The 144,179-nt window shown below is 42.9% G+C and overlaps 1 protein-coding gene across 1 annotated transcript; it reads right to left on the bottom strand.

Moving 5' to 3' along the window:
- Nucleotides 1-28,832: 28,832 nt before the first annotated feature.
- LOC110496656 (alpha-catulin) lies at nucleotides 28,833-137,141 on the bottom strand. Its single transcript, XM_036953442.1, has 19 exons — nucleotides 136,521-137,141; nucleotides 89,212-89,401; nucleotides 74,690-74,877; nucleotides 67,449-67,568; nucleotides 60,827-60,916; nucleotides 60,308-60,478; nucleotides 59,390-59,590; nucleotides 57,856-57,942; nucleotides 55,233-55,391; nucleotides 54,846-54,938; nucleotides 52,348-52,498; nucleotides 41,903-41,940; nucleotides 41,729-41,779; nucleotides 38,979-39,133; nucleotides 37,847-37,895; nucleotides 35,509-35,565; nucleotides 31,728-31,847; nucleotides 30,022-30,105; nucleotides 28,833-29,850 (listed from the first exon to the last, which is right to left on the bottom strand). The coding sequence occupies exons 1-19, from the start codon at nucleotides 136,614-136,616 to the stop codon at nucleotides 29,686-29,688; spliced, it is 2,265 nt and encodes a 754-aa protein (XP_036809337.1). The 5' UTR covers nucleotides 136,617-137,141; the 3' UTR covers nucleotides 28,833-29,685.
- Between the last annotated feature and the right edge of the window lie 7,038 nt (nucleotides 137,142-144,179).

The following is a 144,179-nucleotide window of genomic DNA, read 5'->3' as shown; positions in this document are numbered from 1 at the left end:
CCAGACACAAGCAGGTACCAAGGATTGTTTATGACACCAAAGATAAGATGCACAAAGAGAACTTGTGTGATAATAATAATTACATTTGACATTTTAAAGCATTAGATTTGAGCTTCTATCAAAAGGAGGTTCTATCAAATTACATCATTATAATAAATCATAATAAAAGGTTATACTTATATTAACTACATCAATATAGAAAATCATAATCAAGCTAAAATCTACGATCAAAAGGTTATAACCAATGGGAGGGAGTATAAAAATACACACACATACACAAGGGATCTGTAAATTTCAGATGTGAATAAATCTCTCAATGTTAACCATTTTTTCCATATTTCTTAACACAATTGGGTTGGATTGACCTATGTTTTTCTAACTGTCCCTGGGACATCAAGTCAAAATATAAAGCCCTGTTGTTTAACAATTATGCTAAACTGGCTCATCAGCTCAGTGTTCCACATAATGGGAAACATATTAAGGGTTTAGATGACCTTACCCTCAACTTGTTAAAAGAAAACAACCTTCAATCATTACTCATCGTCCGTATCTACAAGGGGAAGGGGGAGCTCATCCAGAGTTGGCAGCTCATTAGTTTCACCATCCTCTGGAGGAGCAGAAAACATGATAGCTGCTGAAATCTTACCAGCCAGAAAGGCACAGATTGCTTAATTGTGTTATTAACATGCTGAAAGGCAATCTAAACAAAAAAATCCAACCAAGTTGCATGCATCCAATCGGGTTATGGAGAAGAGCGCAATGAGACAATGACATCCCTGCCGGCCAACCACTCCACACATTTCTTGTTAACAAACTATAGTTTTGTCAAGTCAGTTAGGACATCTACTTTGTGCATGACACAAGGAATTTTTCCAACAAATGTTTACAGACAGATTATTTCACGTATAATTCACTGTATCACAATTCCAGTGGGTCAGAAGTTTACATACACTAAGTTGACTGTGCCTTTAAAACGTCTTTGGGATAGGGGGCAGTATTTTCACGTCCGGATGAAAACTGCCTGCTACTCAGACCCAGAAGCTCAGCTATGCATGTTAGTAGTAGATTTGGATAGAAAACACTCTGAAGTTTCTAAAACTGTTTGAATGATGTCTGAGAATAACATAACTTATTTTGCAGGCTAAACCCCGAGGACAAACCATTCAGAATTTTTTTTGGAGGTCACTCTCTTTTCAAGGCTTTCATTGGGAATCCAGATTTCTAAGGGACTTGCTTGCAGTTCCTATAGCTTCCACTGGATGTCCACAGTCTTTAGAAATTGGTTGAGGTTTGTCCTTAAGAGAAATTAAGAAGTAGCACTGTTCAGAATGAGGGTAGAGAGAAGTGTACTCTTTGTTAGAGTCGCGTGACCTGAAAGCTCGCTACACTTTGTTTTCCTCCGGTATTGAATGCAGTTTATCCCGTCTTAAATTTTAGTGATTATTTATGTTAAAAAATACCTAGAGTTGTATTAGGAAAGTTGTTTGAAATGTTTGGACAAAGAGATATTTTGTAGTCATGTTGCGCGAGTTGGAACCGGTGTTTTTCTGGATCAAGCGCGCCAAATAAATGGACATTTTGTATCTATATTGACGGAATTAAATGAACAAAAGGACAATTTGTGATGTTTATGGGACATATTGGCCCATATAGTGCCAACAGAAGAAGGTAAGGCTTGAATTATATCTTGGGGGGGGGGGGGGGGGGGGGGGGGGTTGCTGTCCTCAGATAATAGCATAGTTTGCTTTCGCCGTAAAGCCTTTTTTGAAATCTGACACATTGGCTGGATTAACAACAAGTGTAGCTTTAATTTGGTGTATTGCATGTGTGATTTCATCAAAGTTGAATTTTCACTGGATGTTGGCCAGGTGGGACGCTACCATCCCACCTATCCCAGAGTTACACAGCTTGGAAAATTCCAGAAAATTATGTTATGGCTTCAGAAGCTTCTAATAGGCTAATTGACATCATTTGAGACAATTGGAGGTGTACCTGTGGATGTATTTCAAGGACTACCTTCAAACTCAGTGCCTCTTTGCTTGACATCCTGGGAAAATCAAAAGAAATCAGCCAAGACCTCAGAAAACTAATTGTAGACCTCCACAAGTCTGGTTCAACCTTGAGAGCAATTTCCAAATGCCTGAAGGTTCCACATTCATCTGTACAAACAATAGTATGCAAGTATAAACACCATGGGACCACGCAGCCATCATACCACTCAGGAAGGAGACCCGTTCTGTCTCCTAGAGATGAACATACTTAGGTGCGAAAAGTGCAAATCAATCCCAGAACAACAGCAAAGGACCTTGTGAAGATGCTAGAGGAAACAGGAAGTATCTATATCCACAGTAAACGAGTCCTATACCGACCTAACCTGAAAGGCCTCTCAGCGAGGAAGAAGCCACTGCTCCAAAACTGCCATAAAAAAGCTGGCTAAACAGTTTGGAACTGCACATGGGGAGAAAGATCGTACTTTTTGGAGAAATGTCCTCTGGTCTGATGAAACAAAATTAGAATTGTTTGGCCATAATGACCATCGTTATGTTTGGAGGAGAAAGGGAGATGCTTGCAAGCCTAAGCACACCATCCCAACCGTGAAGCACGAGGGTGGCAGCATGTTGTGGGGGTGCTTTGCTGCAGGAGGGACTGGTGCACTTCACAAAATAGATGGCATCATGAGGATGGAAATTATGTAGGTATATTGAAGCAACATCAGTCAGGAAGTTAAAGTTTGGCCGCAAATGGGTCTTCCAATTGGACAATGACCCCAAGCATACTTCCAAAGTTGTGGCAAAATGGCTTAAGGACAACAAAGTCAAGGTATTAGAATGGCCATCACAAAGCCCTGACCTCAATCCTATAGAAAATTTGTGGTTAGAACTGAAAACGCATGTGCAAGCAAGGAGGCCTACAAACCTGACTCCGTTACACCAGCTCTGTCAGGAGGAATGGGTCAAAATTCACCCAACTTATTGTGGGATGCTTGTGGAAGGCTACCCAAAACCTTTGACCCAATTTAAACAACGTAAAGGCAATGCTACCAAATACTAATTGAGTGCATGTACATTTCTGACCCACTGGGAATGTGATGAAAGAAATAATAGCTGAAATAAATCACCCTCTCAACTTTCTGACATTTCACATTCTTAAAATAAAGTGGTGATCCTAACTGACCTAAGACAGGGAATTTTTACTAAGATTAAATGTCAGGAATTGTGAAAAACTGAGTTCAAATGTATTTGGCTGAGGTATATGTAAACTTCTGACTTCAACTGTACATACAATACAAAATGTATAATACCACAATACAACAATATTACAATATACGTGTGTGTGGAGTGCGTGTGTTAGCGTGTGTTAGCGTGTGTGCGTGTGTTAGCGTGTGTGCGTGTGTTAGCGTGTGTGCGCATGCGTGTCTTCACAGGCTGCGTTGTCATCGTTAAAATGATACTATCTACTCTGTGTGGTGTGGTCTAAATGTTGCAGCATTCTCTGGGGACTGAAGTTGCTTGCGGGTTTTCCTTTAACGTTCCATTTTATGTGAAACAATAAACCATGATAACTACCAAGAACAAAACACCACTTAAAAATGAAGTCAAAGGGGACAAACTATGAGTCATTATTTTATTTGTTTGAGTTGTTCCTTACTAAAAATAAATAATTTCCTTTATATTATGTCCTTTATGTTTAGTCACAGCATTTCAAAATATGGTAGGCCTTTTCAACCTTTTGTATCTAACTAAGTGCATTCGTATGGAAGACAATACTTAAACTTCAAGATAAAATAGAGACAATATCCAAAAGACCCAATACTAATATGGAATACCTTTCCACGGGGGAAGATACAGCCCAGTCTATGCCGTTTTCTAAGAATACCTGAGACGGCTGGGTGAGGGAGGACGTTTTGGATTCAAACCAACCAGAATGACCTGGCTGAGTCAGAGAGTACGTGGTACCATCATTCAAAAGGCACTAAAGTTATGACCTGTAACATCCCAGACAGCAAGCAGACTACAAGCTATTAAGATGACCAGTTTCTGACAGCAGGAAAATAATCATGCAGCAACAGGAAATGTCAATTATATTGTGAATTATAATTCATGGACATTTTTTGTAGGGGTTGATACATTTTTCAATAGGGCAAATAAAACCTGACATTTTTCAGTGGAAATTACATTAGAAGCCTTTTTAAACGTCTAGTAAACTACACGTTTGCATTTCCTTCTGCTCAATAACATTCTCTACAACAACAGTGATTAAATTAAGATAACAGATTTGCACCAGCAAGGCTACTTCAGGCCAGGCTGTCTGAAAATCAGTGAAGCCATTATCAAAACCAAGAGTTCATGCGTCAACATCACATCACAGTCCCCCTCACTCCTCTAATCTCCTCAAACCCTGACCTAGAAAGCTCATGCACTGGGTTTAGTGCCCGGTGTCTGTGTGAGCCGCCAGGGACACATAAATATGTTGACTGATATCTTCCTCATTGATGAAAACCAGGAGGGAGGATGGAAGAAGCTGAGTAGAGAAATGTTTGTCCTCCTTTAATCATGTGGTGGTTTGGCCCGTGCCCTGCTCTGACAATCAGGAGTACTTCCTCTGTCTCCAACCTGCAGCCAGGAAGTCCTCCAACAGTAAGTTGAGTCTGTTTTGACACAATGGGCACCATCATCAGTATGTAGGTAATCTCATCGCTCAGAACCAAATCTAACAAAAGCTCATTTCAACCAATGTCTTGTTCCTGTTGTTGTTGTGCTCTTTTTGGGAGATGTCATCACCTTTTTTTGAGCACCACATACCATTAAAACCTTTAAGTAGAATCAGCACATCTAAACTCTATAAATCAGCTAACGTTAAGGCTCTCCATACTATGGAGGACGATGGAGGGAGATACAGGCCAGAACAGAGGAGGATAGAGGTGATACAGGCCAGGACAGAGGAGGAAAGAGGGGGATACAGGCCAGGACAGAGGAGGATAGAGGGATACAGGCCAGGACAGAGGAGGAAAGAGGGATACAGGCCAGGACAGAGGAGGAAAGAGGGGGATACAGGCCAGGACAGAGGAGGATGGAGGGGATTCAGGCCAGAACAGAGGAGGATAGAGGTGATACAGGCCAGGACAGAGGAGGAAAGAGGGGATAGAGGCCAGGACAGAGGAGGATGGAGGGGATACAGGCCAGGACAGAGAAGGATAGAGGTGATACAGCCCAGAACAGAGAAGGATAGAGGGGATACAGGGGGATGGAGGGATTTCAGTCACAACAGATGTGTGATTATCTGCTGTAAGGTCACCAGACATGTGTGAGCTGCTGTCTCATGCTGTTGTCTGATTGGTGAACTAGTGTCTCAGTCATGTACAGAAACAATGGACACAATCACTTTCTACAGCGGAACTTGTTTTTGCGTCAGGACAAGAGCAAAGTGTGTCCTGTTTGGTCAATAGCGATTTCCTCCTGTGATGTCATCAGAGAGAGAAATGTGTGAGCTGGTCTGTTTGGAGCGTGATCAGCAGAAAGATTAAAACCATAATGTCTCCATAACGTTACCTCATGTTCAGAGTGGGCACTGAGCCAGTACAACACTGACGTCCACCCATCTCTATAACCACCAACCATCACTCTAATCGATCATAGCCCACATGAAAAAATACTACAGTTTACTATAGAATACTACATTATCCCTCGTCATGTGTAGTACTTACTATACAATGTTTCTATACTAGAATACTATAGTAAATTCTACAGTATATTTCGCAAAAATGCACTGTAGTAAATACTACAGTCATGTCCGCAAAACCCTAAGATACGCAACACTACAATTTTTTAGCTGTATTAAATATCACAGTATTTTACATTTGCATATACCCTGCCAACATCCCTCCCCCATTTCACAATTTGTGCCACCCGTATGTTAGAAAACTACATGCCAAGTAGAGACCATATTTTGTGTTCACTATAGGTTATAGAAAAGAGCTGATGCTCTGAATGATCTGTTCAGAACTCAGTCGTAACTACCTACAGGTTAAAATGAGCTCTTTTAGGAGAAGGCCTACACTTCTATGAATAAGACAAAGACATTAAAAACAAAAACACTACAGGAAATACTACATTACAATACAGTCATCAAAAACACTACAGTAAATACTACAGTATAGTACAGTCCACAAAAACACTACAGTAAATACTACAGAAAAGTACAGACCACAAAAACACTACAGTAAATACTACAGAAAAGTACAGACCACAAAAACACTACAGTAAATACTACAGTATAGTGCAGTCCACAAAAACACTACAGTAAATACTACAGTATAGTACAGTCCACAAAAACACTACAGTAAATACTACAGAAAAGTACAGACCACAAAAACGACAGAAAAAACGACAGTAAAGAAAGTAAAGAAACTAATATTCAAGTGAATAAAGTGGATCTTAACGTTTAATACTGAAGCTCCCGAGTGGCACACCGGTCTAAGGCACTGCATCTCAGTCCTATAGTTGTCACTACAGACCCTGGTTTGATTCCAGGCTGTATCACAACCGTCTGTGATTGGGAGTCCCATAGGGCGGCGAACAATTGGCCCAGTGTCGTCCAAAGTTAGGGTTTGGCCGGGGTAGGCCGTCATTGTAAATAAGAATTTGTTCTTAAATGACTTGCCAAGTTAAATAAAAATAAATGTAAAAATATATCAATAAAATAATCTACACACATCCTAACTACAGTATATTTTCCAATGCCTCTCTTTTCTTTCAAACAAGAAAAAACAATAAGGTCTTAAATATGGAATCTGCAGTAGAGAGAAACAGCGCCACTGGCCACTCTACAAGCTATCTTTTTTTTTGGTTGCTAAGGAGCATCGCTCGGCAGAATTAAAGAAGTGTTGTACACATTGTGCTCTTCTATCGGTTGTGCAATGATCTCAGAGGGGAAAAACTGTGCTGGTTGTTTGCAGTAACTTCTTTGTTTTTGTAATATCGCAAACAGACGTGGCTGTTTCACTGTTAAAGATTCCAGCTTTAAATGAAGCAATTGCAAAAGAATGTGTTGAGCTTCAGAGACAGCTGTGCACTTCAGAATGTTGAACTTTCAAGATAATGATGGTTATTGATGTACAGTTGAGTAAGAAGGGACAGACCAGCAATATCAAACACTTAGAAAAGTCCAACAATTGACTGTCTGTTCCAACAGTTCTCAGTTGCTTTGCCTGGTAAAGAATGGGGAAATGGTCATATCAGTGCCTGATGACCGGGCGACAGGTCTTCCAATGCTCGTAGATAACTCCTCAGAGGCTTGTGGTCTAAACCATATTTCAGATGATTCTTGTCTGTAAGATCAGGAAAGGCTCATTTTCCAGTGTGCAGCTTTATTGAATGAAGCAGACCTGGAAAAGACTCTGCATCCAGCTGTTAAAAACCAGACAACCACAGGAACAATGTAAAAAATGCCCCATATCAATAAGGAATACATTTCCACATGGGAAAGATACAAAATATACCTGGAATGGCTGAGTGAGCCAGGACATTTTGGATTCCAATGAACCAGAATAACCTGGCTGAGTCAGAGAGTACATGGTACCATCATTCAAATGCCATTAAAGTTATGACCTGTAACATTACAGACAGCAAGCAGACTACAAGCTATCAGGAAGAAATAAGAATGTGATAAATTAACATGAGCAGAATGTGTGGGCAGCTAATTACTTGTATTTACAGTAGCAGTCAAAGGTTTTACAACACCTACTCATTCAAGGGTTTTTCTTTATGTTTTACTATTTTCTACATTGTAGAATAATATTGAAGACATCAAAACTATGTAATAACACATATGGAATCATGTAGTAACTAAAAAAAGTATTTTAGATTTGATATTCTTCAAAGTAGCGATCATAATCTGACACTTACAGCCAGAAAGCTGTCTAAGAGCAGGTTTTTACCTCTCTACTGTTAGAAAGCCGGATCAGCTAAGAATACCTAAGAGTGAATTCAACTATTTTGAAAACGCAATTAACTGGAATGATCTCTTGTCCTATACAGACGTGGAAGCTGATAGTCAGGTTTTTCTATCCACAATCCAGACTACAATAAATGGCTTCCTAAAGAAAATCAAATCCAAACCTGGCCAAAAGAGCACTCTTCCTTGGCTAAATGGAGAAATCTGGAAACTGATGAAACAACGAGACTATGCTCTAAAAATAGCCCTAAGATCCAAATTAGAGCATGACAGACGTAGGTTTACCATGTTGAGAAATAAGGTGATGAAAGAAATCAGACAGGCCAAGGCAAACTTTTTTATTAACATAATTGGTGAAGCAAAGGGAAATTCTAAATTGATCTGGAAGAATCTAAAAAAGTTAACAGGGAAAGACCATAGTAACACTGCAAAAAGACTAGAAATCATGTTGAATAAATAACAAACTAATACAGGATGCAGTCGAAATAGCAATAGCCTTCAATTCCTACTTTATTGACTCTGTCAGGGTACTGACACAGAACTCCTCCACTGGTTTCTTGGGCTCAGTGCTAGTAAATGACGCTCAACCTGTCTTCATCATAAGGGAGGTTTCTGAGTCAAAGGTGAACAAGGTGATTAGCTCACTAAAGAACTCTAAAGCCAAATATGTGTTTGGGCTGGACTCTACCTTTCATAAAACTACAAAGAGTCACTCATTGGCCCCATTACTAAGGTCACCGACACATCTATTGGTCTCGGGATGTTTCCAAGGGTATGGAAGTCGGCCATAATAACGGCCATCTTTAAATCGTGCGACCCTGCTGACGTGAGTAACTACAGGCCCATTATTATACTACCTGTGGTGTCAAATGTTGTTGAAAAGTGTGTGGCAGAACAACTGATTGCCCACCTCAACAACAGCCCCTCCACATTACACTCCATGCAGTTTGGCTTCAGAGCGAAACACTCCACAGAAACGGCCAACTGCTTTCTTCTGGAAAATGTGAAGTCCAAGATGGACAGAGGGGGCGTTGTTGGGGCTGTGTTTCTGGACCTAAGGAAGGCTTTTGATACTGTTAACCATGAGATTCTCATCACAAAATTGTCCAAGTTCAACTTTTCCCCCGATGCCTTGAGATGAAATCATACCTTGAAGGCAGAACTGTGTGTCAGAGTGAGCAATGAGCTGTCGCCCACTCTTAGCTATGATGTGGGCGTGCCCCAAGGGTCAATACTAGGGCCCCCCCCCCCTGTTCAGCCTGTACATTAATGATCTGCCTTCTGTCTGTACGGGGTCTGAAGTTGAAATGTATGCAGATGACACAGTGATATATGTGCAAAGAGCAAACAACAAGCTGCACAAGAACTCACTACTATAATGGTTCAGGTTACAAAGTGACTCAGTGACTCGTGTTTGCATCTCAATGTGAAAAAAACTGTTTGCATGTTCTTCACAAAGAGGGCAACAGATGCTACTGAGCCAGATGTCTATGTGTCAGGGGAGAAGCTCCAGGTGGTATCTGATTTGAAGTACCTTGGCATCATACTTGATTCCAACCTCTCTTTTAAAAAGCATGTGAAAAAGGTCATTCAAATAACCAAATTCAACCTAGCTCATTTCCGATTTATACGAAATTGTTTGACTACAGAGGTAGCAAAACTGTACTTCAAATCTATGATACTCCCCCACTTAACATACTGCTTGACTAGTTGGGCCCAAGCTTGCTGTACAACATTAAAACCTATTCAGTCTGTCTACAAACAGGCTCTCAAAGTGCTTGATAGGAAGCCCAATAGCCATCATCACTGTTACATCCTCAGAAAGCATGAGCTCCTGAGTTGGGAAAATCTTGTGCAATACACCGACGCATGTCTTGTATTCAAGATCCTAAATGGCCTGGCTCCCCCTCCATACAGTACTTTTGTTAAACAGAAAACCCAAACATATGGCAGCAGATCCACAAGGTCTGCCATGAGAGGTGACTGTATAGTTCCCTTAAGGAAAAGCACTTTTAGTAAATCCGCTTTCTCTGTGAGAGCTTCCCATGTCTGGAATACACTGCCATCAGACACACATAACTGCACCACATATCACACTTTCACAAAATGCATGAAGACATGGCTATCCCTAGCTGTGTGTTGCCGCTTTCCATGTTGTCTGTTGTCTGTAGCTTGTGAGGTGTGGAAACACTTTGTTGCTTTTAGGAATTTTGTCTTGCTGCTTTTTGTTCTATGTTGCTCTGTCTGTATGCTATGTCTTGCTTGTCCTATGTTGCTCTGCGTGTGCTCACTGCTCAATGACTGTCTATATTGTAATTGTTTTTTCAACCGCAGCCCAGGGACTGCGGTTGAAAATTGGCTAAAACCCGGCAGTTTTACTGAAACGTTGATTAATGTGCACTGTTCCTGTAAACATAAAATAAACTCAACAACTCAACAGCCACCCTTTGCCTTGATGACAGCTTTGCACACTTTTGGCATTCTCTCAACCAGCTTCATGAGGCAGTCACCTGGAATGCATTTAAATTCAAAGTTAATTAATGGAATTTATTTCCTTCCTGTTTGTGTTGTGACAAGGCAAGGGTGGTATACAGAAAATAGCCCTATTTGGTAAAAGAGCAAGTCCATATTATGGCAAGAACAGCTCATATAAGCAAAGAGAAACGACAGTCCATCATTACTTTAAGACATGAAGGTAATTTAATGTGGAAGATTTCAAGAAAATGTAAAAAGTTTCTTCAAGTACAGTTGCAAAAACCATAAAGTTACGATGAAACGGGTTCTCATGAGGACCGTCACAGGAAAGGAAGACCCAGATTTACCTCTGCTGCAGAGGATACGTTCATTCCAGTCTGTGATTTATTTAGAATTCAAAGTACACTAAACCAGCATGGCTACCACAGCATTCTGCAGTGATACGCCATCCCATCTGGTTTGTGCTTCATGGGATTATCATTTGTTTTTCAACAGGACAATGACCCAACACACTTCCAGGCTGTGTAAGGGCTATTTGACCAAGAAAGAGAGTGATGGAGTGCTGCGTCAGATGACATGGCCTCCACAATCACCCAAATTCAACCGTATTTTACATTTTTTAAATTTAACTAGGCAAGTCAGTTAAGAACAAATTCTTATTTACAATGATGGCCTACCAGGGAACAGTGGGTAAACTAACTTGTTCAGGGGCAAAACAACAGATTTTTACCTTGTCAGCTTGAGGATTCAATCTATTAACCTTTCGGTTACTGGCCCAACGTTCTAACCACTAGGCTACCTGCCGCCCTTATTGAGATGGTTTGGGATGAGTTGGACATCAGAGTGAAGGAACAGCAGCCAACAAGTGCTCAGCATATGTGGGAACTCCTTAAAGATTGTTTGAAAAGCATTCCTCATGAAGCTGGTGTAGAGAATGCCAATAGTGTGCAAATCTGTTATCATGGCAAAGGGTTTTACTTTGAAGAATCTCAAAGAATCTCAAGATTTGTATTAAGTTTTTTTGGTTACTACATGATTCCATATGTGTTATTTCATAGTTCTGATGTCTTCACTAGTATTATATAATGTAGAAAATAGTAAAAATAAAGAAAAAGCCTTGAATGAGTAGGTGTGTCCAAACTTTTGACTGGTACTGTATATGAATGCATACATACTGAACACATTCTTTACAAAACATGTTAGAAAGTCATGAGCATCAGGAATGAGTTTAAACCTTCCAGGTAAGGCAAAGAAAGGACAGAGGTCAGGTCAAATCAGAGTGAACAAAACAATGTGGACAAGGATGGATCACACCACAGATCTAGTCCTGCTTACAGATCTACTATCTTAGTGTGACCAGTTTCTGACAGCAGGAAAATAATCATGCAGCAACAGGAAATGTCAATTATATTGTGAATTATAATTCATGGACATTTTTTGTAGGGGTTGATACATTTTTCAATAGGGCAAATAAAACCTGACATTTTTCAGTGGAAATTACATTAGAAGCCTTTTTAAACGTCTAGTAAACTACAAGTTTGCATTTCCTTCTGCTCAATAACATTCTCTACAACAACAGTGATTAAATTAAGATAACAGATTTGCACCAGCAAGGCTACTTCAGGCCAGGCTGTCTGAAAATCAGTGAAGCCATTATCAAAACCAAGAGTTCATGCGTCAACATCACATCACAGTCCCCCTCACTCCTCTAATCTCCTCAAACCCTGACCTAGAAAGCTCATGCACTGGGTTTAGTGCCCGGTGTCTGTGTGAGCCGCCAGGGACACATAAATATGTTGACTGATATCTTCCTCCTTGATGAAAACCAGGAGGGGGGATGGAAGAAGCTGAGTAGAGAAATGTTTGTCCTCATTTAATCATGTGGTGGTTTGGCCCGTGCCCTGCTCTGACAATCAGGAGTACTTCCTCTGTCTCCAACCTGCAGCCAGGAAGTCCTCCAACAGTAAGTTGAGTCTGTTTTGACACAATGGGCACCCTCATCGGTATGTAGGTCATCTCATCACCCAGAACCAAATCTAACAAAAGCTCATTCCAACCAATGTCTTGTTGCTGTTGTTGTTGTGCTCTTTTTGGGAGATGTCATCACCTTTTTTTGAGCACCACATACCATTAAAACCTTTAAGTAGAATCAGCACATCTAAACTCTACAAATCAGCTAACGTTAAGGCTCTCCTGAGAGGCTAGTATGGAGGACGATGGAGGGTGATACAGGCCAGGACAGAGGAGGATAGAGGGGATACAGGCCAGGACAGAGGAGGATAGAGGGGATTACAGTCCAGGATAGAGGAGGATAGAGGGGATACAGGCCAGGACAGAGGAGGACAGAGGGGATACAGGCCAGGACTGAGGAGTATAGAGGGGATACAGGCCAGGACAGAGGAGGATAGAGGGGGATACAGGCCAGGACAGTGGAGGATAGAGGGGATACAGGCCAGGATAGAGGGGGATACAGGCCAGGACAGAGGAGTATAGAGAGGATACAGGCCAGGACAGAGGAGGATAGAGGGGATTACAGTCCAGGATAGAGGGGATACAGGCCAGGACAGAGGAGGATAGAGGGGATACAGGCCAGGACTGAGGAGTATAGAGGGGATACAGGCCAGGACAGAGGAGGATAGAGGGGGATACAGGCCAGGACAGTGGAGGATAGAGGGGATACAGGCCAGGACAGTGGAGGATAGAGGGGATACAGGCCAGGATAGAGGGGGATACAGGCCAGGACAGAGGAGTATAGAGGGGATACAGGCCTGAACAGAGGAGTATAGAGAGGATACAGGCCAGGACAGAGGAGTATAGAGAGGATACAGGCCAGGACAGAGGAGGAAAGAGGGGGATACAGGCCAGGACAGAGGAGTATAGAGAGGATACAGGCCTGAACAGAGGAGTATAGAGAGGATACAGGCTAGGACAGAGGAGTATAGAGAGGATACAGGCCAGGACAGAGTAGTATAGAGGGGATACAGGCCAGGACAGTGGAGGATAGAGGGGATACAGGGCAGGATAGAGGGGGATACAGGCCAGGACAGAGGAGTATAGAGGGGATACAGGCCAGGACAGAGGAGTATAGAGAGGATACAGGCCTGAACAGAGGAGTATAGAGAGGATACAGGCCAGGACAGAGGAGTAAAGAAGGGATACAGGCCAGGACAGAGGAGTATAGAGAGGATACAGGCCAGGACAGAGGAGTATAGAGGTGATACAGGCCAGGACAAAGGAGGATAGAGGGGGATACAGGCCAGGACAGAGGAGTATAGAGGGGATACAGGCCAGGACAGAGGAGTAAAGAAGGGATACAGGCCAGGACAGAGGAGTAAAGAAGGGATACAGGGCAGGACAGAGGAGTAAAGAAGGGATACAGGGCAGGACAAAGGAAAAGGCCACCATTTATGGTTTGTCTTGCACTATCAGACTACAGGCCCCATTCTATGAAAACTGGTTACCAGATTTCCAAGACAAGTAGGACAGAGCCTGTAGGTTCTAGAAACAGAACTAAAATGAATAGAGCTTTTATAGCATCACATACAGCAGCACTTAGACAAAGTTAGGCCTTTTCAGTCACAGATGTGTGATTATCTGCTGTAAGGTCATCATGTTCAGAAACAATGGACACAATCACTTTCTACAGAGCAAAGTGTGCCCTGTTTGGTCAATAGCGATTTTCTCCTGTGATGTCATCAGAGAGAGAAATGTGTGAGCTGGTCTGTTTGGAGCGTGATCAGCAGAAAGATTAAAACCATAATGTCTCCATAACGTTACCTCATGTTCAGAGTGGGCACTGAGCCAGTACAACACTGACGTCCACCCATCTCTATAACCACCAACGATCACTCTAATCGATCATAGCCCACATGAAAAAATTCTACAGTTTACTATAGAATACTATAGTACTTACTATAGTACCTCGATCATGTGTAGTACTTACTATAGAATGTTTTAACATACTAGAATACTATAGTAAATACTACAGTAATGTCTGCAAAAACACTACACTTTTTTAACTATAGTAAATACTACAGTATTCAATTTGCATATACCCTGCCCATTCCCCTCCCCTATTTCACATATTGTGCTACCCATAAGTGAAAAAATACATGCCAAGTAGAGACCACATATTGTGTTCCCGACAGGTTATAGAAAATAGTAAAAGCTCTGAATTATCCATTCAGAACTCAGTCCTACCTAGGTAGGTTTCCTGAAGGAGAAAGCCTCCACTTCTATGTCAAAAACAATAAAACAAAAACACTACAGTAAATACTACAGTGATGTTCGCAAAAACACTAGAGTAAAAACTACATTATAATACCAGTCTGCAAAAACACTAGAGTAAATACTACATTATAGTACAGTCTGCAAAAACACAAGAGTAAATACTACATTATAGTACCAGTCTGCAAAAACACTAGAGTAAATACTACATTATAGTACCAGTCTGCAAAAACACTAGAGTAAATACTACATTATAGTATCAGTCTGCAAAAACACTAGAGTAAATACTCCATTATAGTACAGTCTGCAAAAACACTAGAGTAAATACTAAAGTAAAGTCAGCAAAAACACTACAGTAAACAATACAGAAAGTCCCAAGAAAGTCAGGGGCCAAGGAAGAAACCTAGAAAGGTACCAGGCTCTGAGGGGTGGCCAGTCCTCTTCTGGCTGTGCCGGGTGGAGAATATAAACCTAGAGAGGAACCAGGCTCTGAGGGGTGGCCAGTCCTCTTCTGGCTGTGCCGGGTGGAGAATATAAACCTAGAGAGGAACCAGGCTCTGAGGGGTGGCCAGTCCTCTTCTGGCTGTGCCGGGTGGAGAATATAAACCTAGAGAGGAACCAGGCTCTGAGGGGTGGCCAGTCCTCTTCTGGCTGTGCCGGGTGGAGAATATAAACTTAGAGAGGAACCAGGCTCTGAGGGGTGGCCAGTCCTCTTCTGGCTGTGCCGGGTGGAGAATATAAACCTAGAGAGGAACCAGGCTCTGAGGGGTGGCCAGTCCTCTTCTGGCTGTGCCGGGTGGAGAATATAAACCTAGAGAGGAACCAGGCTCTGAGGGGTGGCCAGTCCTCTTCTGGCTGTGCCGGGTGGAGAATATAAACCTAGAGAGGAACCAGGCTCTGAGGGGTGGCCAGCAGGAGAATGTAAGAGTAAATGGCCAGTAGGCCAGAATGTACTATAGGATATACTACAGTTGTCTTTTACTACAGTATTTATAATATAGTTAACAGTAAATACTAAAGTATTTCTAACATACTAAGTATACTATAGTATTTTTTTATGTGGGACACTTATTTTATTTGTATTTTTTTGTACTTTTTACCCCTTTTTCGTGATATCCAATTGGTAGGTGCAGTCTTATCCCATCGCTGCAACTCCCGTAAGAACTCGGGAGAGGCAAAGGTCGAGAGCCATGCGTCTTCCAAAACACGACCCTGCTTCTTGACACACTGCTCGCTTAACCCAGAAGCCAGCCGCACCAATGTGTTTCGGAGGAAGAACCGGATGCTGGGCCAATTGTGCACCGCCTCAGGCACCGCCTCATGGGTTTCCGCGGCCGGTTGCAACACAGCCCAGGATCGAACCCTGATCTGTAGTGGCAGCTCAATCCCTGCGATGCAGTGCCTTAAGACCCTGCGCCACTCGGAAGGCCCAGGGAGGAGACACTTACTGACTCCATTGTTTCAGAAGACATTACACAACTGTAGCCGTTCTAATTTCATAAAGTATGATTGCATGGGAACTGGAATTAACAGAAGTGGCCAGTCATTCACATAAGTGCTCATGGTTGAGAACTGAGGTTGAATCTGCTCCTCAGATATGATTGGTATATGTATTTACTTAGTAGAAAATCTATTTGACTTGTGGAATGTTAAGTGAACCTCTAGCTGGCAGTGAGAATGAAGTCCTCGATACAGTTGAAGTCGGAAGTTAACATACACTTAGGTTGGAGTCATTAAAACTTCTTATGGCTGGGGGCAGAATTGAGTAGCTTGGATGAATAAGGTGCCCAGAGTAAACTGCCTGCTTATATATATGCATATTATTAGTATATTTGGATAGAAAACACTCAGAAGTTTCTAAAACTGTTTGAATGACGTCTATGAGTATAACAGAACTCATATGGCAGGCAAAAACCTGAGAAAAGATCCAACCAGGAAGGGGGAAGTCTGAGGTTGGTCGTTTTTCAACTCATTCCCTATTGAAGATACAGTGGGATATTGGTCATGTTGCACTTCCTAAGGCTTCCACTAGATGTCAACAGTCTCCAGAACCTTGTTTGAGGCTTCTACTGTAAAGGAGGGGCTCATAAGGGCTCTTTGAGTCAGTGGTCTGGCAGAGTGCCACAAGCTCGTGAGGCTCGTTCACATGAGAGGTAGCTCACGTTCCATTGCTTTATTACAGACAAAGGAATTCTCCGGTTGGAACATTATTGAAGATTTATGTTAAAAACAACCTAAAGATTGATTCTATACATTGCTTGACATGTTTCTACAGACTGTAACGAAACTTTTTGACATTTCGTCTGCTCCTAGTGAACGCGCTTCGGGAGTTTGGATTTGTTTACAAAACGTGCTAACAAAAGTAGCTATTTGGACATAAATGATGGACATTATCAAACAAAACAAACATTTATTGTGGAACTGGGATTCCTGGGAGTGCATTCTGATGAAGATCATCAAAGGTAAGTGAATATTTATAATGTTATTTCTGACTTCTGTTGACTGCACAATATGGCGGATATCTTTTTGGCTTGTTTGGTCTCTGAGCGCCGTACTCAGATTATTGCATGGTTTGCTTTTTCCGTAAAGCTTTTTTGAAATCTGACACAACGGTTGCATTAAGGAGAAGTGTATCTAAAGTTCCATGCATAACACTTGTATTTTCATCAACATTTATTATGAGAATTTCTTTAAATTGATGTGGCTCTCTGCAAAATCACTGGATGTTTTTGGAACTACTGAACATAACGCGCCAATGTATACTGAGATCTTTTTATTTGAACTTAATCGAACAAAACAGACATGTATTGTGTAACATGAAGTTCTATGAGTGTCATCTGATGAAGATCATCAAAGGTTAGTGATTCATTCTCTCTCTATTTCGGATTTTTGTGACTCCTCTCTTTGGCTGGAAAAATGGCTGTGTTTTTCTGTGACTTGGCTCTGACCTAACAATCGTTTGTGGTGCTTTCGCCATAAAGCCTATTTGAAATCGGAAATGTCCTCTGGTCTGATGAAACAAAAATAGAACTGTTTCGCCATAATGATAATTGTTATGTTTGGAGGAAAAAGGGGGAGGCTTGCAAGCTAAAGAACACCATCCCAACCATGAAGCACGTGGGTGGCAGCATCATGTTGTGGGAGTCTTTGCTGCAGGAGGGACTGGTGCACGTCACAAAATAGATGGCTTCATGAGGTAGGAAAATGATGTGGATATATTGAAGCAACATCTCAAGACGTCAGTTAAAGCTTGGTCGCAAATGGATCTTCCAAATGGACAATGACCCCAAGCATACTTCCAAAGTTGTGGCAAAATGGCTTAAGGACAACAAAGTCAAGGTATTGGAGTGGCCATCACAAAGCCCCGACCTCAATCCTATAGAAAATTTGTGGGCAGAACTGAAAAAGTGTGTGTGAACAAGGAGGCCTACAAGCCTGACTCCGTTACACCAGCTCTGTCAGGAAGAAGGGGTCAAAATTCACCCAACTTATTGTGGGAAGCTTGTGGAAGGCTCCCTGAAACGTTTGACCCAGGTTAAACAATTTAAAGGCAATGCTACCAAATACTAATTGAGTGTATGTCAATTTCTGACCCACTGGGAATGTGATGAAATAGATAAAAGCTGAAATAGAATAATAATAGAGAGAATGATTTGACATTTTACATTCTTAAAATAAAGTGGTGATCCTAACTGGCCTCAAACAGGGCATTTTTACTAAGATTAAATGTCAGGAATTATGAAAAACTGAGTTTAAATGTGTTTGGCTAAGGTGTATGGACACTTCCGACTTCATCTGTACTTAATCATCCACAGTCTCATGTCTAGTGTGTTCACTTCTTCTTAGAAAAAAAAGGTTCCAAAAGGGTTCTTCAACTGTCCGCATAGGAGAACCCTTTTTACTTCCAGGTAGGACGCTTTTTGGTTCCAGGTAGAACCCTTTTGAGTTCCATGCAGGACCCTCTGTGGAAAGGGTGCTACGTGGAACTGAAAATGGTTCTACCTGAGACGAAAAAGGATCTACCTGGATCCAAAAATGTTTTTTCAAAGGGTTCTCCTATGAGGACAGCCACATTACTATTTTAGGTCATAGATAGCACCTTTTTTTCTTAGAGTGAATCAGCCCAAATACAATATGACAAATTATTCCCATGGTGGTTCTCAGTGCATCAGGCAACCATGTTTGGTAGCAACTCATTTCAGGAGTCCTTTGGAGAGGAGCCAGAAACAAGGGCCATAAGAGAGTGTGGTGCTTGACCTGCCTAAACCAGATTTATCACCTTATAATACCATCACCACATCAACTTGAGCATTTAATAGTAGAAATATTGTCAAAAGAGGGAAAAAACAAAATTAAATTGTCTGTGACTTTGAAACGATAATCCAGGATTCTCTCAAGAGTGGATTTTCCATCAAGGAATAACCAATCTTCTGGGATCAGACGCTGTCCTCCCATAACTCTACATGGAGTATAGGCATTACTAGCTCACACATCCACTGAGATGTACGCAGGTTCCAACATGAAAAATTCAAAAACTGAAACTAATATTGAAGTGAATAAAGTGGCTCTTAACTTTTGGCATCATAACTACAGTATATTGTCCTTCTGATAACATCAAATGCAGGTGTCTCTCTTTTCTTTCAAACAAGAAAAGCTAGTAAGTAACCAATTTTTTTCAGTCTGGAAGGACACAACATCCCTTTACTCAATCTTCTCTCAGTTTTCTGGTCTTAAAGATGGAATCTGCAGGAGGGGGAAACTGCGCCACTGGCCGCTCCACCGCTGCTGGTATTGATTTTGTTTCCGAGCTGCGCAGAATGTAAAAACAAATTGCAGTACACATTGTCCTCTTCTATCAGTTGTGCAATGATCTCAGAGGGGAAAAACTGTGCTGGTTGTTTGCAGTAACTTCTTTGTTTTTGTAATATCGCAAACAGACGTGGCTGTTTCACTGTTAAAGATTCCAGCTTTAAATGAAGCCATTGCAAAAGAATGTGTTGAGCTTCAGAGACAGCTGTGCACTTCAGAATGTTGAACTTTCAAGATAATGATGGTTATTGATGTACAGTTGAGTAAGAAGGGACAGACCAGCCATATCAAACACTTAGAAAAGTCCAACAATTGACTGTCTGTTCCAACAGTTCTCAGTTGCTTTGCCTGGTAAAGAATGGGGAAATGGTCACATCAGTGCCTGATGACCGGGCGACAGGTCTTCCAATGCTCGTAGATAACTCCTCAGAGGCTTGTGGTCTAAACCATATTTCAGATGATTCTTGTCTGTAAGATCAGGAAAGGCTCATTTTCCAGTGTGCAGCTTTATTGAATGAAGCAGACCTGGAAAAGACTCTGCATCCAGCTGTTAAAAACCAGACAACCACATGAACATCTTGGAGCCACGACACAAATGTGCTTTATTGCCCTAATGATAAAGTTCTGCTGATCCCTTATCAGGCAAATGTTTGGCTGGGTGGATGAGGTATGTAGACGACTAGAGTGCTGACTGGTTTATAGGGAGCCAGAGAATGTCACTCCATCTAGGGATCGAGGCAAACAAGGAGACAAACAACCATGTTGCAACATTCGCTGACGTGGAGCTAGAGGCAGAAGCCTCGCCGGCTGATGTCGGTCTGTAGCTGCAGCAATTGGAGGTCTCAGTCTGCTCATAATCATCATCAGTCAGAGTAACACATTGGAGTGGTGTGTGCATATACAGTGTGTGTGTGTGTGTGTGTGTGTGTGTGTGTGTGTGTCTGAATGAGCTCTACAATGCATGTGCTGAGATGTCTGAGGAATTCTCCAGTACTCCAAACACCACATCAGACCACCTGCCAGTTAGGTTAACAAACTCACTCTTCACGTTGTGTTTAAGTTGTGTAAAACAAAGCTACTCAATCCCTTGAGGAAATGTTGTTAAGGCTGTGGGTTCATCCCTGTCGTCCCCCTAGAAAGTGTGAGTGTAAGAGGTGACTGAACTATGCTGTCTTAATACAGGCTTGTCTATGACCTTGGCACTTCTACAGCTCACTCTGAGAAAACCATCTTTGTTCCAGTGGTGACAGATTGTAACACAACTTGTTGAGCACTTGACTTACTGCAGCCAGTTGAGAGATGAGCATTATCCTCCACTCCGAGAGACTAAATACACTACTATTTCTGTCACCAACCCAGACTTGCAAGAAGTATTGTATTTCTGTTTTTGTATAAGTATTGTATAACTGTTTTTTATTTTATTTTTACCATATCCAATTCATTATTTATATTTATTTCCACTGTCTCAGCTGCAGTTTTGTATTTTTTTCCCCAGAATCAATTGCAGACTACACTACCACAGAGAAGAGTAACGGAAAAACACATTTCTTAGGCAGTACTCAGCCACAGTTTCCAAAAGCTTGGCAAAAGTTAGCCGATACATGGAAAAACTCTGTGTACCTCTCTCTCTCTTTTGCTCTCTCTCTTTTTCTCTCTCTTTTGCTCTCTCTCTCGCTCTCCTCCTCCTCTCTACCAATTATGTGGTCAACATGAGGTCATTTCACCTAAGCTGCCTTGTGCAAGAAAAAAAAACTGTTCCCTACAAATTGTCCACATAGCCAAACAGCCACGTCAGATATGCTTGGAATCTGACCGGTCAGTATCGAGTCTCAAATTTCGATTCCTCGATTTTTCAAACTCAGGAAGGGAAAACATTCCCATGGTCCCTCTGTCCCACCCCTACCCCTTAGGAATTATTACACCCCTACCCCTTAGAAATGATTACACCCCTACCCCTTAGAAATGATTACACTCCTACCCCTTAGAAATTATTACCGAATTTTCAGTGACACAAATTCAAGAGAACAAACATTTATGCAAGGCCTGGGAGAAACATTATAGCTGAGTATAAAAAAGTAATATTGATATTGAAATAACAGATTTCCCATTAGCCCATTAGCACCAACACAATATTTGTTCTGATTCTAAAACAGAATCAGAACAAAGCACATCTATCAGTAGGAGGCTATGTGGTAAGTTTTAAAGATCTACCACGATGAATCATCCATTAAAACACAGACTGTGGATAAGTGGCATATGGGTATGGCATTGGCTTGTGTTACCTCATGTATTTACCATTGACTAACCTCTCCAAACTTGTATAGCAGTGACATCTAGTGGCAACAGAGCGTAAAAGGCACACTAATGAGCCAAGCACACTTTGCTGGAGGAGAGAGGTCAGGCGTTGTAAGTTGTAAAGCTATAAGCATCTCGGCACACATCGATCAAACTGCTGTGTGTGTGGCTATGTGAGCTTTTAGGTCTACTCTACAAAAAAAAAAACAGCTGAATATACAGAAAACTTGCAACAAAGTTAGAAAAGTAAGTCATATTTCAATATAGTCATTGTAAAGAGGGGGGGGGGGGGGGGGGCTGTCCATGGAGGATCTGGCATCCTCATTTATCATAATGAAAAATGTATGGAGCTTTAAGGTTATACGAAAGTCTGTACTTTATCTTCTCAGGAGAATACAGATGGAGAAGTAGGGCTATGTCAGCAGCTCTATCCTCTGACTTCCCGAGGGGAGAAGAGAAGAAAAAGTTCTAAATGTACACTATATATACAAAAGTATGTGGACACCCCTTCAAATAAGTGGATTCGGCTATTTCAGCCACACCAGTTGCTGACAGGTGTATAAAATCGAGCCCACAGTCATGCAATCTCCATAGACACACATCGGCAGTAGAATGGCCTTACTGAAGAGCTCAGTGACGCAGGATGCCACATTTCCAACAAGTCAGATCGTAAAATTTCTACGCTGCAAGAGCTGCCCCGGTCAACTGTAAGTGGAAAAGTGGAAAAGTGGAAGTGGAAAAGTCTAGGAGCAACAATGTCTCAGCCACGAAGTGGTAGGCCACACAAGCTCACAGGATGGAACTGCCGAGTGCTGAAGTGCGTAAAAATCGCCTGTCCTCGGTTACAACACTCACTACCGAGTCCCAAACTGCCTCAGGAAGGAACGTCAGCATGATAACTGCTCGTTGGGAGCATCATGAAATGGGTTTCCATGGTCGAGAAGCCGCACACAAGCCTAAGATCACCATGTGCAATGCCATTCGTCGGCTGGAGTGGTGTAAAGCTTGCCGCCATTGGACTCTGGAGCAGTGGAAACGCGTTCTCTGGAAAGGTGAAGCACGGGTTTGGCGGATGCCAGGAGAACGCTACCTGCCCGAATGCCTAGTGCCAACTGTGAAGTTTGGTGCAGGAGGAATAATGGTCCGGGGCTGTTTTTCATATCTCGGGCAAGGCCCCTTAATTCCAGTGAAGGGAAATCTTAATGCTACAGCATATTATGACATTCTAGACAATTCTGTGCTTCCAACGTTGTGGCAACAGTTTAGGGACGGCTCTTTCCTCTCTCAGCATGACAATTCCCCCATGCACAAAGCGAGGTCCATACAATAGTTTGTCAAGATCGCTGTGGAAGAACTTGACTGTCCTGCACATAGCCCTGACCTCAACCCCATCAAGGCCCAATTGCCCAACTTCACTAATGCTCTTGGGCTAAATGGAACAAAGTCCCTGCATCAATGTTCCAACATCTAGTGGAAAGCCTTCCAAGAAGAGTGGAAGCTGTTATAGCAGCAAAGGGGGAACCAACTCCATATTAATGTCATGATTTTGGAATGAGATGTTCGGCGAACAGGTGTCCACATACTTTTGGTCATGTAGTTGAAATATATTATGTAATGGCCATTGATGTGAAAAGTATTGATTATGAAGGGAATTACTCATTGATGAAACACCTGTTTAGATGAATTTTTTCATCCCAGTTTTAGGGGTTGTATTTTTTATGAATCACTTGAAGTGGGGTTTGAAGGGCATGAGAAATTGACAGCCTACTGCACTGTATGCAGCCACACCGAATCAAAATGGTAAGGTCACTGTCAAGCATCCTTCCCTTTGATAGAGAAATATTCCCTTTCTAACAGTGTATATCCTTGCATCTACAAGAAAAGGTAACATTTAAGGGTACAGTATAGTACAGTACAAAACATTAAGATAACAGCTGTTGACATCAGGTCATTTCATATTGGATTAAAAGGTTCCTGGAACATTTTCGAAATATCAACTAGAAGTCTTCCGGATGTTTGAAATGGACGGACCAGAAATGTGCAACAGCGCTAAAACATCAGGGAGGCAGCCAAGGTCGAGAGAGTGCGCTTGTTTGAAATGGAAAAGAGTTGGGGTAGCTATTGATAAAGAAGAACATGAAGACGAAGCAGCTGCATTATAAGTGGGATGTACTGAGCTACTTCCCATCCCGAGGGGTTCCTGCTGACTGTACGGAGATTGTGACAGCCGGTTAAAAGGAAAGAACAAGATGTATGTCAGGAGAAGTGCAGTATTATCATAAGGAGACATATACTTAGAATATGGAGGAGGAATGGAGGGAAAAAGAGAGGCAGAGGAGGTCTAAGAGAGAGAGGGAGGAAGAGGGCAAGCTTGAGGTGGTTAAAAATGGCTGGGAAAAAAGAGACATGTTTTGTTAAAGAAGAATGGTAGAAAGTGTAAGCAGAGTGAGCTGAAGACAGGAGGAGAAATGGAAGTGAATGAGGGCGAAGTATCGTGAGGGTCAGGATAAAGATGAGTCTGTGACAGTAGGAGTGAAGTTGTTTGAAAAAGTGGACCCTTGCCTTTCGGCTGATCCATTTGTGGTTTCAGGTTGGGCGAAAACAGCCCAGAGTTGGGTGCTGTGTAAACGGTGAGGGTAACCAGAATTGGTCTTGTGATAATTGTGTTTCTGCTGGTAAGAGGGAGGAGCTCCACGTTAAACAAATGGGGGCAAGAGATGAGAATTGTTTTGCTCTCAAGAAAAGGGCGCCATTGAAAGGAGTGATTACTGGGGTAGCGGTATGTGAAAGTTGACCAACTGAAGGGGAAGATTCCCGGTGTTTGTGATGCTCGTCGTTTGTTGCGACGCAGACAGGGTGGTGTGAGTGGTGAAACAGGAATCATTGTCTGTTCTTTTGAGCTTTGATGTTGAGTCTTTGCCCTACAAGTCATGTTAGGATATACTATAAGTTATCCTGTGCAAGCTTTTGTGCCAAACACATTACGTTGTTACAGGTGTTGAGCTTATGTGCATGTGGCAGCAGTGTGTAGGAGGGAGGGTCCAAGGTGTGAGAAGTGTTTAGAAGCGTATATGAGACAAAGGAATGTGTAGCATTGGGGAAATGAGTTGTGTTAATTGTAGGGGTGCCCATGTGGCTGGGGATCAGAAATGTCCTTTGAGAAAGAGGCAGGTTGAAGTTTCCAGGGTTAGAGTAGTGCAGAACTTGTCATATGCTGAGGCAGTGAATAAAGTAGAGGAAGATGGGTGAAGCGGGAGGGATCCTGAGAGAAGTGGTGTGAGTAGTATAGCTATACCATTACAGAGGGATAAACAAACAAGTGTTATGTTTCAGTAAGATTGGATTTTTAGCAATGGTGATCAACTGTACTGCAGGGATGTCACAGAAAATGTAGTTTGTGGTAGCAGCTGCAGAGAGGTATTTGGGTGTCAGAGACTTGACATCAGCGTTACAGGGTGTGTTAAGTGGTGGTGTGCCATCCTTTCAGGTTGTTGGCCTGAAGTAGGACTAAATAGATTTAAATAGTGGAGTAGAGTGGTGTTCTTTTTTTATTATTATTAATGAAATATATATATTTGCTCTTTTTTTAGTGAGTGTAGTGTTAGATGGTAGGGTATTTGTTAAGTCTAAGGGTGTGCTCCAGTCTAGTAGGTGGCGGTAATGCAACATTTATTGGATGCCAACCGCAGTTAAAACTCATCGAAGAAGAAGTGCAACAGCATTTACACTCCGTTACCAAATCCAAGCATTTGTAAAATAATCTGTCAAATATTTGATTATTATCTGATGCCCTTTGGTACTAGCTAGGTCTATCAACGGAAGACAAAAAAACAACACAATAAGGCACCCTCTGTCAGCGATCGGTATTACACTCGATGATATAAAACAGGTAACGTCTTTTAGCTACCAATGTTGACCACTGAGCTTGGGCGTCAACATGATACAAACACGTGTTTTGGTTATGGCAGCCTTCATGCCATTTAACGTAAACTCACGTAAACTCGTACATCGCCTTGGTCCGTACAATTGCCCTTATTTTAGCGCTGTCAAACTTATCACCTTATCGCCTTTAAAATGTAAATAAAACACTATAAAGAGTTTATATAATGTGCCATTACATACCTATTTGAAGGTTTGTGTCGAATTTGAATCGGTGCTAAAGTGATCTTAGAAGTAAACAGTGGCTTTGAGAATGATGATCGCATGCAATGATGACGAAAAAAATGACTAGGTATCCCACCCTGACCCCAGTCACTGTCCATTTCTTGTTTTTAAAGGATGAGAGAAGTGCTACACCTGGTGGAGAGAGATTGTAAGACAGAAATAGTTGCTTTATGCGAGCTGTACGTTACGACATGACACGTCCCGATGTAACAGAGGGTCAGTTTTTTAAACGTTTCTCCAATACTATAGAGCCGTTACCATGTCGATCAACGCTTGAATAGAAACCTAGTTCACGCCCCCGATTTGGAAGTCAACAGAGTCGCTACAGTCCCATTACTTTTCTTTGTAGCCTCGTTTGAATGTTGCGGTTGCGCACATTTGTACGGAATGGGGTGAGTTTACGTTACAGTCATTTTATAGAATGTGCAGTTGACTAATGTGTTAGTGTTGGGCTGGTCCAAAAACCCTTATTAACCCTTAACGTCCATGGTTCGTTACTACTGATTTATTGACATTGTTATGAAACCATAAAGTTGTGTATTCGTTGTGCTTAGATATCAAGGGTGCGGCTTGTGAAGACCAGTGCATTCTTCAGCATTCAAATAGGTAAGAACATCATTGTTCATTTCCTGCTATTGAGATGAGTAATGCACTTGCTCCACTTCAAATTTGGCCCATGTTACCTCATCAACGAGACCACAGCAGATCAACGCGTTACTTCACTACCAGTTTTTTTTTGCAGAATCTGTGTGATCACCCTGGCAGAGACTCACCCTATTCTTCAGAATGGCAGGACAATCAAGAGTTATCAACTATCAAATAAGCGCTGGCTGCAGTCGCCTGCAGAACAGAGTGTCTGAGAAGTCGAAGAGATTATGTGCTACTACATTTTTAAAATAATTGTATGTAATCTGGTATATTATCTTCCATACATAAATATATATATTATTATTATCTGGTACGTTATACTACTGCTATATTCTATGGTATTGTCATCCTCTGAGTTTGACTTTTCCCAGGGAGGCCAACTTGTACAGGTGGGGAGGAGTACACCACTTACAGGTGATTACAACATTTTCTCTCGTATTGAGATGCACGTCGGCAGATAATCCACCGTTTATGGTTAGTGCCATTTATTACTCGTAGATCTTTTGTGATGATCCTGAAACGGAATCCTAGTTTCTCTTTTCAGCTGCATACGGCTACTGGAGGTCAATGTGGTTCTTCTTGAAAGGCCAAAACTTTTACTGGGAAAGGTGAGGAACATTTCCAGAAGCTTCATTCCAGTTAAAACACATTCTTGGTCAGTCTAGTGCTTCATTTACATGTACCCCATTGAGAAGGTAAATTACATTAGCATGGCTAACTCCTACCTGTGTGTATCTGACCAGCCTTCCAGAGGGATATATTGCGGTCATCCTCCTTAAAATAGAGAGCAAGATGGTCACTAACGGTCTCCTGAGCAGAGAGGAGTACGAGAGCGTCATCTCTAAACGGACCAGCAGCACCCAGCCTGAGCCATGCTGAGGAATGAAGAGTTCACAGGGACTCGTCACACTCACCTCAGCTGGAGTGACTTTTCCTGGGGCAGCTTTGTTGGAGGGGTCCCTCGTCTCCTTCAGACCCAGCCAGACCTAGGTACCTGCATAAAGCATACCCCTGTCCAGATATGGACTTATGCCCGTAAGAAATTCGTAAGATATTTCCATTACATCGGTCATCGACAATGTACCAAAATAACTTAATAAATTACCCAATCCACCCTGTTTTAAGAAAAATAATGTTTTATTTAAATTTGTGTTCTATTTATAATCATTTAACTGTCAAAAGAATAATGGTCCAAAACTAAATCTATTTCTTCACATCTGGGGCTTTACTCAACAGCAGCTGACTTCACCTGCACTAATTCACAACTATCTCTGAAGCTTAATATGGTGGTTTAGTCTAACGAACCATTCAGATTTAGTAGGACCAGACTCATCTCTGTGGATACAGATATCTCTGCTTCAAGTACCAGAATAATACAGCGTGATACACAATAAACTGCTTCCCAAATGATACCCTATTTGCTATATATAGACCACTACTTTTGACCAGAGCAACTAAAAGTTGTGCACTATATTTGTATTTAATTTAACTAGGCAAGTCAGTTAAGAACAAATTCTTATGGGCCGGGCCAGGTGCAGTGCACGCTGACATGGTCGCCAGTGTGTGTTCCTCCGACACATTGGTGGGGCTGGCTTCCGGGTTAAGTGGACATTGTGTCAAGAAGCAATACCACTTGGTTGGGACCCACGGCTCTCGACCTTCGCCTCTCCCGTACGGGAGTTGCATCGCCGAGACAGGACTGTAACTGCCAATTGGATACCACGAAATTGGGGAGGAAACAAAAGGGGTAAATAAAATAATAATAATTCTTATTTACAATGACGGACTACCAAAAGGCCACCTGCACGGACAAAACACACATCACGACAAGAGACAGCGCTCCATAAAGAGAGACCTAAGACAACATAGCATTGTAGCAACATGGTAGCAACACAACATGGTAGCAACACATGACAACACAGCATGGTAGCAACACAACATGACAACAACATGGTAGCAACACAACATGGTAGCAACACAACATGGCAGCAGCACAAAACATGGTACAAACATTATTGGGCAGAAACAACAGCACATTAGTCAAGAAGGTAGAGAACAATACATCACGCGAAGCAGCCACAACTGTCAGTAAGAGTGTCCATGATTGAGTTTGAATTAAGAGATGGAGATAAAACTGTCCAGTTTGAGTGTTTTGCAGCTCGTTCCAATCGCTAGCTGCAGCGAACTGAAAAGACAAGCGACCCAGGGATGTGTGTGCTTCGGAGACCTTTAACAGAATGTGACTGGTAGAACGGGTGCAGTATGTGGAATAGGTTGCCATTTGGGACATACTTTTACTTTCAAGTACATTTCATAACGAACAGCTTCAAAACCACAGTTCATTTGACTCATGCGCTGGATCAACAATCATTTAGATAGGTCTTCTGAAAACGTGGATAAAACAGTATACCACATATACACAGAAAATGATTCAATACATTACAGAGAGTAGAAAGTCAGTCGGATAAAATTGTCTCTGCTGAAATAGAGGCATAATAAGAACCGTATGTGTCAGTCAGTTTATAGCAAGCTAAGTGGCATAATTCAGTGATTAAACCTTCAATTTACTCTCTTATTTGGCATCAAAGTGAGATTGCATTAATTACACTCAATAATTGCTAAGCCATGATGCGTTTTGGTTGGTGTACAATAGTGAGAGCAATATCAGCTTTGTCCTGGTCCCAGATCTGTTTGGTCGGTCTTGCCAACTCCTCATGACAATGGCCATAGGTATCGACAAGACAGCTCAAAAACTGAGCTGGGACCAGGTGATCAGAAAGCTGGGGTAACAGCCCAAATCACTGGGTAAGATTCAAAGACATGGTGATGATGGCATCATGCTCTGGCCATGGCTTTCATTTCAGTAAATTTCAGATATTTTCTTTATACATGTGATACATTTGGCTGAGATGTGCTACAGGTTAGTTACACGACAACGTGAATGGGCTGATTACACTGACAGGCACATAAGTGAGCGTATTTTTTTTTGTTGTTGACAAAATTGTCGAAGTGACTGAGGCGTCTATCCCCCCCCCCCCCCCGGTAGTTGACAATGGTGTGCTCCAGCTCTGTGATAGGTGATACAGGTTAGGGGTCAAAGGTCACTAGACTGGACTACTTGCTCTCCAGGAAGGTGAGGCTGGCCATATGCTTCTCCAGGGACTTGGCCCCGAAGCCGTTGCTGTTCTTGCCGTTGAGCGCGCCGTCTTTGATGGGTGTGGACGACTGCCTGTCCCTCCAGCTCTGTGGAGAGTCCAGACTGCTTCTCTCTGACTTATACTGGAGACACAGACATAGGATATGGTAGTTATTTTAAAAAAAAATCTAACCAATGTAAAAACATTGGAGAAAATGACCACCATTGACTTTCATCTGTCTACTCAAACCCCAGTAAACATTGGTTACTTGGAGAACTTGGTAGATCAGCTGATGTCAATTGTGACTTCTCACCTTTCTGACAAGTTTATTACAGACTGGCAGGAGGTAGATTACCACAGTCATAATGGCTCTAGTGTTCTGAATGGATGAATCCACCTAGAGACAGACAGAAAAATATATCAAGGATGGTTGGTGGTCTTTATAGAATGTAATAATTATCCTAACAACATAAAGATAACGACTTTTATCCCTGTGGGGAAATGTTGGTAAACCACATGGGAAAGCTGATTGGCTAGGTTAAAACCAGCTTTTGACAACCACCAGAGCCTCAATTTCCTGCTCCGTTAAAAAAGGCCTTTCAGCAATGACCTTTGTTTGATTAAACCAACCTGACAGACTAACAGAAGACTGATCTGTCTGGTTAATGACAACTTGAGGAGAAAGCCAATGCCTATATAACCGATCCACATTAATCATAGAAGCTCATGGGATGCATCCCAAATGGCACCATATTCCCTATATAGTGCACTACTTTCGACCAGACTCCAGTGGACTCTGGTCAAAAGTAGTGCACTATATAGGGAATATGGTGCCATTTGGGATGCATCCCATGTCATTCTCTAATCTCTCATTCTGACTGTAACCTTCCACATGAGTAAAAAGTGACCCATGCCAGTTCATCACTGTCCAACTGATTTTAATGGAGGTTAATTAAGCTCAGTGTCATTAAAGGGTTTAATTTTACGATCATGTTTTCATGATTGACCTCTCTGTAAAGCAGTAACAAATCTTTGCCCAATGCTGCCAATGCTGATGAATGGGTTGACTTTCTGTTCTTTTTCAGTGCAGTTAATCAATACTCCTCGTCAGTTTCTTTTCTGTGCATTGTCTCACTCTTCTCTCCAACCACGTCTTTTGTCACAAGATTGAACTGTATTTATAGTAATAGAACGCTCCAGTTAATATCTGTATGACTGATAGACATTATTTTGCTGACATTTTGAACTAAGCTTTTCAAATAAAAGTGGATTTTATCACACAAACAAATCCAGTCATTGACAACTAAGGCTGATCCCAATTAGTTGACTGGTTGATTGTTTGGTCGTTAGGCTGTTGGTGATCAGAAATACAGTGTAGACATTGTTAATGTTGTAAATGACTACTGTAGCTGGAAATAGCAGATAAAAAAATAATAATTGAATATCTACATAGGCGTACAGAGGCCTGTTATCAGCAACCATCACTCCTGTGTTGCAATGGCACGTTGTGTTAGCTAATCCAAGTTTATCATTTTAAAAAGGCTAATTGACCATTAGAAAACCCTTTTGCAATTATGTTAGCACACCTGAAAACTGTTGTCCTGATTAAAGAAGCAATAAAAACTGTCCTCCTTTACACTAGTTGAGTATCTTGAGCATCAGCATTTGTGGGTTCGATAAATGGCAGAATCTGCGAAAGCCAGCAGCAACGGGAGGCAAATAGTTGGGTCACGTAAAAACCTTTTTCCTTCTGGATATCTAGATGTCTGGCGCCCTCTTGGAGCATGGTCTTATTTCATAAAACCGTAAACTCAAAACCAACTATATGCATTATTAAAACACATAGGGTGTGTCTATATATGGAAAAGTACACGTTTAAACATTTTGGACAATCGATTGGTCGAAAGAATAGAAGACTTTCGGACAACCAAGATTTTGTTTAGTCGGGGACAGCACTATTGACAACAGCAGCATAGTTCCACATATGTCACTGTAAGGCTGGTGTATCAGTAACAGTACCTTCTGGAAGGTGGCAGTCTTGCCCTGTACCGGCGTCCTCACCCCCATCTGCAGCTGCTGACATAAGCACATAAGCTTCTCCATCTCTGAAAGCACTACCCCCTTCTCTTCATCCATCAGCTGTGAGAGGGAAAAGGAGAGACAGTTATGTCAAAATGTGATCACTAAAAAAAGTTGTTCTATAAAAACAAAGTTAAGGTTTAGGAGTAGGGTTGCAAAATTCCAGTAAATTTCTCCTGGTTTGGAGGATTCCGGATATCCTACTTATTCCCTAATAATTCCATGAATTATCCAACCAGGATCTCTGGAAAACCAGGTAATTTTGAGAAAGTTACCGGAATTTTGCAAACCTATATAGGTTAGAATGTAGTTTATACATTAAAATCTCACTGTGCTTGGAGTCTCTCATGTACAGTTGAAGTCGAAAGTTTACACACACTTAGGTTGGTGTCATTCAAACTAATTTTTCAACCACTCCACAAATTTCTTGTTAACAAACTATCGTTTTGGTAAGTCGGTAAGGACATCTACTTTGTGCATGACACAAGTAATTTTTCCAACAATTGTTTACAGACAGATTATTTCTCTGTATCACAATTCCAGTGGGTCAGAAGTTCACATACACTAAGTTGACTGTGCCTTTAAACAGCTTGGAAAATTCCAGAAAATGATGGCATGGCTTTAGAAGCTTCTGATAGGCTAATTTGACATCATTTGAGTCAATTGGAGGTGTACCTGTGAATGTATTTCAATGCCTTCAACGCCTACCGTCAAACTCAGTGACTCTTTGGTTCACAGCATGGGAAAATCAAAAGACATCAGCCAAGGTCAGTAGACCTCCACAAGTCTGGTCCATTCTTGAGAGCAATTTCCAAACACCTGAAGGTACCACGTTCATCTGTACAATCAATAGTACGAGAGGATAAAGACCATGGGACTACGCAGCCGTCATACTGCTCAGGAAGGAGACGCGTTCTGTGTCCTAGAGATGAACGTACTTTGGTGCGAAAAGTGCTATATCGACATAACCTGAAAGACCGCTCAGCAAGGAAGAAGCCACTGCTCAAAAAACCGCCATAAAAAACCCAGACTACGGTTTGCAACTGCACATGGGGACAAATATCATACTTTTTGGAGAAATGTCCTCTGGTCTGATGAAACAAAAATAGAACTGTTTGCCATAATGACCATTGTTATGTTTGGAGGAAAAAGGGGGAGGCTTGCAAACAGAAGAACACAATCCCAACCCTGAAGCACGAGGGTGGCAGCATCATGTTGTGAGGGTGCTTTGCTGCAGGAGGGACTGGTGCACTTCACAAAATAGATGGCATCATGAGGTATGAAAATTATGTAGATATATTGAAGCAACATCTCAAGACATCAGTCAGGAAGTTAAAGCTTGGTTGCAAATGGGCCTTCCAAATGGACAATGACCCCAAGCATACTTCCAAAGGTGTGGCAAAATGGCTTAAGGACAACAAAGTCAAGGTATTGGAGTGGCCATCACAAAGCCCTGACCTAAATCCTATAGAAAACGTGTGGGCGAAACTGGAAAAGCGTGTGCGAGCAAGGAGGCCTACAAATCTGACTCAGTTACACCAGCTCTGTCAGGAGGAATGGGCCAAAATTCACCGAACTTATTGTGGGAAGCCTGTGGAAGGCTACCCGAAACGTTTGACCCAAGTTAAACAATGTAAAGGCAATGCTACCAAATACTACTTGAGTGGCTAAGGTGTATGTAAACTTCTGACTTCAACTGTATGCCATATGCAATTATTTCTATGTTACAGCATTGTTCTAAAATGTCTGAAATACTTTTCCCCCATCAATCTACACGCAAAAACAGGTTTTTAGAAATTATAGCAAATTCATCAAATAAAATAAACTGAAACATTTACATTAGTATTCAGACCCTTTATATTGTTGGACCTTTGGCAGCCTTGATTCTTCTTGGGTATGATGCTAAAAGCTTGGCACACCTGCATTTGGAATGTTTCTCCCATTCTTGTCTGCAAATCATCTCAAGCTCTGTCAGATTGGATGGGGAGCGTTGCTGCACAGCTATTTTTAGGTCTCCAGAGATGCTCTGGACTTGTCCCGAAGCAACTCCTGCATTGTCTTGGCTGTGTGCTTAGGGTCGTTGTCCTGTTGGAAGTTGAACCTTCGCCCCAGTCTGAGGTTCTGAGCGCTCTGGAGCAGGTTTTCATCAAGGATCTCTCTGTACTTTGCTCCATTCATCTTTGCCTCGATCCTGACTAGCCTCCCAGCCCCTGCCGCTGAAAAACATCCCCACAGTATGATCCTTCCACCACCGTGCTTCACCATAGGGACGGTGCCAGGTTTCCTCCAGACGTGACGCTTGGCATTCAGGCCAAATAGTTAAATCCAGAGAATCTTGTTTCTCATGGTCTGAGAGTCTTTCAGTGCCTTTGGCAAACTCCAAGCTGGCTGTCAAGTGCCTTTTACTGAGGAGTGGCTTTCGTCTGGCGTTCTCTCTACCATAAAAGGCCTGATTGTTGGAGTGTTGCAGAGATGAGAGAACCTTTCAGAAGGACAACCATCTCTACAGAGGAACTCTGGAGCTCTGTCAGAGAGAGCATCAGGTTCTTTGTCACCTCCATGACCAAGGCCCTTCTCCCCCGATTGCTCAGTTTGGCCGGGTGGCCAGCTCTAGGAAGGGTCTTGGTGGTTCCAAACTTCTTCCATTTAAGAATGATGGAGGCCACTGTGTTCTTGGGGACCTTCAATGCTGCAGACATTTTTTGGTACACTTCCCCAGACCTGTGCCTCGACACAATCGTGTCTCGGAGCTCTACGGACAATTCCTTCAACCTCATGGCTTGTTTTTTGCTGTGACATGCACTGTCAACTGTGGGACCTTATATAGGACAGGTGTGTTCCTTTCCAAATCATATCCAATCAATTTAATTTATCACAAGTGGACTCCCATCAAGTTGTCGAAACATCAAGGATGATCAATGGAAACAGGATGCACCTGAGCTCAATTTTGATTCTCATAGCAAAGTGTCTGTTTTTTTGGTTTTTTATAAATTCGCAAAAATGTCAAACCAGTTTTTGCTTTGCCATTATGGGGTATTGTGTGTAGATTGCTGAGGAAAAATAAAATAATTTAATCCAATTTAGAATAAAGCTGTAACGTAACAAAATGATGAAAAAGTCAAGGGGTCTGAATACATCTGAAGGCACAGTATATTGATATTATCCTACTACATTAGAATATGTCTGTGTCGTACCATTCACAATCTCTGGTAAACATTTTTAGGAACATTTTAAGCCTCAGTTGAAAATGTTCAGGCTGATTAGCATAAAGAACTTGATCATTTACAAGAGGGCAGTGCAGCTGCACCACAAGCCTGCTTCATTCCAGTGGGGGGAGCTCCATTAGCCAATGTTTGTTTGAAGTAATTAATCAAACGCACGCTGCTGAGCTGAAGTGCTGGATGTGTTGATTATGTATTAGTAGTATGTGTGAGTGTGTATGTGCGTGTATTAGTGTTTGGGTGCACTCTCCGGAGAGTAGGGTTAGCCAGTGTTGATAACCACATTTTCACTTTACCCAGAGACGGATGGCAGTCATGAATGGCTGTCAAAGAGGGACATTTAATTCAACTCCAGGACCTGGGCACTTTGGAAAGAGGGAGGCATACTTCCTTGTTTCTTTGATTTTTGAGTACAGAGGAAACTGAAACTGGGTGCAGGATTAATTTCCTGCCTAGCGTGGGTGAAGAACGTGCGTGGGTGTGGTTGCGTGCGCGTGTACCAGGGTGGACAAAGTGTGTACTGAAGAACACAGCTGGAGTCCTTCCTCAGAAAGCACCTGCAGAAGGAGAGAGAGAAATATAAATATATATATATATAAATGAGAGCGAGACAGACAGAGAGAGAGAAAAAAACAAAGCATGGCTCACTTTACTGGCAGAACATTCTGAACCCTGGTCTGGCAGAACATTCTGAACCCTGGTCTGGCAGAACATTCTGAACCCTGGTCTGGCAGAACATTCTGAACCCTGGTCTGGCAGAACATTCTGAACCCTGGTCTGGCAGAACATTCTGAACCCTGGTCTGGCAGAACATTTTGAACCCTGGTCTGGCAAATCTATTGTCAATTCCACTCAATGGCTGTATTGTAAGTAGCTGGGATGATGTACACAAGACTGGTACACTGTACTGTAAGGTTTTGGTGAGCAGCTAATTAGAATAATTGCAAGTTAAATGTTGCTGTGTGAAAGGGTAGAGTTATAGAAAGTATGGTTGCATCCTGAAACTTGAGGGGACATTAAAAGTTCTCTACTCTGTTCCGTGTTCTACTACTCTATTCCATATTCTATTTAAGTGATAATGCCAGAGAAGCCGGTGTTTGTTGGATATATTGGCACAGGTTTTGTTAGACCTGAGACAAAGTACCAATATATCCTCCAAGCACTGGGTATCCTCCATACAACGGGTTACCAACATATTCAAATAATGATTGACATTATCTTTCAAAACGTTATTTTGATGAATTTATTCATACTATTTCGTTCTTTCACAAGATATAGTCCCATATCTAGGGTTGCTACCCAATCCGGCTAGTCGCTCCTTCTATCGGTTCGGTTGCCAGAGACGCGACCCAGTCGTTCAGTCTTATTGTTCTGTCTATGGACGTGACCCAGTCGTTCAGTCGTATTGTTCCGTCTATGGACGTGACCCAGTCGTTCAGTCTTATTGTTCCGTCTATGGACGTGACCCAGTCGTTCAGTCTTATTGTTCTGTCTATGGACGTGACCCAGTCGTTCAGTCTTTTTGTTCTGTCTATGGACGTGACCCAGTCGTTCAGTCTTATTGTTCTGTCTATGGACGTGACCCAGTCGTTTGTTCTAAATGTTCCATTGCCATACTGGCTGGCAATGTTGTTATCCCTTGCAGTCACGTCAAACAGTGCAGCCAGAATAACAACAGTATTTTCACTTGTTTAAGCTGTTTTCTAATGACATTTATTTGGATACATCCTTAACAATGAGCTAATGAGGCGCGATTTCGCCTGGAATATAAAATGTGCTCTCTCGTTGCTCAGAGGAGCTAGCCAACAAAACATCATGATTTCTACCGGCTGAGAAACACTGCCTGCATTTCCATCTCGTCCTGACATGTGCATTACTATGGGACAGCAGGAGATCGAATTTGAATATTGAAACAACGTTGCAAATGTCGGAGAGACATACAGCAAGGTTTATACAAATCTCCGCTGTTGAAACTAAATGTTAGTCTAAAATAAATGTGAGAATGTCTAGATGCTTTTTATAGTGGAGATCAAGTTTATAAATTGCCTGGCTGGGCTGATGAGACAGTGGATTGCTCAGTCAGATTGAACAGATTAAATTGGCATTTTAACATCATATACTTATTAGCAGGTAGTAACTTGTGGAATAGACACCGGCTGGAATGCGGTTTTATCCAAAAGCATTCAGGATTAGACCCACCCCATTGTATAATGTCCACAATTTTAGGATTAGTAGAAAAATCCTAAAAGGAGATATGTGGAACACCAGCAGTATATGGTAGAACTAAAAACCCATATTCCTTGTGTTGTATTGTTAATGTACAAGGATGAACCAAACATAAATAAATAATCAATCTCTAGAGGACCTGACAAATTGTAGTGTTTGTGTCATAGAAGACAGCTGCCCTTTTCCACCTCAGTGAATTAGCAGAGGTTATTATCGCTCAGTGGGAGCTCCACAGTGGAAGATTAGGCTGTCTCTGTGTGTGTGGCATTGTGAAGGCCCTGCTGATTGAACGACAGGTGGCCTCATCAGCACTTCTTCTGTCTCTCTTCCTCGCTCTTTCCCCTTTTCTCCTACAGCGAGTGCAGATCATCATCATATCTCTCTCTCTCTCTCTCTCTACATTAAGTACAGGGCCAGGGCACTCTGCTCCCTGACTCATCCTCTCCTTACCACAGACAAATTATTGTCTTGGGCCTTTTAATACTGTATTGATTCGGTCTTCTCCCTGGGACGTGGTTGTGTTTAATGGCACCTGGGACAGATTCAATTAAAGCCCTGTATGAAGTAGAGGAGGATGAAGGACAGGAGATGGATGAGTGGAGTGGCGGTTACCTCAGCCTGGTGGAAGAGATCCATGGTCGTCTTCAGTAGGCCCTCCCCCCTGCACAATCGATACAGGAAATGAATGAAATATTACCTGATGATAACAACTGATTAAGTATATTGACTATGAACATCATATCAACAAGATGCGTGACGGCATCTGTGTTCTCTTCTTCTATATCCATACAGATGGTCAATGGTGGTCAATACCTGGCTGGTGGTCAATACCTGGTGGTCAATACCTGGCTGGTGGTCAATACCTGGCTGGTGGTCAATACCTGGCTGGTGGTCAATACCTGGCTGGTGCAAAGTATACTTGACATTTATACTGCAGGCTTGCTGAAGACTTTTATAAAGATGCTTTTAATGTATGATTTCAATGTATCTATATTTTTTCCATTCTCCTTCCTCCTTTCATTGTTAGTACTTTTATTATTTTATGATGGTAAGCACTTTTACTTGTATTGAAAAGTACTATACTGTATAAATAAAGTTATTATTATTATTATTATTATTGAGTGACAGTCTAATGATTGATAGATAAGCTACCTGGCTGAGACAGACAGGCAGACACAGCTGGTGTCTACCTGGTGAAGACAGACAGACACAGCTGGTGTCTACCTGGTGAAGACAGACAGCTGGTGTCTACAGAGAGACAGCTGGTGTATACCTGGTGAAGACAGAGACAGACAGACAGCTGGTGTCTACAGACAGACAGCTGGTGTCTACCTGGTGAGGACAGACAGACAGCTGGTGTCTGCCTGGTGAGGACAGACAGACAGCTGGTGTCTACCTGGTGAGGACAGACAGACAGCTGGTGTCTACCTGGTGAGGACAGACAGACAGCTGGTGTCTACCTGGTGAGGACAGACAGACAGCTGGTGTCTGCCTGGTGAGGACAGACAGACAGCTGGTGTCTGCCTGGTGAGTACAGACAGACAGCTGGTGTCTACCTGGTGAGGACAGACAGACAGCTGGTGTCTACCTGGTGAGGACAGACAGACAGCTGGTGTCTGCCTGGTGAGGACAGACAGACAGCTGGTGTCTACCTGGTGAGGACAGACAGACAACTGGTGTCTACCTGGTGAGGACAGACAGACAGCTGGTGTCTACCTGGTGAGGACAGACAGCTGGTGTCTACCTGGTGAAGAGGTACATGGAGTAGGCCATGCTGGACATGCTCTGGCCCTGGCGGACGATGTCCTGCTCCTGGTCCTCCCACTTCTCCACCTCCGTGTCCACGTCGGAGGTCAGCAGACGCAGCTCTAGACCCAGCTTGGATATGGTGCTCTGCTCCTGGGGCGGAGAGATCGTGGGTCCGCCATTAGTTAAGGATGGTCTCCCATCCAAGACTACTAATCAAGCCCAAACCTTCTGAGATTCCACCATATTCGGTGATTTCCGTAAGGTCAGTGCATGATGAGCCCATAACCACATTACTTCTTATCTACATTGCATTCATTATCATCATCATTACTGAATTATGATCATTCATAACCATATACATTGCCTTCAGAAAGTATTTGCACCCCTTCACTTTTTCCACATTTTCTTGGGTTACAAGGTGGGTTAAAAAAAAAAGTAATAGTATTTTTTTTGTCAAAGATCTACACAAAATACTCTAATGACAAAGTGGAAGAAAAATTCTAACATTTGTCAAAAATATATGAAACATAAAACACTAATATATCTTTACATAACTATTCAACCCCCTGAGTCAATTAGTCACCTTTGGCAGCGATTACAGCTGAGAGTCTTTCTGAGTGAGTCTAAGAGTTTTGCACATCTGGATTGTATTATATTTGTGCTTTTTTGTTTTATTCTTTAAACTCTGTCAAGTTGGTTGTTGATCTTTGCTAGGCAGACATTTTGATGTTAAACATTTCTAAAAACATAATTCCACATTGACATTATGGGGTATTATGGGTTTGTAGGCCAGTGACACAAAATATTAATTTAAACCATTTTAAAATTAGGCTGTAACATAACAAAATGTGGAAAAATTCAAAGGATGTAAATAATTTCTTAAGTCATATTATCAGTTTAAAGATAAAACTCATTGCTGCTTGAGAAAGTCAACAATTCCACTCTTCACCTCTCTTAAAAGACATCAAACATTCCTAATAATTTCCAATTATTCATTATAATTTTGTGTATGCACGCCCATTCATGACGGAGTGAGACTCCGGAAGTTTCCATACACCTTAGGAAAATACATTCAAACTCAGTTTTTCATAATTCCTGACATTTAATCCCAGTAAAAAGTAGTCGTAGGTCAGTTAGAATCACCACTTTATTTTAAGAATGTGAAATGTCAGAATCACATTCCCAGTGGGTCAGAGGTTTACATACACTCAATTAGTATTTGGTAGCAGTGCCTTTAAATTGTTTAACTTAAGTCAAACGTTTCAGAGAGCCTTCCACAAGCTTTCCACAATAAATTGGGTGAATTTTGGCCCATTCCTCCTGACAGAGCTGGTGTAACTGAGTCAGGTTTGTAGGCCTCCTTGCTCGCACACGCCTTTTCATTCCTGCCCACACATTTTCGATAAGATTGAGGTCAGGGCTTTATGGCCACTCCAATACCTTGACTTTATTATCCTTAAGCCATTTTGTCACAAGTTGTGAAGTATGCTTGGGGTCATTGTCCATTTGGAAGACCCATTTGTAACCAAGCTTTAACTTCCTGACTGATGTCTTGAGATGTTGCTTTAATATATCCACATAATTTTCAAACCTCATGATGCCATCTATTTGTGAAGTACACCAGTCCCTCCTGCAGCAAAGCAGCAAAGCACAACATGATGCTTCCACTTCCCCCATGCTTCAAGGTTGGGATGGTGTTCTTCTGCTTGCAAGCCTCACCCTTTTTCCTCTAAACATAACAATGGTCATTATGGCCAAACTGTTCTATTTTTGTTTCATCAGACCAGAGAACATTTCTCCAAAAAGTACGATCTTTGTCCCCATGTGCAGTTGCAAACCGTAGTCCGGCTTTTTTATGGTGGTTTTGGAGCAGTGCCTTCTTCCTTGCTGAGCGGCCTTTCAGGTTATGTCGATATAGGACTAATTTTACTGTGGATAGAGATACTTTTGTATCCGTTTCCTCCAGCATCTTCACAAGGTCCTTTGCTGTTGTTCTGAGATTGATTTGCTCTTTTCGCACCAAAGTACGTTCATCTCTAGGAGACAGAACACGTCTCCTTCCTGAGTGGTATGATGGCTGCATGGTCCCATGGTGTTTCTACTTGCGTACTATTGTTTGCACAGATGAACGTGGTACCTTCAGGCGTTGGCTGATTTCTTTTGATTTTCCCATGATGTCAAGCAAAGAGTCATTGAGTTTGAAGGTAGTCCTTGAAATACATCCACAGGTACACCTCCAATTGACTCAAATGATGTAAGTTAGCCTATCAGAAGCTTCTAAAGCTATGACATCATTTTCTGGAATTTTCCAAGCTGTTTAAAGGCACAGTCAACTTAGTGTATGTAAACTTCTGACCTACTGGAAATCTAAAACAGTGAGTTATAAGTGAAATATTCTGTCTTTAAACAATTGTTGGAAAAATTACTTGTGTCATGCACAAAGTAGATGTCCTAACCAACTTGCCAAAACTATAGGTTGTTAACAAGTTGAAAAACTAGTTTTAATGACTCCAACCTAAGTGTATGTAAACTTCCGACTTCAACTGTATCAGACCATGCAAGGTCCCTGCAATAATCGCCATTATTCCCCTGTTTGACCAGGTATTCATTTCCTGCAGAATAAATGCACCTGTCAGGATGAGGTAGTAGATGCAGCCCAGATGCCACTGTATTCCATATATAGGGTATGGTCAAAAGTTGTGCACTATGTGAGGTGTATTGTGTAATTGAGGAGTCTAGTTATACCTCCGTATCTAGTTTAACAGCTTTCACCGTCTTCAGGTTGGCTGAATGTTTCTGGAGGGAAGAAAACGTTTGACAGGATGAGTGATATTAAAGGAGAAAGTGAGGGAAAATCATTTAAACAGAATGACATTGGAAATACCCACCAATCATAGTATTGTTTATTCTGATACTCACCCCTGGTCTGGGAAGCGTCAAGTAAGCTCTTTTATCACCTGTTATTAAAATCAGAAAGAAATACTATTTTGAGGAAAAATATTTTTTTTTAGTCACATTTTGGCCATTGGATCACAAGTTTGGGATAATGAACGGGAGGCTATGAGTTATATGGAAAATAATGAACGACGTGTAAGGTGTGTTCCATGAAGAAGTGTAACTGACCTTCCACAGAGTTGCATTATTTTCCAGAGAATGCATAGAGCCCTGAGTTGATTATCCCATGGCTATAATATATATATATATATATATATATATATGTATCCAATTGTTAGTAATTACTATCTTGTCTCATCACAACTCCCTTACGGGCTCGGGAGAGACGAAGTTCGACAGCCATGAGTCCTCCGAAACAAAACCCAACCAAGCCACACTGCTTCTCAACACAGCGTGCCTCCAACCCGGAAGCCAGCCGCACCAATGTGTCGGAGGAAACACAGTGCACCTGGCTACCTTGGTTAGCGCGCACTGCGCCCACTGAGGCAAGGATATCCCTACCGGCCAAACCCTCCCTAACCCGTATGATGCTAGGCCAATTATGCCGGACCTCCCGGTCGTGGCCGGCTGCGACAGAACCTGGGCGCGAACCCAGAGTCACAGCTAGCGCTGCGATGCAGTTCCCTAGATCACTGTGCCACCAGGGAGGCCCTTCATGGCTATAATCTAACACATTTCCCGCTATAAATATTTTAAATTGCCAGTAGAAATGTGTTCAACATCCCCTGAAGTAGCTAACAAGTTTACCAGATAGCTACAGTAGTTGCCATGGTAACCAAACAAACGTGCTAGTTTAACTAATCAAACCATCAGTCCTAGTTTGCCATTATGAAAATCGAAATCAACAATGCCAATATTTTCAATTCGACTTTTGCTTTCAAAAGCAGCTCAAACATAGAACATGTAAGAATGAACTATAGCCATTGAATACTACCTTGCAGCTAGCTATACCATGTGTTATAGAGAAATAATGCACGCTCTAGAATGCCCTTCAAGCCAATCAGAAACATGTATTCAACAATGCCATGGTTTAAGGTGAAATAATGGTCCGTTTGGTCACATAATTTCCCAGCAAAATGATTGTATGCCTTTTTAAATCCCTACACTCCTTTTTTATACTGCATTTCCAATGGTTTTCCGCTATTAATTCCAACAAATGAAATAATACTATAAAGGGAGGGATTCAGTTGATTATCCCCAACACATCTTCTATGATACTAGTTGATAATCTCCAACATCTTCTATCATACTACAGTTGATTATCCCCAACACATCTTCTATGATACTAGTTGATCATCCCCAACACATCTATCATACTACAGTTGATTATCCCCAACACATCTTCTATGATACTAGTTGATCATCTCCAACATCTTCTATCATACTACAGTTGATTATCCCAACACATCTTCTATCATACTACAGTTGATTATCCCCAACACATCTTCTATGATACTAGTTGATCATCTCCAACATCTTCTATCATACTACAGTTGATTATCCCCAACACATCTTCTATGATACTAGTTGATCATCTCCAACATCTTCTATCATACTACAGTTGATTATCCCCAACACATCTTCTATGATACTAGTTGATCATCCCCAACACATCTATCATACTACAGTTGATTATCCCAACACATCTTCTATCATACTACAGTTGATTATCCCCAACACATCTTCTATGATACTAGTTGATCATCCCCAACACATCTATCATACTACAGTTGATTATCCCAACACATCTTCTATCATATTACAGTTGATTATCCCCAACACATCTTCTATCATACTACAGTTGATTATCCCAACACATCTTCTATCATACTACAGTTGATTATCCCCAACACATCTTCTATGATACTACAGTTGATTATCCCAACACATCTTCTATCATACTACAGTTGATTATCCCCAACACATCTTCTATGATACTACAGTTGATTATCCCAACACATCTTCTATCATACTACAGTTGATTATCCCCAACACATCTTCTATGATACTACAGTTGATCATCTCCAACACATCTTCTATCATACTACAGTTGATAGTCCCTTACACATCCTAGGGCAGTGTGGTATATCGAATGAAGTAGATTAATTCGAATTTATGTTTTTGCACGATATTCCATATCGCATAATCTAGGCTTTTTGTGTTAATTGTTTTTATGAGCGTTCTCATGTTGTATTTTTGGTCTCGTCTCGTTCGCTTTTTCTGTGCTGTGCACATTCCCATTTACACCAGAGATCTGTATGTAATGACTAGATGCTCATGTCTCCACTCTAACAATGGGAGTCGTTGTCCCAAAGGCGGGAAGGCAGGCGACAAGGTTCAAAATAAGCACATAGAAACACATTGGGTTTATATTACAGATTTTGGCGAGAGTCAAACCTCTCACTTTGCCTCTTTCTCCCAAGCCCATCCCCCTACCACTCACAACAACAAAGATGAGAGGTCACTTCTTCCTCTCTGACCAACGGTTTCAACTCGCTATTTGCATTTGAGGCTTGGTCCAACAAAATCAGTATTATTTTACTATAATAGAGAAGTTAACCTTTCTAACCATAGTCTGTTAATGTTTCAACTCCTCAAATTTCGAGCAGAGCAGACACTACTAAAACTGATGTACCAATGAACATTCATTCTGGAAAATGAATGCACAGTTTGTCGCAAGTGCATAATGGTATCGTGTATCGCTAGCAGCATTTTAGTCAAATAAAGATTGTTTTATGCTAAGCAGCTAGTATAACAATTATATAAGAAATTTGCAACTCGTTCTCATTCTGAGAAACAAGGTAGAACCACTTGATTTCAACATCTGAACAAAGTGGACAGGCTAACAGGCTGTTCAAACAGTTGGAGACGGCCATAAAGTTCTGTTCATAACATTAACTGTTTCCCTTTGTTAGCGGAATTCAGAGCTTGTGAAATTATACCTAGATCCAAGTTGGCTAAACTTGAAATATAAATATTAGTTGGCTACTCACTAGCACGTGGGCTTGTGCTTGAGTGACTGTTTATGAGACCGGTGTTCATTTTCTAAAATTTGACATTTTTAAAATTTAAGTCAGTTGAGAACACGTTCTTATTTACAATGACGGCCAAGGAATAGTGGGTTAACTGCCTTGTTCAGAGGCAGAACGACAGATTTTTACCTTGTCAGCTCAGGGATTTCGGTTACTGGCCCAATGCTCTAACCACTAGGCTACCTGCTGGTTACTGGCCCAATGCTCTAACCACTAGGCTACCTGCTGGTTACTGGCCCAATGCTCTAACCACTAGGCTAACTGCTGGTTACTGGCTCAATGCTCTAACCACTAGGCTACCTGCTGGTTACTGGCCCAACGCTCAAACCACTAGGCTACCTGCTGGTTACTGGCCCAACGCTCTAACCACTAGGCTACCTGCTGGTTACTGGCCCAACGCTCTAACCACTAGGCTACCTGCTGGTTACTGGCCCAACGCTCTAACCACTAGGCTACCTGCTGGTTACTGGTCCAACGCTCTAACCACTAGGCTACCTGCTGGTTACTGGCCCAACGCTCTAACCACTAGGCTACCTGCTGGTTACTGGCCCAACGCTCTAACCACTAGGCTACCTGCTGGTTACTGGCCCAATGCTCTAACCACTAGGCTAACTGCTGGTTACTGGCTCAATGCTCTAACCACTAGGCTACCTGCTGGTTACTGGCCCAACGCTCTAACCACTAGGCTACCTGCTGGTTACTGGCCCAATGCTCTAACCACTAGGCTAACTGCTGGTTACTGGCTCAATGCTCTAACCACTAGGCTACCTGCTGGTTACTGGCCCAACGCTCTAACCACTAGGCTACCTGCTGGTTACTGGCCCAACGCTCTAACCACTAGGCTAACTGCTGGTTACTGGCTCAATGCTCTAACCACTAGGCTACCTGCTGGTTACTGGCCCAACGCTCTAACCACTAGGCTACCTGCTGGTTACTGGCCCAACGCTCTAACCACTAGGCTACCTGCTGGTTACTGGTCCAACGCTCTAACCACTAGGCTACCTGCTGGTTACTGGCCCAACGCTCTAACCACTAGGCTACCTGCTGGTTACTGGCCCAACGCTCTAACCACTAGGCTACCTGCTGGTTACTGGCCCAACGCTCTAACCACTAGGCTACCTGCTGGTTACTGGTCCAACGCTCTAACCACTAGGCTACCTGCTGGTTACTGGCCCAACGCTCTAACCACTAGGCTACCTGCTGGTTACTGGTCCAACGCTCTAACCACTAGGCTACCTGCTGGTTACTGGCCCAACGCTCTAACCACTAGGCTACCTGCTGGTTACTGGCCCAACGCTCTAACCACTAGGCTACCTGCTGGTTACTGGCCCAACGCTCTAACCACTAGGCTACCTGCTGGTTACTGGTCCAACGCTCTAACCACTAGGCTACCTGCTGGTTACTGGCCCAACGCTCTAACCACTAGGCTACCTGCTGGTTACTGGTCCAACGCTCTAACCACTAGGCTACCTGCTGGTTACTGGCCCAACGCTCTAACCACTAGGCTACCTGCTGGTTACTGGCCCAACGCTCTAACCACTAGGCTACCTGCTGGTTACTGGCCCAACGCTCTAACCACTAGGCTACCTGCTGGTTACTGGCCCAACGCTCTAACCACTAGGCTACCTGCTGGTTACTGGTCCAACGCTCTAACCACTAGGCTACCTGCTGGTTACTGGCCCAACGCTCTAACCACTAGGCTACCTGCTGGTTACTGGTCCAACGCTCTAACCACTAGGCTACCTGCTGGTTACTGGCCCAACGCTCTAACCACTAGGCTACCTGCTGGTTACTGGCCCAACGCTCTAACCACTAGGCTACCTGCTGGTTACTGGCCCAACGCTCTAACCACTAGGCTACCTGCTGGTTACTGGTCCAACGCTCTAACCACTAGGCTACCTGCTGGTTACTGGCCCAACGCTCTAACCACTAGGCTACCTGCTGGTTACTGGCCCAACGCTCTAACCACTAGGCTACCTGCTGGTTACTGGTCCAACGCTCTAACCACTAGGCTACCTGCTGGTTACTGGCCCAACGCTCTAACCACTAGGCTACCTGCTGGTTACTGGCCCAACGCTCTAACCACTAGGCTACCTGCTGGTTACTGGCCCAACGCTCTAACCACTAGGCTACCTGCTGGTTACTGGTCCAACGCTCTAACCACTAGGCTACCTGCTGGTTACTGGCCCAACGCTCTAACCACTAGGCTACCTGCTGGTTACTGGCCCAACTCTCTAACCACTAGGCTACCTGCTGGTTACTGGCCCAACGCTCTAAACACTAGGCTACCTGCCGCACCCATTGAGCTGGTTTGGGATGATTTGGACCTCAGAGTGAAGGAACAGCAGCCAGAAAGTGCTCAGCATATGTGTGCTACATTATTAGTGAATGTGCATTATGCATATGTGTGCTACATTATTAGTGAATGTGCATTATGCATACGTGTGCTACATTATTAGTTAATGTGCATTATGCATACGTGTGCTACATTATTAGTGAATGTGCATTATGCATACGTGTGCTACATTATTAGTGAATGTGCATTATGCATACGTGTGCTACATTATTAGTGAATGTGGATTATGCATACGTGTGCTACATTATTAGTGAATGTGCATTATGCATACGTGTGCTACATTATTAGTGAATGTGCATTATGCATATGTGTGCTACATTATTAGTGAATGTGTATTATGCATATGTGTGCTACATTATTAGTGAATGTGTATTATGCATATGTGTGCTACATTATTAGTGAATGTGTATTATGCATACGTGTGCTACATTATTAGTGAATGTGCATTATGCATATGTGTGCTACATTATTAGTGAATGTGTATTATGCATACGTGTGCTACATTATTAGTGAATGTGCATTATGCATACGTGTGCTACATTATTAGTGAATGTGCATTATGCATATGTGTGCTACATTATTAGTGAATGTGTATTATGCATATGTGTGCTACATTATTAGTGAATGTGCATTATGCATATGTGTGCTACATTATTAGTGAATGTGCATTATGCATATGTGTGCTACATTATTAGTGAATGTGGATTATGCATACGTGTGCTACATTATTAGTGAATGTGCATTATGCATATGTGTGCTACATTATTAGTGAATGTGCATTATGCATATGTGTGCTACATTATTAGTGAATGTGTATTATGCATATGTGTGCTACATTATTAGTGAATGTGTATTATGCATACGTGTGCTACATTATTAGTGAATGTGCATTATGCATACGTGTGCTACATTATTAGTGAATGTGCATTATGCATATGTGTGCTACATTATTAGTGAATGTGTATTATGCATATGTGTTCTACATTATTAGTGAATGTGCATTATGCATATGTGTGCTACATTATTAGTGAATGTGCATTATGCATATGTGTGCTACATTATTAGTGAATGTGGATTATGCATACGTGTGCTACATTATTAGTGAATGTGCATTATGCATATGTGTGCTACATTATTAGTGAATGTGCATTATGCATATGTGTGCTACATTATTAGTGAATGTGCATTATGCATATGTGTGCTACATTATTAGTGAATGTGCATTATGCATATGTGTGCTACATTATTAGTGAATGTGCATTATGCATATGTGTGCTACATTATTAGTGAATGTGCATTATGCATACGTGTGCTACATTATTAGTGAATGTGTATTATGCATATGTGTGCTACATTATTAGTGAATGTGTATTATGCATAGTTCTGGTTAAATTTGTAACTTAATATTTTTTTTATAGACCAACCAGAAGGCCAGATCAGTGATTATTGCAACAACAACAAAAAGCAGGTACAAATATTTTGATAAAATAATTAGTGGGTCTTATGGCTGTGGAAGGAATATATTCAGCCTCTGTATAATTTCACAAGCTTGGAATTCATTAGATTATTGCTGACTGTTTTAAATGCAGTGTATTTTACCTTTAATTGTACAACAAAGCTTATTTAGAGAATATTAATTTAAAAATAAATAAATAACAATAATAAATATATATTGGGAGGGGGATGAATGAGCCAATTGTAAACTGGGGATGATTAGGTGGCCATGATGGTTTGAGGGCCAGAATGGGACGTGGTATTGAAGAACTGTAAGACCAGGATTGGATCTCACTCAGACAAGGGATGTTACCATACAACCAAAACCTGTAAGTTTGAAAGAAATTGAGATATGAGTTTTAGGCCATATCACCCAGCCCTAACACATCCATCCATCCATACTACAGTTGATTATCTCTAACACATCCCCTATCATACTACAGTTGATTATCTCTAACACATCCCCTATCATACTACAGTTGATTATCTCTAACACATCCCCTATCATACTACAGTTGATTATCTCTAACACATCCCCTATCATACTACAGTTGATTATCTCTAACACATCCCCTATCATACTACAGTTGATTATCTCTAACACATCCCCTATCATACTACAGTTGATTATCTCTAACACATCCCCTATCATACTACAGTTGATTATCTCTAACACATCCCCTATCATACTACAGTTGATTATCTCTAACACATCCCCTATCATACTACAGTTGATTATCTCTAACACATCCCCTATCATACTACAGTTGATTATCTCTAACACATCCCCTATCATACTACAGTTGATTATCTCTAACACATCCCCTATCATACTACAGTTGATTATCTCTAACACATCCCCTATAATACTACAGTTGATTATCTCTAACACATCCCCTATCATACTACAGTTGATTATCTCTAACACATCCCCTATCATACTACAAATGGAGTGCAACCAATCAACTCAACAAAGTTCTTGTCTGTAGCTGGTCCCGGTAAAGGCACAGTTCAGTAGAATTTACAGGGGTGGTCAGGGTGTGATAAACATCACTGATGTGTTTAACGGCTGAAGAGGCGCTGCCGTAAAAGGAGTATTACTTCACATCAAGGTTTAACTGTCTACGTCGCACCAGCACCAGCACCCCTCCACACACACTTCTCTATTTAATGGTTTCAGCAGGGGGACGTCGTCTCTCTCGTTGCATGTCATTTGGATCGTGGCCCATAAATACGAATACCGTGGCACGCCACAAACGTTACGGATTATAGGAATTACGCTGCGGAGTGGGAGAGAGCGCTGTGAAACGGTTGGTATAACCCAATGTTGAGATACAGGCCTGTGTGCGTGTGCCTGTAACAGAACGGTTTGTGCCTGTGGCTCGGTGAGAGGTATCGTGCTGATGGTGCTTTAATCGCTGCGTTGTGTCAGAGAATACAAACAACCACGGTTATAGAGATTGATCTGTCTATGAATAGGATCAATACATTTTAGACTACCACAGCTTAGACAGAGACTGAGTACAAACAACCATGGCTTGTAGAGAGACTAACTGCCCATGAAAATGATAGAGATTAAGATAATAGAGAGCAAGAGAATAGAGAGAATAGAATAGCAAGAGAGAGAATAGAGAGCAAGAGAATAGAGATCAAGAGAATAGAATAGCAAGAGAGAATAGAATAGAGAGAGCGAGAGCAAGAGAATAGAGAGAGCGAGAGCAAGAGTACAGAGAGAGAGAGCAAGAGAATAGAGAGCGAGAGAGAGCAAGAGAATAGAGAGCGAGAGAAGAGAGAGCAAGAGAATAGAGAGCAAGAGAATAGAGAGCGAGAGGATAGAGAGAGCGAGAGCAAGACTACGAGAGAGAGAGAGCAAGAGAATAGAGAGCAAGAGAGACGGAGAGTACAAACAACCATGGCTTGTGGAGAGACTATCTGCCCATGAAAATGATAGATATTAAGATAGAGAGCAAGAGAAGAGAGAGAATAGAATAGCAAGAGAGAATAGAGAGCAAGAGAAGAGAGAGAATAGAATAGCAAGAGAGAATAGAGAGCAAGAGAAGAGAGAGAATAGAATAGCAAGAGAGAGAATAGAGAGCAAGAGAATAGAGATCAAGAGAATAGAATAGCAAGAGAGAATAGAGGGAGAGAATAGAGATCAAGAGAATAGAATAGCAAGAGAGAATAGAGAGCAAGAGAATAGAGATCAAGATAATAGAATAGCAAGAGAGAATAGAGGGAGAGAATAGAGATCAAGAGAATAGAATAGCAAGAGAGAATAGAGAGCAAGAGAATAGAGATCAAGAGAATATAGAGAATAGAATAGCAAGAGAGAGAATAGAGGGAGAGAATAGAGAGCAAGAGAATAGAATAGCAAGAGAGAATAGAAAGCAAGAGAATAGAGATCAAGAGAATATAGAGAATAGAATAGCAAGAGATAAGAGGGAGAGAATAGAGAGCAAGAGAATATAGAGAATAGAATAGCAAGAGACAGAATAGAGGGAGGGAATAGAGAGCAAGAGAATATAGAGAATAGAATAGCAAGAGACAGAATAGAGGGAGGGAATAGAGAGCAAGAGAATATAGAGAATAGAATAACAAGAGAGAGAATAGAGATAAAGAGAATAGAGCGAGAGAGAGCGCGCAAGAGAAAGAGAGCAAGAGGGTGGGGAGAAATCTGTGTGGTGACTAGTGAATACGGCATTAATGTTATTTCAGTGTGGTGTCGATATAATAGTGGTGGGAGTCCATCAGATTTGACATAACTGAATGAATAATCCATTCCTTCACAGTCTTATTAACTTTTACTATCAATAACCATGAGGGACAGAAACATCATCCCCTTGCCAGGGGTTGGTTGTTTGGTAACATCCCTTGTCTGAGTGAGATCCAATCCTGGTCTTACAGTTCTTCAATATCACTTCCCATTCTGGCCCTCATACCATCATGGCCACCTACTCATCCCCAGTTTACAATTGGCTCATTCATCCCCCTCCTCCCCCCTGTAACTATTCTCCAGGTCATTACTGTCAACTTACCTGCTAAGGGTAAAAAAAAAAGATATAAAAAAAAGACTGCCCCACCCAATCTCTCCAACACGTCCCTCCCACCAGGGGGACCGTCCCAGGCCAATAACCCCCCCTCTCGTCCCACCAGGGGGTTGGCCCCACCCCACCAGCCCCTCCTCCTACCAGGGAGATTGCCCCACCCAATCTCTCCAACACGTCCCTCCCACCAGGGGGACTGTCCCAGGCCAATAACCCCCCCTCTCGTCCCACCAGGGGGTTGGCCCCACCCCACCAACACCCCCTGCCCCTCCTCCTACCAGGGAGATTGCCCCACCCAATCCCTCCAGCACACCCCTCCCACAAGGGGGACCATCCCAGTCCAACAACCCCCCCTCTCCTCCCAACAGGAGGCCTGTCCCAACCCAACCAAACTCCTCTTACCACTTATTCTCCCTCCCCTCTCCCAAGACCGGGAGGCCCACCTTGGATGCCCATTACACACACATACACACACACACACACCTCGGCGGCCCTCGAACACGTCATTGATCTCCCGGAGCAGCACGCCCATGTCACAGAGCTGGGACTCCCAGGCCTCACAGAACACATCCAGGTTCTCCTTGGCAATCTTACTGGATGGGTGCAGGGCCAGCGTCTGGGCTGCAGAAATGATCTGAGAGGATGGAGGAGGGAGGGAGCGAGAGATGGGGGAAGTAGATATGTTTTAAATTTGTATTGGAGTGGTGAAGTGTTTCGATAAGGTGCACAGTACAAACCTTAAGTGGAGCTATTACAGTGTTACTCACACCAGTAGCTATCCAGACCAGTTGATTCTTTGAGGGAAAACTAACAAAGGATCCAAGAAAATGATTAGACAGCCTCACCCCCATACAATCTCTCCAACACCCCCATTACAGAATGGAATCAGGCCTCATTCTCATAGAATGTTGAACTAGTCTATGAGCAGAGACACATGATCATTTCCTCTCAGTGTGGGGGCTGATTGTGTGAAATGGAACCAATCTTCAGCAAGCCGAGCAGGGGGCATGGAATCCGTTTTGTCTCCCAGTTTTCTAATTATGTTTGGTCTTCCAGGCCGTTGGGACAGATGCTTCATTATCTGCTGCTGGGAGTGTTGTGGAAAATGTGAAGACCCGCCCACAGTAATGTCAGACACTGCATGACCCAGCTGTAATGACTGAGCTAATAGGTTCATAGGTCAATCAATAAGGTCACAGAGGAGGAGCCTCCGCCCAGGGAGGGTTAATACTGGTGTGTGTGTGTATGTGTGTGTGGATGTCTTTCAATGGTAATAAAGAGACACCTGTGGGTAATTACCAATTAAATGCAACACGCCGGAGGTGATGCACTCTGACTTGTGTGCGTATGGTTTTCTGAGTTATTTCTCCCCGTATCAGATGAAGTCATCTTTATGTCGGTTTCTGTAATAGTTGGCTGTGTTTAAATGGATGGGGGTGAAGCTATAGGGGACAAGATGGCAGAGAATGTGCTGACAAACCTTGATAATGGAGAAGTTGTACAGCTTAACAACAACATCAGGGTGGAGTTTCTAGCACAACGTGTATTGTGCTACGTTACCTGTCAGAGTGTGTTACGTTACCTGTCAGAGTGTGTTTGTTACCTTACCTGTCAGAGAGTGTTACGTTACCTGTCAGAGTGTGTTACCTTACCTGTCAGAGTGTGTTACCTTACCTGTCAGAGTGTGTTACCTTACCTGTCAGAGTGTGCTACGTTACGTGTCAGAGTGTGTTACCTTACCTGTCAGAGTGTGTTACGCTACCTGTCAGAGTGTGTTACGTTACCTGTCAGAGTGTGTTACGTTACCTGTCAGAGTGTGTTACCTTACCTGTCAGAGTGTGTTACGTTACCTGTCAGAGAGTGTTACCTTACCTGTCAGAGAGTGTTACGTTACCTGTCAGAGAGTGTTACGTTACCTGTCAGAGTGTGTTACCTTACCTGTCAGAGTGTGTTACCTTACCTGTCAGAGAGTGTTACGTTACCTGTCAGAGTGTGTTACGTTACCTGTCAGAGAGTGTTACGTTACCTGTCAGAGGGTGGGTGTGTGTTTCATGTCACGGGGGTGGGTGGGTGTGTGTTTCCTGTCACAGGGTGCGTGGGTGGGTGTGTGTTTCCTGTCACAGGGTGGGTGGGTGGGTGTGTGTTTCCTGTCACGGGGGTGGGTGCGTGTTTCCTGCCAGAGTGTCTGGGTGCGTTTCCTGCCAGAGTGTCTGGGTCCGTTTCCTGCCAGAGTGTCTGGGTGCGTTTCCTGCCAGAGTGTCTGGGTGCGTTTCCTGCCAGAGTGTCTGGGTGCGTTTCCTGCCAGAGTGTCTGGGTGCGTTTCCTGCCAGAGTGTCTGGGTGCGTTTCCTGCCAGAGTGTCTGGGTGCGTTTCCTGCCAGAGTGTCTGGGTGCGTTTCCTGCCAGAGTGTCTGGGTGCGTTTCCTGCCAGAGTGTCTGGGTGCGTTTCCTGCCAGAGTGTCTGGGTGCGTTTCCTGCCAGAGCATCTGGGTGCGTTTCCTGCCAGAGCGTCTGGGTGCGTTTCCTGCCAGAGCGTCTGGGTGCGTTTCCTGCCAGAGCGTCTGGGTGCGTTTCACTGCCAGAGTGTCTGGGTGCGTTTCCTGCCAGAGTGTCTGGGTGCGTTTCCTGCCAGAGTGTCTGGGTGCGTTTCCTGCCAGAGCGTCTGGGTGCGTTTCCTGCCAGAGCGTCTGGGTGCGTTTCCTGCCAGAGTGTCTGGGTGCGTTTCCTGTCAGAGTGTCTGGGTGCGTTTCCTGCCAGAGTGTCTGGGTGCGTTTCCTGCCAGAGTGTCTGGGTGCGTTTCCTGCCAGAGTGTCTGGGTGCGTTTCCTGTCAGAGTGTCTGGGTGCGTTTCCTGCCAGAGTGTCTGGGTGCGTTTCCTGCCAGAGTGTCTGGGTGCGTTTCCTGTCAGAGTGTCTGGGTGCGTTTCCTGTCAGAGTGTCTGTTACCTGTCAGAGTGTCTGTTAACTATCAGAGTGTCTGATACCTGGGGGACAGTGACGTGGAAGGTCTCCTCAGCGTGCATACAGGTGATCTCCAGAGGCTCTGTCCCTGAGACGTGACACAGCAGACGACACGTCTGGAACAGAACAGACAACATCAGCGTCTAACATCAATATGACTGGATATGAGCAGCAGACAGACCAAGATATATTTTCCAGATATTCAACTGGAAAATAAATACAGGTCTCCAAAGCCAGTACCATGTCCATACACCTCAGCCATAGAGATGGATATGATGGACTTTTAAAAATTTAATTAAATAGACTTTGTGGTTAAATAAAATGATATAAATTAAATTCAACAAAGGTGATTTGATCAGGGAGATTCAACAGACTTAAGTTAACCTCCCCAGCCAGCGAGCCTCGCTCACCTCCACCAGCTGTTCCTTCTGCTCTGAGAGCGTGCGGGCGTACTCTGCTACGGCCTCCAGGTTTCCCTCGCCCCCTGAGGCCTTCAAGGCCCGCAGAGGCAGGTGTTCTGCATGCAGCTTCAGCAGGTCCGCCGCCCGCCCCACCGCCACCTTATGGAGCTGGACGGAGGGAGAGGGGAGATGAAAATGGGTATACATACAGTGCCTTGCGAAAGTATTCGCCCCCCTTGAACTTTGCGACCTTTTGCCACATTTCAGGCTTCAAACATAAAGATATAAAACTGTATTTTTTTGTGAAGAATCAACAACAAGTGGGACACAATCATGAAGTGGAACGACATTTATTGGATATTTCAAACTTTTTTAACAAATCAAAAACTTAAAAATTGGGCGTGCAAAATTATTCAGCCCCTTTACTTTCAGTGCAGCAAACTCTCTCCAGAAGTTCAGTGAGGATCTCTGAATGATCCAATGTTGACCTAAATGACTAATGATGATAAATACAATCCACCTGTGTGTAATCAAGTCTCCGTATAAATGCACCTGCACTGTGATAGTCTCAGAGGTCCGTTAAAAGCGCAGAGAGCATCATGAAGAACAAGGAACACACCAGGCAGGTCCGAGATACTGTTGTGAAGAAGTTTAAAGCCGGATTTGGATACAAAAAGATTTACCAAGCTTTAAACATCCCAAGGAGCACTGTGCAAGCGATAATATTGAAATGGAAGGAGTATCAGACCACTGCAAATCTACCAAGACCTGGCCGTCCCTCTAAACTTTCAGCTCATACAAGGAGAAGACTGATCAGAGATGCAGCCAAGAGGCCCATGATCACTCTGGATGAACTGCAGAGATCTACAGCTGAGGTGGGAGACTCTGTCCATAGGACAACAATCAGTCGTATATTGCACAAATCTGGCCTTTATGGAAGAGTGGCAAGAAGAAAGCCATTTCTTAAAGATATCCATAAAAAGTGTTGTTTAAAGTTTGCCACAAGCCACCTGGGAGACACACCAAACATGTGGAAGAAGGTGCTCTGGTCAGATGAAACCAAAATTGAACTTTTTGGCAACAATGCAAAACGTTATGTTTGGCGTAAAAGCAACACAGCTCATCACCCTGAACACACCATCCCCACTGTCAAACATGGTGGTGGCAGCATCATGGTTTGGGCCTGCTTTTCTTCAGCAGGGACAGGGAAGATGGTTAAAATTGATGGGAAGATGGATGGAGCCAAATACAGGACCATTCTGGAAGAAAACCTGATGGAGTCTGCAAAAGACCTGAGACTGGGACAGAGATTTGTCTTCCAACAAGACAATGATCCAAAACATAAAGCAAAATCTACAATGGAATGGTTCAAAAATAAACATATCCAGGTGTTAGAATGGCCAAGTCAAAGTCCAGACTTGAATCCAATCGAGAATCTGTGGAAAGAACTGAAAACTGCTGTTCACAAATGCTCTCCATCCAACCTCACTGAGCTCGAGCTGTTTTGCAAGGAGGAATGGGAAAAAATGTCAGTCTCTCGATGTGCAAAACTGATAGAGACATACCCCAAACGACTTACAGCTGTAATCGCAGCAAAAGGTGGCGCTACAAAGTATTAACTTAAGGGGGCTGAATAATTTTGCACGTCCAATTTTTCAGTTTTTGATTTGTTAAAAAAGTTTGAAATATCCAATAAATGTCGTTCCACTTCATGATTGTGTCCCACTTGTTGTTGATTCTTCACAAAAAAATACAGTTTTATATCTTTATGTTTGAAGCCTGAAATGTGGCAAAAGGTCGCAAAGTTCAAGGGGGCCGAGTACTTTCGCAAGGCACTGTATGTGGTATTTTTTGTGCATCTGGCTGCACAATGGTAATAGGAAGAGAAAACAATAGTAAGACAGAAAGAGAACAAGGAGGAGAAAGAAAGGGCAGGGTAGAGAGAAAAAGCGTGAGGGGGGGGAGTGCCAACGGAGGGAGGATAAGGAGAATACGTAAAAGTGGGAGAGTGCTTAGGCCATATTAAAGAGAAAGAAGAGCAAGAGATCTGAACAAATTGTGATGAGAGCAGGGTTGGGTCATTTACTATCTAAATGTAATCTGTTACAGTTACCTTTCCAAAATTGTAATCAGTAACGTAACTTTTGGATTAACTAAACTCAGTAATGTAATCTGATTACTTTCAGTTACTTTCCCCTTAAGAGGCATTAAAAGAAGACAAAAAGGATCCCTCAAACACATCTGGTGTGTCGTCATAGTGGTTTCTGACTTGTGGTCAGACTCGCTCAGGTGGGACAAACTTAGACTTGCTATTTTTTTCAATACTGAATTGAATGAGAAAAAAAGAAAGGTGTCAATGTATTTTTTCCACAAACATCCTTTTTGATTTTAAAAGTAATCCCAAAAAAGTAGTACATTTTTTCAAATGTATCTAAACTGATTACAACATTTTTGCTGGTAACATAACCGATTACAGCTACAGGTATTTGTAATCAGATGATATGTAATCAGTTGCATCCCAACCCAGTTGGAGAGTACAGAAAACTCCGGACAGATCTGATCTAGGACTGAACCACTTGGCATGTCAGACAGTGATGCATTCTAGTTAAGACCGCAGGGTTACAGGACTCACCTCTCTGCGGAGTTCGTGAACACTTTGGCAGGTCTTCAGTATAGACAACTCCATCTCCTCCGAGGCCTCTTTGGCATTGAGAGACAGCTGCGATGAGGAAAATATTCAAATAAATAAGTGAGGGGAAAAAGATAAGAGTAGTCGTCACATAAATCATGCACATGATGCCTGGGATGTGGCCTGCCTTAGCAGGAGAAGAATACGAGATTACACAGCCCTGCTCATGCCCTGTGTGTGTCTGTGTGTGTGTGTGTGTCTGTGTGTGTGTGTGTGTGTGTGTGTGTGTGAGAGAGAGAGAGAGAAAAGGTAGAGTGTGAGTGAGTGAAAGAGAGAGATCCCTTCTGCATCATCAATATCCTGTAAAACACAAGTTTCAGACACATGTTCTAAGGGCAAGGGGACAGGTGGAAAGGCACTGTAGTCAGACACGATTACAGCAATGTGTCAAAACTATGTAAAAACCAAAAAACTGTCAAGCAGAATTCACCAGGGTCCAGTTTTTCAAAAGTGTTCTATCTGGATTTCAGCTATCGGAAAGAATTAAACGCAAAATAAATAGAATGAATGAATAGAATGGATGAATCATTGGACTCCCATTGTATTTCAGTGCATTTAATCCTGAAATCCAGATAGAACACTTTTGAAAAACGGGGCCCTGATGATTTGTCTCTGACCCTCTCATCACCCTCTCTGTTTCTACTGAAATAAGTAGAGAAAAACACCTCATCTCACTGCTCTGTTTCTACTGAAATAAGTGGAGGAAAACGAACAGGCCCTGGGATCTAGCTAGTGACACACGTTGTAGAAATGGGTCTCACTAGGGAGCCAATCATTCAACGTGCCGTAGCTCTGATTCCATTCAATTTGTCAATGGAACTGTGGCCTCTATTTTCACACATATATACAACCTTAATGATGGAAAAACACATTGTGTGAAAGCCACACGCTATGGAGTCCAAGGAGCCTCCTCTCAGGGAGGTGTCGAGAGAGCGAGAACAATGTGTTCCATGTAATCAATGGAGTCAAGTGAATGGCCATTCATACGATGAGGCTGACTTCAGGGCCGTATCCACAAAGCATCTCAGAGTAAGAGTCCTGATCTAGGATCTGTCCATATAATCAAAACTGATCCTAGATCAGCACTCCTACTCTGAGATGCATTGATGGGCCCAGGACTGGTTTAAGACCTATAAAGAATGAAGGAAAATAGCACTGTATAGCCAGCCGTATGGGAGGGTGGTGTGAAAAGGCTGGATATTATTTTGTTCTCCTTCACATTATCTATAAACCTAGCAACAGTACACAAGGTCATGTAGCTAAGCAACAGAAAGGAAGTGAAGGAGTGTGCGTGTCTGTGGCCATCTACACACGTGAATGCGATGTACATTTTCATGCATGCTAAAACATGACCTACTGTACCCGTGCTCTTAATCATGTAGACGTACGAGTACATATCTACATGTGTGAGTACATGTATACACGCGAGTGTACAAGTATTTACATGTGTGTGTATGCCCAGTTTATGCCAACATACCGCCTCCCTCCAGGCTGCGATGAGCTGGTCAGTGTCCTGGCGGGCGAGCTGGCAGAGCTGCAGGATGCCCTCTCGGTGCTCGTGGCTGGTGTAGGCCGAGTCAGTGAAGTCCTCCGTCCTCTCCACCACCGCCTCCAGCTGGTCAAACAGAGCCTGCTGGGGCAGTGAGTACAGACCCTCATGCAGACCTTCCACGTTGGACTGGGATCACAGACAGAGACACAGTAATGAATACAACAAATTATTTGTCATGCCAATAAAGCATTTCAATTGAATTGACACAGAGTGACAGAGAATAACATTCAAAAGCTCTATGACAAGCTACTGGTAATTCAGGTTGACTAGGGATAATTGACTTATTGTAAAGAACTGGTGCCGAACACCTGGCGTGCTTCCTGTTTGTATGTCCAGGCCTGTTGTCTGTGCCCAATAATGTTTGTGCCATGTTTGGTGCGGTTACCATGTTGTGCTGCCATGTTGTGTTGCTACCATGTTGTTGGCATGTGTTGCTGCCATGCTGTGTTGTTGTCTTAGGTCTCTCTTTATGTAGTGCTGTGGTGTCTCTCTTATGGTGATGTGTGTTTTGTTCTATATTTCACATTTTTAATCCCAGCCACCGTCGTTGCAGGTGTTGTTTTGCTTTTTGCTAGGCCGTCATTGTAAATAAGAATTTGTTCTTAACTGACTTGCCTAGTTAAATAAAGGCTAAATAAAAATAAAATAAATATCTTGTGGATAGACTATGTGAACATAAATGGTACCCAAATTACACTAGATTGTAGTTCGGGGCTAAACTAGATTAGTCCAGGCCTAAACCATCATACTGTAGTTACTATATTAGAACTATATTACAATGTAAAGTGGAAAAAAAACAAACAACATATGTAATCATAAGGAAGTCCTCCCCTGTTGTCCCACCTTGAAGTCCTTGATGCCGGTGTAAATGCTGAGGGGTAGGACCTTGGTCTCCCCGCAGGGCCGGGCGTCCGTCACGATCTCCATGACCTGCTCCAGGGCGAAACGCATGCGGTGAAACACGGCATCTTTGTTGATACGCGCCGACTCGCAGTCCGGGTGTCTGAGACACGTCTACAGGGAGAGAGACATGGTTTTACAACTGAGGCTACATTTACACAGGCAGCCCAATTCTGACCTTTTTTACCAATCATAGCAACTCTTTTGCTAATAATTTGGAAAAGTATCAGAATTAGTCTGCTTGTGTGGCAGTCCATGTTCAGAGTCAAGTGTAGTAATACAGTCTCTATGCCTCACATCTACTAAACACAAAAACAATGTTTTAAATGGGAAGTTAGGCTGTTTTGAAGCAAAAAACTATGGAAATTCACGAGCACCAGAAGGACTAATTTTACCCATTCAGTAGCAAGTTTTTCCAGTCCACAGGTTTAATCTACTACATTAGCAGCAGTATGTACACACCTTGGACGCAGTGAGCAGCATCATGGTGCATTTCTCCAGCACTGCTCTGGCTGCTGCCATCCTGGCCTTCTTATTCTCATCCTTCAGGTCCTAATGGACAGAGACCAACACTGGACAGTTACAGAAGCGGTCTCGGCTGGTTCCCAAACTTCTCTGATTTGTGAGTGTGGGCCAGTTGTGAGACACCAAATAGACAGAACCATTTTAAGCCACAACTCAGTCTTGCTAAGAAGAACTGGCTTTGACCTACCAGGGATCTGGACCAGAGCCATGATTGAAGAATAAAATAAATACATGGCTCTGGTCTGGACTAGTGGACCAATTAATGCAAGGGGTCAGTCATTCAAAACAAAGCATCCCCCACACTTTAAACGCACACAGAGCATATCCGTACCATGTGGAAGAACCGTCAGAGTTCTCGAGCTAAGTTTAGTTAAGGTTTAGTCCTCCGGCCATCAGCGTTATTACTCATAGATTAACCTGGTGAAGCACGACTCAATGCAGTAGATATCTCAGTAACATCCACTGACTCGCTCATCTCTGTGTTTCAAAGACTAAGCATTTAGTGTGTGGTCCAGGAGGTGGACTCAACTTCTCTCCAGGCACAGAGCCATGTCTTTTATACTGATAACAAGTTCAAACAGGTGCCATTAATACAGGTAACGAGTGGAGGACAGAGGAGCCTCTTAAAGAAGAAGTTACAGGTCTGTGAGAGCCAGAAATCTTGCTTGTTTGTAGGTGACCAAATACTTATTTTCCACCATAATTTGCAAATAAATTCATTAAAAATCGTACAATGTGATTTTCTGGATTTCTTTTCTCATTGTCTGTCATAGTTGAAGTGTACCTATGATGAAAATTACAGGCATCATCTTTTTAAGTGGGAAAACTTGCACAATTGGTGGCTGACCAAATACTTTTTTGCCCACTGTATATATCATTGATTTAATAAAGCCTCATACACACATGGCCTCTTGTTTTCTTAAGGAAGCTCCAAGATGCAGTTTTTTCCAATGTAGCTCAGAGCTGTGATTGGCTCAGTGTTCTGACAATCATGTGGACCCTAAGTCACTACCAAGTCTAAGGGTAGCGCTAGAAAATTCTAGCCCCTTGGGTGCTGCCATAGTTACATTAGAAGCGCCCATCCAAGAAGACTCAAGGTCATTGACCACAGATAAAATTGCGTTAAATCACATTATATGTACAGTACCTTTGATTGGACTGATCATGTCAACATCACACTTTCAAAATCTTAGCTAGCAGTCATCATCATGAATCAAGTCAACAATCTACTGGCAAATCCTTGTCATATGAAGAGAAATACCGAAGAGAAATTAGATAAAACGTATTGGTGCTCATCGGCCATAAACATTACACAAGTTGGAAATCGCAAATTCAACAATGAGTGGTTTGGAAGGCTCTTTTCCCAGTTTAATGTGATAAACATTCAACCTTGGCCATGCTGTTAATGAAGCATGATTTGTGTGGCACTCAAAGCAACTTAACTCGGGAAAAACTTGACTAAAGTGAGTTCAAGACAACTAGGAAGCCGGGAATAAACGAGCTCCGACTGGGAAAATACGTTTTGAATGGTCATCCAACTCGGGAATTGTAAATCCAGCCTATTTCTAGAGCTACGATCTGAAGATCAATGACATCATCATGATTCAACCTTGTTTCTCTGCTGCTGCATAAATTATGTTATATTCCAGGGAGATATGTATACTGTAGCTAAGAAAGTAATACTAAGTGTATGTTGTGTAGTAAGATGTTAGTAGCCCAGGTGCTTCACCCTAATAATTTGGTATCTTTTTTACCCCTCTTAATTCCACCTACTGTTCTGACTTGGTGGTGCACATGTAGCCTATAACCTGTTTTAGATAAATGTAATCATCAAAATTTGTAAGAGCCTTCATGTCTGCTTATATGCGCCTTTTATTTATCCTACAGTTCTGACTTGGCGTCCAGGGAGAACACTCAGAACGGCCCATGTTCTGAATTCTGTCGTTGTATATTTCAAAAGTGCTAAACAAAGTTATATTGACTACATCCATCCTAACTCGCTCATTGTTTTAATCAAAATGGATTGCCGCTTATCACCTTATGCCATAGTTTGTTCATCTCAATTGTCATTAGAAACCACATTTGTTTAAGCAAGTCAGCCATATCAGCTATATTTTTTTTAAAGGCAGTAAATGAGGCTGAATTAACTGTTTCTGCCAAATAAGGCTCCGCTGATAGACAGGTGTAGCAGTGGTAAGATGTTGGGACAGCTTTATGTAGGCTCTAACAGTTTGTGGCCACCATTTGTCACTGTTATAGTGCAATTAAATGTATTGTTTAGTGTTGTGGCTTTGCTGGCAAGCATCCCACCTTTTTATTTTTTTGTCCCACCAAGATTTACATGCTAAAATCGCCACTGCTCACCAGACATGTCACCACCGACTGAGCATGTTTTGGATGCGTACGCCAGCGCGTTCCAGTTTCCGCCAATATCCGGCAACTTCGCACAGCCATTGAAGAGGGGTGGACAACATTCCACAGGGAAGTTATAACTTTCTGGCATCATTATTTCTTGAAAACGTGTACATACAGTCGTGGCCAATTTTTTTTATTTTTATTACAAATATTAATTTTCACAGTCTGCTGCCTCAGTTTGTATGATGGCAATTTGCATATACTCCAGAATGTTATGAAGAGTGGTCGGATTAATTGCAAAGTCCCCCTTTGCCATGCAAATGAACTGAATCCCCCAAAAACATTTCCACTGCATTCCAGCCCTGCCACAAAAGGACCAGCTGACATCATGTCAGTGATTCTCTTGTTAACACAGGTGTGAGTGTTGACGAGGACAAGGCTGGAAATCACTATCAGGCTGATCGAGTTCGAATAACAGACTGGAAGCTTCAAAAGGAGGGTGGTGCTTGGAATCATTGTTCTTCCTCTGTCAACCATGGTTACCTGCAAGGAAACACGTGCAGTCACCATTGCTTTGCACAAAAAGGGCTTCACAGGCAAGAATATTGCTGCCAGTAAGCTTGCACCTAAATCAACCATTTATCGGATCATCAAGAACTTCAAGGAGAGTGGTTCAATTGTTGTGAAGAAGGCTTAAGGGCAACCAAGAAAGTCCAGCAAGCGCCAGGACCGTCTCCTAAAGTTGATTCAGCTGCAGGATCGGGGCACCACCAGTACAGAGCAGCAGGCAGGTGTGAGTGCATCTGCACGCACAGTGAGGCAAAGACTTTTGGAGGATGGCCTGCTGTCTAGAAGAGCAGCAAAGGCAGCACTTCTCTCCAGGAAAAACATCAGGGACAGACTGATATTCTGCAAAAGGTACAGGAATTGGACTGCTGAGGACTGGGCTAAAGTCATTTTCTCTGATGAATCCCATTTCCGATTGTTTGGGGCATCCGGAAAAAAGCTTGTCTGGAGAAGACAAGGTGAGCGCTACCATCAGTCCTGTGTCATGCTAACAGTAAAGCATCCTGGGACCATTCATGTGTGGGGTTGCTTCTCAGCCAAGGGAGTGGGCTCACTCACAATATTGCCTAAGAACACAGCCATGAATAAAGAATAGTACCAATACATCCAGGAACAGTTTGGTGATGAACAATGCCTTTTCCAGCATGATGGAGCACCTTGCCATATGTTAAAAGTGATACCTAAATGGCTCGGGGAACAAAACATCGATATTTTGGGTCCATGGCCAGGAAACTCCTGAGACCTTAATCCCATTGAGAACCTGTGGTCGATCCTCAAGAGGCGGGTGGACAAACAAAAACCCACAAATTCTGACAAACTTCAAGCATTGATTATGCAAGAATGGGCTGCCATCAGTTAGGATGTGACCCAGAAGTTAATTGACAGCATGACAGGGCGGATTGCAGAAGTCTTGAAAAAGAAGGGTCAACACTGCAAATATTGACTCTTTGCATCATGTAATTGTCAATAAAAGCCTTTGACACTTATGAAATGCTTGTAATTGTACTTCAGTATTCCATAGTAACATCTGACAAAAATATCGAAAGACACTGAAGCAGCAAACTTTGTGAAAATGTATATTTGTGTCATTCTCCAAACTTTTGGCCACGACTGTACAAAGATGTATGTACAGTATGATGTTTTTACAACTTAAATTGGTCGCTAGAGGGTTTGTTTGACACTCAACAGCCCGATCAACTCTATGCGAAGAACATGTGTGGCACTGCATGAGTCAAAATGGTGGTCACACCAGACTATGACTGGTTTTCTGATTCATGCCCCTAATATTTTTTAAGGTATCTGTGACCAACAGATGCATATCTTTATTTCCAGTCATGTGAAATTCTTATTATTAGATGAAGGCCTAATGAATTTCCTTATATGAACTGTAACTCAGTAAAATCTATGAAATTGTTACACGTTGCGTTTTATATTTTTGTTCAGTATATATTCCCCTGCTCTTTACTCGGCTAGTCTCAGTAGATTTCCAGACGGAGAGACAAAGACGTGGTATGTGTGTTAAACAAAGAGGGGAAGCTGAATATTTTCATCTCTATATCATAACGATTCACTTTTCATCAGCTAGCTAGCGCAGTCTGTATCCAGAATAACAACCTATTCCCTGTGTAGTGCACACCTTTTGACCTTATGGGCCCTGGTCAAAAGTAGTGCACTATATATGGAATAGGGTGCCAATTTGAACACGTACATAGAGACTGTGTATGACTCAAAGCAGGATTAGCAGACTCTGGCACTACAGGGAACAGAGTTCTAACTTTCTGGCATCATTATTTCTTGAAAACGTATGATACAAAGATGTATGTACAGTTTTACAACTTAATTTGGCCTCCCGAGGGTTTGTTTGAGGCACATTTTGTTCTGATGACGTAATCACTCCTTTGAGATGTGAGTCAGATTTGACCCACGCATTGGTGCTGCCGTCTGTCTAAACACACCTACACTATCCCTGCTGGTGCAGAGGCCCTGGAGTGTGTGTATATGCACGTGTGTGAGGGCAGCAGGGGCTCGTCATACATACCCTGCTATCTGTGTCATCTCGTACTCTGAGTGGATGTGGAGCCAACATGGCTCACGGCACTGTACGGTTCTCTCTCCCACACGCACAGACACTCATTTGATTCATTAAGACAGGAGCCTCTTTTTACAAGCTGGAAAGCACATGGCTTTTAGATCTTTATAGACTCTCAATTTAATTCAAGGGGCTTTACTGGCATGGGAAATGTATGTTTACATTGTCAAAGCAAGTGAAATGAATAAACAAAAGTGAAATAAACAATCAAAATGAACAGCAAATATTACACTCACACAAGTTCCAAAAGAATAAAGACATTTCAAAATGTCATGTCTACGTACAGTGTTGTAAAGATGTGTAAATAGTTCAAGTACAAAAGGGATAAAAATAGGTTGTATTGGTTGTATTTACAATGATGTTTGTTCTTCACTGGTTGCCTTTTTCTTGTGGCAACATGTCATACATCTGGTTGCTGTGATGGCACACTGTGGTATGGAAATGAGAGTTTATTAAAATTGGATTTGTTTTTGAGATCTTTGTGGGTCTGTGTAATCTGAGGGAAATGTGTCTCTCTAATATGGTCATACATTTGGCAGGAGGTTAGTATCCACCTCATTTTGTGGGCAGTGTGGACATAGCCTGTCATCTCTCGAGTGCCAGGGTTGCCTACGGCGGCCTCTCTCAATAGCAAGGCTATGCTCACTGAGTGTACATAGTCAAAGCTTTCTTTCATTTTGGGTCAGTCACAGTGGTCAGGTGTTCTGCCACTGTGTACTCTCTGTTTAGGGCCAAATAGCATTCTAGTTTGCTCAGTTTTTTTGTTAATTCTTTCCAATGTGTCAAGTAATGATCTTTTTGTTTTCTCGTGATTTGGTTGGGTCTAATTGTGTTGCTGTCCTGGGGCTCTGTGGGGTCTGTTTGTGTTTGTGAACAGAGCCGCAGGACCAGCTTGCTTAGGGGACTCTTCTCCAGGTTCATCTCTCTGTAGGCGATGGCTTTTTTATGGAAGGTTTGAGAATTGCTTCCTTTTAAGTGGTCATTAGCGGGTATCGGGTATAATTCTGCTCTACATGCATTATTTGGTGTTTTACGTTGTACACAAAGGATATTTCGCAGAATTCTGCATGCAGAGTCTCAATTTGGTGTTTGTCCCATTTTGTGAATTCTTGGTTGGTGAGCGGACACCAGACCTCACAACCATAAAAGGGCAATGTGTTCTATAACTGATTCAAGTATTTTTAGCCAGATCCTAATTGGTATGTCAAATGTTATGTTCCTTTTGATGGCATAGAAGGCCCCTGGAATTTGTATTTGTGGTTCTGGCAACTGGACCTTTTTTTGGAACACAATTATTTTTGTCTTACTGAAATTTACTGTCAGGGCCTAGGTCTGACAGAATCTGTGCAGAAGATCTAGGTGCTGCTGTAGACACTCCATGGTTGTGGACAGAAGCACCAGATCATCAGCAAACAATTTGACTTCAGATTCTAGTAGGGTGAGGCCGGGTGCAGCAGAGTGTTCTAGTGCTCTCTCTAACAATGTGAGAGCTGGAGTGGAAAGAAGAGTGGCTTGACCAATACCCTTTCAGAGAGGGACGGTACTCACATTCTGTCTGTCCCCGGTCAGGTGGGCGAACTCCACCATCTGGTTCCCAAACTGGCTGAAGATCTGGACAAACTCCTGGAAGGTGCTCACTCTCTCCAGCTGCTCCAGGGTTACTAGCACCTGGGAAAATCAGGAACACTATTACAGTAACTACAGCTGGGAAAATCAGGAACACTATTACAGTAACTACAGCTGGGAAGCTCAGGAACACTATTACAGTAACTACAGCTGGGAAGCTCAGGAACACTATTACAGTAACTACAGCTGGGAAGCTCAGGAACACTATTACAGTAACTACAGCTGGGAAGATCAGGAACACTATTACAGTAACTACCACACATTACACCACTCTCACTTAAACATCAAATATTATACACAGAATTCAAAAATGGCAACAGCTTTTTGTCCGAACCAGGTCTTGAGAGATGGACTAAAGGTGCTGTGAGAGATACTACATTGATGTGTGTGTCAATGGGGTTCTAGATACTGAATGAGGCAGCAAAGCAAATTATTACCCAGACTCAATGTGGGCCTCGTCATACAAGTGATGGCCATCACATTCACTTTCAAGCCAAAGTGTTCAGTAGACCAGCTTGTCATGACTGACTGACTTCAACAACATAGAGGACCTGTCTGTAGAAACAGGAAAAGGTCATTGTGACAGCAAGTGGAATTGTGTCCCATTCGTCTGGTGAGAGATGGAGCGAGGGAAGGGGAGCAAGGGAAGGGAAGGAGGATGGATGGTCATGTCTCCATGTCTCAGGAATTATCACTATGGGCCTGAGGCTGGATGGCACTTGAGATACCAATCAAATCACAGTGATTTACCTCAATCCCCTTTACTGTTCACACTGGAACACACAATGTGGGGTAAGGGGTGACCTGTGATTTCTCTGCAAAAGGGACGGAGTAAATGTTGTGTGTGTTACTTAATGACATATGATTTTTATATTGTCATATCAGCCTCTCATTCCGGGATTTGCGGTATTACCGGCTTAGTACACACGGGGACGCCAAAAAACAACAACAAAAAACACATTGGGCATCTGTTACAAGAATGATAACAAAATTAGCACAAGTAATAGCGAATTTCTATGGAGGCTGCTAGCTAAATATGCAAACAAAGCAAACTGATTGCCCAGTATAGCATCCATGATTCGTGTCATCGATTGGCCAGTCTATTTTGTTGATATATTTTTTATCGGAAATGACTAGGTGATTTAGTGGTTCTATTTCCGTTGTAATTTTGAGATCCTACTCGATGACAAACGTCAGCTTCAACTGAGAACATGTTTTATTTTTTATTTTTTTTTATTTTTATTTTTATTTTTATTTATTTTTTATTATTTTTTTACATAACACGTAGGTAGGAGCTACTGTGTCATTTTTGGTGAGTCTGAACATTTACAATCGAGTGTGAACGACAGACATTGTGCAAATTAACAAAGTTTTGACGCATGCTTGTCTGCTCTGAAGCGGCATGTGCACGCGCTGTGGGTCTGGAGTCACTAGGGCAACGGGCCTGCCTGCTCTGCTCCGAGAAGATAGGGGAGGAGCAGACAGAGAACGGAGAGGAGAAAAATGCAAGGAAATCAAAATATAGCAGTGGCAGCTGTACAGATAACTCATCCAAAGGGCGTTGAGTTCTTAAACACGGTACAAAGCTTACATAATATTATGCCCCGTCACCTTAATAGTTCAGTAACTTACTTAGGGGTCGCGTTAAAGCAGAATTAATTTAATGCAGGAAAAACATAATACACGTAATAAAGCTCATGCTGCGTTTTGTAAACGCATATCTAAAATGCTTACTGTAATTTATTCTTGGCATCATACTAACTTTGTGCTTCAGTTGCACAATTCACGAACAGGCATTCTATCAGCAGACAGCGCTCTGGCTGATGTGTAGGTTTTTCTCAATGTGTAGCCACTAGCCAGCCGACTTTTCTCCAGTAAAATTCCAGATTAACTTTAAGCAAAACATTAGGAAATGTGGCTAGCTACATTATTTCCATGATAAATAGAAATATGATGGCCATGCACTGTTTTTGCAACAACAAAAAAACGAATAGAGTTCCACTTCTGTTCATGAAAATTAAGCTATTTGGGTATTGCACAAATGTATTTTCTGTGAAGGAAAACTATAGTTTTCCGGCCCTCCCAATAGGCAAAATTAGGCCTTCGCCTATGGCAGCACTTGAATGAGGCGGCATTTTGACAATTGGCTGCTGCACTCCGGTGGCCGTGATCGGTTACTACACCGCCCGCGGGACCCAAGCCACCAGATCATAGCGTTGCTACAGTTCCCGCCCCCACCCCATTCCTGCTTCTCTTGAAGTTCACTCCCACTATTTTTGGTAGCTATGGTGATGTGTGTGTTTTTACGGGTTTATCCAATTGAGAAATATGAATAAAAATGAATAATTGTGTGTGACGAAGACGATTAGTGATTTAAGGCAATAGCCTAACCTAGCATGTTAACGTTAGCTAGCTACTACTTGTGGATATCATTTTAGCTGAAAGAAATCTAGATATTTGAAACAATTTGCTAGCATATCTAAGAGACAAACTATCAGGAAGTGATGTTTTTTTAAACAATGAGAAATGAGGCACAATCTATAAACCAAAGAAATTCACTGGTGAAATGTATCAGTGTGCAGCAATGTCCATCAGCCGGTGTGGAGAATGACAAGCCTACGAGGATAGGTCATTCATACAACGAGCCCCCGTTCGCTGATTCTAGCAGCGAAGAGAGCAAACCGGAGGAGTCCGGCCATGCACTTCCACTGATGAGGACAGCTCTCTGGCTGGACAAGAACAGGTGGGTCGCACCAGGCCTAGCCACACCTCCAAACAATGCCAGCGAAGACCCTACTATCTTGGACCCAGACTTGTCGCTCCCCCTCCCTGATGACAGTAGTGGTGCTGTTGCTAAATCCGATGCCCAGACAAAAAACATAGAAAGATCCCAGAGAGTGGCCAAAATATATGAATGGATCTTTACAAGATAAGTTAGTGCAGGCTGGGCCACATCAGGATAAGGAGGGGAATTTCCCAAGAGATGTTTTCGCTGGCCCGCTACAATCTGTTGAAGAATAAAAAACACTTTCAATATAAAAGGCGACCCCTGTCAATACACAGCCGGACTCACCTGCTCCCGCTTTCTCACGTTGTGCTATTTACTAACAAACACGTGACTGGATAAACTGTTAGGGGGAACTATAGGTCAAAAAATATAAAAGTGAAAATGTCAACGATTTGACTGAGTTACAGTTCATATTAAATAAATTCATTAGCCCCTAATCTATGGATTTTACGAATGGGCGGGCTGCAGCCAGGCCCACCCGCTGGGGAGCCAGCCCCAGCCAATCAGAATGGGTTTTTCCCCACAAAGTGCATTATTACAGATAGAAATACATCTCAATTTCATCAGCTGTTCGGGTAGCTGGTCTCAGACGTTCCCACAGGTGAAGAAGCTGGATGTGAAGTTCCTGGGCTGGCGTGGTTACATGTGGTCTGCGGTTGTGAGGCCGGTTGCACATACTGCCAAATTCTCTAAAATGATGTTGGAGGCGGCTAGAGAAATTAACATTACATTCTATGGCAATAGCTCTGGTGAACATTACTGCAGTCAGCATGCCAACTGCACACTCCCTCAAAACTTGAGAGTTCTGTGGCATTGTGTTAGGTGATAAAACTGCACATTTTAGAGTGGCCTTTTATTGTCCTCAGGACAGGGTGCACCTGTGAATTATCGTGGTGTTTAATCAGCTTCTTGATATGCCATACCTGTCAGGTGGATGGATTATCTTGGCAAAGGAGAAATGATCACTAACAGGATAGAAAAAAAATGTGTGCCCAGAATTTGAGAGAAATAAAGCTTCTTGTGCGTACAGAACATTTCTGGCATCTTTTATTTCAGGTCATGAAACATGGGACCAATACGTTACGTTGCGTTTATACAGTGGGGAGAACAAGTATTTTATACACTGCCGATTTTGCAGGTTTTCTTACTTACAAAGCATGTAGAGGTCTGTCATTTTTATCATAGGTACACTTCAACTGAGAGACGGAATCTAAAACAAAAATCCAGAAAATCATATTGTATGATTTTTAAGTAATTCATTTGCATTTTATTGCATGAGCTGGAGCAGTTTTACGTGGGGATGTTTGGCAGCATGAGTGAAGGATGCTTTGTTGAGAAATAGGAAGCCGATTCTAGATTTAATTTTGGATTGGAGATGCTTAATGTGAGTCTGGAAGGAGAGTTTACAGTCTAACCAGACACCTAGGTATTTGTAGTTGTCCACATATTCTAAGTCAGAACCGTCCAGGGTAGCGATGCTGGACGGGCGGGCAGGTGTGGGCAGCGATCGGTTGAAGAGCATGCATTTAGTTTTACTTGCATTTAAAAGCAATTGGAGGCCACGGAAGGAGAGTTGTATGGCATTGAAGCTCGTCAAGAGGTTAGGACAGTGTCCAAAGAAGGGCCAGAAATATACAGAATGGTGTCGTCTGCGTAGAGGTGGAACAGTGAATCACCAGCAGCAAGAGCGACATCATTGATGTATACAGAGAAGAGAGTCGGTCCAAGAATTGAACCCTGTGGCACCCCCATAGAGACTGCCAGAGGTCTGGACAACAGGCCCTCCGATTTGACACACTGAACTCTATCTGAGAAGTAGTTGGTGAACCAGGCGAGGCAGTCATTTGAGAAACAAAGGCTGTTGAGTCTGCCAATAAGAATGTGGTGATGGACAGAGTCAAAAGCCTTGGCCAGGTCGATGAATACAGCTGCACAGTATTGTCTCTTATCGATGGTGGTTATGATATCGTTTAGGACCTTGAGCGTGGCTGAGGTGTACCCATGACCAGCTTGGAAACCAGATTGCATAGCGGAGAAGGTACGGTGGGATTTGAAATGGTCGGATCTGTTTGTTAACTTGGCTTTCGAAGACCTTAGACAGGCAGGGTAGGATAGATGTCACCCAACAAATATACATGGTTTGACCTGACATGCATAATCCAACAAAGATACATGGTTTGACCTGACATGCATCACAAGATACATCACCCAACAAAGTCAGCTGATGCATAATGCATCAAACCTGTCACACCTCAGACCCCCCAAAAACATCATCCATTATATAACGCTGTGATCCATCCATCTGGAGCAGTGTGTATGTGTGAGTATGTGTGTGTGTGTGTGTGTGTGAGAGAGAGAGAGATGTTGTGAGTGTGATGGTGTGTGTGAGTGTGCGCGTGCACATGTGTGCATGTGTGCGTCAGAGGCTTGGTCTGTCTCTCGAAGGGTAAACAGTAGTGACATCCTGCCGGCCAGGCAGAAGAGCTATGCTGTTATCAGACAGAGACAGGGTTCAAAATTAAATTGCGTTTGCCAGTAATGGGAGCAGCCCCGTCGCCCGTCTGTCCAAACAGGCCTTACTAGACTAGACGGGATTAGGCCCTTACCCCCCCAGGACCCTGTGTGTGAGTACATCCTCTTCCTGAAAGCACCAGGTAGAGAAACGGTAAATGTGCATCTTCCATTATCCCCAGAGCAGCAGAGGATGGAGTTATCCTGTACTATATTATGGAGCTCTGATAAGATCTGAAAGACTAGATGGAGTCGCCAGTGCTGGGCATTTGTGTGTTTGTGTGTGTATTATGTCAGTGAAGGCTCCTTAGAGGAGGAAGGGAAGGACAATCCTCCTCAGTGAATTTCATAAAAATAGTGAAAGAAAAAAAGAGTATATTTATAGACACTATACTAAATATATTCACGTCAACAAATACTTGATTAAAACACACCGTTCTGCAATGAAGGTCTACAGTAGCCTCAACAGCACTCTGTAGGGTGGCACCATGGCGTATCCGGAGGACAGCTAGTTTCCGCCCTCCACTGGGTACATTGATTTCAATATAAAACCTAAAACGTGGTTCTCACCCCTTTCCATAGACTTACACAGTAATTATGACAACTTCTGAAGGACGTCCTCCAACCTATCAGAGATCTTGCAGCGTGGACTGACATGCTGTCCACCCAATCAAAGCACAAGCTACAGTTAGCTAGCACTACAGTACATAACATGTGGTGAGTAGTTGACTCAAAGAGAGCGAAAGAAACAAGGAGAAAGCTATATATTTCATATTTTTTTCACTTGGCTAGCAAATGCAGCTATCGAGTTTAGCCTGTTTACCTGGCTCAAACAGGGATGGATGCTATGTTACCTAGCTGGCTATGGCTATCCAATACTGGAACTCTGGTAAGCTTTTGGTTTTATACAATTTTTGCCCCCGGGGCCCATGGGTGTAACTGCTAAACTGGTTGCTAAGTGTACACTTTACTGCATGATTGTAGCAGGGTTACTAATGTTTTAGTTCTAGTAGCTATGTTGACTTGATGTTAGCTAATATGGTGACAATGATGTAAGCTGTGTGTTGTGGTTATGATATGATGGTTTGGCTTGGAAAGTTTTTTTTGCCTGGTCACAGACAGCTGATGTGTTGTGCATTTAAGTCCACAAGTGAATGGAAAAGGTGAGAGCGCGTAGATGCGAGAAGGAATTATCCAACGATCAAAGGGATCATGCTGTTTGCATGTGGCTGGTATGAAAGTGAACAGTGTTTGCGCGTGATCAGGGATGTATTTATTCTACCGATTCTGTTGAAACACTTTTCTTTAACGGAAGCAAACGGAACGGGGGTAAACATACCTGAAGTTGTCCAATAGAAAGTTTGTTTGCGACTGTCGACTAATGATTACACCGTCGATGAGCTAGATGCAGGCAAGATTGTGCATGGAGGTATTGAATGTGTCAATGTCTGTCACCGTGATTACTCAAATTTCTCTCGACCTGTGCACCTACGTTGTAAACTTTCATTCATAGGCTAGATTGTAGCAACCTCGTGATGGATATAGGGAGCACGTGACTCATGTAGTAGCCTAAACCTATTGATCTTACATTAAGCTGGGTGAATGGAATATGAATGAAAGTCATCCAATAGGCTGTAATGGAAATTATGAGCCATGCTCATAAACAAAATCATAATAATTGTCCTGCCTCGTCTTAAAATGGCAGACTGCCACTGGTGTGTGTGTGTGTGTGTGTGCACAGCTGCTTGCATGTGTGTCTCTACTTTGTTCTGTGTGTCTGTGTGCATCTATGGCCCTATATCGAAATGTATATTGTGTTTATGGTGTGCATGCATCCCACTGTGTGGTCGCAATCGGTACCTACTTTGTTGCGTGAGGTGATGATCTGTTTGATGACGATGCGGTCTGCGAGGACCAGGACTTTGGTGACGGAGGAGAGGAGCATGCGGGCAGCCTTCACCATGCCTGTCCTGTTACTGAACACCGTCTTGGGTCCGTCCACAAGGGGGGCCACCGGCATCCCAACATCTGTCAGCTTGGCTATGGCATCCCCTAGGACAAAAAGGACAAAAAGGAGGTAGAGAATGATGGTGATGATGGTGGGGGTGATGATGATGAGGAGGATCAAATCTATTGGAATTTTCAGCATACAAACACCATACAACATTTTCAGATGTACCATGTAAATTATCACTGTATCTCCATTTTCTAATACTTAGTCAAACTGCTTCACAATGGTAATTGTGCTTTCAAAACAACCCTGCCGGAGAGCACTTCATTTAGTGTTTCATGCAGAATCAAAAAACTGACATCCAGAATTCAGCTTTGGTTTCTTTGAGATGTTTAGCTAGCTAAAGCCCCTTTGGTTCCCTTCCCATGGTTGGTGCCCCCTCTCCTGTCAGTCAACAGCACCATGAATCCCAGTAGGAACATCTCATCCTGGACAGGGAGGCTGGCACACAGGGATTATATTCAGCCCCGTTGCACTGCAGCAATGTGATGCCAGCCAATGCCAGGGCCCAATTTACAGGCCCTCTTGAGATGCATGACCAGGCCATTTCAATCTAAGTCGCTGGTACACTGGAGGGTCGTAGTTTGTTCATGAAACTCCAAAACAACCCTAGGTGGGCGAAGGAAAAAGGCTATAAAAGGAAAATGAACACACAAATATTTAAACACCATAACAGTCTCAGGCAGTAGAGAGAGAGAGGGAGGAGGGCGAAGAGAGAGAGATGTGAATTATGTTGGATACATGGTTGGCCTCCTTATTTGGGTTGGCTTGCATTCCAAAAGGAAGTGTACTGATTGCATCCGACAGCCCTTTGTCGATGCCAGAATGCCCCAAACCAGCTGAAACATTCAGCCTGGCTCACAAAGAATGCTGCTGAACCCCAGAATAGGCTCTGGAATAAGCATGGAGCATGGTGATGCTATGCCAGAATCCCCCACCACCAATTTTTGTATTTTTTTTATTGGTCACATACACATGGTTAGCAGATATTAATGTGAGTGTAGCAAAATGCTTGTCCTTCTAGTTCCTACAGTGCAGTAATATCTAACAAGTAATCTAACAATTCCCAACAACTATTTAATACACACAAATCTAAATGATGAATGAGAATATGTACGCATAAATATATGGATGAGCGATGGCCGAGCAGGAATAGGCAAGGTGCAATAGATGGTATAAAATACAGTATATACATATGAGTAATGCAAGATACGTAAACATTATTAAAGTGACATTGTTTAAAGTGGCATTGTTTAAAGTGACTAGTGATCCATTTATTAAAGTGGCCAGTGATTGGGTCTCAGTGTAGGCATCAGCCTCTGAGTTAGTGATGGCTGTTTAGCAGTCTGATGGCCTTGAGATAGGTGTTTTTCAGTCTCTCGGTCCCAGCGTTGATGCACCTGTGCTGACCTCGCCTTCTGGATGGTAGCGGTGTGAACAGGCAGTGGCTCGGGTGGTTGTTGTCCTTGATGAACTTTTTGGCCTTCCTGTGACATCGGGTGCTGTAGGTGTCATGGAGGGCAGATAGTTTGCCCCTAGTGATGGGTTGTGCAGACCGCACCACCCTCTGGAGAGCCTTGCGGTTGTGGGCGGTGCAGTTGCATACCAAGCTGTGATACAGCCCGACAGGATGCTCTCGATAGTGCATCTGTAAAAGTCTGTGTGTTTTAGGTGACAAGCCAAATTTCTTCAGCGTCCTGAGCTTGAAGAGGCGCTGTTGCACCTTCTTCACCACACTGTGTGTGGGTGGACTATTTCAATTTGTCTGTGATGTGTACGCCGAGGAACTTTCCAACTTCTCCACTACTGTCCCTTTGATGTTTCCTGAAATCCACAATCTCCTCCTTTGTTTTGTTGACGTGAGAGGTTGTTTTCCTGACACCACACTCCGAGTGCCCTCACCTCCTCCCTGTAGGCTGTCTAGTCGTTGTTGGTAATCAAGCCCACTACTGTTGTGTTGTCTGCAAACTTGATGATTGAGTTGGAGGCGTGCATGGCCACACAGTCATAGGTTAATAGGGAGTACAGGAGGGGGCTGAGAATGCACCCTTGTGGTGCCCCAGTGTTGAGCGTTAGCGAAGTGGAGATATTGTTTCCTACCTTCACCACCTGGGGCGGCCCGTCAAAGTCCATGACCCAATTGCAAAGGGCAGGGTTGAGATCCAGTGCCTCCAGCTTGATGATGAGCTTGGAGGGTCCTATGGTGTTGAATGCTGAGCTGTAGTCAATGAACAGCATTCTTACATAGGTATTCCTCTTGTCCAGATGGGATAGGGCAGTATGCAGTGTGATGGCGATTGCATCGTCTGTGGACGCAGTCCTTGTTAGCGGGCCGCGATGGTGGCACTGTATTATCCTCAAAGCGGACAAAGAAGGTGTTTAGTTTGTCTGGAAGCCTGAAGGTGTATGTGACATGGCTGGTTTTGTTTTTATAGTCCTTGATTTCCTATAGACCCTGCCACATACGCCTTGTATCTGAGCCGTTGAATTATGACTCCACTTTGTTGCTGTACCGGCATTTCGCTTCTTTGATGGCCTTGCGGAGGGAATAACTACACTATTTACGCTCAGCCATACTCCCAGACCTCTTTCCATGGCTAAATGCGGTGGTTCACGCTTTCAATTTTGTGCGAATGCCACCAGCCATCCACAGTTTCTGGTTAGGGCAGGTTTTAATAGTCACAGTGGGTACAACATCTCCAATGCACCTCCTAATAAACTCACTCACCGAGTCAGCGTATAGATCAATGTTGTTCTCTGAGGCTGACCGGAACATATCCCAGTCCGTGTGATAATAACAGTCTTGAAGCGTGGATTCCGCTTGGTCAGACCAGTGTTGAATGGTTCTAGTCACTGGTACATCCTGTTTGAGTTTCTGCCTTTAAGACGGTAGGAGCAAGATGGCATTGTGGTCGGATTTGCCAAAGGGAGGGCTTTGTATGCATAAGTGTTCCCCTACAGTGTTGCTTCACAACAGTGTTGTATTCTTGTTCTAGGCCTGACTGCTGACGGTGTGTTAGTTTCCCCATTTATTCACCATGTCTCTTTATCACTAAGCTCTCTTTCATTGGGAATTATTTTCTGCTGCTTGGCATTTGAAAGGGGTAAACACTTGACTTCATTAAAACCTGTGGAGTCCTGTAACAAGTCCTTACCATAAGGATAGTCTTACAACAGGGTGATTGTGATGCTATGTAGTCTACAGCCTGCAGGTTGCACTGACTTGGACAGTTAGAGATACAGGGCCAGGGCCCCTTTAAACACTGACTATCCAAAACTCTTAATACAGTAGTTGCCTCCTAAAACCTCAGCTAACGACATTAATTTGTTTGGGCTGGTCCAGCAGAACAGACTGAAACCAACAACTCCGCCTCAGTGGCTTCTATCTACAATGTCGTACCATGATGGAGATCACCAAATTAAAGTAATGTAATCACCTTATTTATTTAATTATGCTGCCTGCAAGTCTGCCTCCCTGCTTGCCCCCATTGCCTGCCTGCGCTGGAGGAGGCCCGCTTAGTCTCTCCCTCCCTCTTGCTACACGTTAAGAGGCCATCAATCCATCAATCCTTTCCTGCAGATTTAAAGACAACTTCATTCCGTTCCAAAACGACAGAGGGAAAAGTACACTCTTTTTCAGATTCTCAATAGAGTATAGAAGGTAAGAAAATGGCAGATAGGAGTAGAAGGAATCAATTGGCCAGTGGACCACTCTGGCTGACGATTCCCACCAGCTCTCTTTTGTCTGGGTTTAGCCCTTTTCAAATCAGCACACTGGGGGATTAAATACCTTGTTACACATGCCACTTCTCCCAAACAAACCTATTATCCCCTGTGTTGGGGGTCTAAATACTTATCCTGCAAAATTTTGTTTTGGACTTATCAACATGATAAGAATGTGATTGGGCTTCAGGCCTTAGGCTTCGTCCCCATATTTATCTTGCTATTTTTAGCTGGATAAGAGTTGCAAAGCCGGCTCAAAAATACATTACACTGTTCGGTTGAAAGGGTGTTGATAGCCGTGGTGTAGATATCCTCCTTCCACGAAAAGTGTTAAAAGAGGGGGAAACGGCTCTCTCTCCCTCCCTCTCCAAGGGCTTTATTGGCATGGGAAACATTTGTTAACATTGCCAAAGCAAGTGAAGTAGATAATAAACAAAAGTGAAATAAACAATAAAAATGAACAGTAAACATTACACTCACAAAAGTTCCAAAAGAATAAAGACATTTCAAATTGTGTCATATACACAGCGTTGTATATGTATGATGGCGCCGGAGAAGATGGATGCCGTTTTAACCAACCGTGCTATTTTGTTTGTAACCTATTTTGTACATAATGTTGCTGCTACTTATGACCGAAAATAGCTTCTGGACATCAGAACAGCGATTACTCACCTCGAATTGGACAAATCATTTTTCTTTAATGAGTCGGACAGGAAGAATATACTCGAACACCTGAAAAGGTCCTCATCCACGTCATTCACAGGAGGAAGAAACAGAGATTTCACGGAAGGAGATCGGGGAGCCTAGTGAGGATCAGACAACGAGTGGCTAATCCGCCTTTGCCATCTGTAGTGCTAGCCAACATTCAATCGATGGAAAATAAATGGGACGAACTAAGAGTACGTATATCCTACCAATGGGACCTTGAAAACTGTAATATAATATGTTTCACTGAGTCGTGGCTGAACAACGACATTAATAACATACAGCTGGTGGGTTATACACTTCATCGGCAGGACATGGGGCTGCATCCTATGTATATTTGTAAACAACAACTAGTGCACAATAGCTAAGGAAGTCTCAAGGTTTTGCCCGCCTGAGGTAGAGTATCTCATGATAAGCTGTAGACCACACTATCTACCTAGAGAGTTTTCATCTGTATTTTTCGTAGCTGTCTACATACCACCACAGACCGATGCTGGCACTAAAACCCCACTCATGGAGCTGTATACCGCCAGAAGCAAACTGGAAAAGGCTAATCCAGAGGGGGAGCTCCTAGTGGCCAGGGACTCTAATGTAGGGAAACTTAAATCAGTTTTACCTCATTTCTATCAGCATGTTAAATATGTAACCAAAAACTCGACCACCTTTCCTTCACAGACAGAGACGCATACAAAGCTCTCCCTCGCCCTCCATTTGGCAAATCTGACCATAATTCTATCCTTACATGCTTCAAAGCAAAAATTAAAGCAGGAAGCATCAGTGACTAGGTCAATAAAACAGTGGTCAGATGAAGCAGATGCTAGACTACAGGACTGTTTTTCTAGCACAGACTGGAATATGTTCCAGGATTCTTCCAATGACATTGAGGATTACACCACATCAGGCACTGGCTTCATCAATAAATGCATCGATGACGTCATCCCCATAGTGACTGTAGGTACATACCCCAACCATAAGCCATAGATTACAGGCAACATTCACGCTGAGCTAAAGGGAAGAGCTGCAGCTTTCAATGAGCGGGACTCTAACCCAAAAGCTTATAAGAAATCCCGCTATGCCCTAAATAACGTCTATGCTCGCTTCGAGGCAAGTAACACTGAAACATGCATGAGAGCATCAACTGTTCCGGATGACTGTGATCACGCTCTCCGCAGCCGATGTGAATAAGACCTTTAAACAGGCTAACAATCACAAGGCCGCAGGGCCAGACGAATTACCACAACGTGTACTACGAGCATGCGCTGACCAACTGGCAAGTGTCTTCACTGACATTTTCAACCACTCCCTGTGAGTCTGTAATACCAACATATCACCAACAAACTAACATGGTCCAAGCACACAAAGTCATGAAAAGGGCACAAAAAACCTATTCCCCCTCTAGAGACTGAAAAGATTTTGCACGGGTACTCGGATCCTCAAAAGGTTTTACAGCTGCACCATCGAGAGCATCCTGATGGTTTGCATCACTGCCTGGTATGGCAACTGCTCGGTCTCGGACCGCAAGGCATTATAGAGGGTAGTGCGTACGGCCCAGTACATCACCGGGGCCAAGCTTCCTGCCATCCAGGACCTCTATACACGGAGATGTCGGAGGAAGGCCCTAAAAAAATGTCCAAGACTCCAGCCACACTAGTCATAGACTGTTCTCTGTCCTACCGCATCTGTCCTACCGCATGGAACCTAGGTCCAAGAGGCTTTTAAACAGCTTCTACCCCCAAGCCATAAGACTCCTGAACATCTAATCAAAATGGCTACCCAGACTATTTGCATTTACCCCCCTTCTATGCTGCTGCTACTCTCTGCTATCATCTATGCATATTCACTATAATAACTCTACCTACAGGTACATATTACTTCAACTATCTCGACACCGGTGCCCTGCAGATTGACTCTGTACCGGTACCCCCTGTATATAGCCTCGCTATTGTTATTTTACTGCTGCTCATTTAATTATGTCACTTTTATCTCTTACTTTTTTAAAGGTATTTTCTTAACTGCATACATAGTTGGTTAAGGTCTTGTAAGTAAGCATTTCAATAAGGTCTGCACCGTTTGTATTAGGCAATTGTGACAAAATATGATTTGTAACGATGTGCAAATAGTTAAAGTACAAAAACAATGGTGTTTGTTTTCACCATTTACAATGGTGTTTGTTCTTCGCTGGTTGCCCTTTTCTTGTGGCAACAGGTCACAAATCTTGCTGCTGTGATGGCACATTGAGGTATTTCACCCAATTGATATGAGAGTTTATCAAAATTTGATTTATTTTCAAATTCATTGTGGGTCCATGTAATCTGAGGGAAATATGCATCTCTAATATGGTCATACATTTGTCAGGAGGTTAGAAAGTGTAGCTCAGTTTCCACCTCATTTTTTGGGCAGTGTGCACATAGCTGGTCTTCTCTTGAGAGCCAGGTCTGCCTACGGTCACCTTTCTCAATAGGAAGGCCATGCTCACCGAGTCTGTACATAGTCAAAGATTTCCATAATTTGGGGTCAGTCACAGTGGTCAGGTATTCTGTCACGGTGTACTCTCTGTTTAGGACAAAATAACATTATAGTTTGCTCTGTTTTTTTTGTTAATTACTTGACACATTGGAAAGAATGATCCTTTTGTTTCCTCATGATTTGGTTGGGTCTAATTGTGTTGCTGTCCTGAGCCTCTGTTTGTGAACAGAGCCTCAGAACCATCTTGCTTAGTGGACTCGTCTCTAGATTAAACTCTCTGTAGGTAATGGCTTTGTTATGGAAGATTTGGGAATCGCTTCATTTTAGGTGGTTGTAAGAATTGAAAGGCTCTTTTCAGGATTTAGATCATTTGCGGGTATCGGCCTAATTCTGCTCTGCATGCAGATTTTGGTGTTTGTCCCATTTTGTGAATTCTTGGCTGGTGAGCAGACCCCAGACCTCACAACCATAAAGGGCAATGGGTTCTATAACTGATTCAAGTATTTTTTGCCGGATCCTAATTGTTATGTCACATTTTATGGTTCTTTTGATGGAATAAAAGGCCCTTCTTGCCTTGTCTCTCAGCTCGTTCACAGTTTCATGGAAGTTACCTGTGGTGCTGAAGTTTCGGTCTAGGTATGTATAGTTTTGTGTTTGCTCTAGGGTAACGGTGTCTAGATGGAATTTGTATTTGTTGTCCTAGCGACTGGATCTTTTTTGGAACACCATTGTTTTTGTCTTACTGAGATTTACTGTCAGGGCCCAGGTCTGGCTGAATCGGTGCAGAAGATCTAGGTGCTGCTGTAGGCTCTCCTTGGTTGGGGACAGAAGCACCAGATCATCAGCAAACCGTAGACATTTGACTTCAGATTCTAGTAAGGTGAGGCCGGGTGCTGCAGACTGGTCTAGTGCCCTCGCCAATTCATTGATATATACAGTAGGGAGAACAAGTATTTGATACAATGCCGATTTTGCAGGTTTTTCTACTTACAAAGCATGTAGAGGTCTGTAATTGTTATCATAGGTACACTTCAACCATGAGAGACGGTTGAAGTCCAGAAAATCACATTGTATGATTTTTAAGTAATTAATCTGCATTTTATTGCATGACATAAGTATTTGATCACCTACCAACCAGAAAGAATTCCGGCTCTCACAGACCTGTTAATTTTTCTTTAAGAATCCCTCCTGTTCTCCACTCATTACCTGTATTAACTGCACCTGTTTGAACTCGTTACCTGTATAAAAGACACCTGTCCACACACTCAATCAAATAGACTCCAACCTCTCCACAATGGCCAAGACCAGAGAGCTGTGTAAGGACATCAGGGAAAAAATTGTAGACCTGCACAAAGCTGGGATGGGCTACAGGACAATAGGCAAGTAGCTTGGTTAGAAGGCAACAACTGTTGGCGCAATTATTAGAAAATGGAAGAAGTTCAAGATGACGGTCAATCACCCTCGGTCTGGGGCTCCATGCAAGATCTCACCTCGTGGGTAATTATGTCACATTTTATGGTTCTTTTGATGGAATAAAAGGCCCTTCTTGCCTTGTCTCTCAGCTCGTTCACAGTTCAATGACCATGAGGAAGGTGAGGGATCCGCCCAGGACCTGGTCAATGACCTGAAGAGAGCTGGGACCACAGTCTCAAAGAAAACCATTAGTAACACACTACTCCGTCATGGATTAAAATCCTGCAGCGCACGCAAGATCCCCCTGCTCAAGCCAGCGCATGTCCAGGCCCGTCTGAAGTTTGCCAATGACCATCTGGATGATCCAGAGGAGGAATGGGAGAAGGTCATGTGGTCTGATGAGACAAAAATAGAGCTTTTTGGTCTAAACTCCACTCGCCGTGTTTGGAGGAAGAAGAAGGATGAGTACAAACCCAAGAACACCATCCCAACCGTGAAGCATGGAGGTGGAAACATCATTCTTTGGGGATACTTTTCTGCAAAGGGGACAGGACGACTGCACCGTATTGAGGGGAGGATGGATGGGGCCATGTATCGCGAGATCTTGGCCAACAACCTCCTTCCCTCAGTAACAGCATTGAAGATGGGTCGTGGCTGGGTCTTCCAGCATGACAACGACCCAAAACACACAGCCAGGGCAACTAAAGAGTGGCTCCGTAAGAAGCATCTCAAGGTCCTGGAGTGGCCTAGCCAGTCTCCAGACCTGAACCCAATAGAACATCTTTGGAGGGAGCTGAAATCCATATTGACCAGCGACAGCCCCGAAACCAAAAGGATCTGGAGAAGGTCTGTATGGAGGAGGGGGCAAACATCCCTGCTGCAGTGTGTGCAAACCTGGTCAAGAACTACAGGAAACATATGATCTCTGTAATTGCAAACAAAGGCTTCTGTACCAAATATTAAGTTCTGCTTTTCTGATGTATCAAATACTTATGTCATACAATAAAATGCAAATTAATTACTTAAAAATCATACAATGTGATTTTCTGGATTTTTGTTTTAGATTCCGTCTCTCAGAGTTGAAGTGTACCTATGATAAAAATTACAGACCTCTACATGCTTTGAAAGTAGGAAAACCTGCAAAATTGTCAGTGTTTCAAATAATTGTTCTCCCCACTGTATGTTGAAGAGGGTTGGGTTTAAGCTGCATCCCTGTCTCACCCCACAGCCCTGTGGAAATAAATGTTTTCTTTTGCTAATTTTAACTGCACACTTGTTGTTTGTGTACATGGATTTTATAATGTTGTATGTTTTTCCGTCAACACCACTTTCCATGAATTTGTATAGCAGACCCTCATGCCAAATTGAGCCAAAGGCTTTTTCGAAATCAATGAAGCATGAGAAGACTTTGTTTTGGTTTGTTTGTTTGTTAATTAGGGTTCGCAGGTTGAATACAAATGAAGTCGGAAATGTACATACACCTTAGCCAAATACATTTAAACTCAGTTTTTCAAAATTGTATTTAAAACTAGTAAAAACTCCCTGAAGTAGGTCAGTTAGGATTACCACTATTTTAAGGATTGGAAATCTCAGAATAATAGTAGAGAGAATTATTTAAGTTATTATTTCTTTCATCACATTCCCAGTGGGTCTGAAGTTCACATACACTCAATTAGTATTTGGTAGCATTGCCTTAAACAATTTAAACTTCTTCGATATAGGGGGCGCTCTTTTAATTTTTGGATAAAAAAACGTTCCCATTTTTAACAAGATATTTTGTCACGAAAAGATGCTCGACTATGCATTTAATTGACAGTTTTGGAAAGGAAACACTCTGACATTTCCAAATCTGCAAAGATATCTGTGAGTGCCACAGAACTGATGCTACAGGCGAAACCAAGATGAAATTTCAAACAGGCAATGCCCCAGATTTTGAATGTGCTTTGTTCCAATGTCTCCTTACATGGCTGTGAATGCGCAAGGAATGAGCCTACACTTTGTCGTTTCCACAAGGTGTCTCCAGCATTGTGACGTATTTGTAGGCATATCATTGGAAGACTGACCATAAGAGACTACATTTACCAGGTGCTCTGTCTGGTGTCCTCCGTTGCAATTATTGTGTCCAGCTGCGTGCATTTTCCCATTTGGTTCAGAGGAGAAACCAAACTGCCACGAATGACTTATCATCGAATAGATATGTGAAAAACACCTTGAGGATTGATTCTAAACAACGTTTGCCATGTTTCTGTCGATATTATGGAGTTAATTTGGAAAAAAGTTTGGCGTTGTAATGACTGAATTTTCAGGGTTTTTTCTTAGCCAAACGTGATGAACAAAACGGAGCGATTTCTCCTACACAAATAATATTTTTGGAAAAACTGAACATCTGCTAACTGAGAGTCTCCTCATTGAAAACATCCGAAGTTCTTCAAAGGTAAATTATTTTATTTGAATGCTTTTCTTATTTTCGTGAAAATGTTGCTTGCTGAATGCTAGGCTTAATGCTATGCTAGCTATCAATACTCTTACACAAGTGCTTGTGTAGCTATGGTTGAAAAGCATATTTTGAAAATCTGAGATGACAGTGTTGATAACAAAAGGCTAAGCTTGTGAGCCAATATATTTATTTCATTTGCGATTTTCATGAATAGTTAACGTTGCGTTATGGTAATGAGCTTGAGGCTATAATTACGCTCCCGGATACGGGATTTCTCGACGCAACAGGTTAACTTGGGTCAGATGTTTTGGCTAGCTTCCCACAATAAGTTGGGTGAATTTTGGCCCATTCCTCCTGTAACTGAGTCAGGTTTGTAGGCCTCTTTGCTCGGACACACTTTTTCAGTTCTGCCCACATATTTTGTATAGGATTGAGGTCAGGGCTTTGTGATGGCCACTCCAATACCTTGACTTTATTGTCCTTAAGCCATTTTGCCACAACTTTGGAAGTATGCTTGGGGTCATTGTCCATTTGGAAGACCCATTTGCGACCAAGCGTTAACTTCCTGGCTGATGTCTTGAGATGTTGCTTCAATACATCTATATATATTTTTTCCTGCCTCATGATGCAATCTATTTTGTGAAGCGCACCAGCCCCTCCTTCAACAAAGCACCCCCCACAACATGATGCTGCCACCCCCGTGCTTCACGGTTGGGATGGTGTTCTTCAGCTTGCAAGCCTCCCCCTTTTTCCTCCAAACATAACGATGGTCATTATGGCCAAACAGTTATTTTTTGTTTCATCAGACCAGAGGACATTTCTCCAAAAAGTACGATCTTTGTCCCAATGTGCAGTTGCAAACCGTAGTCTGGCTTTTTTTTATGGCGGTTTTGGAGCAGTGGCTTCTTCCTTGCTGAGCGGCCTTTCAGGTTGTCGATATAGGACTCGTTTTACTGTGGATATAAAATACTTTTGTACCGGTTTCCTCCAGCATCTTCACAAGGTTCTTTGCTTTTGTTCTGGGATTGATTTGCACTTTTCACAACAACGTACGTTCTAGGAGACAGAACGCATCTCCTTCCTGAGCGGAACGATGGCTGCGTGGTCCCATGGTGTTTATACGTGCTTACTATTGTTTGTACAGATGAACGTGGTACCGTCAGGCTTTCGGAAATTGCTCCCAAGGATGAACCAGATTTGTGGAGGTCTACAATTTGTTTTCTGACATCTTGGCTGATTTCTTTAGATTTTCCCATGATGTCAAGCAAAGAGACACTGAGTTTGAAGGTAGGCCTTGAAATACATCCACAAATACACATTCAATTGACTCAAATGGTGTCAATTAGCCTATCAGAAGCTCTTAAAGCCATGACATAATTTTCTGGAATTTTCCAAGCTGTTTCAAGGCACAGTCAACTTAGTGTATGTAAACTTCTGACCCACTGGAATTGTGATACAGTGAATTATAAGTGAAATAATCTGTCTGTAAACAATTGTTGGAAACATTACTTGTGTCATGCACAAAGTAGATGTCCTAACCGACTTGCCAAAACTATAGATTGTTAACAAGAAATGTGTGGAGTGGTTGAAAAAGGAGTTAATGACTACAACCTAAGTGTTTGTAAAATTCCCGACTTCAACTGTATGTGGTCTGTTTGGTAATTTGACATTTGCTCAGTACATTGTTTTCACTGAGTAAATGTACGAGTCTGCTGTTAATGCAGAGGATATTACCAAAGTTGCTGATGAAACCTATCCCGCTCTAGTTATTGGGGTCAAATTTGGCTCCACTTTTATGGATTGGGTTGATCAGTCCTTGATGTTTTCACTCACGAGACTCCCAGTTAGATAGCAAATGTTCCTTTTTTCCAAAAATAATATTTTTGTAGGCGAAATAGCTCCGTTTGTTCTTCACGTTTGGCTGAGAAATCGCCCGGAAATTGCAGTCACGAAAACAGCGAAAAATATTCCAAATTAGCTCCATAATATCGACAGAAACATGGCAAACGTTGTTTATAATCAATCCTCAAGGTGTTTTTCAAATATCTATTCGATAATATATCCGTCGGGACAATTAGTTTTTCAGTAGGACCAATTGGATTAATGGCTACGGGTATTCTTCAACATAAATGCGTAAAACTACGTCACAATGCTGTAGACACCTTCGGGAATACGGAGAAAGAGTAATCTGGTTGATAGCCCATTCACTGCTCAATAGGGACGCATTGGAACGCAGCACTTTCGAAACATGAGGCACTTCCGGATGGGATTTTTCTCAGGCTTTCGTCTGCAACATCAGTTCTGTTATACTCACTGACAATATTTTTACAGTTTTGGAAACTTTAGAGTGTTTTCTATCCTAAGCTGTCAATTATATGCATATTCTAGCATCTTGTCCTGACAAAATATCCCGTTTACTACGGGAACGTTTTTTTTCCAAAAATTTAAATACTGCCCCCTAGTCACAACAGGTTTTAATAGTTGATTCTAAGATTTGTATTTGATCATGTATATGTTTTTGCTGTTTGTTCTTTGTTGTAGAGCCAAAAAGATTGGATAAGTGGTTTATCTCCCTTCTCCCATCCCAGCTCTGTACTTCTCCAAACCTGACTCACACTGTTCTTTTCACGGTCTCTGTTTTTCCCCCCTCAGGCAAGAGCAGCAGTAACTCTGTTCACTTCACTTTAGCCTTCAGCTCAACTTCACTCACAAAGGAACAAATACAACAAAGCCTTCTACTTCTGGATGCCTCCAGTGGAGTTGTGTTTGATAGCAGAGTTATGTCTAGGCAGAGAACAACTTTTAAATAATTTATTTATGATGAAAACAACCCCCAAATCACTGTCAGTTGGACTGCTAGGTAGCATCCCAAATGGCATCATATTCCCTAAATAGTGCACTACATTTGACCAGGGCTCACATGGGGTTTTGGTCAAAAGTAGTGTACTATATAGTATGGCTGGGAATTGCCAGGGACCTCACAATACAATATTATCATGATACTTAGGTGCTAATACGAAATGTATTGCAATTTTTTAAAATGTTTTTAACTATGCAAGTCAGTTAAGACAAATTCTTATTTACAAAGACGGCCTACCGGGGAACAGTGGGTTAACTGCCTTGCTCAGGGGTAGAACGGCAGATTTTTACCTTGTCAGCTCGGGGATTCGATCCAGCAATCTTTTGGTTACTTGCCCAACGTTCTAACTACTAGGCTATCTGCCGTACCAATTCTCACGATTCTATAAGTATTGCGATTCGATAGAGATTTTATGGCGTTTTAGTTCAGGTACAGCCAACTAGCGCAATAAATAATATTGAGATATTGTCAAAACGGCAGGGTAGCCTAGTGGTTAGAGTGTTGGACTAGTAACCGAAAGGTTGCAAGTTCAAATCCCCAAGCTGTCGTTCTGCCCCTGAACAGGCAGTTAACCCACTGTTCCTAGGCCGTCATTGAAAATAAGAATTTGTTCTTAACTGACTTGCCTGGTTAAATAAAGGTAAAATTCTAAATTAAAAAATAAAACGATATATCGTCAGAAATAAAATCCCAATATGTAACCGTATCAATTTATTCCCCCATCACCACTACACAGGGAAAGGACGCAATTTCAGACACAGCCCCAGTTACCTGCTCTGCGCGCCTCGAAACAAGCCATGCCCATCTCTTCCTTCAGCTCCTCGTTCTCCACGGCGATGGCCTCGCCTACACCAACAAAGCGTCCCACAGCAACGCTGACGGCCTGGCCCACTCTCTGGATAGCCTGCTGGGTCCGCTCCGACTTCTTTGGCTTGTCTTTGTGATTGATCAGTGTGGTGATCTAGGAGGATACAGAGACTGGTCAGTGTGGTGATATAGAGACACAGGCTGGTCAGTGTGGTGATACAGAGACACAGGCTGGTCAGTGTGGTGATACAGAGACACAACCTGGTCAGTGTGGTGATACAGAGACACAACCTGGTCAGTGTGGTGATACAGAGACACAACCTGGTCAGTGTGGTGATACAGAGACACAGGCTGGTCAGTGTGGTGATACAGAGACACAACCTGGTCAGTGTGGTGATACAGAGACACAGGCTGGTCAGTGTGGTGATACAGAGACACAACCTGGTCAGTGTGGTGATACAGAGACACAGGCTGGTCAGTGTGGTGATACAGAGACACAGGCTGGTCAGTGTGGTGATACAGAGACACAGGCTGGTCAGTGTGGTGATACAGAGACACAGGCTGGTCAGTGTGGTGATACAGAGACACAACCTGGTCAGTGTGGTGATACAGAGACACAGGCTGGTCAGTGTGGTGATACAGAGACACAACCTGGTCAGTGTGGTGATACAGAGACACAGGCTGGTCAGTGTGGTGATACAGAGACACAACCTGGTCAGTGTGGTGATACAGACTACAGAGGCACACTTTCCATGGCACAGTCTGCTGCTGTGCTCAACCTGAATCAGCATACCAACCCATTTCACTGTGGAACAGCATGTTTCTCCAAAACAATTAACTGTCTACACCATCCAGGGTACAGCGCGGGCCATGTTTTCACCACTTTGCCCAAGTGAGGAACCAGAAAAAAAGTAGAATAATTTCCTTTTCCCGGAGAGAGACAGAGAGCTGATTGCTGATTTCCTATGGAGCAGTCTAACAGGTGGAGAGAGCCGGCAGTGAGACAGCAGGAGGTGTCTCCCGTAGTGCAGCATCTACACACGCACTCACACACACACAGGCAACTCAGGTGGGGCCTATTAGCGACGATCAGAATAATTTGTTATGTATCAGACACGCACGCGCACACACACACACACAACTCAGATGGGGCCTGTTAGCTACGATCAGAGTCATCTATTATGTATAGGTTTGAACCTATTACTATAAATTATTCACTGATTGCCTTAGATACCTGAATGGAAACAATCCCTTCCAGACCATAACAGTGCGCAGTTGGTGAGAGCTCAGTGGGCTGTGGGGAATTGAAACTGGTACACCACTGGCATTCTCAAGCCCCACTAACTCCTGGTGCGTGTCCCAAATGGCCCCCTATTTCCTTTGTAGCACTACTTTTGACCAGGGCCCACCATGAAGGGAAAGGGTGCCATTTGGGACACAAACCTGTGGTCAGGTATCTGTAATGTAGTAGGTTTACTGTACAAACCATGGTGATTATAAGCAAGTTTAAAACATGTGTAAAACAAGTCTAAAACAGAGTGTAAAACTCTCTAAACTTGGGCCCGCAAAACACAACTATCGATTCCTTCCGAAAATCTATGCGGTAGGATTTTTTGAAACAAGATTTCATCCAATCTGTGGCTCAAATGATTATTTTTGGATTTGGAAAACAAATTGAAATACCTCAGAACTGACTTTAGAATAGAAGGTGCTGGAAAAGATAATACGTTTGTCCATTTCCTAGATACAGTTGAAGTCAGAAGTTTACATACACCTCAGCCAAATACATTTAAACTCAGTTTTTTCACAATTCCTGACATTTAATACTTGTAAAAATTCTCTGTCTTAGGTCAGTTATGATCACCCCTTTATTTTAAGAATATGAAATGTCAGAATAATAGTAGAGAGAATGATTTATTTCAGCCTTTTATTTCGTTCGTCACATTCCCAGTGGGTCAGAAGTTTACATGCACTCAATTAGTATTTGGTAGCATTGCCTTTAAATTGTTTAACTTGGGTCAGACGTTTTGGGTAGCCACAAGCTTCCCACAATAAGTTGGGTGAATTTTGGCCCATTCCTCCTGACAGAGCTGGTATAACGGAGTCAGGTTTGTAGGCCTCCTTGCTCGGACATGCTTTTTCAGTTCTGCCCACAAATGTTCTATAGGATTGAGGTCAGGGCTTTGTAATGGCAACTCCAATACCTTGACTTTGTTGTCCTTAAGCCATTTTGCCACAACTTTGGAAGTATGCTTGGGGTCATTGTCCATTTGGAAGACCCATTTGCGACCAAGCTTTAACTTCCCGACTGATGTCTTGAGATGTTGCTTCAATACGTCTATATAATTTTCCTTCCTCGTGAAGCCATCTATTTTGTGAAGTGCACCAGTCCCTCCTGCAGCAAAGCACCCCCACAACATGATGCTACCACCCCCGTGCTTCACGGTTGGGATGGTGTTCTTCGGATTGCAAGCCTCCCCCTTTTCCCTCCAAACATAACGATGGTCATTATAGCCAAACAGTTCTATTTTTGTTTCATCAGACCAGAGGACATTTCTCCAAAAAGTACGATCTTTGTCCCCATGTGCAGTTGCAAACCATAGTCTGGCTTTTCATGGCGGTTTTGGAGCAGTGGCTTCTTTCTTGCTGAGCCGCCTTTCAGGTTATGTCGATATAGGACTCGATTTACTGTGGAAAAATATACTTTTCTATCTGTTTCCTTCAACATCTTCACAAGGTCCTTTGCTGTTGTTCTGGGATTGATGTGGGATTGATTTGCACTTTTTGCACCAAAGTACTTTCATCTCTAGGAGACAGAACGGGTCTCCTTCCTGAGCGGTATGGCGGCTGCGTGGTCCCATGGTGTTTATACGTGGGTACTATTGTTTGTCAGATGGACGTGGTACCTTCAGGCATTTTGAGGTCTACAATTTTTTTCTGAGTTCTTGGCTGATTTCTTCTGATTTTCCCAAGATGTCAAGCAAAGAGGCACTGAGTTTGAAGGTAGGCCTTGAAATACATCCACAGGTACACCTCCAATTAACACAAATTATGTCAATTAGCCTACCAGGAGCTTCTAATGCCATGACACCATTTTCTAGAATTTCCCAAGCCATTTAAAGGCACAGTCAACTTAGTGTATGTAAACTTCTGACCCACTGGAATTGTGATACAGTGAATTATAAGTGAAATAATCTGTCTGTAAACAATTGTTGGAAAAATGACGTGTGTCATGCACAAAGATGTCCTAACCTAACCGCAAGGAGGACGCCCTAGGGCGCTGGAACGCAAGGAGGACGCCCTAGGGCGCTGGAATGCAAGGCGGAAGCACTAGGGAGCTCATCAAGTGCAGTGGGGATAGGTAATTCCCCTTCATCCACCTGCTTTTCACAGCCCACTCTTCAAACAGAACCACAGCCCACTTTTCAACCATAACAGAACCATAGCGTGCTCTTCAACCAGAGCAGAACCACAGCCCGCTCTTCAACCAGAACAGAACCACATCCCGCTCTTCAAACAGAACAGAACCACATCCTGCTCTTCAACCAGGCGGCAGGTAGCCTAGTGGTTAAGAGCATTGGGCTAGTAACCGAAAGTCCGCTAGTTCGAATTCCCAAGTAGACTAGGTGAAAAATGTGTTGATATGCCCTTGAGCAAGGCACTTATCCAAAGCAACTTACAGGAGCAATTAGGGTTAAGAGCATCTGCTAAATTACTCAAATGTAACAGAACCACAGCCCACTTTTCAAGCAAAACAGAAAATACTCGAGACACATTAATTGGAAGGGGGCGGCAGGTGGGTTTGGAGTGAGTGCGTGACTACGTGATGTCACAGTGTAGCCGAGTGGAACGCGATGGTTGGTTTAGTGACGTGTGTCCCTGAAGAGGAGGATAATTAGACAATGAGAGAAAATGTAACAGAGCATATCTCTCACTCTTCCCACTTATCTGCCACTCTCCTCTCTCTCTCTCTCTCTCTCTCTCCTTCAATGCATCACAACAGCACTGCCTGGCAAGGATTAGATAGCCACTACTTATGATGCCTCCAAACCAGGGAGTGTTCGCTAACTCACACACAGAAAAAAAAGAGGCATTCTATATGAAAAGGGAAATTCCATTTCTGTCCCGGAGCCTGAGTACTGGATGAGTTCTACTACTGTATGGGACCATGGTGACTCAGTGATCCATATGCCACACTGTACAGAACCTCTGCAGAAGGTTAGAATGTTTGGCCTGAATTCAAATCAACATCACATTAGTGCAGAATATTATGCAATCCATTTTTCTAATCTAATCATTTGAGTCATATTTAAATGTTTTACTTTACCTTTATTTAACTAGGCAAGTCAGTTAAGAACAAATTCTTATTTTCAATGACGGCCTAGGAACAGTGGGTTAACTGTCTGTTCAGGGGCAGAACGGCAGATTTGTACATTGTCAGCTCGGGGATTTGAACTTGCAACCTTCCGGTTACTAGCCCAACACTCTAACCACTAGGCTATCCTGCCGCCCCATATGTCTTCACTACCCAGTAGATGAGGATAAAGTGTGTGTGTGTGTGTGTGTGTGTGTGTGTGTGCATGGCGTGCATATTTGGCGTGCAGGTCATAAAGGGCCTGAATCACGGGGCATCTGGTATTCATGACACTCAAATGCCCTCTCGCGCTGGCACTCACCCAGAAAAGAAGGGATGCGACAGAACCTCAGGAACCTGACCAGTGCATCTGCTTGTATTCCAAATGAAACACTGTTCCCTATATAGAGCACTACTTTTGGCTAAGCCCAGGGAAATAGGGAGCCATTTGGGAAACACCCTCTGCCTTTTAGCAGCTTGTTGAACGACTGTGGAAACCTGATAATAGCTCCCTCCGTGAGAAATCCATCCATTTACTCTTGAGAAAAACAAGGAGGAAGTGAGGGCAGGAGTCTCTTAAAACATTTGATTGAACGGAAGCGAAAGATAGGGTATACTTGGAAATGTGAGAGTGTATTGACCATCAGTGTGTGTGTAGGTGTGTATTATAGAGAGAGGAGAGAAAGTGTCCTTAACTTCCTCCTGCGGTATCAATGGAACACATGACTACATGGGGCTGCCTGTGTAAATAGGAATGAAGCAGGGTGGAGAAACATAATATTAAATCAGAGAGAGAGAGAGACAGAGAGTTGCTATATTAATTTAAAACCAAAAGGGAGGGAGAGGAGAGCGAGCTGCTATATGGGTCTAAAGCCAAAAGAGAGATTGTGAGAGTTGCTATATTAATCTAAAACCAAGAAGGGGGGGCTGCTATATTAATCTGAGGGAGAGAGAGAACTGCTATATTAATCTAAAACCAAGAGGGAGAGAGCGCTACTATATTAATCTGAAACCAAGAGGGAGAGAGCGCTGTTATATTAATCTAAAAACCAAGAGGGAGAGAGAGCGCTGCTATATTAATCTGAAACCAAGAGGGAGAGAGAGCGCTGCTATATTAATCTGAAACTAAGAGGGAGGGAGCGCTGCTATATTAATCTGAAACCAAGAAGGAGAGCGAGAGCGCTGCTATATTAATCTGAACCAAGAGAGAGAGAGAGAGCGCTACTATATTAATCTGAAACCAAGAGGGAGAGAGCGCTGCTATATTAATCTGAAACCGAGAGAGAGAGAGAGAGAGAGAGAGCGCTGCTATATTAATCTGAAACCAAGAGGGAGAGAGAGCGCTGCTATATTAATCTGAAACCAAGAGAGAGAGAGAGCGCTGCTATATTAATCTGAAACCAAGAGAGAGAGAGAGAGAGAGAGAGCACTGCTATATTCATCTGAAACCAAGAGAGAGAGAGAGCGCTGCTATATTAATCTGAAACCAAGAGGGAGAGAGCTGCTATATTGATCTGAAATCAAGAGGGAGAAAGAGCTGCTATATAAATCTGAAACCAAGAGGGAGAGAGCGCTGCTCTATTAATCTAAAACCAAGAGGGAGGGAGGGAGAGAGAGAGCTGCTATATTAATTTAATCTGAAACCAAGAGGGAGAGAGCGCTGCTCTATTAATCTAAAACCAAGAGTGAGGGAGGGAGGGAGAGAGAGAGAGAGAAAGAGATGCTCTATGGGTCTAAAATGAAAAGAGGGAGAGCTGCTATATTAATTTAAAACCAAAGGGGATGGAGAGCAAGAGAGAACTGCAATATGAGTCTAAAGCCAAAAGAGAGATTGTGAGAAAGAGCTTGTGCTGCTAGGTGACCTAATCTGGGACATGGTTAACACCCCGGCCATCCTAAAATCTAAATTTGATGCCCTCAATCTCACACAAATGATCAATGATACAACCAGGTACAACCCCAAATCCGTAAACACGGGCACCCCCATAGATATCATCCTAACCAACTTGCCCTCAAAATACACCTGCTGTCTTCAACCAAGATCTCAGCGATCACTGCCTCATTGGCTGCATCCGTAATGGGTCTGCGGTCAAACAACCACCCCTCATCACTGTCAAATGCTGCCTAAAACACTTCAGCGAGCAGGCCTTTCTAATCGACCTGGTATCCTGGAAGGCTATTGACCTCATCCCGTCAGTAGAGGATGCCTGGTTATTCTTTAAAAGTGCCATCTTAAATTAGCATGCCCCATTCAAAAAATTTGAACAAGGAACAGATATAGCCCTTATATCCATCCAGACCTGGCTGCCCTTGACCAGCACAAAAACATCCTGTGGCGTTCTGAATTAGCATCGAATAGCCCCGGGATGCGCAACTTTTCAGGGAAGTTAGGAACCAATATACACAGGCAGTTAGGAAAGCTAAAGCTAGCTTTTTCAAACAGAAATTTGCATCCGGTAGCACAAACTCCCAAAAATTCTGGAACACTAATGTCCATGGAGAATAAAAGCACCTCCTCCCAGCTGCCCACTGCACTGAGGCTAGGAAACACTGTCACCACCGATAAATCCATGTTAATTGAGAATTTCAATAAGCATTTTTCTACTGCTGGCCATGCTTTCCACCTGGCTACCCCTACCCCGGTCATCTGCCCTGCGCCCCCCACAGCAACTCGCCCAAGCCTCCCCATTTCTCCTTCACCCTAATCCAGATAGCTGATGTTCTGAACGAGCTGCAACCCCTACAAACCAGCCGGGCTAGACAATCTGGACCCTCTCTTTCTAAAAAATGATCTGCCGAAATTGTTGCAACCCCTATTACTAGCCTGTTCAACCTCTCTTTCGTATCATCTGAGATCCCCAAAGATCGTAAGGCTGCTGCGGTCATCCCCCTCTTCAAAGGGGGAGGCACTCTTGACCCAAACTGCTACAGACCTATATCTATCCTACCCTGCCTTTCTAAGGTCTTCGAAAGCCAAGTTAACAAACAAATAACCAACCATTTTGAATCCCACCGTACCTTCTCTGCTATGCAGTCTGGCTTCCGAGCTGGTCATGGGTGCACCTCAGCCACGCTCAAGGTCCTAAACGATATCATAACTGCCATCGATAAGGGACAATACTGTGCAGCCGTATTCATCGTCCTGGCCAAGGCTTTCGACTCTGTCAATCACCACATTCGTATCGGCAGACCAACTACATCTCAGAGAGTTCAGTGTGTCAAGTCGGAGGGCCTGTTGTCCAGACCTCTGGCAGTCTCTATGGTGGGTGCCACAGGGTTCAATTCTCAGGCCTACTCTCTTCTGTTTACATCAATGATGTCGCTCTTGCTGCTGGTAATTCTCTGATCCACCTCTATGCAGACAACATTCTGTATACTTCTGGCCCTTCTTTGGACACTGTGTTAAAAACCCTCCAGACGAGCTTCAATGCCATACAACTCTCCTTCCGTGGCCTCCAACTGCTCTTAAATGCAAGTAAAACTAAATGCATGCTCTTCAACCGATTGCTGCCCGCACCTACCCACCGGTCCAGCATCACTACTCTGGATGGTTCTGACCTAGAATATGTGGACAACTACAAATACCTAGGTGTCTGGTTAGACTGTAAACTCTCCTTCCAGACACACATTAAGGATCTCCAATCCAGATTTAAACCTAGAATCGGCTTCCTATTTCTCAACAAAACATCCTTCACTCATGCTGCCAAACATACCCTTGTAAAACCGACTATCCTACCGATCCTCGACTTCGGCGATGTCATTTACAAAATAGCCTCCAATACCCTACTCAACAAATTGGATGCAGTCTACCACAGTGCCATCCGTTTTGTCACCAAAGTCCCATATACTACCCAACACTGCGACCTGTATGCCCTCGTTGGCTGGCCCTTGCTTCATACTCGTCCCAAACCCACTCCAAGTCATCTACAAGTCTGTGCTAGGTATAGCCCTGCCTTATCTCAGATCACTGGTCACCATAGCAGCACCCACCCGCAGCACGCACTCCAGCAGGTATATTTCACTGGTCACCCCCAAAGCCAATTCCTCTTTGGCAGCCTTTCCTTACAGTTCTCTGCTGCCAATGACTGGAACGAACTGCAAAAATTGCTGAAGCTGGAGACTCATATCTCCTTCACTAACTTCAAGCACCAGCTGTCAGAGCAGCTCACAGATCATTGCACCTGTACATAGCCCATCTGTAAATAGCCCTTTCAACTACCTCATCTCCATACTGTATTTATTTATTTTTCTCCTATGCACCCCAGTATCTCTCCCTGTATCTCTACTTGCACATTCATCTTCTGCACATCTACCACTCCAGTGTTTGAGTAGGTGTCCACACATTTGACAGGTACAGAATATCTAAATACGCTTTGTTGTAAAGGTAAAATACCCTGCATTTAAAACAGTCAGCAATAATCTAATGAATTCCGAGCTTGTGAAATTATACAGAGGCTGAATATATTCCTTCCACAACCATAAGATCCACTAATCATTTAATTATTTTATCAAAAAACCTGCTTTTTTCTTGCAATAATCACTGATCTGGCTTTCAGGTCGATTCTCTCCTTCAATGCATCACAACAGCACTGCCTGGAAAGGATTAGATAGCCACTAGTTAATGTAATTGTTTTATTTGTTTTATTTATTTAACTAGGCAAGTCAGTTAAGAACAAATTCTTATTTACAATGACGGCCTAGGAACAGATTTTTACCTTGTCAGCTCGGGGATTCGATCTAGCAACCTTTCGGTTACTGGTCCAACTCTTTAATCACTAGCAGCCGCCCCAAAGTTGCCTCCAAACAAAGGAGCGTTCGCTAACTGATCCACAGAAAAAGAGGCATTCAATAGGAAAAGGGATATCCAATTTCTGTCCTGAAGCCTGAATTCTGGATGAGTTCTACTACTGTATATAACAGTATAGGACCATGGTGACTCAGTAATCGAGTTACCATATGCCACACTGTACACATCCTCTGCAGAAGGTTAGAATGTTTGGCCTGAATTCAAATCAACATCACAATCACATTTACATTCTGTGTAGACTAATGGGCATTCCATTTTTCTAATCTTCACTACCCAGTAGATGAGGATAACGGATGGTATGTGTGTGCGTGTGTGCATGGCGTGCATATTTGGCGTGCAGGTCATAAAGGGCCTGAATCACGGGGCATCTGGTATTCATGACACTCAAATGCCCTCTCGCGCTGGCACTCACCCAGAAAAGAAGGGATCCGACAGAACCTCAGGAACCTGACCAGTGCATCTGCTTGTGTTCCAAATGAAACACTGTTTCCTATATAGAGCACTACTTTTGGCTAAGCCCAGGGAAATAGGGTGCCATTTGGGAAACACCCTCTGCCTTTTAGCAGCTTTTTGAACAACTGTGGAAACCTGATAATAGCTCCCTCCGTGAGAAATCCCTCCATTTACTCTTGAGAAAAACAAGGAGGAAAAGAGAGAAAGAGGGAGGGAGCTGCTATAGGTCTAAAACCAAAAGAGGGAGAGAGAGAGCTGCTATAGGTCTAAAACCAAAAGAGGGAGAGAGAGAGCTGCTATAGGTCTAAAACCAAGAGGGAGGGAGCAGCTATAGGTCTAAAACCAAAACAGGGAGAGAGAGAGAGAGCTGCTATAGGTCTAAAACCAAAAGAGGGAGAGAGAGCTGCTATAGGTCTAAAAACCAAAAGAGGGAGGGAGCAGCTAGCTATAGGTCTAAAACCAAAAGAGGGAGAAGAGAGAGAGAGCTGCTATAAGTCTAAAACCAAAAGAGGGAGGGAGAGAGAGCTGCTATAGGTCTAAAACCAAAAGAGGGAGAGAGAGAGAGAGCTGCTATAGGTCTAAAACCAAAAGAGGGAGGGAGCAGCTATAGGTCTAAAAACCAAAAGAGGGAGAGAGAGAGCTGCTATAGGTCTAAAACCAAAAGAGGGAGAGAGAGAGCTGCTATAGGTCTAAAACCAAGAGGGAGGGAGCAGCTATAGGTCTAAAACCAAAACAGGGAGAGAGAGAGAGAGCTGCTATAGGTCTAAAACCAAAAGAGGGAGAGAGAGAGCTGCTATAGGTCTAAAACCAAAAGAGAGAGAGAGAGAGCTGCTATAGGTCTAAAACCAAAAGAGGAAGAGAGAGCTGCTATATGGGTCTAAAACCAATGTCTAATTATCTAACAGAGAGGAGGAAAATTGTCCAACACACCATAGCCTAACTCTAAACACTATACATACACTTCGGTTGGAGTCATTAAAGCTAGTTTTTCAACCACTCCACACATTTCTTGTTAACAAACTATAATTTTTCCAACAATTGTTTACAGACAGATTATTTCACTAATTCACTGTATCACAATTCCAGTGGGTCAGAAGTTTAGATACACTGAGTTGACTGTGCCTTTAAACAGCTTGGAAAATCCCAGAAAATGATGTCATGGCTTTAGAAGCTTCTTATAGGCTAATTGACATAATTTGAGTCAATTGGAGGTGTACCTGTGGATGCATTTCAAGACCTACCTTCAAACTCCGTTCCTCTTTGCTTGACATCTTGGGAAAATCAAAAGAAATCAAGTCAAGACCTCAGAAAATGTGGAACTCCACAAGTCTGGTTCATCCTTGAGAGCAATTTCCAAATGCCTGAAGGTTCCACATTCATCTGTACAATAGTACGCAAGTATAAACACCATGGGACCATGCAGCCGTCATACCGCTCAGGAACGGGATGCGTTATGTCTCCTAGAGATGAACGTACTTAGGTGCGAGAAGTGCAAATCAACCCCAGAACAGCAGCAAAAGGACCTTGTGAAGATGCTGGAAGAAACAGGTACAAAGTATCTTTATCCACAGTAAATCGAGTCCTGTATCGACATAACCTGAAAGGCCACTCAGCAAGGAAGAAGCCACTGCTCCAAAACCGCCATAAAAAAAGCCAGACTACGTTTTGCAACTGCACATGGGGACAAAGATTGTACTTTTTGAAGAAATGTCCTCTGGTCTGATGATACAAAAATAGAATTGTTTGGCCATAATTACCATTGTTATATTTTGAGGAAAAAGGGGGGAGGCTTGCAAGCCGAAGAACACCATCCCAACCGTGAAGCACGGGGTTGGGCAGCATCATGTTGTGGGGGTGCTTTGCTGCAGGATGGACTGGTGCACTTCACAAAATAGATGGCATCTTGAGGTAGGAAAAGTATGTAGATATATTGAAGCAACATCTCAAGACATCAGTCAGTAAAGCTTGGTCGCAAATGGGTTTTCCAAATGGACAATGACCCCAAGCATACTTCCAAAGTTGTGGCAAAATGGCTTAAGGACAACAAAGTCAAGGTATTGGAGTGGCCATCACAAAGCCCTGACCTTAATCCTATAGAAAATGTGTGGGCAGAACTTAAAAAAGTGTGTGCGAGCAAGGAGGCCTACAAACCTGACTCAGGTACACCAGCTCTGTCAGGAGGAATGGGACAAAATTCACCCAACTTATTGTAGGAAGCTTGTGGAAGGTTACCCGAAACATTTTACCCAGGTTAAACAATTGAAAGGCAACGCTACCAAATACTAATTCAGTGTTTGTAAACTTGTGACCCACTGGGAATGTGATGAAAGAAATAAAAGCGGAAATAATTATCTGCTGTTATTCTAACATTGCACATTCTTAAAACAAAGTGGTGATCCTAACTGACCTAAAACAGGACATTTTTTACTATAATTAAATGTCAGGAATTGTGAAAAACTGAGTTTAAATGTAGTTGGCTAAGATGTATGTAAACTTCTGACTTCAACTGTAATAATCTATTGAGCTCACGAGCAACGAGTTCATCCATTATCATGGTGGGAAATTATAATACGGTTTTAAGTACCTCAATGGATCGTAAAGTTAATCACCCTCAAGCACTAAAGGAAATCATGAAGATCATGGATACATTAGAACTAGAGTATATGGAAGCTGAAAAACAAAGACCTAGTGAGATATACATGGAGGAGGCTTAATCAAGCTAGCCGTCTTGATTACTTCCTAGTCTCATTCTTGCTGGCATCAAAAGTAAAAACTGTATTAATAGGAGACCGAATGTGATTGGACCACCATCTAATTGGCCTCCATATATCTATTACAGAACTTCCAAGTGGACGGGGAGATTGGAAATTTAATCAAAGCCTATTGGATGACAATTTAATCTTAACTAAGACAAAATAATTCATAATTGACTTTTTGTTTGCACAACATGGGTACAGCAGATCCCCTTATTGTATAGGACACTTAAATGTACTTTCAGAAACCATTCAATACAATACTCATCATTAATACAAAAGCAGTTTAGGTCAGAAGAGATTAGACTAATAAAGGAAAAGAGAAAGTAACAGAGCAGGTAATGGAAATTGTACTATAGAAGCACAAATAGGTCAGAGGAAAATCTAAAAGAAATGGGGGTAGTTATTCACTGTTCCAAGTGTAATGTATTACAAAAATAAAGCACATTGGATGGAAAATGTCAGGTGCGTGAATGAGGACCCAAAAGCGAATTAACAAAACAGAGTTTCTTTAATGATGAAACACACGTAGGCTCAGATGGACAGGCCGATTCCGACAGGACAGGACAAGGTTAGATGAACAGGCAGATTCCGACAGGACAGGACAAGGTTGCAGCAAACACGACGATAGTCTGGTTCAGGCATGAGTAACACAAACGAGAATCCGACAAAGACAGAAGCAGAAACAGAGAGAGATATAGAGACCTAATCAGAGGGAAAAAGGGAACAGGTGGGAAAAGGGGTGAACGAGGTAGTTAAAGAAGACAAGGAACAGCTGGGGGAAAGAGGGGAAGAAAAGGTAACCTAATACGACCAGCAGAGGGAGACAGGGTGAAGAGAAAGAACAGGAACAGGACACAACATGACAATACATGACAGAAAATTGTGAAAAATGCACAAAATTGTTCTTGAATCTTCAAAATCAAAATTATACCAAAAATAATTTACAGAATTACAAATGGAGTCATCCATGATTCACCAAATTCTATTTTGAAAGTGGAAGCAAAATATTTTAAGCATATGTTTTCTTTTCAGTCTCCTCCATTTCCACTGAATGATGTTAACTGTAAGGATAATAATAATAATTATAATAATAATAATGTAACATTAACAAATTTACAGAAAGACCTGTGTGAAGGCCAACTTAAAGAAGAGGACATTTAAATGTTTTCAGTCTAGAAAAACACCAGGGCTTGAAGGTATAGCAGAAGAGGTATATCAGATCTTTTTTTATGTACTCAAAGATTCATTATTGGCATGTTTTAATTACTCCTATACAAACAGTAGACTTTCAGGTACTCAACAAGAAGATCTGATTTCATTACTAATAAAACAGTACCCAGGTGGGTGGTAAGTATAAAGATCCATTCCATTTAAAAAACTGGAGGCCTCTAACACTACAACGTTGTGATGCGAAAAATCCTAGCAAAATGCATAACACATAGAATTTAAAAAAAGGTTTTACCAGATATCGTTCATCCTGATCAGACAGGTTTTTTTACATGGACAATATATTGTAGATAATATACGACAATTATTTGAAACAATTGAACATTATGAAACATCAAAGATACCAGGCCCGGTCTTCATAGCAGATTTTGAAAATGGCGTTTGATAAATTACGACTAGAATTAATATATAAATGCCTGGATTACTTTAATTTTGGTGACTCTTACATAATGGGTTAAAGTTTCATACAGCAGCCCCAGATGTAAAATAGTAAATAATGGTTACTTCAGAAAGTATTGAGCTTTTAAGAGGAGTTAAAACAAGGCTGTCCGTTGTCTCCATATCTATTTATTATGGCCATTAAGAATGCTAGCTATTAAAATTAGACTCAACAAGAACAGCAAGGGGTTAGAAATCCAGGGGATAAAAACAAAGTGTCAATGTATGCCGATGACTCTAGTTTTTTCTTAAGTCCGCAATCTGGATACCTGCACAGTCTCATTGAAGATCTTAGTCCCTTTTCTAGCCTCTCTGGATTAAAATCTAAATATGACAAGTGTACCATATGTATTGGCTCGTTAAAGAAGTTTACACACTACCTTGTAGTTTACCAATAAAATGGGCTGATGGTGAAGTAGACATACTTGGTATTCATATCTCAAAAAATAAATTAATTTATCATAATTAATATCAATAGAAAGTTAGCAAAAATAGATAAGATTCTGCAACCATGGAGAGGTAAATAGTTGTCTATGTATGGAAAAATCACATTGATTAACTCTTTGGTCCTATCAATCAAATGTATTTATAAACTTTGTAACATACTTACTAATGGCACTGCCTACTTCAGACGACTTGTTTTTAAAATCATATGAGCAAAAAATATTTAAATTCTATTTGGAATGCTAAGCCAGACACATTTAAACATGCCTATTTCTATAATGAAAATGAGTTTGGGGGGCTAAAATGATAAAATATTAAAAGCTTGAAACCTCTCCCTAAAAGCTTCACTCATACATAAATTATACTTAAACCCAAAATGGTTCTCCAGTAGATTAATAAGAACGGCTCGTCCTTTGCTAAAAATTGCCTTTATACAGATTACAACTGCTTATTTCCGGCTAATTGAAAATTAAATTTTGTTTAAAGTATCGTCCTTTTATCCTCCAGAAAAGATAGAACAAATATTACAACAAATGTTATGGTTAAACTCAAATCTACTGATTAATAACAAACAAAGATTTATGGGAAGGGAACTTGTTTGCCTGCCATATATTAAAGATACCAATTGGCGGAAAGGAACTGGCACAAATAGAAAAATATTCCAGTTTCATTTGAGGACAAAAATTGGCAGATTACAGGTTGCAAAATAAATGGGAAGAGATTTTCAATGTACCAATTCCATGGCACATGGTATATGAACTGGTACAAAAAACTACACTTGACTCAACACGTAGAGTGAATTAAATATTATTAAATAGAATTCTTGCCACCAACAGAATGCTATATATATGGGGCATACAACAATCTCAGCTCTGTAGATTTTGCTGCAAAGAGACAGAAACAATAGATAATGTATTCTGGTATTGCCCCTATGTAGCTTGTTTCTGGTCACAGGTTCAGGAATGGTCAAAAAAAAAAAATCACAACATACACTTAAAATGAACCTTACAAATAACAGTGTTGAGCAATTTGGAAAAGCATAGTGAGTCAATAAACAATATAATAATACTCATAGGAAAGGTTTTCATCTTTATCTCACACTCTGTGGATAAAATAAGACTAGAAAGGTAAAACATGTATGTAAAACAGCACAATTGAGAAATATATGTCACATGGAAGCCAAACGAGGGTGGTCTATGGTGATTGGCCGAGTGGGCTGAGAGTGGCTGAGGGTTGGGATTAAAGAGCTGAGGTCTATGGTGATTGGCGGGGTGGGCTGAGAGTGGCTGAGGGTTGGGATTAAAGAGCTGAGATCTATGGTGATTGGCGGGGTGGGCTGAGGGTTGGGATTAAAGAGCTGAGGTCTATGGTGATTGGCGGGTGGGCTGAGGGTTGGGATTAAAGAGCTGAGGTCTATGGTGATTGGCGGGTGGGCTGAGGGGTGGGATTAAAGAGCTGAGGTCTATGGTGATTGGCGGGTGGGCTGAGGGTTGGGATTAAAGAGCTGAGGTCTATGGTGATTGGCGGGTGGGCTGAGAGTGGCTGAGGGGCGGGATTAAAGAGCTGAGGTCTAAGGTGATTGGCGGGTGGGCTGAGGGTTGGGATTAAAGAGCTGAGGTCTATGGTGATTGGCGGGTGGGCTGAGAGTGGCTGAGGGGCGGGATTAAAGAGCTGAGGTCTATGGTGATAGGTGGGTGGGCTGAGAGTGGCTGAGGGTTCAAAGAGATTATCTTTGGTAATGTATTATTTTTATGTGACTGCTTTATATAAAAGTACCATGTATGTCAAATGTAGCAGAAAAGCTGTAAAAAAACAGATATTTGTCCTCTGAAGAGGGGGGGTGGTGGTCGGGTTGATAAAAAAATAATAATAATAATAAATAATTGAACAAAAAAATAATTTCAATTTTAAAAAGTCCTCTCTCTTACCTTACTGTCCATGTGGCACTGTTCAGGCCAACAATAAAAAAGTGACATTATCTTTATTATTATTATTTATTATTATTGTCATCAGTAACAAGCCCCTGTATTAATATCAAGTCTATGTCCATCCAAACAGTAATGCAAGGAACATTATTGCACCCTATTCCCAAAGTAGTGCACTACTTTTGACCAGAGCTATATATGCCCTGGTCAAAAGCAGTGCACTAAATAGGGAACGTGTGCAATCATTGGGCACAATCTAATTAAGCAAGCCACTCAGTGGATGTTGTTCTTGTTCAACAGCATCAGTGTCTGTGGTTGTCAGGCAAAAACACTGCTGAGTGTTATTCATAGCTGTGAGCAAACAGATGAGTGTGAAAAGTAGCAGAGCGCACACACAAACACATACACACACACATACACACACACCTCTGACACATCCCACATGCATCCCAATGAGAACAGAACATCCTCAGAGCATCAAGAGGATTAAACTAATACCTGTCAAGGATTCAGAGGAAAACTTCAAAGAACAAAACCAAAAGTTCCTTTTGCCTCCGACTTTATCGGAACAAGCACATACATTACCTGTTCATAGAGGTACGCAAATACACACAGACGCACACATACACACGCAATTACGCACACCTCTCCCTGACAGTCTAATACTATGCTGAGAAGGATTATCACCACAGCAAGCAAGGTACTTGGAGTCAAACAGACAGGCCTGGATTAGATCTTTAAAGTCAGGGCCCTCCGCAAGGCTCACAAAATCCTTTTAGACCCAAGCCAGCCCCTGTACCCGGACTTTGAACTACTACCTTCTTGGCGCAGGTATAGGGCACCCCTCAGCAGGGAAAACACAACTAGACAATCACTTGTGCCAGGTGTGATATCCCTCCTAAATAGCTCGGGCTAATGTTCCTATCGACTCAGTAAGGCCAGCAGGCTAGTTAAAAAATAATAATGTCTTATTGGTATGAAACTTGTATTGTCAATCTTGTTTTGTATTTAACCACCACTTTAAACGTGTACATGACACTGCAACAACATTTCCCCATGGGGACAATAAAGTCAGTAAATTACAGTGCCTTGCAAAAGTATTCATCACCCTTAGCGTTTTTCCTATATTTTATTTGGATTTCATGAAATGGATATAACCGAAATAGTCTGAAATTTTACTTGCTAAAATTTTTTTTTTTTTTTTAAGTACTGCATGCGTATGTATTCACCCACTTTGCTATGAAGACCCGAAATAAGATCTGGTGCAACCAATTACCTTCAGAAGTCACATAATTAGTTAAATAAAGGCCACCTGTGTGTTACATGATCTGAGTATATACAGTTGAAGTCAGAAGTTTACATACACCTTAGCCAAATACATTTAAACTCAGTTTCACAATTCCTGACATTTAATCCTCGTAAAAAATAAGGTAACCTGCCTAAATGACTACCGACACGTAGCACTCACGTCTGTAGCCATGAAATGCTTTGAAAGGCTGGTTACGGCTCACGTCAACACCATCATCCCAGAAACCCTAGACCCACTCCAATTTGCATACCGCCCCAACAGATGATGCAGTCTCTATTGCACACCGCAGTGCCCTTACCCACCTAGACAGAAGGAACACCTATGTGAGAATGCTATTCATTGGCTACAGCTCAGCGTTCAACACCATAGTGCCCTCAAAGCTCCTCAATAAGCTAAGGACCCTGGGACTAAACACCTCCCTCTGCAACTGGATCCTGGACTTCCTGACGGGCTACCACGTAAGTAAGGGTAGGCAACAACATGTCTGCCACGCTGATCCTCAACACTGGGACCCCTGAGGTGTGTGCTTATTCCCCTCCTATACTCCCTGTTCACCCACAACTGCGTGGACAAACACGACTCCAACACCATTGATGCGGCAGGGATCCTAGTGGTTAGAGCATTGGGCCAGTAACCGAAAGGTTGCTGGATCGAATCCCTGAGCTGACAAGGTAAAAATCTGTTGTTCTGCCCCTGAGCAAGGCAGTTAACCCACTGTCCCCGTCCCGAAGACGTGGATGTCGATTAAGTCAGCCCCCCACACCTCTCTGATTCAGAGAGGTTAAATGCAGAAGACACATTTCAGATGAATGCATTCAGTTGTACAACTGGGTATCCCCCCCTCCCCACTTTCCATTAAGTTTGCTGACGACACAACAGTGATCAAAGACAACGATGAGACAGCCTATAGGGAGGTCAGAGACCTGGCAATGTGGTGCCAGGACAACAACCTCTCCCTCAATGTGAGCAAGACAAAAAGGAGCTGATTGTGGACTACAGGAAAAGGCGGGCCGAACAGGACCCCATTAACATCGACAGAGCTGTAGTGGAGCGGGTCAAGAGTTAAGTTCCTTGGTGTCCACCAACGAACTATCATGGTCCAAACGCACCAAGACAGTTGTGAAGAGGGCACGACAACACCTATTCACCCTCAGAAGACTGAAAAGATTTGGCAAGGGTCCCCAGATCCTTAAAGTTCTACAGCTGCACCATCGAGAGCATCCTGGCGGTTTGTATCACTGCCTGGTATGGCAACTGCTCGGCATCTGACCGTAAGGCGCTACAGAGGGTAGTGCATATGGCCCAGTACATCACTGGGGCCAAGCTTCCTGCCATCCAGGACTTATATACTAGGCAGTGTCAGAGGAAAGCCCCCAAAAATTGTCAGAGAATCCAGTCACCCAATCAGACTTTTCAGAAAATCTTGAAACACCTGTGGCTGCCTCCTGTGGCTGCCTCCTGTGGCTGCCTCCTGTGGCTGCCTCCTGTGGCTGCCTCCTGTGGCTGCCTCCTGTGGCTGCCTCCTGTGGCTGCCTCCTGTGGCTGCCTCCTGTGGCTGCCTCCTGTATATGTTTGTGCACGTGCCTCCAAGTGTGTGGGTGATCGCATGTGTTTTTCTATTTACACAAAGGACTTCAAAATCAGACTTTTTCTGAGAAGTGATCTGGAGGCTTTCCAGTTATTACTAAATCCCATAGGGAAAATCCAGTCAATTCTTCTTAGCAGTAATGGCAAACACTATGGCTCTGTCAAGATTGCACCCCAATCCCTATGTAGTGCACTACTTTTAACCAGAGACGTGGTCAAAAGAAGTGTACTTCATAGGGAATATAGCACCATTTAGGACGCAACCTGAGTAATACCCAGCGAGTTTGAACAAGAGTAACATGGAAGCTTTATTTAACACACATCTCATTCATTTCATTACATTTAATAGTTTTTTTTCCTGAAAAGATTACTTTGGCCCCGCTATTTCATTTTCAATCTCTTAATTCAGGCTGGTCTCATTTACTGTGGATGTACCATAGTAAATGTGAATCCAGGACACTCAAATTAGTATGATTTGTTAGGTTATAAGACAGGTGGTTACTTAAGGCAAAAATCAAAGTACGGTGGTTGGTCAGGCGTAGAACTCAAAGGTCTAGCAACTCAAAAGGTTGCAAGTTCAAAACTTATCACAGACAACATTAACATTTTTGGTAATTAGCATCTTTTCAACTACTTTGCAAACACTTAGCATGTTCGCTTTCCCTAAAACTAACCTTAATCCCTAACCCCTAGCCTAGCTAACGTTAGCCACGTAGCCAGAATTCGTAACATGTCATACATTTAGCAAATTCGTAACATATTGTACACAAAGCAAATTTGTAACATATTGTAAAGTCTTCTGATGGCAGTGGTCTTGGGTTCGAATCCCAGTCGGTCATGCAATGACTATAGGGATGGTCTGCAGACTGTGTACTGGGATGAAACACCTCCCTCTGCAACTGGATCCTAGATTTCCTGACGAGCCACCCCCAGGTAGTACAGCAAACCTCCCTTCCAGTTGAGCAGATGGACATCAACTGAAAAAAGGATTGTGTGGTTGCGTCTCTAATTGGGGGATAAGGTATTTAAAAAACAGGAGCACTAATCAACACAGTCATTAAAAGATGCTGAAACCTTGGCAACACTCTCCTACTGAAACAAGGGCCATTAAAATTGAGCCAGTGACACAGACACTGAAAGGGCTGTGCAGCATCTCTGCACTGCTCTCTGCTGTAAAGCTCTCCGGTCGCTAAAAGGACACAGTCCCCTACTATCACAGGACTATCATTTTGTCACAGAACATCGAGAACATTGCTCTCAAACTGGCAACTGACTGAAAGCTTTTCTTTTCTTCTCTTATACAATATCATGTTTCCCACAGGGTTGGACTTTTTTTTCTTCAGGAACCTGAACCGAGGTGAAACACTGTTTTCTGCTGTGTAATGCAGGGGGATGGGGGAAAAAGATGAAAGTCATGCTGAATATGCACTTTAATGGAAGAATAAATTCCTTCCAAATTGGCTGTGAGTGGATGAGGCTCAGCTAGCTCAGCACGGCAAGCCAGAAAGCCAGACAGAGAGCGAGAGAGCTAAAGAGAGAGGGAGGGCAGATAATTAAGATCAAAGAGTGGAATGGGGACGGTGTGTAAGACACACTTTACACAAAGGCCACTGGCCTGCTTATTGTCTATGGGTAAGATAGATATCTATCTATGAGAGAGAGCTCCTATCTCTGGAGGGTTCATAAAGGTGGGGTGATTCCCTGGGAAAGTGTTCTACAGTCTGTGCTCCGGCACTAAATCTACATCCCTCTGGAGCATAGCACTACACACCTTAATAACAACACCTAGATCCAATACCACCTCTCTCTCACTGTCAATGAGCCCTTGGGGAGCATTTCACAGTTCTTCTTCGCACAGCTCAAGCAGTGAGTATGTATATGTGTGTGTGTGTGTGTCACGAGTGTGTGTCTCATGTTTCCCGCAAAACATCTCTGGTCACGGTCATTTAACATGCAGACCGCAGCTGAACCAAACCCAGGGGGCCCGGCCCTGTTCAGAGCAATGCTAAGAAGAACCATGAGGGTGGTTTCTGTTTGAGACAAAAGCATGGCTGAAGGACACCAGGACGGTCATTACTGACACAAAGCATCAGTGAGTGAATCATACCAGGCTGCCAGCCAGGCATACAAACCTCATCCCAACGTATGAATCACAAGCCTTATCCAAGAAACACGCTTGAGTTGTTTCACGCTTTTTGAACTGGCTACAGAGACAAAGAAGGAGTCATGGAGTTGGCTGATGGGAAAAGAATAGGGTTTCTGCCTTACTAAATTACAACAACAAGCCCCGGCTCACTCCACATGGCAGTTTCATCCTGTGCTTAACGGCTGAACGGAGTGGTGTGACATGTGCGCTCTGTCCATACATTCTGAAGAATTACCATGAACATACAGGCCTATCTTTCATTCAGGCCTCGCTATATTTTATTTTTCCATCCTCGGGGAGGCACTGTGAATTTAACCTCTTTTCACAGCTTCTAAAAGCTACAAGCCAAGCACGCAGTTAACGCACCGCTTCCAAAATATTGAGCTTTTTCATTTCGCCTTTATTAATTTAGAGAAAGAATTTGAGAAAAACCTCCTAGCACTTCGGTAAACTTTAAACACCCTGGAAGTAAACATAAAACATTTCATTTAAAAAAACTGGAAATGTTACATCTGTTCATTCACAGACACTAGTCTGTTTCCTCTAGTGGTGGTTCACCAGGTCATGAAACAGTGGCACGTTGAGAGTAAAACATCATCATTATGAAGGAGCAGGGTACTGGGCACAAGATAAGATGGGCTGAGCGAGTCTGTCTCATCAGAATGGGCAGACTGGTCCTTGGCTGATGAGCCTGGTGGAGGCTGGAGGATTGTAGAACTATTGCTTATCTCTCACACACACACACAACTTACTTATCACACTGTACTTCCTGCTTCCAGATCCAAAGAGCAGCTGATGCTTTAATACAGAAGGTTCTGGGCTCCAGTACAGGATGGCTGCAAGACGGATGGCTCCGGAGAGAGGGCAGACGACTCAAAACTCAAAGGAATCATTGACTGACTGGCTATGCACAAGGACTGATGGATGTCAAATGAAAACAGACAGGACGGCGAACCGGAGTGGCAAATTAGGGTTAATTCCTTGCTCAAGGGCATATTAGATTTTACACCTTGACGGCTCAAGTATTCGAACTAGCGACCTTTTGGTTACTGGCCCAATGCTCTGACAGCTAGGCTACCTGCCGCCCATGTGTGTGTGTGTGTGTGTGAGGATCAGATCAAAGTATCTATTCTACTACAATACTCTTGAATGGGGGAATGGCCTAAAACCTTAATAAAACATACATAATCCCTGAAATGCATAAGCATACATACTTTCATGTGATCTGCCTCATGGAAACAGGAAACATAAGCCTGTTTAACGTGTCGCTCCTCTCAGGTGACAACTGAACGGAAAGAGAGGCATCTGATGGCCTTGACCCCAAAGCGCCTGAGCGCACACACACACCACTCACATTCAGCAGAGCACAAAACCCTTCTTTCATTCTGCCCAGTGTGTGTGTGAGTACTAAGGGAGATGGAGGGGTGGAGCCAACAGAAATATAGTGCCTAGAATACAACGTGACTGACTGACTAGATTTTATTATCCTTTATTTAACTAGGCAAGTCAGTTAAGAACAAATTCTTATTTACAATAACGGCCTACCCCGGCCAAACCCGGACAAAGCTGGGACAATTGTGCTACGCCCTATGGGACACCCAATCAAAGCCGGATGTGATACAGCCTGGAATGGTACCAGGAGCTGCATCTCAGTACAAGAGGCGTCACTACAGTTCCTGGTTCTGGCCTTAGACCACTGCACCACTCGGGAGCCCCAAAATCTACTGTATCCAGTGAAACTCACACTCACCTGCATAGCCAGAGAATACCATAGATGTAGATCCATCAGAGATTACCATGTGAGAGAGAGGGTACCGAGGCAGGTATGTAGTCCACTTGTCCTGGGAGACTTGGGTTATATAAGGGAAGCTTTCTGAACCTGGTGTGTAGATGTAACGTTGCTACGTCTGACTCCCTTTGCTGCTGTGCCTCCATTTCAAACTGAGGAGCTGTAATTTCAGGGGTGAGGGAGCACTCCGCTGTACTGTCTCTCTTCTCACTCCATGTCCCTAATTTAGCCGGCACTCTCGCTTCTGGAGGCGGCGCTAACCTTGAGGTTAGAGGTGTGCACGCCTATGGACTCACCTATGGAATCTATGGACTGACAGGGTCAAATCTAGTGGGATTCTGTGTCCTTTTTCCATATCCCCAATAACTTTGCTCTGACAGAAGGTGACAGTATTGTTTTTCTGGACCAGACTGAATCCTCTACTTCTAATCAATGTCTTTGTCCCACAGGAGGACAGACAGAGCTGAGAAGTCATCCTTTCAGACTCCAGTCGCTGAACCCAGAGTGTGAGGTTGAGTGATGAACATGCTTCTCCCACAAGGAGGTTGTCTGCCTCTATCACCGTGGACAGATGACAGTTAACCTTAAAGCAGAACCGAACTCCAGAATGAACTTCTCTCGTTGAAAACGGCAGCGCAGCAAATCAGACAACACATCACACATTGTTTTACTTGAGAAATATGACACTAAACACCTTAGCTAGATGTAAAATTGCACAACTAAAACCTCCTGCGCATAACTGCCACATCGAACCACACCCCCAAGACCTTTTTTTCCCCTTAAAAAGCAACTGAAAAACACATGTGGAATCAACGCGTTCAGTCACACCTATATGTTCTTGGCTGGCCGAGCTAAGTGGTCCCCCGTCAAACAATGTCACCATCCTCATCTGTTCCACACATCGTGATACATTGTGATTCGTGACAGGACAGTCTGAGCTACGGTGTCACCACTGTGTCTCAGGCACGGATGGAATTCCAGCTGAATCAACTTCCTTCTTTCACCGAAGGACTCACTCCGAATCAAAATATGATTAAATATGTAGGCGGTTAGGCAAGACTTGTTGTTGCTCCACAGGTGTTCAGTGCACTTAAAAAAGGCCACATCCCTTAGCTTTAGTTAACCAAAACAAATGGATGAGTTACCACTTGTTTTTTCTAATCTCAGATTGTCTCTTTAACCAGTGAAAATCCCCAAGCACCTCAGTCTCTGCAATTAGGCTTCTCATAGGCAATCTGCAATTGCTGTTGATTACTTGAGGCCTCACTCAATACACTATGTCTGAACATGCCAGGACACAGAAAGAAGACCATGCCAAACACAACCAGACTGACAGCCAGACAGTGTAAACCAACCAATGAACTATAGCAGCATTCAGTGTCAAATCAACTTGAAATATAGCCAAGCGTTCTGCTCGGAAATCTTGCATGGTGCTCTATGCCACAGTTCAAATGTCCAGAGACATTAATGGAGGACTGATTCAAAATGATGATGAAAGTGAGGAAAGAAGGAAAAACCATCCTTCTGGTAACCATCCTTCTGGTAACCATCCTTCTGGTAACTCTTCAAAGAAAAATGTAAGTTTGTTGACCATGGCACTTGCAACACCAGCATCGTGGGTTCGATTCCAGCTGGGGCCGCCCATATGAAAATGTACGCACTGATGTAAGTCGCTTTGGATAAAAGCTTCTGCTAAATGGCATATATGGCTTGACATAGCGTTCCACATGAAACTCCTAGTTCATCTTCTGGATGGTAGAAGTCTTGTTGTTCATCCACTTGAGTGGTGGTGAGTTCTCTCTCTCGTGAAAGTAGTGAGAGAGAGAAAAAATGTCTGCTTAACCTGGCACTCTGTCTCTGCTCCCTGAGCCGTAATGGGAAATCTATCAGGTATTAAGTGGAGCCTGTGGAGCATGGCTGAGCAGCAAGCACACTTCATGAGTCACTTTGACCCAAGCAGCAAGCATAGACGGCGTCCCAAGTGGCACCCTATTCCATATGTAGTGCACTACTTTTGACCAGGGTCCATAGGGCCTAGCGAATGATGACGATTATAAATACACTGTATATATATATTTTTTTTAAAGACATCCTGTTTTTTTTTGTTTTGCATACAGTGCATTCGGAAGTATTCAGACCCATTGACTTTTTCCACATTTTGTTACGTTACAGCCTTATTCTAAAATGAATTAAATAAAACATTTTCCTTATCTACACACAATACCCTATAATGCCAAAGCAAAAAAGTTTAGAATTTTTTGCAAATTTTTTACAAATAAAAAAAAACAAAATACCTTTTTTTACATAAGTATTCAGACCCTTTGCTATGAGACTCGAAATTGAGCACAGGTGCATCCTGTTTCCATTGAGATGTTTCTACAACTTTATTGGAGTCCACCTGTAGTAAATTCAATTGATTGGACATGATTTGGAAAGGCACACACCTGTCTATATAAAAAGGTCCCACAGTTGACAGTGTCATGTCAGAGCAAAAACCAAGCCATGAGGTCGAAGGAATTGTCCTTAGAGCTCCGAGACAAGTGTGCCAAGCTTGTAGAGTCATACCCAAGAAGACTCAAGTCTGTAATCACTGCCAAAGTTGCCTCAAAGTATAGTCAAGTATTTTATTTTTAATACATTTGCAAAAATGTTTTTTTTTTTAAACTATTTTTGCTTTGTCATTATGGGGTAGTGTGTAGAGTGATGAGGAAACAATATACAATGTAATCCATTTTAATATAAGGCAGTAACGTAACAACATGTGGAAAGTCAAGGGGTCTAAATACTTACCGAATGCACTGTATCACCTCACAGACGACGAAACAGAACAACATAGCATCAATGAGGGTTTAGACTAGCTCATATGACCGATAGTATCTAACATTTTGTCCTAAATCAAGCCTGTTTTTCCAACACAAAGGCTACCCTCACAGGCCACTAAACAGAAGAGCAGAGCACACTCATTAGGAGCACAGTGAAGACGGAGAGCATTGCTACAAGTTTACGACAACAGCAGATGAGACTGGGTGATAACTGCACAACATACAGCACATGATGAGACTGGGTGATAACTGCACAACATACAGCACATGATGAGACTGGGTCATAACTGCACAACATACAGCAAATGATGAGACTGGGTGATAACTACTCAAAATACAGCACATGAGACTGGGTGAAAAACAAGGGAAGAGTGGATCAGGTGGATGAAGAGATACTGTCAGAACAGATGAGGGGAAACAGGAAAAAGGGGAGTAGAGAAAGAGCAAGAGGGGGGCTGAGAGATAGTGTGTGTATAAGAGAGACAGTGTGTATGAGAGATAGTGTGTGTATAAGAGAGACAGTGTGTATATAGAGACAGTGTGTATGAGAGAGACGGTGTGTATGAGAGAGACAGTGTGTATGAGAGAGACAGTGTGTATGAGAGAGACAGTGTGTATGAGAGAGACAGTGTGTATGAGAGAGACAGTGTGTATGAGAGAGACAGTGTGTATGAGAGAGACAGTGTGTATGAGAGAGACAGTGTGTATGAGAGAGACAGTGTGTATGAGAGAGACAGTGTGTATGAGAGAGAGTGTGTATAAGAGAGAGTGTGTATAAGAGAGAGTGTGTATAAGAGAGAGAGTGTATGTATAAGAGAGAGAGTGTGTGTATGAGAGAGAGAGTATGAGAGAGAGAACAATAGAACGAGAGAAAGACAAAAGCCTTGTGATATACAGTTTTTGTAAGTGGTGGCCCGCAGGATGAGAACAGATCATCTCAGAGTGGTCTCTGCTCCCCGTCTCGCAGAGTGGTCTCTGCTCCCCGTCTCTCAGAGTGGTCTCTGCTCCCCGTCTCTCAGAGTGGTCTCTGCTCCCCGTCTCAGAGTGGTCTCTGCTCCCCGTCTCAGAGTGGTCTCTTCTCCCCGTCTCTCAGAGTGGTCTGCTAAAATACCGGATCTGATTCTGACTTTCCTGTCTTGTCTCAGTGGCTATTGGGGGAAGCATGGGAGGTCCTCTTTATTGAATTCATTGTACTGAAATCTATGTAAATATCTTAATATCGTCAAGTACATAAGATTATGATAACATGGTTATAAACATTCAAATCATATTCACGGAAACATAAAAATCTCCCCCATCAACAAAATCGACAGCAGTAAATTAAATTATCAGGATTATGACGTTTTCATTGACTTGGAAGTGGGCCAATTGATTTATCTAGGCCAGGCTTGTGTAAACAGATGTCGTCATCATTGGGGAAAAAAAAGATGCCATGAGTTCTCCTTCTGTGTTCTCTTATTCTTTCAGAGATCTTCTGCATTCTCTTATACCATCAGAGATCTTCTGCATTCTAATATACCATCAGAGATCTTCTGCATTCTCTTATACCATCAGAGATCTTCTGCATTCTCTTATACCATCAGAGATCTTCTGCATTCTCTTATACCATCAGAGATCTTCTGCATTCTCTTATACCATCAGAGATCTTCTGCATTCTCTTATACCAACAGAGATCTTCTGCATTCTCTTATACCATCAGAGATCTTCTGCATTCTCTTATACCAACAGAGATCTTCTGCATTCTCTTATACCATCAGATATCTTCTGCATTATCTTATACCATCAGAGATCTTCTGCATTCTCTTATACCATCAGAGATCTTCTGCATTCTCTTAGCATCAGAGATCTTCTGCATTCTCTTAGCATCAGAGATCTTCTGCATTCTCTTAGCATCAGAGATCTTCTGCATTCTCTTAGCATCAAGGTCATACAAGTCAAAGGTTTCAAGCAGTGGGTTTTCTAGAAGAGGTTAGTAAATAGAGGGGGGAAGCCCTGCTGCAAAGCTAGTCATTTATTGATAACTAGGTACTTATATAGCTGGCTTTACATTCATATTTAATGTGGTGTATAAATTATGGAGCAGAGTTTGACTTGTGCCTACGAATGCAGATGATGCACCTCAAGTGTTATACGTCTCATATGTGGGTGTTTGTGTGAGAGAGAGTATGTGTGTGTGTGTGTGTTTGTATATGTGCTCGTGTGAACGTGTGGGAATGAGTCACAAACAAGTACATTGACCATTTCAGAGACATATTTCCTTTAAAAGGCAGAAGAGGGAAAAACACACAAAAAAAAAAATGTATACATTGTCCACTCTCTAAAATAGTGGTAGGCCATTAGTGCCTTCCCATCTTTGCTCCAAGTACCTACTGGTTACCCTGCTTCCATTGTTGAGGAGACAGCAGAAACCTTTTACAGAAACACATTATGTGTCCGAAATGGCACCGTGTTCACCCATTGGGGTCTGGTCAAATCTAGTGCACTTAATAGGGAATCGGGTGCCATTTGGGACGTGGTCACCAGCATTTCCTCTCCCAATATTAAAGCTTTGGACTATGCGAGCAGAAGAAAACCTAGTGGTCTGACAGTTAGACAACCAGTCCGTCACCAACACCCTAGTGGTCTGACAGACAACCAGTCCGTCACCAACACCCTAGTGGTCTGACAGTTAGACAACCGGTCCGTCACCAACACCCTAGTGGTCTGACAGTTAGACAACCAGTCCGTCACCAACACCCTAGTGGTCTGACAGACAACCAGTCCGTCACCAACACCCTAGTGGTCTGACAGTTAGACAACCGGTCCGTCACCAACACCCTAGTGGTCTGACAGTTAGACAACCGGTCCGTCACCAACACCCTAGTGGTCTGACAGTTAGACAACCGGTCCGTCACCAACACCCTAGTGGTCTGACAGTTAGACAACCGGTCCGTCACCAACACCCTAGTGGTCTGACAGTTAGACAACCGGTCCGTCACCAACACCCTAGTGGTCTGACAGTTAGACAACCAGTCCGTCACCAACATCCTAGTGGTCTGACAGTTAGACAACCAGTCCGTCACCAACACACTAGTGGTCTAGAGCCTTGGAGTCACAATCACACTTGTCTTTTCTTACTAGCGTTGACTTTACTGATAGCTGCTTTATTGATGAAAAATGTACTTACTATGACTGTGATATGTGGTTGTCCCACATAGCTATCTTAAGATGAATGCAATAACTAAGTAACTCTCAATAGGAGTGTCTGCTAAATGACAAAATGTTTTAAAAATGTCCTAAGTCAGTAGAACACAATAAAACAGACGTTGACAGAGAATAGATTATATCAAAGATAGACAAGAAGAGCTCCATCCCACAGACCTGTACACCGTATGCATATACTGTAACACACTGCCTCGGTCTTCTACTTCAGACAGGGCCTGTATTTCATAAGACAAGGGCTCTCCAACCCTGTTCCTGGAGAGCTACCGTCCTGTAGGTTGTCTCTCCAACCCTGTTCCTGGAGAGCTACCGTCCTGTAGGTTGTCTCTCCAACCCTGTTCCTGGAGAGCTACCGTCCTGTAGGTTGTCTCTCCAACCCTGTTCCTGGAGAGATACCGTCCTGTAGGTTCTCTCCAACCCTGTTCCTGGAGAGCTATTGTCCTGTAGGTTGTCTCTCCAACCCAGTTCCTGGAGAGCTACCGTCCTGTAGGTTGTCACTCCAACCCTGTTCCTGGAGAGCTACCGTCCTGTAGGTTGTCTCTCCAACCCTGTTCCTGGAGAGCTACCGTCTTGTAGGTTGTCTCTCCAACCCTGTTCCTGGAGAGATACCGTCCTGTAGGTTGTCATTCTGATTCATTCTTTCCCGCCCAGATGAACTATTATTTTAGAGGGAGATGGCAGTTGTTTAACCTGGCTAGGAAACCCAACCTGGAGAGCCAAACAGTGCAGCCAAGCAGCAGGACACATAACATCTAGGTGTAAGGTCTCCATATAGCCTCTGTTGGCATTATGTTGAGGAGGAATTCAGCAGTTTGGGGCAGTCTAAGTGTGTCAAATGACTGCAACAGTTTGCTGAAATATGTTTAAAATGAATGCAGCGTTCATTTCAGATACACTTTCAGATATTTCACTGAGAATTTAAGGTTCCTGGGGCACATGTTCAAGCCAAGGCCTACCTCTGATTGAATAACTACATTATTCAAAAGTACATGGTCTCTTGTTGGCGATGAGGGGAAATAAGATCATTCTTGGCAAAATACTTTCCCTCAGAGTTGAAATGTAAATCTGCCTAAATCGGTTCTAAATGCATCCCAGAAAACTGTCCTGAATTTACATAGGGTGTAACAAGAGGCCCGGGCTAACTCTTTATTGACTAGCCTGAGCCCAAACTCTGATTATTCCCTTCCTTGATTCCCTTTTGAAGAGGAAACAAGATATGAAAGACTCCCTCCCCTGCCTGATGAGGCTTTACTGTACCTCTCCATTTATCCCAGAGAGAAGGATCCTTTGGTGGTGAACGAGCGGAGCAGATGATTGATGGAAACCAACCTGCCCTCCCTCTCGACCGAGATCACGCAAACACACACACACACACACACACACTAGGCCCATCGCTGAGAGTGTAAATCAATCCAGATGAGGTAAATCTACCTAGGAACCATTATCATCACACAGGGTTTTGTTGGGACCCTAATGTGAGAGGAGAGGAAAGCAATCACTGTAATTAGCAGCTCTGCGTCCTGTCATCATCATTATCTTAGAGTCATCTGACTGTTGCCTCACAATAATGGCTCGGATAAGAAACTGCCTGTTTAAACTCCTGTTGTGTTTTGGCCCCAGAAACGTTCCTCTAGGAATATGGCTCGAGCTGTTATTGAGGCTCACTGCAACGGCTGACAGAATTGAACCAGGGGCCATATGTATCAAGGGTTTCAAAGTAGGAGTGCTGATGTATGATCAGGTTTGTCTTTTAGATCACAATGAGATTACATGGACAGGGGAACCTGATCCTAGATCAGCACTCTGAGACACTTGATACATTAGGCCCCAGAAGAAGAGCTAGGTCACAGTGACCAGATGTAGTGGATGTAAGTTAGCTGACTTCGCCTGGGACCAATACATGTATTTGCTTTACATCACCACACTGGAGCATTAGCAAGACAGGAACCCAGCCTTGGTATGAGGAACCATCCTGTTCAGGAGAATAACTTCCATAAAGGATTTACTAGCCTAGATGTTCTGCATCCAAAAAAGACAAATCAGTTGGTCACTAAACCACACTGGGATCCTAAAGGGGTCTTATCCTCTGGTGATATCACCCCTTGCCTTAATGTTGTTTTCACCCATAGCTATGTCTAATGCCTTGGTAATTACAACCCTGACAGGAGGATAATCCCACATCAGGCACAGAAATTCCTTCAGTCTTCATTACCAGTAATTACAAATAATGAACAAATAATATAGAGCTGGGGAACAGTGTGTGAAAGTGGCTTAACTCGCTGTGTGACAGCTTCACAGCTTCCCACAGTGCTAACAGGGGCTAATGACCACGGCCCTCAGTCGAGGTGTTCCACCAAACGCTGCACGGCTACAGTCAAAACCTACATTCAGATAGTAGTCTAATAAAAGGGTGTGACTGCTGAATGGAAGGCAAAGTAAAGGGGAAAACACTTTTCGGTCAGAGAGAGGCACCATTGAGGTGAAATCAAATAAAAGCTCAAATGTCACATGAAAGAGTTAGTCTCGACTATCACCGGGGGTAGGCATGACAGTCAACTGATTTACGCTCGTGAGGGAGTGAGCTGTGGCAGGGCTTTCGCCTGAGTCACAATCACTCAAATTCAAACTAATAGATGGAAGATAATATGTCAGATGTGATAAAAAGTCAACACGACTACATGTTCTATCTTGAGGGCAAGAAAAATCCCTCGCCTTTTTTCCCCCAGGACTGCGGTGTTGTCAGAGACATTTGAAAATATATATATTTTTAAAACAAAGTAAATGATTGCCTCAATAAATCACTTTAAAAAGGGATTTCATGCCAAACATAAAAAAAACAGAAGCTTGGGGCTAGTTGAATGATTCATTGATAAAGTTCGAGCCCATGGGGGTATATTTACATTTCACATTTCCGGCATAATAGCGAATCTGCAGGACAGAGTTGAGCTGGACTGGGCTAAGCGGGATCTGCCTTCCCATAGGATCTCTAAGAGATCAGAGGTGGCAGAACGGATTGCTCGGGCTGGGGTGTAGGGTTTGCAGTATCTCATGCAGACCGGAGAGGCCTGTGTGTATCCAGGTCTTGCACTATGTGACTCTGCCCTTTGACCTCACTGGAGACACCCCTCCTGTCACCACACACACACTTTCGGTGGAGGGTGGAATGCTGGCCCCTTGCCCTTTGTCTGGACAAAGGAATGTGTCCTTTCACATACACACACACCTGTTTTCACTACATGACAAACAACCATGTTCTTTAGTTTTTAAAGTACACATATTTCCTTCAAGCCACAGCATTCAGAAGTCAATCTGTAACCCAAGCCTGTCACTAAATCCACTATATGTACAGAAACCAAAACCAACCACATATTAATGAAGTCGGGCTGCAGTCCCATATCCTGTGAATGTTATTCAAACCAGTCTACACTCAAAGACATTGTTCCAGTTAAGCTTCTCTAGCTACCACAGTATATCACTCACACTATGTTACATATGAAGCCATTTCAATAAGGGACGTGATCTTTCCTCTTGGAACCAGACCTTTTATAGATAGTGAGTGACCAGTGGTCACTTATTAATAGGAGACTTTCACACAGCGATGGAACTTCCTTATTGTCACTGCTGAGATTGCTGTGTTTCTTCCTTGCTCCCCCCCCAGCTATTTTGCTGTTTAAAAAAAAAGTGAGTACAAGAAGGTTGAGAATGTTATCTTGTCATACCCTCCAACCAACCTGGAAATTCTATCCATTTTGATGGAGTAGTGCCCTTAAAAACATTCTAGAGAGAGAGACTTGGATCCCATATAACGCACAGTCCATTCCCAAGGCTAATGTTTTAGCGGCTAGCCTCCATTAGCGTTAGCCTCATCTCTGCTTATCTGGCTGATGGATAGGCACTGAGGGCTAATCCATGTGGTCCAGACCAGGGACATGATTGATGGAACTAATTACCCTGAGAAGCTGCTCTTTGAACCCAACTCTGCAGGAAGGAAGCATTGACGCCAGGTTCTAGAATCTACACACTGGGACAATCAAAGGAGGATTCACATTGGTGTGCCTTCGCGTGCCTTCTCTTCTTTGGACGGCTGGCTTTAACGTGAGCTCTGTTTGCACTGGTTTTTACCTTTGGAGGTCGGTCGCTTTTTGAAAATAAATGTTTTGGTGTTATCTAAAATTAAAGTGAGAAAAGTTATTTTAAAAGCGACAGAGTGTAGCCAAAACTCAAACAAATATGCCCGACTCATCAATCTCATTACTGTCATACAACAATAATTTCCAATGAAAACTCATTAGCATTGAACGTTGATCTTTTGTTTGGCAAGGACCTTCTCATCTATCAAAATGACAAATCTGTCCCTTTCCTATTAAAATTAGGTCTGTGTAAAGTAAACCCTTTTCTGACTGGCCACATGACAACCACATTGCACAAAGGTTGACGTTTTTTGGGATAAGTCTTGTCCTTGAGGCAGAACAAAGTGATTTCCTCTAGATGGGCCAGCTGCAAAGTCAATTGTCCATATTGTAAAAATGTATTTATGGTTAGGCATTAGGGTTAGCAGTGTAGTTAGGGTTAAGGTTTGGTTTAAAATTTAAAATATGATTTTATGACTGTGGCAGCTAGCTGCCTCCAGAACAAGATTCATGACGAGTGGCGCAGTGGTCTAAGGCACTGCATCTCAGTGCTAGAGGCATCACTACAGACCCTGGTTCGATTCCAAGCTGTATCACAACCGGACATGGTGATTGGTAGTCTCATAGGGGGGCGGACAATTGGCCCAGCGTCATCCGGGTTAGGGGAGAGCTTGGCCGGGGTAGCCCATCATTGTAAATAAGAATTTGTTCTTAACGGACTTGATAAAAAAATCAATTAAACCTGCATATTACTTACACACACACACACAGAGAGAGAGAGAATACCCCCAGCATCTCATTGGTTCGATGTAGACTACTCAATCCCAGTGAGAGGGGTGTTGAATGTGGCCGATTGTATCCCAAATGGCACCCTATTCCCTATATAGTGTACTACTTTGGACCAGGGCCCATGTTTCTGGGGAAAGAAAAATCGTGCACCCCTATAGGGAACAAGGTGCCAATTGGGACTTCTTTACAGACTGTTCCAGGCCAGCTCTGTTCTTTAAAGTGCAGAGATGGGTGGGTATTATCACATCTCAGTTTATACCTTTGACTCAGAGAGTATAAGTAGGAGCTGGGTCATTGTGGAGACGACAGGTTGGTTTTACCTCAGTTACCTGTAGCCTGGGGGCTTTCAATAGCCTGTATAATTCATGAACCTGTGAGTCTGGGACACTGGGTTCTCAGGAGAGAGAGAGCAAGTGAGAGAGAACTAAAACACCCTAACAAAGAGTTCTGACGTCACACGGGTATCAAGTGACACTCACCAGCACCCTGCAAATCACAGGAACAGCTGCCAACTCCACCGGCCTGGATGGAGACGGTCTCTTGACCCATCCATACCTATGGTGCCATTCAGCCTGACAAGCAACCTCCGCAGCAGGTCCCACACCTGGTTCAGCCAGGGGTGATTTCCTACCTTGGGTGGGGTGGCAGAGGGCTGTGAACACCTGCCAGAGGAAATCAGATCTCGAAAACTCAGTCAACACAGTAAACCTTGAATGTACCTGTAACACACATGGGGGCATAAAACTTAGGAGGCAACAACTTTTTTTGCACTTTTGTGGTGCATTTCCAGTGTTTCCACCATGGCTCCGGTGTTTCCACCATGGCTCCGGTGTTTCCACCATGGCTCCAGTGTTTCCACCATGGCTCCAGTGTTTCCACCATGGCTCCAGTGTTTCCACCATGGCTCCAGTGTTTCCACCATGGCTCCAGTGTTTCCACCATGGCTCCAGTGTTTCCACCATGGCTCCAGTGTTTCCACCATGGCTCCAGTGTTTCCACCATGGCTCCAGTGTTTCCACCATGGCTCCAGTGTTTCCACCATGGCTCCAGTGTTTCCACCATGGCTCCAGTGTTTCCACCATGGCTCCAGTGTTTCCACCATGGCTCCAGTGTTTCCACCATGGCTCCAGTGTTTCCACCTATGAGGCCTGGCACCCCAAAAAAAACAAATGTTCCTGTCCTGGCTGTCCTGCTTCTTAAAGGTCATGACTATCCTGCTTCTTAAAAAGGTCCTGGCTCTGTTCTGTTATAACAACTTTCAGGCCTTTAAAGAACTCATTATCGAGGGGGGGGGGGGGGGGGCTTCAAAGCTGCTCACATGGAGGCAATTAACACATATAATTAATAGTCTGATGTGATTGACTCTGTGGCCCAGTCAGCTAAGACAGAGATGAATGGGCCCATTATAGAAGAGTAATATGACACTGATACACGCCGTCCATCGCTGGCTGTTTGTTTGCTGTTGTCCAGGCAGCAGAACTGATAGTTTATCCCTCTCTACACTTCACAGGCTGGCAGAGTGTGTGTGTTTGTGTAATTACTGTAAGCGGTGGGTATTTGTCACAAGCCCTTTACATTCCATTCTGGGAGCAACTGCTGCATAGCACTGACTATCTGCATGTCTGACTCCAACACAACAACGGTGTGGTAGGCCAACACAAATGAATAATCAGCTTGCATGGAGTGAACCGTCTTTTCACGAGAGACCGAGACCGAGACAGAGAGACCGAGACCGAGACAGAGAGAAAGAGACCGAGAGAGACCGAGACAGAGAGAGAGACCGAGACAGAGAGAGAGACCGAGACAGAGAGAGAGACCGAGACAGAGAGAGAGACCGAGACAGAGAGAGAGACCGAGACAGAGAGAGAGACCGAGACAGAGAGAGAGACCGAGACAGAGAGAGAGACCGAGACAGAGAGAGAGACCGAGACAGAGAGAGAGACCGAGACAGAGAGAGAGACCGAGACAGAGAGAGAGACCGAGACAGAGAGAGAGACCGAGACAGAGAGAGAGACAGAGACAGAGAGAGAGACAGAGACCGAGAGAGAGAACTGCAACACGCTGCTATTCAATACTGTAGTTAACCAAAGCCCAGAGAGCAGAAGCAACATCAGTGACAGACAGTGGATGTTTTGTATTCTCTTTCCAAATAAAAGGGCTCCTCTTTCTTCCCTATGCTGGGTCTAAAGCTGGGGGTGGTCAGTTACAGTGAGACAGGGGGATCAACCCAAAACAACACCACCACCAGTGATAGAGATCACTTCCTGCCCCCAGCACGCTGACAGATATCATGTCATGGCATAAACACGGCCTGCTGGAAGCGGGCCAAGACCTGATCCTGGTGAAGGAAGCCAGAGCAGAGCAGCCCTGGTCAGACCTGGGAGGGACAGGGGACCTCCCCTCAAGTCAGACCCCCGAAAAGCATCTTTAAGAGACTCAAGAGTAGGAGTGCTGATCAGGTTCTCCCTGTCCATATGATTGTATTAATGATGATTTAAAAAGGGAAAACTGATCCTAGGTCAGCACTCCCTACCCAGGCCCCCAGGCTGGGGTCTCCTCTCCCAGGTTGGTCTGAGGCAGCAGGCAGGCAGTTAGCCAGACTCATTATCTGTAGTGGAGCTATCAGCCACCAGTCACTGGCCGACAGATGAGAGAAACTGCACTTACCTCCCCATTATCTCAGGTGAGAGATCCCTTCTGGCTAATGACTAAACTAAAACCAATGAGGAGGAGGGGTGTAAAATGGCACCCCACACACAGCAAGGATGTGCTGCCCTCCATAACACCATTCCTGGAGAGGCACTGGACTCTCATCATGCAGTATATTATTACATCTTAATATTATTTTACCTTTAATTAACTAGGCAAGTCAGTTAAGAACAAATTCTTATTTACAATGATGGCCTACCCCGGCCAAACCCGGACGACGCTGGACCAATTGTGCGCCGCCCTACGGGACTCCCAATCACGGCCAGATGTGATACAGCCTGAAATCGAACCAGTGACACATCTTGCACACAGATGCAGTGCCCAAGAAGTCAACTGATGAACATCTGGGAGTGGTAATGACTCCCTTAATAGCCGGAGTGGGAAGAGTGATCGAGGGAGGAGAGAAGGGACTGTGGTTATAGCAACTGGGTGGGAGGGGAGGAAATTGCAGAGAAAAAAGCTCTCTGGCTTCAGCCTCACACAGAAGCCTATTATGAGAGAACCAACCAACAGACGAAGGCCTGAACTCACATAGCCAGCCTGAAGTCAACTGTGAAATAATTGATCAGATATTGTATTAACCACATTTGTTTCACTAAAGCTAAACAAACGTCATGATGAGGGAACCGATTACCATACACAAGCGCACACGACCACACACACACACCTTTGTCTCTGAGGAGGTGTATCGTATGGTAATTGTTTGTGGTTTGCCTTAAGGCCATGGAGTCATTCATCTTTATTACAGTCATAGCTAGAAGAAGCAAATATGTTAAGTTCTCTATAGGTTGATGCCTCTGCTGTCTGTCTACTGCATCACCTGTGTGTCAGTCCACTGCTGGGATGGGGACATTACTAGCATAACTGATATGCTGGTTAAACAGAGCATATTCATCTGGATTCTAGGTTAGTACATTACTGCACAGGGTGGTTAATGCCACCATAAAACTCACAATTTTCATTTTCACGTGAAACATTACAGGATAGATGGTCTGGACTGGAGCACGCGGGTACCAGAGATGAATTAGATGAAATGTTGGAGAATTTTTCAGAACAGGTTTTTCGTGACAATGCAGCTCTGTAGCATTTTACCTCTTTATTCTGAGATGTTAGAAGTTATTTGACAAAGTAGATTTTAAAAAGTGGTAAAAGCGTTGGGCTAGTTACCGAAAGGTCGCTGGTTCAAATACCCAATACTGCAAAGTGAAAAATCTGTCGATGAGCACACATTTCACTGCACCTATATGTGATAATAAAACATTTAAAATGTATACAAAAATAAATACTGAAATCACTGAAGGCTGCCACTGAGGTTTTGTTTAGGTAATACATCTTAAATGTTATTCCAGATGATAAATAAACAAAAGAAAAGCTCAATTTCTTCTCAAACCTTTTGACCCTATTTTGTATTTATTATGGATCCCCATTAGTTCCTGACAAGGCAGCAGCTACTCTTCCTGGGGTTTATTATGGATCTCCATTCGTTCCTGCCAAGGCAACAGCTACTCTTCCTGGGGTTTATTATGGATCTCCATTCGTTCCTGCCAAGGCAGCAGCTAATCTTCCTGGGGTTTATTATGGATCTCCATTCGTTCCTGCCAAGGCAGCAGCTACTCTTCCTGGGGTTTATTATGGATCCCCATTAGTTCCTGCCAAGGCAGCAGCTACTCTTCCTGGGGTTTATTATGGATCTCCATTCGTTCCTGCCAAGGCAGCAGCTACTCTTCCTGGGGTTTATTATGGATCTCCATTCGTTCCTGCCAAGGCAGCAGCTACTCTTCCTGGGGTTTATTATGGATCTCCATTCGTTCCTGCCAAGGCAGCAGCTACTCTTCCTGGGGTTTATTATGGATCTCCATTCGTTCCTGCCAAGGCAACAGCTACTCTTCCTGGGGTTTATTATGGATCTCCATTAGTTCCTGCCAAGGCAGCAGCTACTCTTCCTGGGGTTTATTATGGATCTCCATTCGTTCCTGCCAAGGCAGCAGCTACTCTTCCTGGGGTTTATTATGGATCTCCATTCGTTCCTGCCAAGGCAGCAGCTACTCTTCCTGGGGTTTATTATGGATCTCCATTAGTTCCTGCCAAGGCAGCAGCTACTCTTCCTGGGGTTTATTATGGATCTCCATTCGTTCCTGCCAAGGCAGCAGCTACTCTTCCTGGGGTTTATTATGGATCTCCATTCGTTCCTGCCAAGGCAGCAGCTACTCTTCCTGGGGTTTATTATGGATCTCCATTCGTTCCTGCCAAGGCAGCAGCTACTCTTCCTGGGGTTTATTATGGATCTCCAGTCGTTCCTGCCAAGGCAGCAGCTACTCTTCCTGGGGTTTATTATGGATCTCCATTCGTTCCTGCCAAGGCAGCAGCTACTCTTCCTGGGGTTTATTATGGATCTCCATTCGTTCCTGCCAAGGCAACAGCTACTCTTCCTGGGGTTTATTATGGATCTCCATTCGTTCCTGCCAAGGCAGCAGCTACTCTTCCTGGGGTTTATTATGGATCTCCATTCGTTCCTGCCAAGGCAGCAGCTACTCTGCCTGGGGTTTATTATGGATCTCCATTCGTTCCTGCCAAGGCAGCAGCTACTCTTCCTGGGGTTTATTATGGATCTCCATTCGTTCCTGCCAAGGCAGCAGCTACTCTTCCTGGGGTTTATTATGGATCTCCATTCGTTCCTGCCAAGGCAGCAGCTACTCTTCCTGGGGTTTATTATGGATCTCCATTCGTTCCTGCCAAGGCAGCAGCTACTCTTCCTGGGGTTTATTATGGATCTCCATTCGTTCCTGCCAAGGCAGCAGCTACTCTTCCTGGGGTTTATTATGGATGTCCATTCGTTCCTGCCAAGGCAGAAGCTACTCTTCCTGGGGTTTATTAGTTCCTACCAAGGCAGAAGCTACTCTTCCTGGGGTTTATTATGGATCTCCATTTGTTCCTGCCAAGGCAGCAGCTAGTCTTCCTGGGGTTTATTAGTTCCTGACAAGGCAGCAGCTAGTCTTCCTGGGGTTTATTAGTTCCTGACAAGGCAGCAGCTAGTCTTCCTGGGGTTTATTAGTTCCTGACAAGGCAGCAGCTAGTCTTCCTGGGGTTTATTAGTTCCTTACAAGGCAGCAGCTACTCTTCCTGGGGTTTATTAGTTCCTGACAAGGCAGCAGCTAGTCTTCCTGGGGTTTATTAGTTCCTTACAAGGCAGCAGCTACTCTTCCTGGGGTTTATTAGTTCCTGACAAGGCAGCAGCTACTCTTCCTGGGGTCCAGCAATATTAAGGCAGTTATATACAATAGAAACATATTACATGACATTTCATTGTAAATAAATATTTGTTATCAACTGACTTGCCTAGTTAAATGTTAAATAAAATATATTTTTTAAAAGAACACATTAAGGGTGTCCAATCAGGCCACTAATATACTATCACATATCTACAGTACAAAAATCCATATGTACGTGTGTGTAAAGTGCTTGTGTTAGTGATGCGCGGGTTGACGCAAGGCGGACAGGGTCATTAAATATTGTGTGGCTGAAGGGCGGGTGGAATAAAGAGAAACAACACCTTAACAAAATGTAGAATTATTGTGCAATTTATATCGGCTACAATGATGTTTTTCTTCTGCTATTACTGCATAAACTACCTAGTCTTCATCAGGGAGGGTAATTAGAAAACGTGGGTTTTTGCTAACCGAATTACAAAGCACAAAGCAATATTTCTTGAACTTATAGAACTTACTGAACTCCAAAATTAAATATAAGTATTGATATTAGTTGGCAGGGGTCATTACATCAACATTAGTGTTTGATGTATTTTCTGATACCTTTTAAGACTTTTTCTGGGTAGATGTTTTCTAAAAGACCCCTTTTCCATCTGTTTATCCAGAAATCACAAAGCCTTTCCTTATGCCTCATTTTTAAGATGGAACATGGTTGGAAAATGTATCTATGCCTTAATTTCCCACAAATACAGACTATTAGCTTTCATCTGACACCCAATTTCATATGCTCCTATGAACTTCAACTGTCAGTGCTAATGGGTCCTTTTCCATGGAAATGCCCGAGGCGTTTAAAATGTTCCCAGATGAGATCAAAGACTCAGGTGTAATTTGTAATTTTGTGTAATTTTTTCCCTTTCTTCCCACAAGACTCATACCACCACCACCACACATCCAGTTAACACAAAGACCACCATGTTATGTCTATACTGTATCACAGGAACTTTTGTTAAACCAAACACACACCTCAAATATATAGCCAAAGACCAGAACTATTATTTGACTAATCATGGCTTCAAAACAGTAATCGGATGTGAAAAGGAAGCAGAAAAACTAGATTTAAAAAATCCCTAATTACCCACCAGCCTACTGTGTGGACCACATCACAGGTAAGGCTCTACAAAGAGCTGGTTGAGACTCATTCACTTTGCATTCCCTGTGCCGTGTGTATGATGACGGGTGAATTCTGCCCCACGATCAGAGGTAGGCTCTTCATCACCGTGCATTCAATATGCCATTGGAATTTGAACAAAGGGTCGTCTTCAAAACAAAGACAAAATGCACCATTTCATAGATATGAGAGAGACCTGTTGAAAGACAAACAAAAGGGTTTCTTAGTTTTGACCTGGTCCTGAGAGGTGCCACAGTGACGGAGGATGCAGACAGACAGGCAGGTTGTCGTAGCCCTGTGTGTGTGTGCATGCATGATGCAGGACCATAGAGATACAGCATTGTAGCCATAGAGATACAATACAGCAGTGTTCTATATTATTTCGTTCTGAGAATGTATAAAAGTGTTCTATTTTATTCTGTGGTTATAGTCGTGTGCGGTCGTGAGTAGGCCCATGAGTACGTCTCCCTCCCAGCTACTAACAAGCCCTCTGATCACATGCTGGTGGGAGTGGAGCTGATGACAGAACAGAGGCTGTGAGAAGTTCAACGTCACAACCTACAGACAGGGTGGAACGAGCCTCATAATAACCTTCCCAGGACATTTCTCAGTGATACTGGCCTTTCATTTCCTCACAGATAATCATCCCCCCTCCTCACAACCCCACTCCCAAAGGAGAGACAATGCAACGCAGCTGGACCTCCCCTTCTACTTCTGTCCTCCACACAACAGAAACCTCTCACTGCAGGGAAACAAGTGTATCAACTACACTCTCTGGCAGCCTAGCGGCATGATTATCCCCGATGGCATCATCATCATCAACAACAACAAGCAAACATTGATCCATATGGAAAAAACATTTAACCGAGAATTTCTGTGTTGCAAATGGTTGCTATGGGGATTGTTCCACAGGAAACTTTTTTTTTTAAAGAGATTGTTGTACAAACATTTTGTCCTTGACGCTTTGTTACAATCTTAAACAGATTGTGAATGTCATTATAGTGCGCTCACACACGATCATCCATCCTCACAACCAGAGAGAACTTGAAACAAACATGATTACGTTCAGTGGCTGTGCAATGTGCATTAACAACAATAACTCTGCTAGTTTTTGAAATCAGTTGGTATGAAAAAGTTAAGCTAGAGAAGTCCTTGAATCTTATAGCATTCCTTGAGGAAGGCAGAACCATTGATTGACTGGTCATTTTATCAATATTGTCACACCCAAATCAATTAGCGCATGACAAGTTAAGCAGTCCTCCAGGACTGTTTCCAGGTATGGGCGTTTCGATTCGTGTTTAGTGGACAAATCGTGTTTAGTGGATTGGTCGTTCGCAACGACGTGATGTGTCAATTCTGTTCAAGGTGGAAGCAGATCGACTTTTCAGATTTTGAGTGGGCTTGGCTTTAACTAAGTGTTTGACCTTCTTCTTCGCAACCTTTGTATCCGAGTCTATAGACAAAGCCCGTGGGCTTGTTTCTTGATCAAGTGGGCCCTGGATAGGGTGTCGAGTGAGAGCGGGAGAGATTTGAACTTTAACTTCCTTGCTATGGGTGTTAATTCCTGCGGCCCTGGTGTCTGGTAATTCCCCGTCTAGTCCTTGTGACTTATCTTTTACGCTTTTCTCAAATGTTTCTCTCTTTAGTTCTTCACGCAGTGGAACTTCTGGAGAACATTGGTCTACGTTTTGATCTTCCTTCAACCCTTTGTTACACTTGTGCTCTGACACTTGGTGTGGGTTGGGTGCAGGAACGTAATGAACAGATCGATTGTAGCGGTAGTCGTTTTGATGGCGACGTACTTTAGTTATTTCGACCGTGGAGGTTATTGGAATCATGGTTTCGTGGTAGAAACTGTTGTTGTGCGTCATCTCTTAACGCTCCAATACCTGTTAACGCACCCTCTAACTGGAGTGAGTGCTCCTGGTCAAACTTCAAAACCGAGTGGTCAGGGCTCTTAGCGTTGCAAACTTTTGATGCCTCAAAAGCTGTGCTTGCAAGCTCTCTGAGTTGTAAGATAGGCAAGCCAATGTGGGCTGCAGGGCCCAAGTAGGTAATGAAGGTGGGATACAGGTTCGACAGGAACATTTGTTTAAACGGTAACAGGTCTTCCATACCTGTTTCAGTGAGTAGGCCAAAGTAAGCTGAATGAAGCCTATGATGGTAAGCTTGTGGGTGTTCATTCTGAGCTTGTTTGACCGTGTTAGCCAGTGAGCTATTGTGTTTGCGAGTCGCAGAACCACTGAATTCTAATTTCAAAGCTGTGGCAAGTTTAGCGTAGTCATTTAGCACGTGTTGCTGTTGTAGACGAATGAACCTCGTCACGTGTTTATTCAACGTTCGCTTCAACAGGTACACCCTGTCAGAACCCGTAGCGTTCGGGTAGCCATCAAACACGTCCTCTATGTCAGCTAGGAACGTCTCAGTATCGTTTGGCTGACCTGGAACGGGGTCAAAGGTGGGAAAATTCTTGAAGAGTTTGTCAAGGTATTCCGCGTCAAGCGGGCCAAGAGGAGAAACCAAGCTTTGGCTTTGTTGGCCAAGAAGCGCCATATTACTCAGTGCCGAATAGCCGAGAGGAGAAGACTGAGGGACACATGATGGAGGCAATGTCTGAAACAAATCATCTTCACTCCTTTGAGTACAGGGCTCCGGTTGCTTGGCTGGACAGTCACGCTGTAGAGCGTGACCATTCTGGACTTCCTCCAGATGGTACCTACGGGTGGTATTCTGCTGCTTTGCAGAGTCCACTTGAGCGCTTAGAGTACTGATTTTGGACACGTGAGTGTTGCACTTGCACCTTTCGGTCTCAAACTTATCTGTCATGGTTTGCAGATAGAGGTCTTGAGTACGAAGCGAGAGATTCAGTGATGAGATTTCTTCCGCTTGCTTAGAAATCAGGATTTCCATCTTCATCACCTGAGTTCTCTCAACATTCATTTGGTCAGCGACTTCAATGAGTTCTGCTGATTTGTCATCTAACTTAGTCATTGTGTTCATCAATTGATTTTCTTTGGTCTGCAGAATTTTGAGTAGAACCGTGTTACTCTGAGTAACTGAACTGCCTGCATGTTATCAAATTGCGCGCTCCTGTTTGTAGATAAATCTGTTGAGTTATCTAGTTTGGAGTGGACAACATCGTATTTAGTTTTGGCTAAATCGAGTTGTTCCTGAGACGACGATTTTGTTGAAGAGTTTCTGCTCGTTCATCGTCATAAATATTTGCAATTACTTTTAATTGTTCAGATTTCAAACGCAGTTCCTCGACTAGCAGAATGTTTTCATTTCCTGCTTTTGTCAATAGTTGCTCAGTTCTCTCCACCTGTCCCCTCATGTTAGCCATGTCTGGCACGTGCTTCATCTGTGCACTGTGGTATTGGACCGATGCCACATTTTTATGGCGATACATCAGTGGGGAGAACCATCACAAATCTTGTGTTTGATGGTTGATTTTGGAGAGCGTTCGCAATTTCAGCTGTTTTTTCTCTAATGGCATAATTAGGGTTGGTATCGCTGCTGAGGTCAGAGATCAATCCTTTTATGGGTGGAGGTTCACTAATTAGCGGAGGAGTGGTGACCACCTCCTTTGATAGCTTGTACATTATTAGAAAAATTTAGAGGAAAAATGTTCCTATTTTTTGTTTTCAAAGTATGGGTTTGGAATTCATTGGAAGCTGCAAAGACAAGTTTAATCTATTTATAGATGTTGACGAACTATCAGTACTGTACCAGTAATGTGGAAGTTGGACGTGAATGAATTTGCAGAAGCAAATTGAATGAATTAATCAATGCCAATGATTAATCCTACCTGGGTAGGCTATCTGGGTATTCAACTTTAATTAACCTGAGAAGTTGCTTCATCTAGGTTAATATGAGAAGTTTAAAAGTGTCTCATTTGATTGGAAGAACATTAAGTGATGTTCAACAATTTAACTTATGAAATTGAATTAGACGATAATCAGTACAATCTCCATTGATTGGATATCATAAGTGTAAACAGTAGATCAAATGTTGGGAACATTCAACACTGTGGCACTTCTCCCTAAGGCCGAAACCACATGGGATTCACGCTGGGGCGGGGCTTTTGTCAGTACTGGATTACTGAATGGTTTTGCAAAAAACACATTTTAGTGATTGATCAATTTAATGATAAATCAGACCTGTATAGGCTATTTGGGAATTAAACTTTAATTAACCTGAGAAGTTGCTTCATCTAGGTTAGTTGGGAAAAAGTTTACAATGTCTTATTCAAACATTTAAATTGAACAACAATTTCATGTGAATCAGATAACTCTGATGTGTAGACTTTCCACTGTAGAGTTTATGTCATCTTATCATTGATGAGAATGTCTCAGATGACAACCGAACTGACATCATATTCATTAAGTACCACCGCATATAGTAACCTCCCCCCCCCCCCCCCCCGGGGTCTTGGCTGATTTCTTTTGATTTTCCCATGATGTCAAGTAAAGAGGCACTACGTTTGAAGGTAGGCCTCGAAATACATCCACAGGTACACCTCAAATTGACTCAAATGATGTCAATTAGCCTATCAGAAGCTTCTAAAGCCATGACATTTAGTGCATGTAAACTTCTGACCCACTAGAATTTTTATACAGTGAATTATAAGTGAAATAATCTGTCTGTAAACAATTGTTGTAAAAATGACTTGTGTCATGCACAAAGTAGATGTCCTAACGGACTTGCCAAAACTATAGTTTGTTATCAAGAAATTTGTGGAGTGGTTGAAAAACTTCCGACTTGGGTGTGGAGTGCAATTGAGATTTTGTCATCTATGGATCTGTTGAGGTGGTATCTATTATCTCTCTCCCTCTCTCATTCCCCCCATTGCAAGCTGACCATGTGACTAGCTAGAATTGGAAATCAGCCTGGAGGTCACATCAGGGAATAACAGGCTAGTTTTTACATTGAAACAAGCTATTTCAGAGAATCTGATTATGTTATTGATCTGATCTGGACAAATCCTATTCTTCAAATGGGGATATTACTCTTTGTGTAATCTGAGAAATGTAGACATAATTTGCTTATAGCTTTCTCTAGAGAACTACAATAGCCTAAGAACCGGCTGAGCAGTCCTAGACCATATGCTTTTAACCTGCAGAAGAGCAGGTGCTTTATGTTTACCTGATGAACACTGAATTATCTGAGACTTCAGAGAATGGTAGGTATGGCAAAAATGAGACGTTGATTGAAAACCAAAACATGTGTCAAATTAGCCTACTAGTAATTAGTGGGTGGGGTCAACACTGTTCTGGAAGTCAGCTCAATGGGAAAAAACTATTTCCATGATATTCAGAGTAACTTTCTGTACAATCCTACATGTGCATCGGCTCTTAGCATTGTTCCAATAGGTGGAGAAAAGTAACATTTTCAGTTCAGAGAATAATTGTAACTTTTTAGATGTTTGGGTCAGTCCTCCTGTGCACTAATTAGAAAAGTTAGGATATGCAGGGAGAAATGTTCACAGACCATTTGATAACTAACTGCAACGAAGGCTAACTACACTGTAATCAAATGTAGGCCCAACTTAAGTGAAACCGTTTCAAAAACACCATTCAGGGCAAGTGATACATTGTTTCCTCTTTTTGGAAGGCTACCTTTTGAAACTTCCTTGTGTCCACACATTCTTTCCGTAGTTGGTCCCCATGCAACGAAATCAGTTTTGAAACTTTTGACAGCTAAGGACTGAAATTAGACACATTTTAACTGTTTAACTGCAACACTTTACGGCTTGAGTTTAATATTTTGCTATCAGATTTCAAACCATTTCAACAACATAAACGCAGTTGTATCAATATAGGCTAATTCAACCGGCTATAGCAAACTTCCATGTCTGAATAGGCTGGTTTTAAAACCGACAACTGGAGAGCAATGCAATCTCTCCTTCAATCGACAATAGCGTACGTAGCCTGGTAAATTAAACATAACAATTCGTCCTTTTATAGTATTAACAACAAAGTTTGAAGTAGCTCGTTCTCGCGCAAAAACTCACCTGCGAGACCAATGGGACAAGTGTTTGTTCCACAGAACGAGTTTTGATTTCCAGTCCGGAATCAAAGTTCCCACTGCCGCAAGGAGATGAAGCCATTCCCGCCGACCTCTTTATTGCAGGATTCACTATTGAGTTACCGCTACCTGGCGTAACGTTTCAATAAATTTGGGCAATGTCTAAATCTTTGGGATTTCTTCCTCTAGTTACACGATCGACTGACTGCCCCTCTAAAAAAAACCATGCCGTTGTAATCCACTCGTGTTGTGCTGTGTTCCGTGCGTCCGCTAATGTCCTTGTAGTTAGGCTACTCAACTACCGCAGACCGAAAGGGGACTGCAGCAACTAGAGAGTGGGTTTGCTATCCAGGACTATAGCCGTATGGACAGGAACTGACTGACACATGAGAGAGCACACTGAGGACGTGGGGCAGTTTTACCCTCTAATTTACATAAATAATTTCAGTTTGTTTTAAACTCGTACAAAAGTGGTATATTTTCCTCATAGCCTATAGCCTACCCTAACAGTGTGTCGTTATGGCATAGTTATCCATTGACAGGGATAACAAAAACCACTATGTGATTATATATTCCATGACTCTTGGACAGCATGGAAAGTATTTCTACACTGAACAAAAATATAAACACAACATGCAAACATTTCTCTGATTTTACTGAGTTACAGATTATATAGGAAATCAGTCAATATAAATAAATTAGGCCCTAATCTATGGATTTCACATGACTGGGAATACAGATATGCATCTGTTGGTCACAGGTACCTAAAACAAAAGGTAGAGGCATGGATCAGAAAACCAGTCAGTATCTAGTGTGACCACCATTTGCCTCAATGCAGTGCAACACATCTCCTTCTTTGCATAGAGTTGATCAGGCTGTTGATTGTGGCCAGTGGAATGTTCTCCCACTCCTCTTCAATGGCTGTGCGATGTTGCTGTATATTGGCGGGAACTGGAACATGTGGTTGTGCACGTTGATCCAGAGCATCCCAAACATACCGAATGGGTTTACATTTCAGGTGAGTATGCAGACCATGGGAAAAACTGGGACATTTTCAACTTCCAGGAATTGTGTACAGTTCCTTGCGACACATGGGGCAGTGCATTGTCAGGCTGAAACATCAGGTGATGGCAGCAGATGAATGGCACAACCATGGGCCTCATGGTATCTCTGTGCATTCAAATGCAATTGTGCTTGTTGTCCGAAACGTATGCTTGCCCATACCATAACCCCACCTCCACCAAGGGGCACTCTGTTCACAACATTGACATCAGCGAACCACTCCCCCGCACGATGCCATACACACTGCACTCTTTGGTTCTACCCACCAGTGTCGTCAGTAGACCTGAGCTCCCAGGGCTTCAGCCCCGGATGTTTTTTTTTGTTTGTTTTTTACAACTCACTTTAATATGAGTTTCTGTAACCACACATCACTTGCGCTATGCAGTATTACATTTATATAATAGTATTACATTACATTTTTTTGTTTATTTTATGGCTTGCCTCAATACATTTATTTTGTGTGCACGAACAGCCTCAAAAAACTTTGCAGAAGACCAAAACAAACAATGAAGTCACAAAATGTCGTCATAATATATGCGCAAACTGTTCCAAACCTTTTTCCGTCCCTCTCCTCACCCCTACCTGGGCTCGAACCAGGGACCCTCTGCACACATCAACAACAGTCACACACGAAGCATCATTACCCTTCGCTCCACAAAAGCCGCGGCCCTTGCAGAGCAAGGGGAACAACTACTTCAAGGCCTCAGAGCGAGTGACGTCACCGATTGAAACGCTATTAGTGCGCACCACCGCTAACTAGCTAGCCATTTCACATCGGTAACACGGACGCCTTAAGCCAGAGGTTTGTGCAGGATTGGTGGTAGCTAACTAGCTAGTCTCCCTCAGCATAAGGGTTGGTGGTAGATAACTAGCTACTCTCCCTCAGCATAAGGGTTAGTGGTAGCTAACTAGCTAGTCTCCCTCAGCATAAGGGTTGGTGGTAGCTAACTAGCTAGTCTCCCTCAGCATAAGGGTTGGTGGTAGCTAACTAGCTAGCCTCCCTCAGCATAAGGGTTGGTGGTAGCTAACTAGCTAGTCTCCCTCAGCATAAGGGTTGGTGGTAGCTAACTAGCTAGCCTCCCACAGCATAAGGGTTGATGGTAGACTAGCTAGACTCACTCAGTTTAAGGGTTGGTGGCAGCTAACTAGCTAGTCTCCCTCGGCATAAGGGTTGGCTAATGCTAATAAGCTAGAGTTAGCGCTCAGCACCCTAAAGCTATTGGGGTGTCAATTATTTAATTAACAGTATATTTAGTGAATAGGAAAGCTAAGGATGCTGATATACAGTAAGTCATGATATTAAGAAAAATGTTTATTTCAAGCGAGTGTATTTTTGGGGTTTTATTTCTATAGTTTCGGTGGCAAGTAGCCTAGTGGATTGGGCCAGTAAATGAAAGGCTGCTGGATTGAATCCCCGAGCTGACAAGGTAAAAATCTTTCGTTCTGCCAACTGAACAAGGCAGTTAACCCACTGTTCCCCAGTAGGCCGTCATTGTAAATAAGAATTTGTTCTTAACTTTCTTGCCTAGTTAAATAAAGGTTAAATTTAGCTTGGCTGGCTAGCCACTTTGGTAGCTACTGGCTGGCTAACGTTTTTCTGACTGAAGCACATACTGTATTTTCTGACAGGGTCACAGTGCCCACCTGTGGAATGAAGCTGAACCCTGTTTACAATTAGCATTGTTGTGGTAGAACTGACTAAATTAAAGGAGTCATAGAAGTCTTATAACCTATTCCATTCCACAAGTTGGTGGTAGCTAACTAGGCTCATGTCTGTTATTTCCATATAGGCAATTTAAAACAAAAATACGTATTATTAAATTGTTGAAATTATTAAATTGATATTTTATTTGTATTACTCTTTTTATTCACTTAGCTACTTCCTTTTTCCATTGTTGTTGCATTGTCGAGAGGTTAACCTACAAGTAAGTGTTTCATTGCACTGAGTACTACCCTGTTTATCATGTGTATATGACAAATAAACAAACTTGAACTTAGAATTGAAGGAAAGACAGAAATAGAGGGGAAAAGATGGCCAGCGTTGTGGTTAGGTTGTATGTGAACACAACATTGAAAATGCATAGGCACTTAAGTTATGTGTCCTCAAATGTTATTTAATCCAAAAAGCTTGCATTAGCTGATAGAACTGATGAAATAAAGTGTATCATAGAGGTCTTATTATTTCATTCTTTTTTTTTGGTTCATGTCTCTTTATAGTCATATGACCAAGGGGCTATGCAGCTTTTTATATGTTATGTTTGGAGTTGTGTTGCGCCGATATTTGGACACTTGACTTTTTCTTCACATTTCAGTTGCCCTGGTCGTGTCAGTATACAGTAACTTTAAAAGAGCAACTTCCCCTAAAAAAACAACTTCACGTTTAGAAAACAGCCTATGTAGCATCGATATGAAGCGGAAACATTTATTCTACTGTCAAAATTGACCACAAAGTGTAAATAGGATAATTTTGGTTGTAAAGTCAGTCTAAATTTTGTGAGACTTATGGTAGTGACTGCATCACACCACCTGATTGTAATGCCTGTGGTAAATTTGGGTTGACTTTGGATAGCCCTATGGGGTTAATTGGGGATCATCGGTAAATTACACACAATGCACATGGGACAATATGTTACAATTCCAATAGCTCCAAATTCCAATGACTTTAAAACCTCAAACCTACTATGAATTGTAGAAATTCATATACAAATATGGAAAGCATTTAATGAGAAAACTAAAAGGTGTGCAACATTAAAATATTGTCTAATTTACATTGTGTAATAGCCCTGGAGAGTTAGGTCGCACACCAGCCAACTAAATCATTTTGGGCTAACTATTCATACCTGTGAACACACACAAGACACCCACATCAAACTACACCCCAAAACCAATTGATGTGGCTCTCGTAAGGCGACAATGTAAACTCAGATTTTTGGATATAAATGTGAACTTTACCGAACAAAACATGCATGTATTGTGGAACATGAAGTCCTATGAGTGTCATCTGTTTAGATGACCCAAATACAGGCTCAAACAAGTTACCCCAGTATCCCCTTGACCATTTTGGATTGGAAAACTGAAGAAGATGATGAAGAGACACCAGAAGAACAGAACAGGCCATAATAGAAGAGGATAGACAAAGGAGACAGTAACAAACAAGAACCTGAGACAATAATGTTTCATCATATTTGCATACTGTTTTACCCACTTCATATGTATATACTGTATTCTAGTCAAGGCTCATCCTATATAACTACTGCTTTACACACTTTTCTTATTCATATACTGTCCATACTGTCTATACACACTATTTCAGATATTTATTGATTTATTTCTTTAAACTTTTGGTGATTTGTGTATATTGTTTTGTTAGGTATACTGCACTGTTGGGAGCTAGAAACAAGCATTTCGCTTTACCTGCGATAACGTCTGCAAAATATGTGTACCCGACAAATTAAATTAGATTTGTCGGATTTTGACAGCATCAGACAAGACACAGACAGCAACAGACAAGACACAGAGAAAGTGACAGAAGAAGGCAGATGGAGAGAGAACAGAGGTGGGTTTAGCACACAGTAGACCAGCAGTAGACTGTATCATTTCAAGCTATTCTATAGATTCAAATTAGTTGTATTTATTTACACAGATTATAACAGGTGAAATACAGACATTGGAAAAGTAAAACATGGTTGACAAAATATTTTCAGGGGAGGGGAAAATGCCTGTGAAATTACTATTAAAACAATTGTTTACTTTTACACTTTTTAAAACCAGGAAAGGACAAGAGAGGAGGGTAGACAAGAGACAGCGACATAGAATACTAAGAGACAACAACAGATGAGAAAGTGTGAACACACACTCACTTAAAGCTGCTCTATGGATTCTAATTACTGCACTGTGTGTGTGTGTGTGTGTGTGTGTGTGTGTGTGTGTGTGTGTGTGTGTGTGTGTGTGTGTGTGCGCGTGCCCATGTGTGAGAGAAAGAGTGTTTGGGTACTGTGGGATTCTTGAATCAGTTTGGCTCATTGGACAGGTAAGAATACATGTGTGAAGTTGTTGATTGTGTCACACCCTGACCATAGTTTACTTTGTATATTTCTATGTTGTGGTTGGTCAGGGTGTGATCTGAGTGGGCATTCTATGTTTCATGTCTAGTTTGTCTAGTTCTATGTTCGGCCTGATATGGTTCTCAATCAGAGGCAGGTGTTCGTCATTGTCTCTGATTGGGAACCATATTTAGGTAGCCTGGGTTTCACTGTGTGTTTGTGGGTGATTGTTCCTGTTTTTGTGTTTGCACCAGACAGGGCTGTTTTGAGTTCTCACGTTTCTTGTTTTTTCGTTAGTTTGTTCATGTATAGTGTCGTCAATAAATTACAATGAACAACCACCACGCTGCGCTTTGGTCCGCCTCTACTTCACAAGAAGAGAATCGTTACAGATTGGTTTTTGGCGATACATTGTAGATGTATGTGTTCCAGAGTAGAGTGTAGTGTTCCAGAGTAGAGAGACCCATAATAGCTACTGTAATTGAATACTGCTGTGGAAGGTGAAAGTTACCTGAAAAATGTCTAATCACGCAATGTTTATCTCAAAGTGCACTAAATTCATGCATTTAACTGTTGAAATTCCATTTTTATGCTGGGGGAGAATGCCCCTGAACCCTCCTACTGATTTTTGCCTAAACCACAATATCTTCAAATCCTATTAACTCCCTACTAACCATCATGTTTATATAGTGGATACAGAACAACCACATCTCGTAGTGCTTTGGTTCTACCCAACATGTTTATATAGAGGATGCAGAACAACCACATCTCGTAGTGCTTTGGTTCTACCCAACATGTTTATATAGAGGATGCAGAACAACCACAGCTCTCAGATCAGCCGTCATAGAATCTACTGGGCTGAATGGAATTCGAGTGAGATTGGATGCTTGAACATGCTTGAACACTGGATTGTGTGTTAAACTTTGACGATGTACGGGGCTTTTGCTTATTAGTCTATTCTACAATTCAGGGGTTATCATAAAGTTCAGAGTTATCTTATGCTTTGCATTTATCAAGAACAACATCTCCTACATTTACAAGTGATCAAAAACAGGAGGCTAACAAGTTCAAAAGCACTGCAATTACAATGTAGTTCGTGTAGAGTTGTCCTCTGCGGAGTATACAGTTGTGTTGGTCTGCAATAGGGAAATTGCCAAACATTGTTACATTGACTCGCAGATTCATTTTGTCAATACCAAGAGGCATCCTCTCAGACGAATAGAACACTAGTTATTCAGAGCAGTCTTTTTCATTTATTGCCATACTGTATTTCAATGTCTTTTTTTTCTAATCTCGATTTTTTTTCTAATCTCCCAGACAAATTGACTGTTCTGTTTTTGTTTGTCAACAACAACAAAAACTATCTGAGATTTTTTTTTTTTTGTTTAAGCATATCCGCACTGTCCTTTTTTCGTTTTGGGGGAATTGAGTACCAGCTCCTATTTAAAACAAAGTAGCCTATCACCGGCCATGAAAAGGAATGGAAATGTTTTCCATAATTTTTGTTAATGTAATTAATGAAGGCACACTTAAATATTAGCATATCAATCACTTAAAACTCGACATATCAGCCATCATCGGAATGACCCTTCAGTGCGTGTCTGTGTGTGCTGCGTGTGTGCCAGTGCCAGTGCGAGTGCGTATCTGTGGGTGCTGCGTGTGTGCCAGTGCGAGTGCGTGTCTGTGTGTGCTGCGTGTGTGCCAGTGAGAGTGCGTGTCTGTGTGTGCTGCGTGTGTGCCAGTGCCAGTGCGAGTGCGTGTCTGTGTGTGCTGCGTGTGTGCCAGTGCGAGTGCGTATCTGTGGGTGCTGCGTGTGTGCCAGTGCCAGTGCGAGTGCGTGTCTGTGTGTGCTGCGTGTGTGCCAGTGCGAGTGCGTGTCTGTGTGTGCTGCGTGTGTGCCAGTGAGAGTGCGTGTCTGTGTGTGCTGCGTGTGTGCCAGTGCCAGTGCGAGTGCGTGTCTGTGTGTGCTGCGTGTGTGCCAGTGCGAGTGCGTATCTGTGGGTGCTGCGTGTGTGCCAGTGCCAGTGCGAGTGCGTGTCTGTGTGTGCTGCGTGTGTGCCAGTGCGAGTGCGTGTCTGTGTGTGCTGCGTGTGTGCCAGTGAGAGTGCGTGTCTGTGTGTGCTGCGTGTGTGCCAGTGCGTGTCTGTGTGTGCTGCGTGTGTGCCAGTGCGTGTCTGTGTGTGTGCTGCGTGTGTGCCAGTGCGTGTCTGTGTGTGTGCTGCGTGTGTGCCAGTGCGTGTCTGTGTGTGCTGCGTGTGTGCCAGTGCGTGTCTGTGTGTGTGCTGCGTGTGTGCCAGTGCGTGTCTGTGTGTGCTGCGTGTGTGCCAGTGCGTGTCTGTGTGTGTGCTGCGTGTGTGCCAGTGCGTGCCTGTGTGTGATGCGTGTGTGCCAGTGCGTGTCTGTGTGTGTGCTGCGTGTGTGCCAGTGCGTGTCTGTGTGTGCTGCGTGTGTGCCAGTGCGTGTCTGTGTGTGCTGCATGTGTGCCAGTGCATGTCTGTGTGTGTGCCAGTGCGTGTCTGTGTGTGTGCTGCGTGTGTGCC

Source organism: Oncorhynchus mykiss, chromosome 18 (assembly GCF_013265735.2).
Source record: "Oncorhynchus mykiss isolate Arlee chromosome 18, USDA_OmykA_1.1, whole genome shotgun sequence".
NCBI lineage: Eukaryota > Metazoa > Chordata > Actinopteri > Salmoniformes > Salmonidae > Oncorhynchus > Oncorhynchus mykiss.
Note: the sequence above shows the minus strand (reverse complement) of the source record. Positions and strands in the feature narration are given on the sequence as shown.

What these genes read in the sequence shown, in the direction of transcription:
- LOC110496656 (XM_036953442.1), bottom strand. Translation starts at nt 136,616, where the DNA reads ATGGCTTCATCTCCTTGCGGCAGTGGGAACTTTGATTCCGGACTGGAA. An exon ending in TGACCGGGGACAGACAGAAT is followed by an intron (nt 60,917 to 67,448) that starts GTGAGTACCGTC and finishes TCTGTCCATTAG; the next exon opens with GACCTGAAGGATGAGAATAA. An exon ending in CTGTTAAACTAGATACGGAG is followed by an intron (nt 39,134 to 41,728) that starts GTATAACTAGAC and finishes TCTCCGCCCCAG; the next exon opens with GAGCAGAGCACCATATCCAA.